General features: G+C 43.4%; 1 long non-coding RNA gene across 1 annotated transcript; it reads right to left on the reverse strand.

Moving 5' to 3' along the window:
* Positions 1-5,856: 5,856 nt before the first annotated feature.
* LOC138296301 (uncharacterized) lies at positions 5,857-120,629 on the reverse strand. Its single transcript, XR_011203805.1, has 3 exons — positions 120,492-120,629; positions 54,324-54,446; positions 5,857-9,385 (listed from the first exon to the last, which is right to left on the reverse strand). It is a non-coding gene; the product is annotated as an uncharacterized lncRNA (long non-coding RNA).
* Positions 120,630-144,179: the final 23,550 nt, after the last annotated feature.

Here is a 144,179-nt window from a genome sequence, read left to right on the forward strand (position 1 = left end):
TGGTGGTGCCATGTCACGTAGGCTCTCATTATTCTAATGAGACTACTGGATTTTGAGCGGTAGAATCGCCTGCAGTGTGGGAGACTGAGGCTGGCCCACTACAGGTGACACCTGTTGCCCTAATCCGGGTTTTGCTCCGGCTAACTAGCAGTGCCTCATCTCTACCCAAGAGCAGGGATGATTGCACCTAACATAATAGATTTCTCAGGGAAATCGTGGTCACTCAGGCCTTATCCGTTGCTCTCAGTTACATTAGCCTCACATATACAATGACAAACCGAGGCAGTATGGGGGTCATACCTACCCTGGCGGTCCGAGACCGCCAGGGTAGGGGACGGAGGAAGCACCGCCAACAGGTAAAGCCGCGGTCAGAAAAGGGAAGCCGCCGGTTTCCCGCTGCCCCTGTGAATCCTCCACGGCGGCGCTGCAAGCAGCGCCGCCATGGGGATTCCGACCCCCTTCCCGCCAGCCAGGTTCTGGCGGTTTTCACCGCCAGAACCAGGCTGGCGGGAACGGGTGTCGTGGGGCCCCTGGGGGCCCCACATAGATTTTCAGTGTCTGCTTCGCAGACACTGAAAATCGCGACGGGTGCAACTGCACCCGTCGCACACCAGCAACTCCGCCGGCTCCATTCGGAGCCGGCTTCCTCGTTGCTGGTGCTTTCCCGCTGGGCGGGCGGGCGGCCTTTTGGCGGTCGCCCGCCAGCCCAGCGGGAAAGTCAGAATGACCGCCGCGGTCTTTTGACCGCGGTACGGTCTTCTGGCGGTTCCCGCTTGGCGGGCGGCGACCGCCGCCCGCCAAAGTAGGAATGAGGGCCTATATGTTTCAATAAGGTTTTAATGAAGTGACTGCATCTCAGATAGCAAAGCATGGGCTGCAATAACCAGGACGATACAGCATGACAAGATTAAAATTGTGACAAGGAGAGTAAAGCATAGAAATAACGCTACCATATTGTCACTAGAGTCATTAGACTAATTTCTCTCTAGGCTATATTAGAGCACAGCAAGTTAAGCTCTAATTCTGCCCTTCAGGTTCCCCTGGGAAGACATCATCCCACATACCTGAGCAAAGGCCTGAAGTCTGCATAAGCAGCTGTAGCGAAGCATTCAGCAATCAGCATACAGTCGTGGTTCTCTGGCTGGAATCTCCCTCTAAAGCGTAAGGGACAGGGAAGTGTTTATATAATAAAACAGCTGATGTTTTGAGAAAATGTCCCTACTTAAGGATGTGTGTTTTTCTATGAATGTCAGAGACAAAACTTGTACCTCGTTCACCAGCAACATATCTAACTGTAGCCTTGAAAGAAGCACAGAGTGAGCAAGAATGTCTTGTTTGAGAACGTAGTGCTGGCCTAGGCAAAAACAGCTAGATAGAGAGAAATAAAACAAGACCGCAAAAGTGGCTGTTGTAAGAATAATAAATGAAGCTGAATAAAATATATTTAAGTTAAAGTGCACAGCGGCAGGCCTAGTATGCTAAAATAACGTGCATGGAGCTATAACTAAAATGGCTAATCAACAATTTATCACCAGCCCTCTCATCGATCAATTAATTACAGCTAACATTCCATAGGAGAAGCACATTTTTGTGCTGCCTTCTGCCTATGAAATTGGCCTCCCATGTTCAAAAATCACAATAAATACTGGCTGAGGACTATTCGAAAGAAAATGTCTCCGGTGAACCATTTTCTTTCAAACAGGTCTCCTGTTAGGCTGGAACAAAAGTTTGTACCTTTGACATTCGGAATTTATGTATCATAAATTATGTAGACTTTGCTGACAGAGAAAAAACACTGAGCCCTGCACAAAAACATGTCCCCTTTAAAATCATGTATTTCATATTTTCCTTATTTAAATTTTTACTGCGGTTTTGCACCCCTCTTCCATAGTTCGAATTTCTTCAAACTAGATAAATAAACAGGCCATGTTCCATTATCTCAGCGACTTTGCCTTAGGCGGGGCTCGTCCTTTAGGGGGGAGGGGCCATGCCCCCCCCCCACCCTTTGCTCCGGAATGAAGAGTGTCTGTCAGGCTGAGCAAAGGTCAGCCTTACAGACACTCTTCATGTTCAGGTCAGGCAGCCAGGAGCAGACATGCGCGATTTGAGCAGACTCCTGGCTGCCTGAGCTGAACTTTGCTGGGCTGAAGAGGTGACAGCTCCTATGGGCATGACCTCCTCGGCTCAGCAAAGGTGCCTCGAGGCCCTCCCCCGGGTGACGAGGAAAGCGTCACCCATTGACTACGACCTGGGCGCTTCAGGTCCAGGGCGAGTGTCAATCAGTGACACTTTGTCACAGTGTGGGGTGAGGTCAGCAGTCTCACTGACCCCATCCCACTCTGTGACGAGGCTGGGACTGCTGCCTTCCCTCATTGGCTGACCTAAGGTCAGCCAGTAAGGGAAGGCAGCAGTCCCAACCCTCCTGGGACCTCCGAGGCTGAAGGTAAGTGTGTGTGTGATCTTTTTAAATGAATGTTTGGTGTGTGCGTGTATGTTTGAATGTTGAGTGTTGTTAGTGGGTGTGCGTGCAAGCGTGTGTGTGAAAGTGTGAGTGTGCTTCCCGCCAGCCCCCCTCCCTCCTAAAACTGCCGGCCGCCACTGCTTTGCCTGTAGATTTGGCATATGATATAACTAAAACAAAAAAAAGCACCTACTACAATTTCTTCTTGCATTTTCAAAATTAAAATATCATGCATACTGGCCAACCCTCCATACGTCACAATATGTTGAAGAAATCCTTACACTGTAAAGTCTAAGATGGATGACAGTCTAGATTATTGTTGAGACACGAAGCCTTCACTAGAGTCCGTGTTTTCCTTCCGATTGCATAATATAGGCTTGGGACCGTGCTGCTCGGATAATCGTGGCACAATAAACTACACACACACTCTTTGAACCTGTTTAACTAAGTACATTTACTCATGGTTTAAATATGTATATGTATGTACAAATATGTGTGCATATGTGTGTGTATTCATGTGTGTATGTGTGTGTATATATATGTATATATATATATATATATATGTGTGTGTGTGTGTGTGTGTATGTTATTCTATGCTTAACATGTTCATAGGACTTTGCATAACTCCTAGATAAGTTGTTATACTAGATACTTATGAATCCCTGCTCTCATCTTATACCACACTTATCTACCCATCACCATATGTCATGTCCCTATCAATCTATCCTCCATTCCCACTCTGACTCATCCCAAATCCATTCTACTACTTTCATCTCCTAAATAACTCTGCCTAAGCTCTTCCCTCCGCTTCCACATCTAACTCACCAAACCTCACTTTACTACCATGATCTCCCAAACAACCCTACTATATTCTCCCTCATTTATCTCACCCTGCTACTATGATCTCCCTAACCCCTTCCACAGACTCTCCCCTCCTCCATCCTCCCTTTACTCATCCCAAGCCTAAATCCTATTACCATAAACTCCCAATTAACACTTCTGGATTCTTTTCTCCTCCACCCCTCCATTACTCCAGTCAATCTAACTAACAAGCTCTCATATCCACAGCTCAAATTAACTCATAATAATACTAAAACTGTACTCATATTTCCCTCTACTAATCCACCTCTAATTCTTGTTGGGTTCCGGAGTAGCGTGCTACTCGCCGAAAAGTGCTTTGACGCCTCGTCAGGGGTAGTAAGCGCTATATAAATACTATTACAATACAATACAATACATCCATGCGATGCAGCTAAATACAAATACAAGAGATGGTGCTCTTATGTTGTTTGTCTCACCCAGCACTGTGCTATGGCAGGGCAGCACACACAGCATCAGTCGGGCCCTGACATTTAGGCCCTTTGTTTCATTGAGCTCGCAAGTATGTGATGTGGTACAGACAAATAAATGTAAGAGGATGACAAGCTGCCGAATTCGTGCTGCATTTAAAAACAGCCAAAAAATGAACTAAGAGGTAAAAATAAATCCTCAAGATAAGAAAAGACAAATAAATACCTATTTCCTGCCTGAGTTGTGCAAAGCGAAACCAGAAAAGCTGGATAAATCACAGCTTCCCTGTAGAAATTGTGTGATCTTGGACAAATATTTTATTTCACCAAAACTCTTTTTTCTTCATTATCGCATATGATAGCACTTTGAAATATCTGAATTCAGACTACCAGTTGTACAAATCTAGTCTTTTGAATAAGTAATTCTCAGCGAAGTGCCTTATTAGTTTCAAAGGTTCTACACATTAAAGAAATACACTTTTTCAGTTTTGCACATACTTCCATATTTTACCTTATGTCTGTTGTATGATTTAGATAGCAAATATTTTCAGGGTTCAGCTCCTGGATGAGCTCCAAGATACAAGCCTGGCTCTTGGCTCAGCTCTCACTGTTAATTTGATGGCTCGCCCGCATGTATTAAATGTCCTAAAATCTGGCTACAGAGCTTGCTCTTGAGGCTTGGGGATTGGTGCACCATGCACCTCTCTTGTGTTGCTTATCATACAGATGCATCTGTTTGTTCTGCACTCATTTTGCAATGGCCATGCTTGTTATTAGGATCATCAGTATGGCATGCAGATCTTTCAGTTCTTTCAGTTTTACCAGTCAGATGTAGTGCAGAGAGAAAGCCATGTGTTCAGGTAAGATAATTAAAAAACTTTTTTTTTAAATTTATTTATTTTTTACACTGTACTATTTGCAGACTACAATAACTGTTGACCATACTTAATGTAGTAAGCTATGGAACAGTTTTTAATGTGTTTAAATATTTTAGGGCTACATGTTCACAACTGCTTTAAAACCCATCTTGTTTTCACAAATGTTCTTTGAAATGCTCCGTTTACTGCTATTTTTTAAAAACATTTCTTTGGGTAAACCCTTTTTTGTCTGTTGGACTTACTCGCTTCACTCACTCGCAACATAACACTCATTTACACCTTTTACGCCCCAATACTTTCAAATGTCACCAGCCACCACTAATGGTCGGACTGACCCACGGAGCAATCAGCCAGTGCTCTATGGGTTGGTCTCACAGATCATTGTGTGGACTGTTTTTTTAGCAGTTTTGTGGGCATGTTTTATGATCTGGTGGGCCGGTTTGTACCGTTGGATTTCCATAATATCACCAAAAGCATTCCCTCCAGCAAACACTAATGCATTTAATCTCCCATACCTTGAAAATTAAGCATACCAAGTGCATTTACAAGCTAAAAACTGGCCTGATTAGCAAATGTGTCCGACTTTTTTTAGCTAACTGGTTCGCTAATGGGGGCCACTTTTATTTTGGTGCCCAGGACTATTGTTTGTCCCAGTCCGAAACCTGCTTATATATATTGTGAATTGAGAGTGTAGATTTGCAAAGTCAATTTCTCTGGCTTTGCAAATTTGAACGCTTTCATGCACCAGGCCCATAATTCTTTAAATCTTAAAGCACCTCTTAACAAGACATTACTACAATAAGTTAATGATGTACGATACTCGTCTTCAGGGCGATTTCTTGTTAGATAGATGCACTTCCAGAGGCTCTTTAGTATGGGCACACAATAAATCCAAAGCCAAGTTCCACAAGACATGTTTTAAAATATGGCAGGGGTGCCCAGAATTAAAGAGAAACACTTTTATTCCACGATTTTTTGTGTTCTGATAAGTGTCACAGACATTACGTAACCTTGAGAGGAAGAAAGGACAATGTTAATAAAAAGGCATTCCTCAGAGTTCAAGCAAGACAAAATCATTGCTCTACATGCAATCCCTTTTAATAAGACCCTTTGTACAGTTTTGTTTCCTAAGAAATGTCTGTATTTTCTAGGGCCCTGGGGACCCTTTGGTATCACTAATTGCATGTGTTGATATATTTAATTAACTTCACTTTAACGACATAGAATGTGCCATATAATTTGCTTTTATTATCAGAGTATGCCACATAATTTACATTTTCTTCCTGCAAAATGTAACCATCCATTGTCACATAATACCAGCGACTCCAACTAGTACTACTGCTAATACTGCTTCTACCACTACTACTACTAGCAATAAAATAAAATAACCATACTACTACTAATAATAATGATAATGACAATACAAATATTATTAACGACAACAAGAATAATAATAACAAAAATACTGATGATAATTGTTGTTTTTATGGTCATTATCTCCTTTAAAAGTAAGCATGCATGAATCTTTAAAACTAATAGCAAACATAAGTATAATGGTTGTGCACATGTGTGCGTGCCCTTTTTCGATATAAGTATCTCGTGCTAGAGCTAATGGACCAGATCACAGATAATGTTTACAAACACAATAGACTGAGTTTTTGTCCACTATACAAGTTATGATACTGTCCAGGTAGAGCCACAAGCTATTCCCCCAAATTTTATTGGAGTTTAAGTGATGTTCATACGTAAATAGTGTATTACTATCCTTAAGTAGTGTATTAATCTCACAATCACAGCGCACAACTAGGGTGCACTTTGATTTTGAGAGTAATTCAATCTGAATGGAAGTTGGGGGAACCAATGTTTTAAAGATTTTCTTTGTAGTTTTGAAAGCATTCGAGATGACATTGATACCCTACGTTTCTCCAGACTTACTGACTGATCCACCACTGTTGAAGATTTGAACCTGGTCCCGCCGTTCTAGCTCATCCAGAAACTTCACATTTCAGATAACAAACATACTGGCCAGATCACATCCTTATTACATTCTACAAAGAGAACAAGCAAAGTCCCATTCTCCGTTCTTCATGTGCCATTTTACAGGCCCAGCTGTTTTGATAATCAAATATCCAATCAAATGCATTCCTCTAAGCACTCCCAAGTACAAACTCATCATCTTCTGGCACATCAGAGAAGATCTTCACAGTTCTCTCCAGCACTTAAAGCCTCTGACCTTCTGAAACGAACACTACAACACCTGACCAACCCCCACAAGTGTGAGATGGTTACAGCAGTGGGTAAGACCTCTCTCGATTATTGCAAAGCTCTTTATACTTGGTTTTAAGCTAAGACCCTAAATATGCTTCAAAGACTCACTGGCAAGCTGCTGGCACACCTGGGCCCTCGTTAGGAGTTTGGTAGACAGAAAAGGCTGCCTGCCCGCCAAACTCCCAAAGGTCAGGAGACCAGTGCGATCTCTTTCCCGCTGGGCCAGTGTGAAACGCACAACATTGATGCCGGCTCTTAATACGTCCGGCGGCAATGCTGTTGTGCGTCGGGTGCACCAGCACCCATCGCGCAAATCACTGTCTACAAAGCAGACAGTGATTTGCGCCATGGGGTTATGACAAATGCATGGGCCGTGCAGGGACCCCCGCCATGTAAACTCCGGCGGAGAGAGGGTTCATAATCCCCAGGGCATCGCTGCTTGCAGAGATGCTGTGGCAGATTGGGACCTGCCAGGCCGTCTGGCAGCTTAAAAGTGGCAGTGGCAGCGGTCCGACCGTGGCGCTTATGCCATGGTCGTAATGTCACAGTCAGATCGGTCCGACCACGACGATGACTCTGGCAGTATGGTGACTGCCAGGGTCATAATGAGGCCCCTGGTATTGGACTTAAGGAATCTTCTCTTTTAACTGAACCCATAAAGTCTCTATACCTGCTCCCAGTACAGGAAAGGGCCCTTCTCAAAACTATCTTCATTGTTCACAAAACCCTACATCACTTTGGTCCGAGCCAGTACGGTCATTTTACTGTCAAAACAGATGTGGCTATTCTGAACCTACTAGACATTTTCCTACAAAGTGCAAAAGGTTCAGCTGAGTATCACTTCGGCTGCAAGGCTTATGAATCTGGAATATCTTTTCCCACCTCATGCCAAAGTCTTTCTACCTGCAATTCATATAAGGCCTGAAAAACAATTGTTGCCTTAAATTTGAAAAATAACAGGTTGACAGCTTATATTCAGGCACGTGTCACACGTTTGGCCTGGGAGAGATTGTGAAACGTGCCATCTGCACCTTTTAAGGATTGTAAGAGGGGAGGTCACACTCTCTGCTTATTTATTAACTTAACTGGATCCTCACTTAAGGCTGCCTATAAATTGGAACCTCTTTTTTGCTGTTAAAGGTATAGCACTCCTACTGAGAAGCTTTGGTTCTGCACCATTAAAACTGTAGTTATATTGTTGATAAGTGTTGGTACTGTTCAATAAAATGTATGACTGCATTACTATGTGGTGACAGTAATATTTGATTAAAATAAGAGAGCACATTTGTGAAGTATGTGAGGGTCTATCACTGGATTTTCCTGCCTGCTCGCAGGTAGGTTAAACAAACAGTGACCCTAATATGGAGAAGGAAAAAAACTCCTTTCGCATCAGCTTCATTGAGTTTTTTCATGTAGCAAACTCTAGTTTTGTGGAAATGTATTTCAGTAAAATAACAACATTGTTGAGCGGGCAACATTAGGAGTCAGGTTGTCCTGCTGAGAAGCTCAAAATCGTGTCATGAAACTATAGCAGGTGTGCCTGCGCAGCCCCGTTACATCCGGGGAGAGCTATTTAGTTCCTGATTTTATTCTCATTCAATGTACTTGAGTCTACACCGTGCTCTCCTTACATAAGCAATCTTACGAAACACTACACACGCACCACATACTTGTACTGAACACACAAAGAAACTATTTGTTAAGAATAGCACACCTCTTAGCTTTGGTGAGTCACGCACGGAGTACAATGACAATTATGTTGTTGAGAGGAAGAATGATGTTGAACTGCTGGAAACTAATTTGTGATTCTTCTTTTGCTGAATACCTGGAGCTGATGCCAGAAGAAACTTATTATTTGGGGCAGGACAAGGCCTTTAATATGCTTGTCTCCCACTTTTATTGGCCCCAAATGAGGAAGGCCTCAGATGCATTCAGCAAGACCTGTCAAACCTACAAGGCGTGTGGCAAATCTGGGAAGAGGTGCAAGGCTCCTCTTCAACTGTTTCCTTTCATAAGCACCCCTTTTGAGTGGGTGGGCATTGACATTGTGGGGCCTCTGGATCCCAAGATACCCATGGGCAACAGATTTATCCTGGTCTTGGTGGACCATGCCACCCGGTACCCGGAAGCCATCCCTTCGAGAACAGTGACTGCGCCCACCGTGGCCAGAGCACTTATGGGGATCTTTACCCGTGTGGATTTCCCCAAGGAGATGGTATTAGAGCGGGGTACCAATTTCATGTCATTGTACATGAAAGTCACCATGCCTTACCACCCTAAAGGAATGGGTTGGTTGAAAGGTTGCATATCTTGCATATTTGCTTCACCTTCTTTTAAATGACCCCTTTCTTCAGTTACAAAAGTAAGCTTTTTATATCTGCATACTACAGTACACCTTTAGAAACATGTGTCTTGCTCCATGGTTGTCTTTCTGATTCTTAAAACTAATGTTGTCCTCTCCGTCCCACATCTGCCTCAGAAGCGTGGATCTGTAAAAGATAAAGAAGAAACTGGTCCAGACCCGTTTGAGGGGGCGTTATGATATACAATTTGGGAAACAAACTGATTTTAGTGTGGTAATGACCAAGATCTACATATTTATTCCCCAAAAATCTTAAACAGATGCAATAGTTGCAAGTTATCACACCAGATATATTTCAAATCCCGGGTTATCGGATTTTCAGCAGATGGAATAAATAGAACCTCCCCCTCTGGGGTGCTGAGTTCAACATCCTTGCAGACAATAGAATCAAGAGAGAGGCTAATGAAGTAAATTGCTACAGATCACCCTAGGCCCTCAAGTTATAAAACGTGGAGTAAAATCAGGACCTAGGAGTTCCACACTGAAAAGACTAGGTCACATTCCCTTACTTTAAGATAGTAATAATCATTAATCTTATTGTTATTGTCATGAAATATTTCTAAGCGCATTTAACAAATGTTATTATTACCCAGCTCCATCCAATTAATATACCCACTACATATGAATGAGAGACAGGGATTCAAACCGTTGAGTTACAAGGTACTCACAAATCACTGCAGGTGTGCAATAGACATACTAAGAGTCATTTTAATGGAACAAGTGTTGTTTGTTATTAAATTAATCCTACTCACACTTCCAAGTCGAAAGAAGAGTGGAATGTACAAATGTCTCAATAAATACATCTCAATGTTTAATATGTTTATCACATATCAAAATGCATATATACCCCCAGATTAACTTTACATCCTATTGACATTTAAATAGTAGTAAAATATTGCCTCATTTTTATTTCTCTTTTCGTACCAGGGAAACACATGCTGGAAAAATGTGACTCATTCATATCCTGATTCGCTGAAGAAGTGGGTATGAGGTACTAGAAGAGGATGTAATTTCCAGGTAGGAATGCTGGTTAAGTGGGAGGCGTGGTAAGTGATGTGAGAGCTATTTACTCCACCATGCAGTTGCAACAACATGTGTACCACTAGGGTACAATGGACTAGGGAAGGGACATTGAACATGGCACTCTCTATAAAGGTAGCAATTCTTGTTCAGCTCCAGACATTTCCACACAGAGGAAGCCATTACTAGTCCTAGTGTTCCCTGAGACTACATTAATTCATGTGTCACTTTGAGATAGGCATCATGCTACTATTTAATTTCATATATAAAAATATATACGTTGTATTACTGTAGGAAATTACCCTCTTTGGTGTCTTGTCCCGCCAGATGTTTGCCTTATCTGTTTTGCTTGCTTTAGAACTCTGTTCACTTTACCCCTGCTAACTGGTAGTAAAACTCATCTACTACCCTTTTAAACATTATTATATTGGCATGGTCCTAAGTGGCATATTTAACTTGCCTGTAAACCCCCTGTTATTTATGGTACAAAATGTACCAAGGGCATGGATGTTAAATGCTACTAGTGGACTTCAGAAACTATTGTGCCATTCACTAAAGTTACAGTGCAATCATGGCTTCAGGCATACCATTGTAATCTGACTATAGCAGTGTAAAAACTGCAATTTAACCTGACAAAATAAACCCCTTTGATCGGTCCAAACTACACTTTTCAATATTTATAAGTCACCCCTATGTAGGACTTGTGCATGTTATTTAAAAGTAGGGCATGTAGAAATTTAATGATAACATGTTCTTACACTGACTAGTACCATCAAGTTATTTTCACTATAAAAAGGCTGGCTTGCCCATGGAAAAACACTAGGAATTGATATTAAATACTAATATTGTATCTCAGGAATGGGCAGAGATAGAAAATAAACAACTATTTTTTACCAGTTATTCAAAATACAATTCTATGGTGAATTTCGGTGGTTAATAAATATTAAGGAAAAGTACATTTCAGAAAGTTACCCTTCCCTCACCTAAAGGTCCTGGAGGCTGTTTGGCATTAAATATGTGTGAATAGATGTGACCTGCCTCCCAGGAGCAAACAACAGGCTGGCCTACATAGGCAGAAATGACTCCTCTGAACTGGACAGAATATGCTAGGTGGGGTCGGTGGGTATCCTTCTTGACACTAAAGTGTCAAAGAATGCTTGACATGTTTGTTGAGCCACAAGTAACACTTAGGGAACACTCGAAAGGGAGAGAACAGGACACAAAAACAATTCTTGTTTACCGCCTGTCTATTTGCTGGAGAACCTGCTTTTATCTTACCACACTTCTCTCTCTTGGGTTGTGGTGGTACAGTGCCTGCTCCAAAATGGATTTTAGTGTCAGATGTGGGAGGACACTAGGACTATCATAATACACTTCCTACACACTTCCCACACACAACCCAGCCTAAAATCCCAAGTTTAGTGAGGCCCAAGACCTGTGCCATCATAAAAATCTCCTGACACATGCCATTTTCGGCATTTTTGCAGCAAGTCAAATAGGCGCCACTGCAAAAGTAGGTAGATCATTGGTTAAGGAGGGGCCAGGAGTCACCCCTACCCACTATCACATGCCAGGCATAAATATGGCATCTCTAGGCACCTACTGCAGAATACTCTGTGGACCTGCGGTAGAAGAAGACTGGACCTTGTATCAGTGACAAGAAAAGGTCCCTGAAGGACTGCTCCCTCTTGTACCCATTACAAAAGAGGTGGGCTCAGAGTATCAGTTGGCTGACCTCCTGTGTGGCTACAGGATGACAACAAGGTGCCTTTTCCTAGATGCACCCAGTTGACCATAGGCACCTTGACTGTACCCTGCTGTGTGTACATGCCTGACACCGTAGGGGTATCTAAGTGCCTCCTTTGAGGTCCTAGTGTGCTTTAGAAGTGTACTCCTATGGTGGATTGGCACTTAAAAGACTAAAGGCCTGATTTTGAGCTCAGTGGACAGGTTACTCTCACACAAATGTGACAGAGATCCCATCCACTGTATTAATGCCATTGGATAGAATGCACTTGTAATATGGTGGATAGGACATACATCACTTTTTTGTAACCTGTCCGCCAAACACTCTACATCAGGCCCTAAGTCAGAAGGTAAATTCTTTCATCAGGACAAATTTGGTTGGTGTATCCAACTCGTGATACATCACAGTAGGCCTTAAACTGCACATACGTTGACATTTTGGTGTCATTGTGCTTACTAAATTGTACTCTATTCTGTTTGATTTTTTATTCTTTTGAATTTTGACTTTAATGCTCTTTTTGTACTGCATAAAATACTTTACACATTGCCCTGTGCTAAGCCTGTCTGCTCTTTACCACAGCTACCAGTGGTTTATCCTGACAAGGGCTGTGATTATTCCGTGAGGTGGGTAGCTACCCACCCCCCAGAAAATCCAGTTTGTTTCAGTTACTATCATTTGTATAGTGCACTCCTGCCATTTGTACTTCCCCATAGTACTTTTGGAGTTTCTTCAACCATTTCTGTGCAAATCAAGTAAAGGTTCCAGATGAACATAGTCACAACAGTTAATGTCATTGTGTTTAATAAGTGATCTGTCTGTTCTGACAGCGCTGGGCTTGAAACACAAATTAGACCGGTAAAAAATGTTTAGAGCAGCTCTACACTGCAGGTGGCCATGAGTATATTGGGTCTATGGTGGTTGGTTGGGCCATAGCAAAGATACTTATGCTTGATCCTTCTAGCTTCCTATCCTTTTTAACATATTCCAGTAGGGATTAATGTGCTGTTATGCACTGTTAGTATAATAGAAATGCCATCTCAATTGGGAGTTGAACAGCAGCTTCCAATGTGAATGTGTCTGATTGCTGGCCATTAAACATTGTAATGCTCACAAAGTCCCAGCCCTGGCTTCAGGGGCCCAACATGCCTAGGTGTCGCCTCCATTAGTGTGGCACATTACAGACAACCCAAGCCCTTTTGGCTTAAGCCTGGGGCTATTCATCAACCAGTTGTCACCTTCCCCTCTCCCATCTCATCACAGGAAGAGTCGGGGGTCCAAGGACCTGACAGATGGGAAAAGAATAAAGGGAGAAAGAGAGAAAGAAAGAGAGTAGGGAGGAAAATACACATACAAAGAGGTGGTCAGAAAGAAAAAGAGAAAGCTGACAGGTAGAAACAGAGATGCAGATGGAGAGGAGAGGGTGGGTAAGTGTCATAAGATATAATAGACAATGAATGAGAATGCTGAAAGGTAAGGTTTAAAGTACTAATAATGTTAGAAATGGGGTCTTTGGTTGGCAGTTAGGTTACCCCTGTCCAAGCAAGGACCCTCACTCTAGTCAGGGTAAAGGAGAATCACCCTCAGTTAACCCCCGCTCACCCGTTTGGTAGATTGGCACGAGCAGGCAGACAACTTCAGAGTGCTAAGTGTAAAGTATTTGTACCAACACACACAGTAACTTAACGAAAACACTCCAAAATAACACAACACAGGTTTAGAAAAATAGCTAATTTTTATCTAAACGAAACAAGACCAAAACAACATAAATCCTACATACACAAGTCAAGTTATTGATTAAAAAGCAAAAAGAGTCTTAAGTCCATGAGAAAACAGGTAAAACACTGTTAGCGTTAAAAAGTACCTGGGTAGCGTCAAAATAACACACACGTGCGAGTTTGCGACGAAATAGGTAAGCGGTGCGTCGATTTCTCACCCGCAAGCGAGCTCGTGCGTCGTTTCTCTTTCTCTGGTCAGACCGGTGTGCATTGTTTTTCCTCCCCACAGGGGAGCGATGCGTCAATCCGGGTAGCAGTTGGGTCCCGGCAGGCGTTGCGTCATTTTTCTGCACCCAGCAAGGTTTGCGTTGAAAATCCTGCCGCACGGTCTCCGCAAAACCGCGCAATGTGGGATGCGACGTTAACAGCCTCCGTCAGCGCGTGTGAGCGCCGTTCTTCCAGCTCTGTGCGTCAATTTTCCAACCGCAATGCCGGTGGAGCGTCGATTTCTGCCGCGAAGCCGGCGGCGCGTGGTTTTTCAGCCACGTCTCGGAAGGTGCGTCAAATTTTTCCCTGTACAGCAGTCTGTGTGTGGATTTTAGTCTTGTTTTGCCAGCTTCTCCTTTCAGGGTCCCAAGAACTGGATGGGCACCACTTGGCAGGGCAGGAGTCTCTCCAGAGGCTTCAGGTCCTGGCAGAGAGAAGTCTTTGCCGTCCCTGAAACTTCAACAACAGGAGGCAAGCTCTAAATCAAGCCCTTGGAGATCTTCACAAGAAGGAAGGCAACACAAAGTCCAGTCTTTGTCCTTTTGCACAGGCAGAAGCAGCAACTGCAGGATGGCTCCACAAAGCACAGTCTCAGGCAGGGCAGCACTCCTCCTCAGCTCTTCTCCAGGCATAGGTTCTTCTTGATGTCCAGAAGTGATCTGAAGTCTGTGGTTTTGGGTGCCCTTCTTATACCCATTTTGGCCTTTGAAGTAGGCTTACTTCAAAGGAAAGTCTCTCTTGTTTGTGAAATCCTGCCTTGCCCAGGCCAGGCCCCAGACACACACCAGAGACTGCATTGTGTGAGGGCAGGCACAGGCCTTTCAGGTGTAAGTGGCCACTCCTCCCCTCCCTCCGAGAACAGATGGCTCATCAGGATATGCAGGCTACACCCCAGCTCCCTTTGTGTCACTGTCTAGAGAGAGGTGCAAACAGGCCAACTGTAAAACTGACCCAGACAGGGAATCCACAAACAGGCAGAGTCACAGAAATGGTTAAAGCAAGAAAATGCCCACTTTCTAAAGGTGGCATTTTCGAACACACAATCTTTAAACCAACTTTACTAAAAGATGTATTTTAAAATTGTGAGCACAGAGACCCCAAACTCCACATGTCTATCCGCTCCCAAAGGGAATCTACACTTTAATCATATTTAAAGGTAGCCCCTATGTTAACCTATGAGAGGGACAAGCCTTGCAACAGTGAAAAACGAATGTAGCAATATTTCACTGTCAGGACATATAAAACACATTAGTATATGTCCTACCTTAACCATACACTGCACACTGCCCTTGGGGCTACGTAGGGCCTACCCTAGGGGTGCCTTACATGTAATAAAAGGGAAGGTTTAGGCCTGGCAAGTGGGTACACTTGCCAAGTCGAATCTACAGTTAAAAACTGCACACACAGACACTGAAGTGGCAGGTCTGAGACATGATTACAGGGCTACTTATGTGGGTGGCACAACCAATGCTGCAGGCCTACTAGTAGCATTTGATTTACAGACCCTGGGCACCTCTAGTGCACGTTACTAGGGACTTACTAGTAAATCAGATATGCCAATCATGGATAATCCAATTACATACACATTTTGTATAGGAGCACTTGCACTTTAGCACTGGTTAGCTGTCGTAAAGTGCCCAGAGTAACAAAAGCAGCAAAAACAGAGTCCAGCACACATCAACAACCTGGGAAAAGGAGGCAAAATGTTAAGGGAGACCACGCCAAGGATGAAAAGTCTAACAAATAAGATAGCCAGTGCCTGCTCAGTTTTAATTTTTTTTTCATGAGTCCATTTAATTCATGGCCACAATACTGAATCTGCTACGGCACAGTAATTACAACATCTAGACAGGGCTGAAGAAGCAAGGCGGGCCATTAAAGGGTTACTGAATAGAAGACAGCTACGGACCACTCTTAAGCAGGAACATGCAGGGTATTCTTCACCTGTTGTTCTTTTAGAGTCGGCAGGGTTGCTGCTGGCAGACTGTGTCTGCCCTGAGCCATAGTGTAGTTGAGTGCCACATGAACTGGAGAGCTGAGGGCACACTCGGATGGCATTTGCCTGAGAGACTCTAGGGCCTGCATGCCGTACTCCTGCCCTGCACGCCTGAGAGGGTATGTGAAAGTACTTTAAGGGGAATAAAAAAGGTGGGGGTCTCCAAAAGTGATCTGACCAAAGAAGTATAACCAGGAATCCTTTCCATTCGGCATGGTCCACCACATGCTTAATAGCATGTCTTGAAACATATGAAACAAAATCCTGTGCTCTCAGAATGCCACCTATACAATAATTGTGTGCCTCTCTGAGATTTCTGTTGTTACTCCAGACATCTCACACTACAACAACCATACACATAAACCACACCCGAGATATAGGCTTTGAAATTGCTTGCTAGTACTATCAACAAGATGAGTAACAACAATGATTTTGTGGTGAATCTTCAGACTACCTCAGACTCAAATATTCTCCCCTTTACTCCATTTTCTCCTGCAATCTCTCATTAGCAGCACCACAACAGAGACAGTGACATCAAGGGCGTAGCTTAGTTCATAATGATAGGGGGTGTCAGGCTGAGGTTTCCCAACTAGCTATGTAATATACCCGGGTAAAAAGGGAAATGGGCGTGTTAGGGTATGGTTTAGGTTGACATTGAGTTAGGGGAATCAGTAAGGAGTTTGGAAAAGCAAGGAACATTCTTTGTAGTATTTATAAATACACAGAACCATCAGCTGGCAAAACTATTTTGTGCATCCTTCACCAAGAACACACTGCAGCGACCAATTTGGTATTAAATACCTGATAGCTCAAGTGTCTCCAACCAGTTGCTCGCGAGCTACCAGTAACTCCCAGACACCTTCAGAGTAGCTCCCAGCATTGAGTTCATTTTTAAATAAGCCAAGGGTCACATTTTTACTTTAAAATTAAGGGAAGGCCGTGTTCATTTTACATTATTATCAGCAGGCTGCAGATAGCAGAGCCTGATAACTTGCTGCGCTCAGTCAGATTTCTGGGCCAGGATGGGGCACAAAGATAAAAAACTGAAGTATTTAATTCTTGAATAAAAGTCCTCGTCCACCCGTATTGAAGCATGAGAGCAAAATGATGTTTCTTAATGCTTTTAAATAGGAGAAAAGTAAAATGAAAAGTTACCTTAATGCTTATCTTTTTATTTTAATTTTCTCTCATTCCAAAGTTTCGTATTTACTAGCAGCAGTCATCTTGCTTCCAGTGGCCAGTAGACACCGTGCCATATTTATAACGGAAAAATTGTATTTTTTTAACTGAAGAACTTTAAAGTGAAGAAAACTGTCTATAGGCCACTGGGAGAAAGATGCCTGGTGTTTGTAAATGCGACACTTGGAAATGGGAGAAAATTTAAATGATGAGTTTTAGGGAATCCATATAAACAAAGTTAACTCTTCAGTTAGGATTGCTCAAACATTGGCATATTCATAAGTGGAAAATACAGCCATTACTTTTAGTGGGAGAAATTTTGAAGTGCACCAAACTGTTCCATATTCTGAACATTCTTGAAGAACATTTTTCTGAACTTTAAATTCTTACTATTTAAAAAACGTGGCTGTATTTGTGTTATACGTGTAATGGTGCTCTATATGGCGAAAGGTATGTCCTGTGCCACATGTAGATACAACACTATCTCAGTCACCTGTACATACATATCCCATTCATATGCACACATGTTCATACATCCGCAAAGGCCGCACTCTCACTGACACACATAGTAGCCCTATCATAGTGTCTCTAATCAAAGTATTTTGTTCAAAGTATAGTATCTGGCTCTATGGACATTAGGCTTAAGGTCAATTAAGCTGGGTGCAGGGGCATCTAGTAATGCACGAGTAGATTAGCCTTCAGTAGCTCACAGTGAGTTTCACTGATCAAAGTTAACTCTCACTGCAGAAAATGATGGAGACCCTTGTGATAGACATTAGCCAAGCACATGACAAAGCCTACACTCTAACATAGTGGCTCAATAAAAAGCTGCATTCACATGGTGGAAACTAGCATGTACAGAAGGCATAGCATTGCCCATATTCGGTTCTATGTTGGGTACTTGGCTATGGTGATTGAATTTTGCAGGTTTTCTTAATCTTGTTTCTTATATATGGATCCTAGTTTAAAAAATGCAAGGTCACAGGTCAAACAACTGTGCAGAGTATTAGTGGGATCCAGAAATGTGCTCAGGCAATGAAGTTTTGACAAATTAAAAATACACACATTATGCAATCTCGGGAAGTACAAGAGGCCTAGAATGCCCTTGCAGGCTCAGCAGTGCTGTCACTCGGGTTGTAAAGAATTTCCAGGTTCCTACAGCAGGTGGATCAAACTAATCTTATAAATTAGGATTTAAAACATGATCAATGCAATTATTTTGTCCCCGGACATAAGCTATTCTGTTTATGAACATTCACATATTTTGCTATCATATCAAATTTTTTCATTTTTGCAAAATAAACTTGATTCTCCTAAACAATCCTAAACAGAAGCTAACTATTTTGAAGAAAAGAAATCGAAACGTTTTTTCCTAAAATACCTTGCTTTACATTGTTAGTAAAAATGTGTTTGGTGGCCAAATGTCAACATCAATTTCATAAGTTCTTGTATAAACTGGGAGTTGATCCCAAAATCACAGGAGGGGAGGCATGCCCTTGACTTTGGGCTGCTTCTTTAGTGAGGCCATAAACCCCTGTTATGGTAACGAGAATGCTGGATTTTGGGTAGCAGCACCACCGAGTGTGGGGGACTGAGTCTGATCCCACACCGTGTGACGGCTGTCGGCCTAACCCTTACCGGCTAGCTAGCAGCACCTCACAAGTACCAGAGGTAGAAGTGATTTGTAGCAGCCTATCGCATGACACACAGACTCTTAAGGGAATTCGTGATGGAACAGATCTTACCCCTTTCTCTCAGTTATACAAGTCTCATGCATACAAGGACAAAACAGAACCAGGATCTTGGTTCAATAGGTTTTATTGAAGCAACTGTGTTCTATGTAGAAAGGCTTGAACTATGATTATGAGGATAATGAAACAGTGCATTATTGCTACAGTGACCAAAAAAGTGAAACACAAGAAGAGTCCCACCACATTGACATAATAGTGTGCCTAACATTCCTACCTACACTACTAAGTTTCTACATGAGAGCAAGAAGCAGTGGTAGTCCTAATCCGCCCTTCTGGTCCTGGGAAGGAAGCCCAACTCCCATACCAGCGCAGAGGTAAAGAAGAGGTCTGTTAGTCTGCTGAGAGTCCTCCCACATAGATGAAGAGGAACCAAAAGGTTTTGGCAGAAACTGCAACGACGTGCAGCATAAGATGGCAAACTGGCTGGAATATTCCCTCGAAGATGATGTAGGTAGTCTGATGTTTTATAATAGGATATATATTGTTCTAAGAACTGCCCTGATGTGACAACACATATTTTTCTTTGTAGGGTAAATAATGTTCGCTTTGAAACGACAATACTGGTAAACATTGTGTACAGCTTTGGGTTGAGCACAGGATGAAAATGTTGTGCAAAGAAGTGAATAACATTTTCGGCAAGGAAGTACAAATAAACAGAATAAAAGTAAAATGTAACTAGGTAAAAGGGCACAGGCCTCAGGCCCAGAGCTAAATAATGTGCCCATGTAAAATGCTAAAATAACCTCACAACACCCTCCCCATTGTCAGTTCAATGTTGTAGAGGTCTATAGTAAAACCTAATACTAAAATCACTTATCCTACATTGATTACTAAAAGCAAGCTAAAATATAGTGAATGAGATTAAATGCCCGTGTTGACAAGCAAAACACACCAAAATAAGAGCCAAAGTTAAAAGGGGGACATTTAGAATTTTGCAAAATTCAAACATCAGTTAAAGCCAAATGTCAGCAAATCAACAATAATAATGGTCTTTTAGAAAATTGCCATTGTCCTCAACCATTATTTAATTCAGGAAAGACCCCACTTCGGCAGGAAAGCAAGGGAGCACACATGTTCCTTTGCCTCAGACATAGTTCCGGCCAACAGGGCAGCATCCTGTGCAGTGCCAGGTGTTTTAGGACAAAGAGCCACTTGATCCACAAATGACAGCTCATAGCAAGCTTCCTGTAGCAATTGTAATCTCAATGTGCATGTCTGGTAATGAACCCTCATCGAGAACACCAACAGACCAGCATCCAAAGAAGGCATGCACTGCATGGTAAGACACTCTTCTGGTGCATGTTTAAATGGGCATTACTAGCATTGAAAGACGGACTGCCCACAATTCAGAACTGGTCTAACTGACAAAGACCAGTTGGACGCCTGTTCTTCCAGGAGTGGTGCTCCGAAATACTGCATCATGCGCTCACGACACAGTTGGGCTGGTGGAAGCACCATCAGTTCTCCTTGTTGAGACAGGGCAGCCATTGCAAAGAAAGAATGGCAACAGCAAAATACCACCAATTTACGCCAGAATAACAGAGAATCCCCCCAAAAACACTCCAAAAAATAGAGTGTATGGCTGAAGGTATTATGCTAAATATAGAGGAGGAGGTGCTGACAAAACCAGAACCAACACCTTTAAAGAAGTGTATAATCCCTGGAGTGTTAGATGAGTTACAAATGTGACCTATGAGTACACCAAATGTCTTGGAAAGTTTGTTTAAAATGGACTGTATCTCTGTTGATGACCTCGCCACTTGGAGAGCATAGGTCTTTAGGGCAAATGTAAGCACCACGTGCAAAAAGCTTGTTTGAACAGTCTATCTTAAGAGTTCTCGAAAGAGCCAGCCCGCTTGGCTGCCCTTTCAGGGATGATTCAAGAGCAAAGACAACCAGGAAACCATGTTTCTGTGACACTGGTTGGCATATAGTTAGGGTGTTTTATGTCCCAGAGTAACCTTTGCAGGTCACCTAGCCACTGCTTTCGAAGGCAGTATAGGTGGTAGCTAGAAGATTGAATAAAATCCTGTATTTTACACCAGTTGGAATTCAAAAAGAGCAGAGTGAATGTGCTGAGAGCGCACTTGTAAAGCTAATACTCATAAATCCCTTTGTTAATAGCAAACAATCGTAAATTTACATGAAAGTGTAAATTTACCTTTGTGAATCAGGTCTACAATGTGTATTTGAAAATGTGCACGTTCACCACTTAGGGTATCTTTGGAATGAATAACAGATGTTTATTGTTACACAACTCAGTTTATATCATCCTCAGAAGGATGAAAGGCTGAGTGGACTCACTGTTAATCAAACACAAATATCTGTACACAGACAAACAAGTGCACATGTATAGAAACACTCACGTGTATACACACTTACATGCGCAAATACGCTATCATGTGTGCACCCTCATGCACACACACTCTCATGCACACAGGCTCACATACATAGGCACACCCTTATAGATTCATTTGCCCACTCACATGCACGAACACTCATGCACACACACACACCAATGTGTGCGCATATCGAAATGCACTAATCCTCACTTGCACACGCACTTATGTACACACACTCATGTACATACAATTACACCCCCCATGCACACACACCATTGAAGACTTTTTGCTTAATGTGGCAGATATACTTTTTCTATGGGAACAGAGTAGCAGACCCAATCATTGTCCCGAGGTACCACTAGGCAGCCCCATGCCTTACTGCATGATTGAAGTAGTATATTTGGGCATGCAGAGACCTGACTGAATGTTAAACCAGAGCCTCCAGAAAGAATGGAATTGGATGGATGTCTCTGTGAAAGACTCCTTTCATGCGACTCTGATGACAGTCTAACTGTCTGACTTTAACGCAATGAATTACAAAACAACGGGGCGTGGCCAAGCCGTCTAACATGGCGGACGCGAGCTTCTGGAGCTCTGCGTCGCTCCCGGCAAATCCACCAGATTAGGAGGGGACTGGGGAGCGGTACCGCCCGACGGGCGACCAAAATTGAGCCCCCACGGTCCCGTAATTCACTGGGGCCGAAACCTGCACTTTTGGCGACACCGCGGCGGTGACACGCCGCATCTGGTCGGCCCGGGCCTACGGGGCCGTATCGCGGGACGGAGCGGCCACGTGGAGGGGCGCGGCTCCTGAGGTGGAGACTGCGCTCCGAGTGTGAGACGCCCTCGGAGTGCGATGCACGTCTGGCGGCAACCCCACGAGGAGGTAAGAACGTGCCCCTGGGGGTAGGGAAGCACAGAGCAGAAGCGCAGTCCTTGCGAGCCCTTTTAAGGGCTGAGGACTGCCTCGAGCCACCCCAGCACAGAGTCCCAAGGAGTGCCTGGGACAAGAAGCACACTGCAGCAGCGAGGGGGGCAGGAGGGCACCCTCTGAAGCACTGAACCCCTTTGCCCAATTGTAAATGTGAAGCCACCTGCAGGAGGCACTTGGAAACTGCCCAGGCTCCTGGGGAGCGGCCGAACTGCGCCTATATTTATTTGGTGGCTACCTGACCGGCTGAAGGCCTGTGTGCTCTGGTCACGCCTCACAGGATCGGAGGGAGTGTCGTTTGGCTGGAGGAGTGAGGGGCCGGGCTGCTCGTGCTGTCGGTTGGTGGAAAGCTGCTGAACCCAACAAGCGGGCCCAACCTGCCCCAACACATTGGACCCCCGAGCGGAAGCGGGACACAGTGCGGTCTCGGCACTCAGCCGCCAGTGCGCAGCGAAGGGACCCACGCATAGAGGGCGCACCCGGTGCTGATTGCTACTGAGCCAGCCCCGCCAAGAGGCACATGGAGTGAAACTGGAAACGGGCCCTGGTGATCCCAGTCGCCACACGGATGCACTCCCCGAATGACAGCTCATTCGGTGCCCTTGCCCTATCTAATTCCGGCCAGAAATGCGAGCTGGAAACAGGAATTAGTGAGGCAGTGCACAGCGATCTGCGGACAGGCGGAGATTTCTGGTAACCCGGATCATGGCTGGGACAGGGCGCTTACGCTCTGGTACCGGTGCTGGGAAATCACAGGACACGGTGGCGCAGGACAGTCAGAAACTAGATGCGGTCCTCGCTGCAGTGGAACGCATTGGAGACTCGCTGGAGCACGCCCGTACGTCGCTGGAAGCTGTCAACACCAGGGCAGTGCGCGCTCTATTGGCGACTAGAATGCAAAAACCCAGCACTATCAAAACAACGTAATTAATGCATTGTGCTGATATGTTGTTGTTTAACCTTTTGCATTGCAGAGTTTAATCCTGAAGACTTATTTTTAATGTGTTTACAAATACTGTTCATTTGCAATGTATTGCTGCAGGCTTTCAGAGTGTGTTAGGGTGTGGTCCCTTTCCAGGGCCTTCCAGAGATTTTCCCTGCAGCATGTCTGGGTGTGGTTGTGGGCTGGGCCAAGACTCTATAAAAGGGAGCCAGCCCAGCTCCAAGTGCTCACTATTCAGAGGTCCCGGTGCAGAGCAGCAGCTACTTCCTGAGCTCCTGTCCCGGTGGCCTATTTGATCTTCCAGGCCTCTGCCCTTCATTCTTCATTGGTGATCCTTGTTCTGTGCGGTAAGATGGTGGTTGGGCTGACCTCCCGACGCCGTTATCGAGAACTTTCATATTCTTGGCCTAATTCTTAAATGATTAACAGATTACTTTGCGCGCTACCATTTCTTGACATTTGCATGGTGGCTTGCGAATCGGCAAGACGCGCAATTCGTTTCATGCTGATTTGATCTTGTTATTCATTGCGCGCTACCATTTCTTGACATTTGTATGGTGGCTTGCGAATCGGCAAGACGCGCGATTTGTTTCATGATGATTTGACTTTGTTATTCATTGCGCGCTACCATTTCTTGACATTTACATGGTGGCTTAAGAATCGGCAAAAGACGCGCAATTCGTTTCATGATGATTTGACTTTGTTATTCATTGCGCGCTACCATTTCTTGACATTTACATGGTGGCTTAAGAATCGGCAAAAGACGCGCAATTCGTTTCATGGTGCTTAAATCTTGTTATTCATTGCGCGCGGTTATTTTTGGGCATTTACATCGTGGCTTACGAATCGGCAAGAAGCGCGATTCGTTTAATGGTGATTTAACCTTGATATTCATTGCGTGCTACCATTTCTTGACATTTTACATGGTGGCACTCGAATCGGCAAGACGCACGATTCTCTCTTCGAGCTTAATTCATGTTGTTCATTGTATGCCATTTATTCTAAGACATTTATTAGGTAATATTCGAGTTGCCAAGTTGTGTGATTTGTTTCCTGAATCCATATTGTGTTATTCATGGTGCACAATCCTTTTATGGTGTTTACTATAGATTTGAAAATCTGCAATGTGTGCAATTCGTGTTGAAACATTTCAAGAGAACACAGAAGACCAGAGTTTCTAGATGCAATATTGCATGGTCCTAGTATGCATTCTAAAAAAAGGATTCATATGATTGGTTTAGAACTTATTCAGAATGTTTTCCTGATTCTCATGTAAAGGAAAGTACTTGAATTTGAAAGTTTCATTTAATCCATCTTGATTCCCTTACAGGTATCCGGCCATCTTGAAACTTAGTCATTTTAAGCCTAATTATTAGGTTGTTCATGTTTTCAGAATGACTACGCTTAGAGTCATAGTCTAGTATTGATTTCATGAGATGTAATTTTCATATTGTGTGTTTTAACCTTTTTCTTACTACAGGTCTCCTTCCCAGCTGTTCCCTTCCTAATCCCCTCTTCCCCTCTTGAACTCTCTTAGCCTCTGTGATTTATCTATCAGAGTCTTGGAGCTGTTCAGTGGTGGACGTGTTGGGAACGTGCGCAGACCCTGAGGATCTGGTGACTCTGACAGAATAGTGAGCCCACAAATTATTATCCTCCTAGTTTGTGGATGTTCTCAGCATGGCCACGCTGGACGAGTTAGTCAAGGCTATCACCGAGCTCCAGGCAGAGGTGGTATCATCCAAAGAATTGACAACTAGCCTAGTTGAGAGAGTGAGTCGGTTACAAGATAAGGTAGAGAAGAAGGAACAAAGTCCCACAGGTGTGTCTTGGCCAGGTACTTCTTCTCAGACTTCTGGAAGTAATACGACAAGCATTATCCTCAATGTCCCTTCCGCAATTCCTTTAGCTCCCCCAGAACGTTTTTCAGGTGACCCTTTGAAAGCGCAATCTTTCCTGGTTCAAGTGGAACTACACTTCTCCTGTAGACCACATACTTTCCCAGATGCCCAGTCCAAAGTAGCTTTCTCGTTATCATATCTGTCTGGGGATGCAGCTACCTGGGCAATTCCTCGTGTGCGTAAAGATAGTCCCTTGTTGTACAACTGGAGAAATTTTGTTCGTGAGTTTGAGAGAGTTTTTGATCATAGAACTGTAACACAGTCAGCAGATCGTGAATTTTTAGATTTACGCCAAGGGAATCACGACCTAGTGTCGTATCTAGCCAACTTTAACCGGCTCGTTGCCGAGACATCCTGGCCTGAAGAAAAACAAGCAGTCTTGTTTTACAATGGACTCAAAGAGGAACTAAAATATATCTTAGCGCAAATCGACCCACAACCTACAGACTGTCAAGAATGAATAAACCTTGCCTTGAGGCTTGATCATCGTTTATCAGAACGTAAAGGAATGCGCAAAAAGACTGAAAAATATTCATGGCGTGTTCATGATAACAGAGACTCAAGAACTCCGAAAGAAAGAACGCCGGAACTGATGGAAATTGGAACCATCAGAAGACCTTTGACCAAAGATGAAAAGGACCTATGCAGAAAAAATTGACAATGTATTTATTGTGGGCGAAAGGGTCATTTTGCCAAAGATTGCCCAATCAAACCAAAGAGCAAGTAAGGTCCAGTTCAGAAGGTCGCAGCCAACGCACCAGTCGAGTTGGAAAACTAAAACACCCAAGATGCAGAGAAGGGTTGCTCTTGGGTGTCACCGTGGTCCCTTCACAATCTAGACATCTTAAACTGGAAATAAGAGTTCAGGTGAAGAAAAAGATCTATTTAAAAAAAGCTCTAGTCGATTGTGGGGCTACTGGGAACTTTGTTGACGCCCAATTGGTTCGTGCATGGGGGATCCCATGTATTGAAAAGAAGACCCCAGAAATTATCCAGGCAGTCGATGGAAAACTCTCGACTGGAGGTCCAGTAACTCTTCAGACTATTCCCTTATCGATGATTTGTGAAGATAAGAATCAAAGAAAGAAACATAAAGAGAAAATCATCCTTGACGTGATCCATGCTCCCCAATATGGGATTATCCTTGGCTTGCCATGGTTAACTCATCACAATCCAGAGATCAATTGGGCAGAACGAAAAATCATGTTCTCATCTGTGCTATGTAAAGAACAATGTCTCCAAAAGATTCAAGTACCAAAAGTCTGCAACTCTTACATAGCTAATGCTGCGGAGAAAGAAATTCAGCTGCCCAAACAGTATTCATCTTACAAAGATGTATTTGATGAGAAAGGAGCAGAGACCCTACCTCCTCATAGATCTTATGACTGTCAAATTGATCTAGCCCCAGGTGCGATACTTCCCAACTGTCGTGTGTATGCCCTGTCAGAACATGAAAATCAACATTTACGAAAATACCTAGATCAATTTTTGGAGAATGGTTTCATTCGCCCCTCTAAGTCTCCTGCAGCTTCGCCTTTGTTTTTTGTTCCAAAAGCTAATGGAGAACTTCAAACTTGTATCGACTATAGGGGATTGAACAAAGTCACCATCAAGAATAAATATCCTTTACCCCTAATTCCGGTCTTATTGGAACAAGTAAAGAGAGCAAAAATCTACACGAAGCTTGACCTTCGAGGTGCTTATCATTTGGTCAGAATGAGAGAGGGTGACGAATAGAAAACAGCGTTCAAGACAAGATATGGCCTTTTTGAATACACCGTCATGCCTTTTGGTCTGTGTAATGCTCCAGCAGCATTTCAATTTTTCTTGAATGACGTTCTTAGAGAGTACCTCGACATATTTGCCATAGTATACATCGATGACATTTTGATCTACTCAGACAATGAAAACGAACATGTCCAACGTCAAGAAAATTCTTGCAGCCCTTCGAAAACACCATTTATATTGCAAACTAACCAAGTGTGAGTTTCATGTTACCACAGTTGAGTTTTTAGGGGTTATTCTTACCCCTCAAGGTATGGTGATGGAAGAAAAGAAAGTAAAAGCCGTATCTGATTGGCCCACCCCAAAGACTGTTCGTGATGTACAATGTTTCCTGGGGTTTGCAAATTTTTACCGGATGTTCATAAATCATTTCTCCCAGACAGTGACTCCAATCACTAAGCTATTAAGAAAGAAAGAAAAGTTTGTATGGTCCCCAGAAGCTGACAAAGCCTTCTCTACTTTGAAGGAAGCTTTCTCCACTACCCCAGTCTTGACTCATCCTGATGCGAATCTACCTTTTATAGTGGAAGCTGATGCTTCATATGTAGCAATAGGAGCCGTCTTATCGCAACGAAATAAAGACACTGGTCAACTCCATCCTGTAGCTTATATCTCTCGGAAGTTGAACGAAGCCGAACAGAGCTATGTCATTGCTGAAAAAGAGCTTCTGGCGATTTGTGACGCCTTTAAAGAATAGAGACATCATTTGTTGGGTGCCAAATACACTGCCACAGTATATATTGATCATCGTAATCTTCAATTCATGAGTTCCGCAAGACTTTTGACTCCTCGGCAATTACGCTGGATGCTGTTTTTTGCTGAATTTGATTTTGTAGTAACCTTCCGCCTGGTAAAGATAATCGCAAAGCTGACGCCTTGTCCCACCAAGAGTCTACCACGTTGCCTGCATTTCAAGCCTCCAGAGCTATCATTGCTTCTGACAAGGTTCTATGTATCATAAAAACTGAAGATTTCTTTGAAGAAATTTGCAACGCTTTCACTGTTGAGAAATGGCAAACATGGGCCCAAGCAGACCCCAAAAGGTCAATAGAACAAGGACTACCCTTTCATGATGCTCGTTTGTTCGTACCCACTACCAAACTTTGCAAGATAGTGTTTCATTGGTTGCATGTTATACCTATGGCAGGTCGCCCAGGTACTCCTAAAACTCTTGAACTGATTCAACGCTATTTTTGGTGGCCTACCCTAACAAAACATGTAAAAGCAATGGTAAACTACTGCGAAGTCTGTGCTCGCACTAAAACAAGTCATTCAAAACCAAAAGGGTTGTTACATCCACTTCCAACCCCAAGTCGTCCATGGGAACACATTTCTTTAGACTTTATTACCGGTCTGCCAGTGGTTCAACAGCATTCAGTAATTCTGGTGGTAGTAGATAGTCTCACGAAATATGGACATTTCATTGCCTGTAAGAAATTGCCCACTTCTAGTGAATTGGCAACTATTTTACTGAACAGAGTGGTTCGTTATCATGGACTGCCAAAAGTTATCCTCTCCGATCAGGGTCGCAATTTGCCTCCAATTTCTGGAAGACATGGTGTAAAACACTCCAAGTGACATCTACACTATCTACTAGTCACCATCCTCAAACAGATGGTCAAACGGAGAGACTAAATCAGACTTTGAAACAATACCTACATGCCTACGCTGAAAAGGCACTTCATTCTTGGACATCTATGCTCTGGTTAGCTGAGTTAGCCTACAATAACTCATTCCACACTTCTATTGGCATTACACCCTTTTTTGGTTTATTTGGCTATCATCCTGACACCTTGCCCATCACAATTCCTCAAGAAAGTTCTCTTACTCCAGCTGTGTCAGAAACCATTCAGCATTTGCATCAAACCCAGAAACTGATTCAACAGCATTTAGAAAAAGCCAAACAAAAATACAAAAGGCATTATGACAAAAACATTGTGAGGGACCGCAATATCAACCAGGTGACAAACTGTGGCTTTCCATAAAAAATATAGATTTCAAGAAGAAGCACATGTTTAACCCCAAATTCATAGGTCCTTACACTGTCCTCCAGCAAATCAATCCGGTGACCTATAAACTACAATTGTCCAGATCCTTACGGATTCATCCAGTGTTCCACACTTCCCTCTTGAAGAAGGCAGTCCAAAAGGTCCACCCTCATCCAGCTCCTGTTCTAGTACAAGGGGAAGAAGAATACGAAGTTAAGAAAGTGTTGGATTCTAAACTGAGAGGGCGTAATCTATGGTACTTAATCTCATGGAAAGGTTATTGTCCTGAAAGTAACTCATGGGTTTCCGCATCTGATGTTCATGCTCCAGTACTTGTGAGAGGCTTTCATCGTCTTAATCCAGGCAAACCAGGCCCTAGAACGCGTCTGGGAGAGGGGAGTACTGTCAACACCAGGGCAGTGCGCGCTCTATTGGCGACTAGAATGCAAAAACCCAGCACTCTCAAAACAACGTAATTTATGCATTGTGCTGATATGTTGTTGTTTAACCTTTTGCATTGCAGAGTTTAATCCTGAAGACTTATTTTTAATGTGTTTACAAATACTGTTCATTTGCAATGTATTGCTGCAGGCTTTCAGAGTGTGCTAGGGTGTGGTCCCTTTCTAGGGCCTTCCAGAGACTTTCCCTGCAGCATGCCTGGGTGTGGTTGTGGGCTGGGCCAAGGCTCTATAAAAGGAAGCCAGCCCAGCTCCAAGTGCTCACTATTCAGAGGTCCCGGTGCAGAGCAGCAGCTACTTCCTGAGCTCCTGTCCCGGTGGCCTATTTGATCTTCCAGGCCTCTGCCCTTCATTCTTCATTGGTGATCCTTGTTCTGGGTGGTAAGACGGTGGTTGGGCTGACCTCCCGACGCCGTTATCGAGAACTTTCATATTCTTGGCCTAATTCTTTAATGATTAACATATTCACTTTGCGCGCTACCATTTCTTGACATTTACATGGTGGCTTAAGAATCTCCAAAAGACGCGTGATTCGTTTCATGATGATTTGACTTTGTTATTCATTGCGGGCTACCATTTCTTGACATTTACATGGTGGCTTAAAAATCTCCAAAAGACGCGTGATTCGTTTCATGATGATTTGACTTTGTTATTCATTGCGCGCTACCATTTCTTGACATTTACATGGTGGCCTAAGAATCGGCAAAAGACGCGCGATTCGTTTCATGGTGCTTTAATCTTGTTATTCATTGCACGCTGTTATTTTTTGGCATTTACATTGTGGCTTACGAATCGGCAAGACGCGCGATTCGTTTAATGGTGATTTAACCTTGATATTCATTGCGTGCTACCATTTCTTGACATTTTACATGGTGGCACTCGAATCAGCAAGACGCATGATTCTCTCTTCGAGCTTAATTCATGTTGTTCATTGTATACCATTTATTCTAAGACATTTATTAGGTAATATTCGAGTTGACAAGTTGTGTGATTTGTTTCCTGAATCCATACTGTGTTATACATGGTGCATAATCCTTTTATGGTGTTTACTATATATATGAGAATCTGCAATGTGCGCAATTCGTGTTGAAACATTTCAAGAGAACACAGAAGAGCAGAGTTTCTAGATGCAATATTTGCATGGTCCTAGTATGCATTCTAAAAAAAGGATTCATATGATTGGTTTAGAACTTATTCAGAATGTTTTCCTGATTCTCATGTAAAGGAAAGTACTTGAATTTGAAAGTTTCATTTAATCCATCTTGATTCCCTTACAGGTATCCGGCCATCTTGAAACTTAGTCATTTTAAGCCTAATTCTTAGGTTGTTCATGTTTTCAGAATGAGTAGGTTTAGAGTCATAGTCTAGTATTGATTTCATGAGATGTAATTTTCATATTGTGTATTTTAACCTTTTTCTTACTACAGGTCTCCTTACCAGCTGTTTCCTTCCTAATCCCCTCTTCCCCTCTTGAACTCTCTTAGCCTCTGTGATTTATCTATCAGAGTCTTGGAGCTGTTCAGTGGTGGATGTGTTGGGAACGTGCGCAGACCCCGAGGATCTGGTGACTCTGACAGAAGCCAAAATAGACAGAGTAAAAAGTGATCTTGTCTTACTGCATGCTGATCACCGCAAGTTAGTGGACGAAACTGGCAAGATCGAGGTGAAGGTGGAGGAACTGGTACAGACGACCTCCCGTCTGAAATCAGAGATGGAGGAGGGACAGGCCCGGGTGATGGAATTGGAGCGCCGAGTGGAGGATGCGGAGGGCCGCTCCAGGAGGAACAATATCAGAGTAGTGGGTCTTCCGGAAGGCGCGGAGGGCCAAGACCCGGTGGCCTACTCGGAGAACTGGTTGAGAGGCCTGGTACCAACGGGCGGACTCACCCCCTTCTTTTCAGTGGAGCGCGGCCACCGAGTTCCCACACGGTCGAGGCCACCGGGGAGTCCTCCTCGCCCCTTCATCATTCGTCTCCTCCACTACGCAGACAGAGACGTTGTATTGCGAACTGTGAGAACCGACTCACCCCTCTGAGTGGACGGAACACAGGTCTTGTTGTTCCCGGACTACACTCTAGCAGTGCAAAGACACTGGGCTTCCTACCTACCATTGAAGCGCAAACTCAGGTCTCTCGGTTTGAATTATTCCCTGCTGTTCCCTGCCAAGCTACGAGTTGTGGCGGAAAGCAAATCGCACTTCTTCACCCCGCCTGAGACGGCATGGGAGTGGCTCGAATCATCAGGACTGGACACGAGTGGAGTCGCTGAGAGGCCAGCATCGTTGCTCCAGGGCAGGCGCGGCAGGACTAGGCGGGCCCGAAGGAAAGACACGAGCACCTGATCTGGAACAATTAATACAAGAGAGGAGAGAGGCAATCCAATCTGCTGCAGCTATAAGCACGTCCCCACTAGTATCAGAATCGGACACCGAACTGTCACAACCAACAAGTGACCGACCTGCTACCCCGGACCGCCTGTCGGAGCTGAGCCTCGCCGGGGGACCTCCTGTGATGCCTGCCACGGCAGACGAGCTCTTTCAAGGGACTATTAGGTGATACGGCGTAACTATACACTGTTGGAACTCCCTTGTCGATGTAATAGAACCCCATTAATATGTTTGAAGAAGCGAACATTGGGCAGGTCTAGTTTACAGGGGAATGTGAAGTAAGTTGATTGGTTGTGTGCGCGGCCGCCGTCGCGCCGCCCCTCGTGCGCTGCCCCTCCCTGTAGATCCACGTTGTGGGCCCTCCCCCTTGCTACCCTCCACAGTCCTATTATTAGCTATGACCGGGCTGCACGGCCTGTGTGGAAACTGCTCACCTGTAGGATTGGCCTACCCCATACTCCTATTAGTGGGGATACATTATGTGTGGTTGTGTGGTTACACGCTACTGTTTTCATTGTTGGGTTTGGGCGGTGACCTGTTGTCTAACTGCTCTAATGGTATTAGTTAAGTTTTGGTTCTGCTGGATTGCGCCTATTACACACCTAACCGATAGCTGGGAATGGGCATTTGACAAGACGATGCTATGCGAAGGGGATGGGAGATGAAAGAGGCTTTGTTATTCACAATATGTCATCATATACAGCAATTACCTGGAACGTGAAAGGCATACACACCCCCAAGCGGCGATATGCCATTTATTCCTACCTTAAGAGGCACTCAATTCACCTGGCATTTTCACAGGAGACGCACCTGGTAGGACCGGAGATCCCCCGGTTGCGTCGGCGCTGGAGAGGGCAACTATACGCGACAAGGCACTCAGCTTACGCTAGGGGCGCGTTGATTTGGATCAGGGCTGGCACACCCTTTGCAATAGAGGAGCAGATACTGGACCCACAGGGTCGATTTGTACTGGTACGGGGGAGACTGGCGGGACACGCTGTAGTACTATGCTCTATATATGCTCCGAATACAGACCAGACAGCTTTTTTACATGGCTTGTCTCAACATCTGGCGGGCTGGAGCGACCTCCCATGGCTGCTAGGCGGGGACTTCAACAGTGTGCTTGATGTGGACCTGGATCGACCCTTCCCCCCATTGCCCACATCGCCGGTGGTGACCACCTCGCACGGACTAGTGACTTGGACACAGCAATGGCAACTAGTAGACATATGGCGGCATGCGCGGGACAGGGTTTACTCCTTCTACTCGGCTCCACACTCTTTACACGTGCGATTAGACAGAATGCTCTGCGCTCCTAACCTAGCCTCCGTAATAGGAAGCACGGAATACATGGGGTGCACGCACTCGGACCACAACCCGCTACTCGCAAGCCTTAGCTGGGAAACCTCCCAACCAGCTGTACCTACTTGGAAGCTGAGGCCGGAACTATTAGAAGACGCAGAGTTCAGGGGTTCACTGGGTGCTGCGATCCTGGAATACTTTGAGCTCAATGATGGCACAGCTTCATCGAGCCTAGTAGAGTGGGACGCATTCAAGGTTTTTGTTCGGGGGCATTGCCTGGGGACCCAATGCAGCCTGCGTCGCTCCGTTGAACGTGACCTGACCCGAGTGGAGCGAGTTTTGTTGAGGCCAGAGGGGGAGGCAACCGACGGTCAGTCTGGGTCCCGGCAATTGGTAGCTGTATGCGCTGAGCACCTGTCACTCCTCGAGCGCCTGCGATGTTTGAACTCCACTACGCACTCGGCAAGAACTCATGCATCGGCTGATAAAGTGGTAAACTACTAGCCTGGCTGATCCGCCGAGACAGCGAGAGGGGGCCGATAGTGGAGATCAGCTCACAGTTAGGGGGATTAGTATACGCGCCCCGGGAAATACTAGCTGAGTTTGTCAGGCATTACAGGGCGCTCTATGCTTCGGAAGCCCCTCCTGGAGATAATCCCTGTGCTGCATTCCTTTCCGAGGTGGAACTGCCACGCCTAGGGGAAGAGCAGGCGGAGGCACTTTAGGCACCACTTGACCTTGAAGAGATAAAGGCCAGCATCCGCGAACTCGCATCTGGCAAAACGCCGGGCCCGGACGGACTACCGGTGGACTTCTACAAAGCCTTCGCGTTGCAGTTGCCACCCAGGCTGCTTTGCGTGTATGAGGACGACGAACGTAGGGGTTACTTACCAACCACTCAGGGAGAGGCAATGTTGTTCTCTCTTCCTAAACCGGGGAGGGACCCTGCAGAGATGGGATCGTACCGGCCCCTAGCAATGTTAAACACTGACTACAAAATATTAGCGAAGGTACTGGCGTTGCGACTGGTGCCAAATGTCCCAGGTTTAGTCCTCCCTGATCAAAACCGATTTGTCCCGGAAAGAGACACATCGAATAATATCAGAATATTGTTCCGAGTCATGAAGTATGTGGGTCGGGCGTGGCCAAGGGCGGGCTGCCTTGTCCTAGACTTGGAGAAGGCCTTTGATTCTCTGGAATGGCCCTTCCTGTTCAAAGTGTTTCGACAGCTTGGAGTGGGACCCTCCTTCTCCCGCCTGGTTAAACTGTTATACACCAAGCCGCAGGTCCGGGTAAAGCTGGGATCTGCGATATAGGAGCCGGTTCGTATATACAGAGGCACGAGACAGGGCTGCCCTCTTTTGCCTTTACTGTTTTCACTCGCCATGGAACCTCTGGCGGCAGCCCTGTGGGGAAAGGAGACTGACTGGGGAATCCCCCTGGGGGACGGTCTGCACGTAGTGTCGCTGTATGCAGATGACCTCCTTCTGTATTTCAGGGACATCACGCGAATTCCGCCAGAGGTCGGGACAGTCCTGCAGCGCTTCGCGAGGCTATTCGGCCTTAGGGTAAACTGGTCTAAGTCATGTCTCTTCCCTTTCGATCCGGGACTTTCGGACCCCAGGATCAATTTAGCCAGGAGCCCCGTTCCTTGGCAGCCCTGCACATTCAGATAGCTAGGCATCAGAATTTACCACCGTGAGGAGGATCTGCTTGAGGGCAACCTCACGAAAGCAGTGTCCTCGGTCAGGTCCCAAATGTCGCTCTAGAAGACACTGCCGCTATCGGTAGCGGGCAGGATAGCACTCCTGAAGATGGTCGTCCTGCCGCGCCTACTTTATTTCTTTTCAAACCTCCCACACTATGTTCCTCCTGGCTTCTTCAGGGTCCTGGAAACGGGGCTGAGAGACTTTATTTGGAATGGTGGCAGATGTAGAGTCGCCTTGAGGAAATTGTACCTTCCGCCTGATAAGGGTGGCCTAGCGGTTCCTAACCTGGAACACTACTACCTGGCGGCCCAACTTCAGTGGATACCCGGGTGGCTGGCGGAGGTTCAACTGGCTGACACAGCGTCGAAAAGTGGTCCCTGGCCACTATTGCGGATTCAACAACTGTTTCATCCGCTTACACGTGCACCATCGCACAACAGTTGTTCCTTACAGTGGCCCATAGATGCTTCCGTAGATCCCTTCGGCTGACGAGACAGGTGACCCCTTTTGCACCGGCTCTGGCATTAGCGGGCACGCCGCGCGGCCCCAGGGTCACATCAAACTCGGAACTGCGGGCATGGCACGAAGCAGAACTGTTCACTTTGGGCGATCTTTATGAAAAAGGCCGATTGATCCCGTTCTCTAGGCTTCAGGACATGGGTCTACTTCCCGGACAGTTTCTATTATACAACTCCTTGCTGCGGGCCCTGGGGACTGGGTGGAGAGACATCTCGGCGGTTCCTCCCACCCACTTGTTAATGCAATATCTACAGGTGTTGGGTCGGGGTCGTCGCCTGATTAGTTGGCTTGCAGATGCGCTGCGCACTCACACAGCCCTGGATAGCAGAGCACTGGGTGCGGCATGGGAAGCAGACGCGGGTGCTCCAATTGCAGAAGCACAGTGGGGGGTGGCACTTTTGGGGCACCTTAACATACCCGCAACTCCAGATTTCGCCTCATACAATACTACCTGGTCCACAGGGCCTATCTCACACCAGCCCGCGTGAACAAATACTTTGCCCGTCGGGACGCGGCCTGTCCTAGATGTCAGGAGATCTGTGCAGATTTGTTACATATGGTATGGTCTTGTCCTAGACTGGGCCCCTACTGGCAAGAGGTAATTGATAACCTATCAAACTACACAGCCTGTCGGATCCCCTTCACTTGGGAAGCAAACATACTGGGACTATTCCCTAGAAGCAAGCGACATAGAACGGAAGTACGCTTCACTGACCTAGGGCTCATTGTGGCAAGACGGCTGGTGACTTGTAGGTGGAAATCACCGGACCCGCCACCCGTGCAGGCCTGGAGGCGCTCTCTTGAGGTATGGGCTGGAGCAGAGGAGGCGGCGCTGAGGAGGGAGGAAGCGCTGGGTTTACGCCAATTTCCCCTGTCTATTAGCTGGGAAGAAATGATGATAAGATTGCGGAACATGTGCGGGGACCCTGTCGAGGGAAGGTTGGATTAGTTCTCCTAAGTGCCAGTGGGGGGGGGGTGTTGCACCGTGCTAGGAGATTAGATGAGTGAGTTGATGAGCCTCGTGCTCCACTAGAAGACTGCAAGACATAGTATGTTATGCTGTGCACCCGACCTTACACCTTCACAGACATGTTTAAATGAAGCAGTTTGGCCCTCCTGTTTGATCGGAAAGCACGTATGTGTAAATAATAATGTAGTTATTTGCAACCAGTAGTTGTTCTCAGTTTGCACGGTTAGGGCACATAGGCCCTCATTCTGACCCTGGCGGTCGGCGGAGAGACGGCGGTCGGACCGCGAACAGACCGGCGGTATTAAAAATGGCATTCTGACCGCGGCGGTCCCCGCCGCGACCGACCGCCACTTCTCCACTCCGACCGCCGCGGCGGTCATGACCGTGGGGCTGGAGTTTGCGCACTCCGGCCCGGCGGCCGTCCCAAGACCGCCAAGGGTATTATGACCCTGCCTACCGCCGCGGTTTCTTGCGGGCGGGAACCGCCGTGCGAACCATGGCGGTAAGCACTATCGGGGCCAGGGAATTCCTTCCCTGGCACTGATAGGGGTCTCCCCCACCCCCCACTACCCACCCGAGTCCTCCCCCCACACCCTCCACCCCCCTGCCACCCCCCAGAGGTGGTACGAACCCCCTCCCCACCCCCACCCCGACATGCACATACATGCACCCCGACATGCACACACCCCCAACATGCACATATACACACCCCCTACACACACATACACAACGGGGACACATACCCGCACACATACATGCCGACATGCACACCCGCCGAACTACACACATTGCCCATAGGCACAGCAGCACTCCCCGCCCGCATGCACGCACTCACACACCCCCTCTACACACTCACACGCACACCCCCATGCACGCACACATCACACAACACCCCCCCACCCCCTCCCCTCACGGACGATCAACTTACCTTGTGCGTTGGTCCTCCGGGAGGCGACGGGAGCCATAGGGACGTGACCGCCAACAGAAGACCGCCAACAGAAGACCGCCACACAGAAATGTGGGTCGTAATTCTGGGGGCGGTGTTCTGCTGGCGTGGCGGTGGAGGTTGACCAGTCTCCACTTTCCCGCCGACCGCCAGTGTGGCTGCTGGCGGTATTCCGGCGGAACGCTCCCAGCGGTCGGAATACGCGCAGCGGCATACCGCCGCGGTCGGCGGTCTTTACCGCGGCGGTAACTCGGCGGTCTTGCGAAAAGACCGCCAAGGTCAGAATGAGGGCCATAGTGTTAATAACATCTGTCTACTCAACAATGACACTTAAACTCATGAATCTAAGTTTGTAAAACCATTGCACAAGTGAATGTTGCCTAATGACATGCTTGCCTCCTCGATATTGAGTTCAACGCCTCACACTAGACTCACACGACACACTAAGAAACTACCAGCTGAATATTCTAAAGGGACAAATGCAGCTGGTCTCAGTTTGCAGATGGCCTGAGGCTAAAACTAAACATAAAAATGATTTGCATGGTGTAACGTGACTTATTTAAAATGCAAAGTTATATAAAACTGTAATTGAACAGTGGTTAATAATACTGTTGCTGCATAACGCACTAAGTTCAAACTCTGATTATTCATGCATACGTTGTAATGTTGTAAAACCTAAATAAACAGATTTATGTAAAAAAAAAAAAAATTATTACAAAACAACACCAGGCAATTTACTGAAAAACACTTACACATACATACATACCATTACCCTTCAAATTCTTTCCCCAAAAATATTTTTAATCATAATTTATCACATAAATAATTTCATTTAGTACAATTCATAACCCCCCATTCTATCACAGAACAAAGAAAGAGAAAACCAGTATAAAAGATGTAAAGTGCTCATGTGCAATAGTAAAGAAAAAAAAAAAGAATTGGAACCCTCACACCATTCCAAGAAGCAACTTTTGAAAACGTACACTTAAAAGACAAAAAAGCCTGTTGGTTAAACTTTTCACCACATTTAAATCAACATATTATTTCTCCAGAAAAATTATATCAATGGAGTCCTATCATCCATTCTATATTCTCTCCACAAATAATCCAACCAATCCAGGCCAGAGCAATATCGTTGACGTTTCGACCCCTTAACGCTCCTGGGGCAAATCAATGCTCCATCAGGGTCTTCATCTGGACTGATAGATAGGGGAGCCCAAAAACACCATAAAATATAGTCTCCTTCTTCACCAAAACATCCTTCCAGAGTCCAACATCCTCCATTCCAAAATATTGTGCACTCATTTCCATATTTAAGGTGTCCATAATCCTTCCCTCAACTCTTTTAAACTTTTTTAAGAACAACTCTTCCGATTTCACATCCTTTCCTTTGCAATAACCGATTCCTTCACAGACCAATTTTTTGCTCAAAAAGGCAATGAAGGCATCACAGATGTGACAGAGAGTCAAACTGGTCCTGCACAGAAGTTTTGGCTGCAGCCCAGCACACTGGTGCCCCGAGACATTGCACAGTATCACTAAGGTCACGGTCACAGTGCCCCATCCATGCACTTTGCTGACTTCAGATCAATCCAGTATTCTGGGCTGTGTTACAATGTATGCAGCAGCCAGGGGACTGCCACCCTTTACATACTAGAATTAATACTTGCTTAGTGGACCGAGCAGTCAGTCGCCTTGGTCATGCTCCCCGACTGTCTATAAATAATACAGGATGTTGCCCACTCCCCCAACCACACCCTCCCAATATGCCCCGATTGACATGCTAATGGTTGGGGTTTGATCTCCATTTTGCCCATTTTGTGACAACCTGATCTGGGAGGGTAAACAACCTTTACCACACAGTTAGTACCATGCATTACACTTACCACACAGTCTTACAACGCATATGGCTTTACCACATATGCCTTTACAACACATACCTTTACCATGCATTATTGCGTAAGTATATAGGAAAGTATATATAACGATGGGCAGGTGTCTGATTACAAATGTTTGGTGTGTTTCGGGAAATATTTTTAAAAGAGTTTATACATGTTCTATTTTATTTACAGATATATATTATATATCTATATATCTATATCTATCTCTCTCTCTCTATATATATATATATATATATATATCATATTTATTAATGAGGATTTTTAAAAAACTAGTATACTTACCTTTTGGGACGGGATATAAGGGATATAAGAGTGTTGGGTGGGGAAGTGTATTAATACCCAGGTATTAAAATTCATCCCTGAGCATTCATTTTTAAAATATGAATTTTGATGTTTTCATTGCAAAAATTAATCTTACAAAATATTGGATGAACTACAAAGCTAACCTTTAGAGATGGGATGTAACAGATGTAGGGGTACTGGGTGGGGTAATTTATTAATACTCAGGTACTAACTTTAATACCTGAGTATTCATTTTTAAAACATATATGTTTTTTAAAGCCAATATTAATTTTAATAAATGTGTTAGAAATGAGACAATTAACCCTTAGGGAGGGGATGTACATGATAAAGGGGCATTGGGGGTCGTTTATTACTACTGAGGTATTAATTTAAGTACCTGAGAATTATTTTTAAAACATGAAACTATAGGTTTTAATTGCTCAAATTATTTTTTAAAACATTTTGAAAACTAGAAAACTAATCTTCAGGGATGGGATGTAAGGTATACAGGGTGTTGGGTGGGGCAGTGAATTAATACCCAGTTATACTTTTAATAACTAAACTAAACTATATTTATTAAAACATTTCTTCAAAAATCTGAAAAAAGTTATAAATAGTAATACAAATATTTTATAAAAATAATATGCATTTTACTGCTGCCATGCATTACAGTTGAGATGGGGACTCAGTGCCACTTGTGCTTTTTTCAGCGCCTAGCAGCACTTTAATACACTAGAAGGAGGATGTACTAACTTTTTGTACGACAGACATCAGGCACTGGGCTTGGGACCTAGGATAACCCCCACTGTGAACGTATTAGGCATGGAGATAACAATGTGGGCACCTCCCTTGCCCCTTCCGGATGAAGTAGGGCTCATTTGCTTTACTCTCTGCAAGTCAGGGCAAATATTATGCCCCATGAGTTTGAGAATGATTTAAAACAAGTGTTTCTTTAATTTCCCCTCCCGTACATGATTTTAAATTTTAAAAAAACTACAAATGTGATGGAAGAGCAAACTGTGTCATGTAGATGAATCATCTGTACCAATTTAACAGAAAAAATACACATGTGGTGGAAGTGCTGAGCTGTAGGACTTATTTAGAGTTCAGCCGAGGGGATACTCTATCTAAGCTTGGTTGAAATCACGTCCATCATATTACTTTCCTAAGGTTTTAGTGCACTTTAGAGCACTTGTAATACAGTGGACGGAAATCTGCCATATTTGTTTTGGAGTGCCCCATCTGCAAATCTCTGAATATGGCCCCATGTCATTTTCACTAAGGATGGCACAGTTTGTCACTATTTAAAATAACACAAAAATAGCATATTGTATCCCTAGCCGAAGTGTCGGCTAACCCAGACTGAGGTGTTCACCTATCCCAACTGTAAAGCCCCTGGCCCTAATCCCCAAGCCCCCAATACCCACTGGGGAGATTTTTCAACTGTGAGCTGAAAAAGCATTAGTGATATTGTGTACAGGGGTGGCCTATGGAATGCCCTACTTCCTGGTCACAGGACCTGCCGAGATTACAAATTGGTTAGTATATTCCGACCTGTGCGTAAACCCTTGAATTACGAGTTAGTAGGTATTTAACACATCCAAAAACAATAGGTTTAACCTGCCGTAGTGTAACGGGCAAAGCATATGGTATTTACCGTATCATGCGGATTTTGGTGCTTTCAACATTAAAATATAGATAGTGTTCCCCACCAACTTACAATAGGTGTTATTTATCACACTCAATCAAAAATGTGCCCCTGATATTATTGTTTATCAGATGCGATAAATAGCGCCTAAACTCGTAATCAGTGCCTTAGTGTGCAAATAAAACACCAACTGAATGTGACCTTAGTGCACACCAAATCTTAAGTGGGCACTCACAATTTTTGTCAATCAGTAAGGCGGAGACAAAAAGAAAACCAAAGGCTTCTGGTCACGAAATCTGCAAGTTAAGAGCACATTTTGTACTGCTTGCTTCTTCTGGAATTAACTTCGAAATGATTTACCTCTTTCTCTGCTTCTGTATGCCTGGCAAGAAATCACACACTTCCCTGCACTACTCCGTGCGAATAAATGAAGTTCATCTTTGGTTTTATCGAGAGCTCAGATCAGAAACTATTTATGTTCCGGAAGAATGTACTGGTTGGGATCATTACTACAGTTACATTTGAAATTATTCAAGAAGTTTGATTTAAAAGCAACTGGACTGGATGTACTCATGAGCCCCCGTTTTGAGTGGTCCGTTAATGACATTTATTTTTACTTTCTGTCCGAAGGAGGCAGGGGGGGGGGGGGGGAGCAGTCGCTAGAACAGATGGTTTTGAGATCTCCCTCTTTAGAGTGGGGAAGGAGGAGGAACATGTGTCTCCAATAAAAGGAAACCATTCTCAGCCCAGTGTTGGTATTTTTTTCATTTTGAGCAGAGGTTCCAGAGCTCTGTTTATCCACAGAAACAGGAGTTTTATTCAGCATCACTGCCCGCGTCAGACGTTCGGTTCATCCATTATATTTATGTACCTGTGCCAGATTTAATGGGCTGAAGAAAAGCTGAGATGGGGGTGCTTGAAAGGGTGATCTGCCCCAGCCTCTGACAAATGTTCTGAAAATGGAAAAGCAGAAGCAATTGTTCCGATAATGACTTGATTTGGAAACTTTTCTCGTACCAAAAACAGCTATTCAAGATGTGGGTGTAAGAGTTAGTTATGTGTACAGTTTACGGTAATCTAACATAATTTTTTGGTCCCATTATTTATTGCCAGCGTCCACTGCAATCTGGCGAATAAATGACCAACCGTGTCCACTGCAAATGCGTCAAATGGTCAATGAACCGACTTCACTTGTGACATGCTCTGGTGACAAAGCGTCCTCCATTACACATTTCTGACCAAAACCACAGAACTCCTTCTACAATGTGAGCAAAGCCAATTTCTCAGGAACAGTGGACTCTGCAGGTTTACATTTCTTTGTGCATGTTTAAACTTACTTACAACTTCTTCCTCCGTGATGAGTTTTGGATTTTAAGAAAGCTGAGTATTCTGACTTGAGATGTGTTCGTGCATGCTGTAAAATCTTTTTCGATCCAATTAGTAAAAGAGAGTTGCTACTGGTCACAGCTCATTTGAGAATCTCCATTTAGGCACTGCACTTTTATCGATCATGATTGCCACAAAATCAAATTGATCAGTGATTGAGTGTGTGTGTTATAACTCCTTTAAAATGTACATAACGTGGATTTTGTCTTCACCTAAAGGAGTATTGCTCTTTCCACTCATGCTGTTGCCAGTTTGGTGAATCATTCCACCTCTCATAGAATGCTTGCTTTGAATTGCAATGTATGAGGAACCATATTACCTATGAATAATATAGTGACAGACATGCAGTTATCACACATCCAATTCTTAAGCTCACACATGCATTTTCTACAGAAAGCAATATTTTTTGTATATATTTTTTAAGACTCCAGCAGGCTATTTTAAATGGTTTTGCTGGGACTCAAATGCAAGCCATCACCACCACCTTTACTATCACTAGCACCACCACTACCACCAGAATTACGACTACCACCACCATCACCTCCACTATTAACAACAACATCATCGCCATTACCAGCACAACATTTGTGCTTGCATGTGCTTGGATGTTTTGCCACATTAAAGCTAGACCTATTGGCATTACCAGTGCTTGTTACTCTAGCCTCTCTCATTACCTCATCTACCAAATGGGTAAGGGGACAACACAAGTACCACCATTACTCCCACATCCACCACTATTGACATTTCCCCTACCTTTCTGTTCTTCAAAGACAAAGTTTGGTGGAGTGGATAATCAGCCTGACAGCTATGGATTTTTGGCAGTTATACTGCAACAACAAGCATTACGAAATAGGTCAGCAAGTGAGGCTAAGTCTTCCTGGGCCTGTATGCAGTCAGGCTGTTTCTCAATATTCAAAAAGAGCTTTAAGGAAGTTTAGTGTTAGTGGTAGGGGTGGTGGGACTTACAGTCAGAGCTCTGCCGAATGTGGAACTAGGAAACCCAGTTCGAGCCCCGCCCTCTGCTCAACGTCTTGTGATTCTGCGCAACTCATTTAATCTACCCAATGTCAAAAGAAATGTGTAGTGAAATTTGATTCTCATATAAAGCGCTGCAAGGCCCTTGGGACAGATTTGTGTTATACAAAAACTGCAAAAAATAAACACAAAAAATATATGAGCAAGAAACTCGAGGGACCTGTGCAGCATGGCGTAAAGGTGATCAAAGTTCAAATGGAGCAAGAGCCACAGAAATGCCAGCTACTGCTGGGAACATATGGCAAACTGAGGCAGATAACTGAAGTCAGCAGGCTAAAGCCAGGAGTTGATAGGCATGCGCAAATGAATGCGAGAAGAATCTAGCAATGAACCAGGGTCAAGGAAGAAATGTCAAGTACATGTGCAGGGGCGTAGCTCAGTCAATATTTGGGGGGGGGGGGGGGGGGGTGTGAATCTGCGATTGTCCAACTAGCATCAAGATGTATTAAATTAAAACGGATTGGGGTGGTCTCAGGCCACTGATGGTGGTAATGGACAGAGCAGAAGGAGATTAGGATTCTGCTGGTTGGAAAAGTAACACCCTCAGCATAGGGCCGTAGTAAAATAGTCTGGACCTCTCCAGTCCAGTTCCTCCGCACAGCAACATACGGCCTAGGTGAGCACTCTAGCATAAACCCATACCTAAGATGAGGAGACCAGGCTGAGGCTGGGCAGCAAGAGCAGCCCTTCTAGTAGCCCAGGCCCAGCTGCAGGCCATGCTTGGAAGAAGAGGGAGATCTGGAAGCTGAAAAAAGTGGAAGATACTGCAGATTACCTAGCAGTATGTAATGACCTAAGGCACCTCAAGGAAAGGAACGTTTAAAACCAACTGGACCATACAACTGTTGTACACTGTGACAATCTACACAGCAAAGAAATGGTGATCTCTCCTTTTCCTCCCTTTTATTACAAAAAGTAGTCATGGTATCACAACTTTAAAGATTTTAAGATTATGTGCATTGATTTGTGTGCTAAAGGACATTGCAATTTCTGTTTTTTTCTACGAAAGTGCTCTGCTTCAAGCGGTTACGTTTTGAGCTACTTTTCTAATTTATATGGCTTTGATGCCATTGCAAGTGTTTGTGGATGTAGCAGGTTTAATCTAACATTTTCACAATGGATATGTGAATTATTGATATAACTTGAAAGGGTGTATCGCTGACAAAGGAACCACTCAGACAACTGCATAGCTTTGAGCTGTGTTATGTATACTATGCTCACTTGTGTTTAATGTGTACTTTAGTTGTAGGATGATATTTCAGTGTAGTTCGAGCTGAATGCAATACTGATCGAGGAAACAGAACCATCTAGATGTTTTGTAGCCCATTTATAACCCTAACAGTTTTTTTCCTCATTCTCTGGTATTGAGAGGACACCAGTGTTTTGACTTTAGAAAGATAACAATAGAAGGAGTAGGTGTGCCAGGCTGCGGCAGGAAGCGGATGGAAGCCAACAAACAATTGCAAATCAACACTCCACCGCTAGCCCTGTGCAGAAGGTGGTGAGGGGCATGTAGGTACACAGAAAAAAAGGTGCAAGCAGGGGCAACTATTGCAAAAGCTTTTTCCCACTAAGCTATCGTAATTGGACTACAAATGTAAGCTCTAAGATTATATGCAAAACTCTGGTGCAGGACTCTGACCATCCAAGCTATTTTATGAGGACTGAAGTTGACAGTTGGTTTGGCCTGAATTTACATGCCAAGTCGGGTAAAAAACTGGAAAAGCGTCACAATCAAGTATATCCCCCTTCGAAATACAGCATAAAGAAGCAAATACAATCTGAACACGTGAAAATAATCTTGTAGCTGTCTAAACTATTGCTAACTATGTTTTAATACAAATAGAGGGAGACTTACTATGCAAAAACAAAATAATACATAGAGTTCTACCGAACCTGCTATTTAAGTACCATCTCCTGGCCCTTCCATAAATCAACATACATATAAATATTTTGTATTCTTCTCTGAGAAAGGTGGCGATCCTTCCTACAGGTTTTGAAAGAATACAAGACACCTTCTGGATGTTAATGATTATTGTTTGAACCCACATCCAGGTGCACCCTTATGGCACCAACAAACAAGTACACAACAGCAGCTGTGATTAGTACTTCAGAAACATGAAAGAACACACTTTTCTCCCTCAGAGAGTAGGTACAGGACACCATCAGCAGTGCAAGTGTCACCCACAGAACAGGCACATATGGGTATTAGCAGTGCAAGTTCCATTCTCCAATAAAAGAGATACACCTGTGCATCAGTTGAAAAGCTTTCCATCTTCACAAAAAAATGAATCCCTCACAAAATAGGTGAAGATGGGCATTCCTCGTGGAGGCAAAACATAATGGACAGAAGTGCAAGCTTCCTTCCTTCACGCATCAGGTACAGCATAGTAAAAGTAGCAGAGGAAGCTTTCCTCCCTGACAATTGAGCAGCAATACAAGCACCCTACTGTCACAAACAGGTCAACAACAGGAAGTATCAGTGAAGCCTCAACTCTCAAATAACAGGTACAACACATTCTGCAGCAGCAGATGTACAAACATCCTTGCCTATTTGGTAGGTATTTTTCAGTATGGTTGTGGAGATAGGTAAGTGCATGGACAGTTAAGCAAGTAAAATGATTACGTATGGATGGTTGAATATAAACATCTGTTATTTCAGCACCAAGATGTACCAAGGGGTGAATGTGTGTTTAGAAATACTTATGTCATTAAGAACTAATCTTTGGGATGCTGATGAACTATCAGTAAAGTGTACCTGTTTGCGTTGCTATTCTCATATAGATATGTAACCACCACAAACTCTGCACCGTGACCCACTGTCACACTCCAGAGACAGATGGGTTATTGCCCAGCAGAACCTAATGGAAGTGGGTGGTGAAGTGCAAGGGGACCTGAAAATCTGTCTTGAAACTAGTGAAAGTGAACAAAGCTGGATTTTGTTAGGACCCAACAGCGAAAGATGAAATCACTAGCATGCGGATAAATGTCTGATTATTCTCATATACAGGAGGGGATTCCGACAGAGGAAAACCAATGCTGCAGCAGGCAATATCAATTGCTGAACTGCTGTGCCCCACGTGTGCAAGCAGCACACATGAGTCCCGAGAAGAGTGTGCAGCTCCAGCGTTGTGCATTGATCAGATCGCTGTGGTCATCATCCCAGGCAGCTGCAGCTTTAAGTTGGATGAAACAGGTGGGGAGTCTCTGAAAGGGTTATTGACAAAGAGATGTAAACAGGAATACTTTCCAAGAGACCTGGCCTATTTACGTAAAAATTTGGCTTAATACATGAAAACTTAAATCATGTGTTCTACAAAGCATGCCAGTTGACCAGTATGTGGGTGCCTTTTTTGGGCTGCATGATATTTCATCCAGATATGTACCACAAAAATAGACATACCCCTAAAAAACACAAGGTAATTAGTTGTGTGTGTGTATATTAGGTATTAGGGCAAGGGAACTTTTAGGACTTAGGGGTGTGGTAAGTTAGGGGTGGGTAAGTGGGTAAGGGTAGAGGGTGGTAAGGGTGATTTTAGGGTTTAGGGGAGTAAGGGATTAGGCTGGTAAGGGTGTTTTTAGGTTTTAGGGGTGAGTAAAGGAATAGGGAGTTAAGGTTGATTTTAGGGTTTGGGGGTGGGTAAGAGAATTGGGTGGTAATGTGTTTTTCGGGTTTAGGGGTGGGTAATGGAATAGGTGGTAAGGTTGTTTTAGGGTCTAAGGGTGGGTAAGTTAATTGGTTGGTAATGGTGATTTTAGGGTTTGAGGTGGGTAAGGAAACAGGGTTGTAAAGGCATTTTTAGGGTTTAGGGGTGGGAAAGGTATAGGATGGAAAGGGTGTTTTTAGGAATTAGGGATGGGTAAGCATATTTGGTAGTAAGGATGTGTTCAGAGTTCAGGGGTGGGTAAGGCAATTGGGTGGTAAGGGTGTTTTTAGGGTTTAGGATTGGGTAAGGGAATTGGGTGGTAAAGATTATTTTAGGGTTTAGAGGTGTGTAAGGGAATAGGGTGGTAAGGGTGTTTTTAGGGCTTAGGGGTAAGTAATGGAATACGGTTTTACTTAACTCATATATACTTATCTTACATTGTAAAGGCATACGTGGTAAAGGTATATGCATGGTAAAGGCTTTCGTGGTAAAGGTAATGCGTGGTAAAGGCACTGCATTGTAATGGATGTGTGGTAAAGGCATGCTTTGTAAATGCATGCATGGTAATGTCATACAAACGTAAACAGGGACTTCATCCCTGTTATGAGTTGCCTCAAGGTTTTCTGTGGTTGTTGTGGGGGAAATCAAGTATTGTTTTTGCCTGTAAAAGACATGACATTATGACCCAATAGGGAGACATGTCAAAATCTATTTTAAATTACTGCCACATCTCAAACCTGGCAGGAACAACCCACTTAGAGCTCTTTAGGTGTAGTGGTGTGGAATGAGTGACTAGGAGGTGCCTAACCAGATCTATGCCATTGGTCCTGCCTGCGCATCACACACGTCTTTGTAGGCTGTTCTGCCATCTCAGGCCCAGTTTTGGAGGTGGTCGAGCCACTGATAGCTCAAGCTAAATGCCTGTCTCTCTCTCATTCCAGGGTCACTTGGACCCTCATATCCTCTCAGACCCAGAAGGCCAAAACGAGCAGAGGTTTCACAGGGCTTCTACCTGCCCCAATGTTCTAATCTTGTGCGCCAAGAAGTAACGACAAAGCAATGGCTGTTGATGTAAAATGGGCAAGAGAAATAGATACCTATCTAGTAAATGAATTACGCAATAGGAAACCAGAAAATCTGCAATCAGTCCCAGCTTCTCCACTTAAACAAATTGTCTGATCTTAGTCAAATCTTTCAATTCACTGAGCCTTTTCTTTTCTTCATTATCACATATGAGAGTACCTTCAAATCCACGAGACCCACAAATGCACTGTACAAAAAGCTCTTCTATTTGATTTATTAAACTATAATGTTGCTCCATTTATAATAAGAATTTAGGCCACATATAGGGTATATGTGACAAATGACTTTCCTCTGATTTCATTTGAGTCATTGTCTTCAGGACACAGGAAGGCATAAATATTTCTAAGCCAATGTTTTACAACTATCAGTTTTAATAAAGGTCTGTCAATGCAGTGATATAAACTGAAGATGTGAGTTGAAACTCTTCCGCATGTTAGAGACAGATATATATATATATATATATATATATATATATATATATATATATATATATATATAAAATAGGACACAAAATGGGTAGTAGTGGAATAAATCCTACACCTCCACATAAAAAAAATTCTGAGTAGTGTAGTGGGAAGTCTCAACAACAAATCAACAGTTAACTTGGTGCTGGTCAAGTGGAGAAGCCCTACTACCCAGATCTAATAACTTACTGATCCACAAGAGACCAATGCAAATTATTAGACAACAAATACCCTCTGCACACATATGTCAGTAATTTAATAAGTCAGAAACAATCTCATTACAGAAGGATGCGTAGAAGATTATGTAAAACTGAGATCCTTTTATTAACAATTCCTATTGATCTTCGACAGCCGAAACGTGTTTCGTCACGAATGTGACTTTTTCAAGGCTGCAAAAAGTAAACAAGAAAATCACATTTTGATACTTGATGACAGGGATAAGTACATTTCAAAAAGCAGCTCCTGTACATGTGTCAAAGGCTGTTTATAAGAAAAGAATTAAAAAAAAAATATGCCTACATGACGAAAGTTCATGATCCCATGCAGAGAAAAGAAGCATAAAATCAAACACCAATGCTGGTTCAAAGATCAACTGTAGCGACATGTGTCAAAAGCGCAAAGTACATGCCTGAACACCAGTGACCCGTATGAACTGCAAAGAAATATTGCCAACAGTGGAGAAATGAACAAAAATATGGGGTGACCATTCCCATCAAGTGCAAAAATGTTTCTGACTTACTAAATTACTGACATATATGTTTGGGGATGGTATTTGTTGACTGATATATATATATATATATATATACGTGTTCACCACTAGGTAGTTATAGTTAGGACCTAGTTTCTATAGAAAAAGCGTTTTTTGTTTTGTTAATAACTTTGGCGCTTTTTGATGAATCTTCACGAAATTTCCAAAACTATACTTTTCTAAGCTCAGCTTCTGTCTTGATAGTTTCAGGGTGATCTGTCCAGCGGGGCCGAGAAAAGGGGGAGGGGTCCCAAAACGCATTTTCCCTATTAATTTTTCTATAGAACCTTTAGACACGCCTAAAGCCTGAACCACTGAACAGAATTACACCAAATTTGACACAAAGCTAGATTCTGTTCCGCAGATCACGTTTTTTGTGATTTGGTGCGAATCCTTTCAGTAGTTTCAGAGAAATTTAAGGGCAAAAAATATAGATATATAGGGACGTGGATCCTCCCAGGAATCAACTGTCCCCGTGTTGCTACCTGATTGGCTTAGAACCCTTCAGCAAAGAAGTGTTGGCAGCTATCTTGGGACTCGGCTTCAGCCGAGTCACCCTGACCCCTTAGCCCTGACCCCACCAGGGCTAAAAAGCATAAAAAAAAAAAAAAAATTGGCAAAAAAAATCCACGGATGGATACGCAAATTTTTCCAATGTTTAAAAAAAAATGCAGTCTCCTGTGCTTATTTTTATTTGCCCCCCGGTGGGTCAGGTCCCTGGAGCATCATAGAGGAGAGGGGAGCACGGGGCCCCCATCCATGAGCTTTAATAAGCCCTGCGGACCGCCACCTCCGCGGGGCGAATGTAGAAATAAGAGCAGGGGCACGACCCCCGCGCCCTGGAAACCACCATCCCCCAGGGCAAAAATGTTTTTAAGTAAGTGGGGGAGGCCCAATGGCCTTCCCCACAGCCACGGGTACAACCAACTCCCCAGGGCTATCCATTTAATTAATGCGGGGGCTGTGGCCCCCCTCACCCCGGGGACCACCACCACCCGGGGCTACACTTTATTTGGTGCAGGGGGGGTCCCCGCACCCTCCCCCGGGACCACCACCTCCCAGGGCAAAAAGCTATTTATTTGCAGGGGCCGAACGGTCCCCCCGTTGCCCGAGGGACCACCATCCCCGGGGTAAATGATTAAAAAAAGAATGGGGGTCCCAATGGGATCCCCAGGGATCACTACCCCCAGAGCTATTCTCATTGGAGGGGAGCCATGTGGCCCCTCTCTTGGAGCCTCTGATGGCCCTGGGGACTGCTACCCCTGGGACATAGCTGTTTGCTGTGGCTTGGCTGCAGCGCTGCAGCTGCAGTCAAGCCAAAGCAAACACTTTGCTGTTGACAGTGGGACCTTTTAAGCAGATCCCGCTGTCAAACAGCAGAGCTTTTGTCTCTTTCCCCCCCATTCACTCACTCAGAGCCCAATTCAAGCCCCCACGGATCCACTCAGACCCACTCAGATAGTTACTCACCACTCACACACTCACTCAAACTGTCACAAATTTCTTTCTTGTTTCCTACAACTCCAAATTGTGTCCTCCGTAGAGGGAAGAGGGCAAACTAGTGTCTTCCCACTTTTCATTAACAGAAAATTATAGATGAAAGCAAAGAGCACACACAATAATTAAGAGGCATAATTAACTACAGACTCAGGTTCTGATTCAGAAATATTTTCCTATAAGTGTTTCTTACTCTTGTAGTACTTCTGGCTCACTTCAGAATTCCAGGGGTACATTAAGAGAACTCTTGGCTTACTTTTGTCGTTCAGTATTAAGCAAGGAGTACTACATAATTAAATCACAGCGAAATATTTGTGAATTGGCCTCAGAGTCAATAGATATATGCCAATTTGGCTTGGATATTAGCGGGCCACAACCAGTCCATATTATTTTTGAATCACTAGTTGGAGGAGGTTAGATTGGGGAAAAACCCCCTTCATTATTAGAAAACTCTTGGTGAATGTGGTCACATGGGTTGATGATCAGTGGCAAATCATACTTGGTGCATGAATCCCAGGTAGCATCATTGTGCATCAACACTATCTGCAAACCCCTCTACTGGCACCTTGGCCATTCTTTAACTACACCACGGGTGGGAGTGACTCCTATGCTTTTACTCCTCACTCTTAACCTCCGAGCTTCAACTCTTTTGGTTCTGCCTTGGGGCTCACCTACTGGTTCTGTAAGTGCAAACAAGAGATTCTACCATAGTCGAACAATCCTAATGGCCCCTAAATTACTATCTATGACATGACATACTTATTTGCTCTCATATAAATGATACCACTCACAGAGGAGTTATATCACCTGCTGCTTATAGCTGATGAGGCTAAATTCTGATGAAGCTAAATTAGAGTGTGTTACATACTGATTCGGTTTTCTTGTTGTACACTCAGTACATCCACATAAAATGCCACGTGATGAGCATCAGTTAAGCCAGCCAAGGGTGAAAATGCACCAGGCCAAAAACCCCTGGGAAATGACAGGATGGGAGATTCCTGACGTCCCATATTGGCAATCTGAAGATCCAAGGCTCAATTTGGATTACTGCTATCATTAGAAGATGGACCTACCATCCAGGCAATATAGTTGCCTTCCCCCTCACAAATTCTCCAGGGCTTGGAATGTCACCCAAGTTAGGGGGTTATTCTAACTTTGGAGGAGTGTCAATCCGTCCCAAAAGTGACGGTAAAGTGACGGATATACCACCAGCCGTATTACGAGTTCCATAGGATATAATGGACTCGTAATACGGCTGGTGGTAAATCCGTCACTTTTCCGTCACTTTTGGGACGGATTAACACCTCCTCCAAAGTTAGAATAACCCCCTTAGTGTTCTTAAGTAGGAGGCTGTGAATAGAATTAAACAAGCCTTGTTCATTGCAGCCTGTCCTGTTGTGGTACATTAAGAACATTATCAATTTGAGTCTTCAGGAATATTTCTGATGCATGCAAAGTTTCCTAATGTACATAATTACCATATACAATGCTGCAGCATTCTAGATGAACGAAAATAGTTAAAACCTGCCACCATGTAATGTCTAACAATCAGGTGAACATAAGAGCATAGGAGGTGAATTACACCCCAGGGAGTCTACTGTCAAGTTGCTGGTCCAGTAGAGGTCACACCTCCAACAGCCTTGTAGTGCACCATGTAAAGATTTCCTTGATGTTGTGGCGAGGGATTTCTGCAACAAGTGCTCATGATAACAAGGCAAAAGTTTGAATGCCAACTGGTCTACAATGTCATGGCAGCATCACAAAACTGTATTAAACACAGGAAAAATCCTTATACCAAGACAGAACCATGGTCATATTCAGAAAAACAAAACCTCAGCGGTTTAGGGTTCATTCAACAAACGTCTTACAGTCTTTAACACTTGCATCTCCCAAATAAATTGGAATCATGTATGTGTAGCAGACTTGAAACATAACACAAAGATCCACTGTTGTAGTATTCACAGCTTAAATTGTATTGATCATTCAAAAATTCACATAAAAGATATCAAGTAGGCGTGAGTGTAGACAACACAGCTACACTGCAAAAATTATATACGGTTGAAACAGAAACAAAGAGATAAACAATGGGTTGTATAACAGGTCAGTGTGAGAAATCATTCAAAGTTATAGAATTCATGTAATTCACTCAAAAACAACCCCAGGTTATGTTGTAGACGCTTCGACCCTAAGAGCAACAGTGGGTCTCATCAGGACATTGAAGCCATCTAACTAAGAATGTTACCAGTCCCTGTCAATGTCTAAAGGTCAAAGATACAGTCAAGTACAATTATAGCCATATAGGGATTTCAACAAGTAATAAATAAAGACTTTTATTTGTGGATTAATGGAATGGAAAATAATGTTGCAACTAGGCAATCAAACCTTCACCTTCCACAGCATAGTTGAAAAAAAAGTTAGCATTCTTTTTTTCTTTTCTAAAACAAACTTCCAAAATGGGAGTTTGTTTTGAAAAAAACAATAAACAATGTTCCTGATTACTAGGGAGTTTTCTCCCTACATCTGGGCATTTTTATTTCTACCTTCAAAGTACAGCTATGACATTCTTAGTGGACTCAGTTAGGGAAAAACACGTTGAAAGGGCTACTTAAAATGGGCGGGCCTTCTGACACTGTAAAGCCTGTAGCCATGTGTTCGATGGGCTGCCAGCTGGTGCTTCAACTATCTGAGGCTGTGCCATTGGAAACCAAGTGCTTACTCATTTGTAAAGTGAGGCAGAGGAAACCATGCATATGGTGTAACAGGGAATCCACCACTTATCGTCCAAGAGACAGTTAATACAGCAATTTAAATGGGCCCTATAGGCTTCACTTAGCTCTCCTAGAACAGTAACGTCCAACAAAGGAACTCTGGCATTGTAATGCTCCAGTCCTGCTCGCTTGTGCCTATTGCACCTGATTAAACAATGGAAATACAGAGCAACAACAAAACTGGAAAGAACTGTGTGGTTTTTAATTATGCCAATCTAGATATGTAGAATGAAGGCACTATATGTCATTATAACAGGGAGTATGATGACAAACAAGAATAATAAGAAACATACCCGAAGGGGAAATCCCATTCATGGGGTGAGGAGTTGAAGACAGATTTCCAACTCCCTAGCTTAAAGCTCTAAAAACAACGATTTGCTGTTTAATGTTAACTTCTGAGCACACGATGAGATGAAGCAGACTTCTCTGCACCCGCCAAAAGCACCTTGATGTGTTTATTTTAAGAAACTGCAACCTTGTATGAAATAGGGTAGTGTTTGAGTGCAGAGGAGGAAAAGAGAACAGAAAATGATACAGAATAACTACACATGCAATAAAATAAGGATTTCCACAAACAAATAGGATTGCAGTTGACAAGAGATAGACTATGCCTTCACTGGTCTGCATAGGGAAGGTGGATAGCCTGTAAATTCTAAAATGTTTCAACCAATCACTATAGCTCCTTGCAATTCCCCACAGACCTAACAGTGGCATAACTGAGGAAGTAACATAAGCCATAGGCAGTGCTTACCCAGTGCTTGCCAGGAGTACAGACCAGGATCACCAGGTTGCAGGGCTGAGGAGTTGGGAATGGGAAGCGGGGACGGTGCAGACCAGAAAAACTCAGAGACAGGTGCTGGAACAAGTCGAGGCTCTGTAAAAGTAACAAAAAAATGAGAGATCATCTGGATGTATGGTGTCATAGGAGTGGTGGTGTGAGTGTGCGATACTTGAGAAATTTGGTTCATAGACACTGATTAGGTTTAGTCAGTGAAACAGCTATTATCCCAGTTTGATCCTTTGTTATCAGTGGCACAGCCTTGCTATCCTTGGTTGAAAAGGTTCTAAAAGAGCACTAGATAAACAGCATGGCCCTCGTACAAGCAATGGGAAATTGTCAATCCTGGATGAGTGACAAAATACTGCTATAAATTGGGTGTCCTGGGCCCCCAATCCCCGGCCCAAGTACCACTATACCTTCAGAACCATTGATAGCTGCGTCCCTGTAACTAGAGCGGTCAATAGCCTCATTTATGTTCTCTAATCTCCAGTTCTTGACCTCCCCTTACATCCTCAGCATTAAATATAATTGTTGTCACCAGATATGTGAGGGGTCAGGGCCTACCGCATGAGCTCTGTTGGAGTCAAACAGTGCGGGATGTAATTTTTACTACTTTAGTGTTAGAAATGGGGTTTGTGGACGGCAGAGACATGCACCCCATCCAAGCAGGAACCACAATCCTAGTCTGGGTAAGTCAGATACACGCAATAGATTAACCTGTGCTCACCCTCTGGTAGCTTGGCACAGAGCAGGCAGTCTTAACTTAGAAGGCAATGTGTAAAGTATTTGTGCAACACTCAAAACAGTAAAACAGTGACAACACTACACAAAAATAATCCAAACCAGGATAGAAGAATAGAGCTTAATTTAATGAATACAACAAGACAAAAACAACAAAAATTCATTAGAAAGAATGAATGAAACTGTAGTGCTTAGAAATTTAAAGCACAAACTCAGACTAAAGCTAAGTGGTCGCTTTAGTCTGGGTTAAATCTGAAAAGTCAAGCCCACCACGATGGAGCGTGCGTCGTATACAGGGACCAACCTTGTCCTGCTGAAAAGTACCTTTGGATGGAGGACGCGTCAACGTCGATAACCAGATACGAGGAGCAGAGGAGGAGATGTATTGGCATTGATCCCTTTGGATGTAGGTGATGCGTCGGTTCTGATCCGCCCTGTCAGAGATGCATCATCACCAAGCCCTTTGCCATGAAGTAATGCGAAGTCATTGAGCAGTGATGTGGCGTTGTCGAAAGAGATTTGTCAGTTCCAACTGGTGCAACAACAGTAATGCCTGGATTTTGCTGGTTCAGCACAGGGAAACCCACTTACAAGGGCCCAGGACTGGATTGGCACCACTTGACAGAGGAGGACTCACAGGTGGCAGAGTCCAGGTGCTGTGTAGGGTTGCTGGAAGTCTTTGATGTCCCTGAGACTTCAGAACAGGAGGCAAGCAGACAAGACCATGGAGTCAATCTGGGTTTAAGTGGTGTAGGTCCAGTCCTTCAATCCAGGGCAAAGAGGCCAGCAGGCAGCAGGCAGGTGAGCAAGGCAGAAAAGCTATTCTTCCAGACCAGCAGTCCAGCAGCATAGTAGTCCTTTCAGTAGCACAGCAGTCCTTCTTCCTGGCAGAGTATCCACAGGTCCATAAGTGTACTGATTTGATAGGGTCAGATGTCCTTTTCTAATACCCAATTAATGGTGCCTTTGAAGTGGGGGTAACTTCAAAGAAGGGTAACTTCAAAGAAGGGTCTTGGAAGTGCATAGAGGTCCTCCCTTCCTGCCCTGGCTCCAGACTCAGTACAGGGGTTAAGCAGTCCTTTGAGTGGGAATAGGACACTGCCTATTCAGGTGTCTCAGCTCCTCCCTCCCATCTGACTCATCATCATGCAGATGGCCATTAAATCACACCTACACTTCCTTTGTGTGAGGCTGTCTAGAGGGAATGCAGGAAACCAGATGTCATTCCCAGCCCAGACGTGTATGGCCGACAGGCTGCAGAAACACATGGCTAAGAGCAAGCAGGAAAATGGCAACTTTTCAAAAGTTGCATTTTCAGAATTGTAATAGTAAATCCGACTTTACCATTAAAGCGGATTTATCATTACAATTCCATAGGTACTAAACATGATACGTCTACTCCTTCCCAATCAGCAATTACACTTTATTAAAGGTAATAAGGAATCCCCGATGCTAATCTATGAGCGCATTAGGCCTCATAGTAGTGAAAAACTAATTTGGGAGTTTTTTATTACTACGACATGTAAAACTCAGCATATGTCCTGCCTTTTAATGACATAGCACGCTGCCTTGTGGGTTACCTGGGGCCTACCTTAGGAGTGACATATGTAATAAAAGTGGAGTTTGAGGCTTTGGCAAGGGGTTTTAAATGCCAAGTCGACATGACAGTCAGACTGCACACACTGTATCAGCAGTGGCAGGCCTGAGACGTGTTTAAAGGGCTACTTAAGTGGGTGGCACAATCAGTGCCACAGGCCGACTAGGTGAATGTTTGCATTGTCAGCATTCCGTTCATCATCTGTTCTTTTTGCTTTTGTTGCCCTAAGTGGGAAGAGTATGCACAGACATGGGTTCGTGCTCACTACACCACTGTATTCAAGCTAGCATGGCTGATGAACGGTAATACCCCAAAACTGGTCCCAGGATGCTTGTTTCCAGTCCAGGGAGGATCTTGCTTGGCATTTCGGGCTGGACTGTTCCCATGGAAAGCAGGTTCAAGACTGAATTCCATATGGCTGGGTCCAAACTGGTGTGGGGTGGTGGGCAAAAAATGATGGATTACACCCAGATCTTTATGACTGGGTGTGAGTGTTTACATTATTCAGCATTCCGTCCATCACCTGTTCTTTTTGCTTTTACAGGCCCACTATTAGTATTTAATTTATAGACACATATGGTGCACTTTACTAGAGACTTATAAGTAAATTAAACACACCCATTATGAATACATCAATGTTACCATGTTTAGGGGAGTAAGAATATGCTCTTTAGCACTCGTTAGCAGTGGTAAAATGTCCAGAGCCCTAGGGCCAATAAAAACAGGTCAGCAAATAGAGGCAAAGCAGGCACAAAGTTTGGCGGAAGACCACCCTAAGTCTGATAGGTCTAACATTTGACATTTTGATGATTCAACATCTATGGCTCGGTTAGCAGATTACACTGTGAATCCACTCTAATGCACACAACTGAAGAGACCAGGCATCATAGATTCAAACATTTGTGGGATGATGCCCTCTAGCGTAAAAAAACAGTCATGTGAATCCGAGTGGGCAGTGGAATTAACAGATTCATTAATGCAGCTTCCCCTTTATTTGCAAGCTTCACACTCACTGCCTCAATGCAACTATGTCATTGCCACTTGGCCATCTGTGTTACAGTGCTTAATTTGTAAGAAAAATTGCTAAGTGGAGGAGCTCAAAGTTTTTCTTTGGAGTCCGCTGCCTGCTGTGTTGAATGCCAGGGTTGCTGAGTGCCAGTCATTCCACCTTTTGCCGCTTTCTTCCACTACATTATACTTCTTGTCTCTTCATTTTACTGTATCAGGTTATTTCTCATATGTGTTCCCTTTATCACAGTTTCTTTCTCATCTTTCATTTTTCACCTTTTCTGCTTCTCTTTCTCTAGATCTGGATCAAAATCTGATGATGGAAAATAAGTCCTGGTCCCCAAAAACTAGTGACAGTGCCCAAAACCTGCCACCACTGATGCAATTTAAGCACTGCCATGCAGAGATGAAGAACAGTGTAGACAGGTAATACACAGAGTAGAATTCAAGAAATCTTTTGGTAAATTATCTTCCGATAAGTGATCGTCAATCCTCCTAGGATTATTTTATACTCAAAACTAACACCTGTTCTATTCTGTCACATCATCAGCCTTAACTATGGAGAGAAGCATACCTTGACGCTATAATTTGCTTCCTTGCAAGAAAAACTATATTAGTTGTTGGAGAATCATATTTTGAGGAACAGCTGTTGAATATATAGTTTTCTTTCCTTTGACGTCTATGCATTTTTAAAGGGCATGAATCAATTTAGTATCTGTGTGTAAAATGTAAAAGTAACTTCAATATAATGCCTTCAATTTATTAATATACCAGATAAATTATCCTTAGTTTCTTTTATAATTTCGCTATTTTTTGCATAATTTTGACAAACTTGCTCCATCATTTTCTCCTCCACTGCCACATAATTCCAGTGACACTGTATATATATATATATATATATATATATATTTGCTTAATCTGTGTTTGCAAGTCACTTTATAGAAAATATGGAAAATATTTAGCTTACTGGAGAACATCATCATGAGTCTTTTGTCAGGTGGATAAAACAAATGTTCGTAATCTGGAAGTTCAAATTTTTCCTGTGTCCCCACGGAACATTATGGCCCTAAATCTCTCCAAATGACTTTGAAAACCCCTTCCATGTCATGCGCTAAATTTAATCAAAATTATAAAGACCGTACACTTGACACGGATAAGAAAGGTGGCACTCTAAAAGTGGTGTGACCTATAAAGTGTATCTAAGAAACTTCCACAGGATTGGCTTGAATCTAAACATGTGGCTTTATACATGTAAACTACATCCTGTGCGTGACAAATTCAAATATAGAGTCTTACTGGCAAAGAATAACCAAATCAAAAAGAAGCAAGATAAGTATTTGTCAACTTATATAGAGCAAGCCATAAAAATAAAATAGTTGACAAAGATATTTTCTAAGTAGGAGGCCATCACTTGGTTGTTCACCTGGAAGGAAATATTGTCTTTGTCCTTGAGCTACAATGGTTAAAAAGAGTATACACTACCTCGCTTTGTCCGTGGGTCACGAACGGGATTTCTATTGACAGTATTTTGCAGCTGTGGTGTGACATGCACACAGGAACAGTTTTTCTCCAGCTGGCAAATGACAGAAATAGAGCCCCTCTTAGATTTCTGGTTCAGTGTTCATTTTTTGCCTTATCTCAGCCCCGGCGGGTATGTGATCTGAAATCAATTGCCAATCTGCTGTAACAGGATTCTAATTGGCGCAGAACATTTAAATACACCTTACGTGATTTGTTGCTGTTGATATTTCTGACCAACATAGGATAAGTATAATGAGCTCTCACCAATCAGGCTTAACGGACAGATATGTAGCCAGAGAACAGATTTTGTGCAAAGTGATAATGGTAGTGGAACATTGTTTTGTCCACTACAGTTCACATGGGTCACATGAAACATGCTTGGTCTTCAATCTGTGTTAAACATATTTTATTAAATGTATAAGAGTAAGGAGACAAACATAATCCATTACCAAATAATGCAATATTAAATAGATTAAAATATGTAAGTATATCAAAAGTTTTGATGAAGAAAAAGAGAACTAATGAAATGAAATACAATACAAAATACGCATCCAAAATATCATCCATCCTATTAAACATAACAGGTTTTATTGCTGAAGATAAAGGGAATATTGAACAATTTCACTTCTCTGATGGGTAAAGAATGTGACAATGTGTATGCTATACAGATAACTAATTTATCTTAAATATTATGCCAAATGTTAACAATCATAGTGATTATTTCATGTGCATAGTGTTCTTGACATAATGAATTCAACTTAGTTTTAAACAACTGGCAAGGCATCCTTTGGAAATTATATATTACACACACACATTAGTTTGGCAATGGGAGACTGGATATCAACCCGAAATATTACAGGACCGTATTTTATTCCTTTTCTGACTGGATCATTGTAATGAAAATTCAGACTTCCAAAATATGTGAACATTAATTAGGTTAACTATATTTGTTTTGTTATACCTGTCAGCCTTAGGGTGGTATTCCCCCCAAACATTTTGCCATACTCTCCCCTATTTTTCTGATCACATTTATGTTGGCCTTGTGACTCTGTGCTGCTTATCACTGCTAACCATGCTAAAGTGCATGTGCTCACTGCTTAAAACATGGTAATATTGGCTTGTCCCCAGTTGGAATATCTAGTTTGTTCATAAGTCCCTAGTAAAGTGGTACTACATCTACCCAGGGCCTTTAAATTAAATGCTACGAGCAGGGCTGCAGCACTTATTGTGCAACCCACTTAAGTAGCATTTTAACATGTCTCTGGCCTGCCATTGCAGCCTTTGTGTACTGCTGCAAACTGCCATTTTGACTTGGCAAGAAAACCTATTTGTCAGCACCAAACCTTCCTTTTTTAATACATATGTCACCCCTAGGGCAGGCCTTAAACAGCCCACAAGGCTGGATGCCAGGTATTTAAAAAGTAGGACATGTACGTTTACGTTTTACATGTTTTGAAATGTTCTTACATTCGTTTTTCACAATTGCAAGGCCTACCTCTCCCATAGAAAAACATTTGCGTTACATTATTACATTTAATAAGCTGTAAATTCCAAAAAGGAACAGGTAAATAGTTTGTGTGTGTTGTCTTTGAAACTGTAACGAACAATCCTCTTTTTATGAGGAAGTCAGATTTAGGTTACAATTTTAAAAATACCACTTTTAGAAAGTTGGCATATTCCTGCCTAAGCCAGTAGTGCTTACAGCCTGTCTCCGGGTCACATGACTGGATGTAGTTGGCAGTTGGGCTTTGTGTATTGAACCTAAACAGCCATACACAATAGAGATCTTAGGTTTGCCTGGATGGGCCGGATGGAGTTATGCACAGTCCCACTTACACATGAATAGGCTGTGTTCTGCCTTCACACAAAGGATTGCATACCACCAATAGTTGGCCTGCAGCCAGGACAGGGGAGACAGGAAACCTGTGCAGTTCAAAAGGAAACCTGTAGATGCTTCCCCTACTTCAACGGAGGCACCAGGTATAAATATTGGACCTCAGGCACCAACTCTTTAGTACACTTCTGGACCTGTGGAAGAAGAACTGCTGTGGTGTTGCAAAGATTGCCACTCTGTTGGACAGCTGCACTAAAGGACTGCCTGTTGTGCTGGCCTGCTGCCTTGCTGCCTGTGTGAGAAGGACTGGACCTGCAACCTATCTGTACCAAGGACCACCAGAATGACTCTAGGTTACAAGTCTCTTGTAACAAGCACCCTGCAACTGAGAGTCCTACCCTGCCAAGTGGGACCACCCCAGTTATCAACCCTTGGAAGAGGGACTGAAGATGCTCTGCCTGCCCATTTGTGGATCCAACAGAACAAGCGATTCTCCTGTTCTGTGCAGTGCAACCCCAAGTAGAACCAATGCATTGCATCTGCTGCATGGACTGCTTCCGGTGCCAGCACTCCGCATCGCAGCCTCGCTGCTCCATGGAGCTGATGCATCTTCTCTGCTGCTCAATGCATTCTCAACACCAGACTTCGCATCACAAACCCTCATCAACCAGATCCTTGATGATTGTCACGGAGCCGTCTTGAATACAGGCCACGACCCATAACAACAAGCACAGACCGATGAGTAGCCCGGGGGCACGACAGGGAAGAGGAACACCTGATGTGTTCCCCCGGGGCACTGGATGGAGAACCATCTCCCGGGAAGCTGGAGACTTCTGGGGTCACAACCTAAAGAGGCTGACCTCGCCGGAAGAGGGCGCGAAGGAAAACCCCGAGAGGAGTAACGAAGACACTTACCAAATTGGGAAGCCAGAGGAGGACACAACAGCAACAACCACAAGAGGAGAAGATGCGGGGCCCGGTTTTCAGGAGCCGAGGAAGCGCACAAGTGAGAAAGAGAGAGGACGGGAAGTACCAGAGTCAGAGGCCAGACCCGAGAGGCACCCGGACCTTCTCAACACAGAGCAGCCCAGCCCCGTTCCAGGAGGGACGTGGCTACACAAGGAATACCTGCTGTGGCTCTAACCTAGGAGACAGTGTCCCACACCACCATACGCCCGCAGAGCTGATCCACGCCAGACCCAACCCAAACAGAGGATAAGAATGGCTTTGACCACCCCATAAATACTGAAAAATAAAAACATATCCATTGTGAAACCACCCTAGTTGAACTGTGTTACTCCGCCCTAAACTCTTACAATGATGATGCAAGAACTTGCATCACTGCCCCACAGGTCCTCAAAACTAACGTACCTCCTCTTCTGTGCGATTCATCCTTGATGCCGAACTTTATATCGCAAGCCCTCATTGACGGGATCCTCAACAATGATGCAGCACATTACATCGCAGCCTCACAGCTCCTCTTGGAACTGACCTGTCACCTAGACTGTGCGACGCATTCTCAACACGGGACCACGCAGTGCTCCACAACCAGGACTTAAGGTACTCTTGTTCATTGGGCCTGATTCGGTATCTATAGCCGGCCCTCTCTCTATTGCGGTTGGCCTGAACTTGTGACTTTATCCTGGTGCAGCCTGACGAGATAGCCACAGTGTGTGCTTTTCGTATTTTGCTGCTATTTTCACAAAACTTAACTGATTACATTTTTGTCAAGTCAGGTCTTATTTTATTTATAAAAATTTATTCTATTTTTCTAACCTTGAGCAGGAATCTTTTTGTAGTGTGATTTCACTGTGTTACAGTTTGAGTGCTGCATAAAATGCTTTTCACATTGTCTCTGAGTTAAGTCTGACTTTTCTTTCCTAAGCCACCCAAGGGATAAGAACAGCTTAAATTAGGGTTTGCTTGTGACTTCACCCTGAAAAGGAACATAGTTTCTGCTTGAGTAGGGTTACGCCCCCTCAACCAGTAACCCAATTTCTTACACATATTGATAACGTGTCATATGCTTTAGAGATGACATGAGCTGATAAATTATACGAATATAAGCATACATCTAAATGAGAAACTTTTGCAACAGGTAAAGATTTTGGAAAGCTTTAAGATCAGACTCACCTAAAAATATGTTTGTATATTAAAAAAGATGGGGAATATATTTCTTCCAAAAAAGACACAATAATGTTTCCTTAGTCCCTTTTTTATTCTAATTTGCAAAGTTTTATCTGTTTTTTTTTTTAAAGAAAATACTTTGAAGCGGAAGGGTAGCATGTGCATACCTCAGAAGCAATTATTATTTTAAGAAGCTCAACTTTAACCTACCAATCTAAAAAAAATCAAATCACATATCAGTTATCTCTTTGATTTATGAAAAAGTAGTTTCACAATTCAGATGTACTGTCTTTTTAATGGAAATAGAAAACTAAACTCCTTGATATTTAATGTCATTACAACCCCAAATAACTTTTAACCCACCAGGTGTGCAATTTACATTTAAAGGAATTAATTATTTTTTACTAATAAGCAGGCCAATGATTTGAATCTTACATCATGAATTGTTATACCTTTATTTTTTTATAATTAGTAATAAAACAATGTCGGGGGTTAATAGTCAATAAAAAAGAAGTGGTAAAGGTTGGTGGAATGCCACTGAAAAAACGAACTGGAAAAAAATCAGTTAACATACTAGGCAGCTGGTTAAATATATAACCCTTTACTCATATTGAACAAAAACTGCCAATTAAGTTTATCTAATGCTTTTCAGTATCCAGGGATGAATGGGCAATAGGAGAATTCACTGAGCTAGCTGAAGGTAAATTTTATCAGACCATACTTTTGTTATTTGAAGATAACCTATCTTTCAGAAATCAAGTTTGATCAGATAAACGATACAGTCTATTAATTGTACCTATCTGTTTGCTAAGATTTATGTATACATTTTATAATCCTGATTTATTATTGCTACAGGTTAATAATTAGGTGTGGTTTTCACCTGGCTTAAGCAAAACTATAATTAATGCTTTAGCAAATGCACCAGATATAAACTTTATCATGAAATTGAGGAAAAAGAAGCAATTGATATGGACTTTTGAAAACTCAGCTGTAAAGCCATCTGGTCCAGGAGCTTCAACAAATTTTAGGGCGTTATTTAGAGTCCAAATTTAATTGGCATAATAGGGGCATCTAAAAGTTATTTGTCCTTTAGTGAGGCAGAGGGTGAATTACAAGGCACCAACAAATGTTCTATAACACCAACGTGGCTATCTTTTGGTTTTCTATATAATTTAGAGAACACGATCACAAAATCTGTTTGCTATATCTATGTGGAACATAACAATTTGCCATTTGAATTTCTGAAGACATGAAGTTGTTTTTCATCTTCTTTGCAAATGTTTAGCTAATATCTTCCTGCCCTGTTGGCATAGTATCTAGCTTTATAATCAGATACTTGAAAACCAGCTCATTTGCTAAGTGGATAAGGGTATCCATGAAATACTTTTTGCAAATTACAATTATAGCACCATTTTAAAGTACAATCTTTGAATTTCAGCAGTCTGCTTTTCCAGAGCAGATATTTTAATCATAAAAATGTTATTTTCATGTGCCACTAGGGAAAATGCAGAGAATCTAAAGACGGCCTTGAAAAAATTCCAGTGAATTATTCTAGAAGTATGTTGTAAACTGTTACAATTAAAATAACTCACAATAGCATTTAACATTCTATTCATATTAGCTTCAATAAAAAAAAAATCTGTATTAATTTGTCATCTTGGAATTGAGACAAAAAAGTTATTCAATTAGACATCTATTGACATTAGATTATGATCAGAAATGTAAATCTGTCCACTGTTATGGTCTAAAATGATGTGGTATATATTCTTAGAAGAAAGTAGGTATTCAATTACAGAGTGTGTAAATGTGAATTGCAAAATAATGCAAATTCTTTATGTGCAAGAAACTTGTGCCACCAGTGATTGATGAACATGTCCTAAAACAATGCTTTAAATAACATAATAGATTTTGAGATCCACATAAAGATCAGTACAGAAAGAACTAATTGCAAACCAAGAAAAACTGCATATAAGTTATGGGGGTATGAATTTTTCAGAATGTTAAGGCTAAACTTTATATGAAAATCATTCATAAACTGTCAGCACTCAGAGCTCACTGATATAATATCACATAGATTTAAGAAGTCAATCAGGTCAGCTGTGAACTGTAGCAATTTCAAGTGCTATATTTCTGATATTCTTGATGAAGATGGGTTAAATAAGCAACACTTGAGACTACACTAGTCAAGTTCTAAACACAGGAAACTCCATGGATGGACAAGAAATCCATAGCAAAATCATAACAAACGTATATCTTGTTTTCTTCTACTATGAGGGATGGTATTTCTCTTGCTGATTTTAAGATCGCCACTAGAAGAAGATGCCCAAGAGTTTGAACATAACATACTTGGCTTGGTTTGCTCCACTATGTAATTGATATGATGCATTTTTTCAGTCTCAAATATCTTTATAAACGTATTTCTTAGTGCATTCGGAATTAGGCTTTCAAGGTAGGCTTTAAAGCTCTAATTGTCAATACTTATGGCAGTCAAAATGTGTAAATTATTTTACCTGTTTTTATTCTCAAAATTCACAATTATCACCTGTGATACTAATAGGGTCAATAATACACTTGCTATATTTACCTTATTATGTTATTCTGCACTCTCATTGATAGCCTCCCACCAGTCTCTTGAATATTTGCAATATTTGGACTGATAGTGTCAATATTTAGTATGAAAGGCATGAATGTCCTTGATGATAAAAGATAACAGAGGCAGTCAGAGGTAGAAATGAATATGCAACACTACAGAAAACCAGAAAAATATTGAAACTGATGTGGATACAAAATAGTCTCACAACAATAGTATTAATGGCCAAAGGTTATGTGTACTAGGAGAAAATTTCAGCCAAGAATATATGCAGCTATAAGCCTGACTTTGAGACACTACAGAATGTTCAATAAAAGTAATTCATTTGTTAGATATGTGGAAAAACTGACACAGTGTTTTGAAAATCTCTATTACTGAATAAAGCAGACTGTCTTGTTAATGCATCCATATTAACAGCTTGCAACTACCTTATTATTTTCTGTTTAGCAGTTTATACTGTCTGAGGTTTTAACAGATTACTGTTTACAGCTTGCTGAATGCTGAGCCTGAAGAGAAGGAGGTGAACCCAAAGCCCACATGTGTCATCACACAGCAGGCCACGCAAAGAGTGTCATTCAGCAAAAACTGCAGAAAATGGACATTCCAGAAAAAGGTCACAAACATTGTACCAGATGAATAAATAACCTAATCACAATATCATCCCAATCTCTTATTATGGGGCAGGTGACGGCAGGCCATACACCTCTGTGGCCATCTTATATTTTACTACCAACTCTTCCTACTCTTCATTCGGAATGCAAGTAACAATACTGCAACTTCTAAAGCTACAAATTAATTTGAAATATTACAATCTTAAACAAATATTATTTTACGTAACATCTTACATCTCCTCTTCAGCTTTCATAAGCCATACACTGAAAAGACTGAATTACCCCACATATGTTCCAACTGAACTGGATGTGTGCGTTCCCCTCTCTCAATTATTTCTCTTTCTATCATGGAAAGTGGGTGGAGTATATTTTTGAACAGTATCACTCTACAGTAGTACCACTGGTGTATTTTGAGTCACAATTCGCCCTCCAAGAACGTTTACTCTTCCAGAGGCTGATTTGCTAATGAGCAGAAATATGGACCATGGATATGCACACTGCAGCTTAGTAAGAATATTGGCCATGCATGTACATGTTAGCTTCTTCCATAAAAGTTTATATGAAACTGTTTCTTTCATGTCTGCTCTTAAAACAAAACTTGGTGATCACAGTCAACTGCTGACCACCAGGTGGTGTAATACAGCATTCATTTTAATATTGAGGTTTTTTAAAGATTGCTCGTGGCTGCTGGGGTATACATTGGCAAAAAGATCAGACCTTCAGAGTGGGTCCCTTCTATAACCAAAGCTGTGCCCAATGGAGGCATATCAAAGCAACACCGGAGAGGGAGACAGAACACTAACAAGGCAACATGAGATTTGCCCACTTCCAATTTTCTTCTGGGCTGCTTGGCCTTGTCCAGGAAATTGCTCTCAGGTTATCAGCAGACTGGGAGCACCAGCAATAATATTGACAACTACATAGTTAGTTGTTTAGGTAACTCTTCCTGGTGTCTATAGTCATCTTATATTATTTATGTCAGTGAACAACAGCATGGAAAGCAAACATCCTGTGTTAGTCAAGCTACATTAAGGAAGGTGAAGTATCCTGCATATCCTATTTAATTGTCAATTTATACTCAGTAATTGGTGTTTCCAGGCAATAATGTGCTTTATTAGTTTTGAGTAGACCTGCTCACATTAAAGGTACATTTTATTTTTCATTCTTTTATGGGTTTGGCCCAGTAAAAGGACAAAGCAGAAGCAAGTTGCTATGGTTCGGAAACCTTAACACTTTAACATTGATGGTTGTAAAAACCGGGGTACTAGCTGAAGGGAGTGAAACCTTACTCAATCAGCAACAAAACTTCTTATCAGGGTGAAGCACACGCAAACCCCAAATTAACCTGTGTCAACCCTCTGGAAACTTGGTACAGAGCAGTCAGGCTTAACTTAGAAGCAATGTGTAAAATATTTATGGAGCACTTGACACAGTAATAAAGTGAAAACAGAACAGAAGACAATTTTAGAAAATCTACAAAAATAGAACATTTTTTAATAAATAAAACAAGAGGGAAACAACAAAAATGTAATCAGTAGAATAGGAGATATGAAGTTTCAAAGGTTGTACTGAATATGGCACCGAAAAGCACAATGTGCCAACTGTAGATATTTGATTGCAAGTAATGGGACAAAGTCACAAGTTCAAGACAACCTCAGTGGAGTGTGAGTCAGATACAGGGACTCAGCTAGGCCCACTGAACAAGACTATCTTAAATCCTGGTTTGTGGAGCGTTGAGAGGTCCTGGACAAGGATGTGTCACATAGCTGAGGCGATAAGTTGGTTCTGAGGTGCTGAGGAGCTGTGTTGTGAGGTCTTGTGTCATCGTCGAGGATCCCACCGACAAAGGTTTGTAGTGCGACCTCTGGCATTGATGATGCAGTATGCAGTTGAGACAATCCATCAGTTCAGAAGAGCTGCTAGGCTGCGATGTGGTAACCAGCCTCGTAGTCGAGATTGCTGTCATTGAGAGATTTGTGGTGCAAGGGCCTCTGCCGGAAAAGCTTCACCTAGTGTGTGGTTCCAAAGTGTCTGGTGGATCGATGCAGAGTCCTTGCATCAGGACAACCATCGCAGCAGACACTGATGTGACCATTGCTTAGACCTTTTTTGGTGCTCATGTCAGTGTCTCACTCCATATAAGTGAGTTTCTTTAGGGAAAGCATGTTGGCGTTGAATGCATTTTGCATTCTCTACGAAGCCACATGTGACTACGGGCATAGAAGGGAATCTTGACTCCAATTGGCCCTGGAGTGGTAGTGTCACAGACTGACCTGCATGGGGTAGGGAAATGGGGTTATTGGCCCTAGAGGCGGAGGTGGTGAGACAGACTGCAACCTGAGTAGGAATAAGCTGATTAATAGAGTGATTTATATGTTGGTGGGAAGGAAACTCTGTTGCAGTGGAAACAAAGTTCCTTCCCCACCAACATAGTGGTCGGCCCACCCGATCTAAATGCAGGGCAGGGACCTTGAATTTGGCCATAGCTGAGACTACTCCATCTCTGATGTGGCCTTACTTTTCCGACTGCACTGCGAAGTAAAGGCTGTCGGAGGAATGGCTACATGTCCGCCTGCCCAATTAGGATGGGCGGACATATAGCCATTTTTTACTGTTTTTTATTGCCACGCAAAAGCTTGAAGTGAGGGACAGTAAAATTCAAGCAATGCCACTCCGGCCATGGTAGACAACTCTCATGACGAGGGTAGCATTACCTTTTTTATTTACAAAAAGAAAATCACATTCTGGAATTTTCTATTTGTAAATAAATAAATAAACTATTTTCTACAGGGCTGCATCCTGCTGCTGCAGCCCTTTAGCAAAGAGTAAAATGTATTGACAGGAACCACTGTCATAGTGATTTTTGTCAATATCTTTATAAATTACCACCTGCTTAATGGTCCTCTACAAATGAGGCGGGCAGTCCCTCTGTCATGGGGATGGAGTAATTTACTATGTCCCTATGGCAGAACAGAGGTCCATCTGCCTATGTATAAATCAGGGTCTAAGGGGGGTCATTCTGACCCCGGCGGGGTCAGAATGGGCAAGGAAGCACTGCCAGCCTGTTGGCGGTGCTTCCGTCACCCGCGGCCCTGGCGGTCTATGACCGCCAGGGTCGGAATGAGGGCCTAAGTGTTTTCTCATTGGCTGAATCAGTGATATTCATGTTTAAAGTGTCTATCTATGAGAAAGTTATCATTTGGAGGCGGGCAGCTAGAATTCAGACCCCTCAGCTGCGGTATGGCCGCTTCAAGACATTTGTCATGCAGAGCAGACCTTTGTCCCGTCTGCTCCCTGGGCTTGGGACAGACCCCTGAGGGAAAGGTGGGAAAGTACGCAACTCATTCTTGAGCCCCTGTCAGTGATTATACGCTTATATGCTTTATGCGAACTCTGTTGAATATCTACTGAGGGAGAAGGGGCACATGGGGGCGAGGAGAGGTTCTTAATAATATACTTTTTGATAAAACACTTAATAGGAGTTCATTGTTTACAAAGTAACTTACATTTGGAGGATTCAACTTCACCAAATTTGTGAGGTGGACAAAAATGTACCCTGAAATAGTCCCTTTTCCAAATGTTTGGTTTCACAGTTTTTCTAAAAGCCTCCCAATGAGCTGTCTAATTAATGTTTGTGCTGATAGCAGATGTATTCTGCTACATTTCTTGAAGAGCTTACACAGTCCTTAAATAAATTTAAATCTGTTGGATTCTTATACATTTATGATCACTGAGGAAATCTCCATGATTGGCAGAAAATGTCTGAGTTGCTAAATTATGCATGTAAAGGTTATTTTTTACAGCCAGTTGAAGAGCCCATGGACAAAGCACACATTCTTTATTTTACAATGCAAGGAGCACGTTTCACACACTTTTGCATGAATACATGCAGGAGTGTGTGAAATAAAAATTATATATGTGCAGATGTTGAAACTTTTATTGTTAATGTGGAATCTATAATCTATAGGTTTGGTCCAACTCTGCAGACTCAGGAAATATTGAATGGGTAAGCTGATTGAAAGTCTGATATGTCTAGACAGTGCATCCATTATGGTATGGCCTGCTAAGGAAGATGCATATTTTGTTGAGAAGACTGGTGTTATCTGTGCTGTTCTCTATTATATTACTAACTCGGTTAATAACTTTATTCATCAAGTTAAAAAAATATCCATAAAAGTACAAACACAATATCATTGTTAAAAAATGTAGATATAAAATACACAATGGCCAAAAAATATTAGTTAAAACAACCTCATCTCAGACCCTCCTTTTTCCTCATTTGAATTACCTTCAAACTGAGAAAGTGCCAGGAAAATTGGTTTGAAACCATAGTCCTTAAATGCATAAAAAAACAAAGAATAACATAAAGTGCTGAGTAGTTTGTTTAGTGTGCCCATCACAAGGGCATGCCGTTGTATCCGGAGGGCATAGCTTCATTGCAGCGACTGCAAGCAATTGGTGTACTGTGCCCACACGAAATCTAGACAGTACAACGCAATGCTGAACAATAGTTGTGTAAGCTAATATTGGTAACCAAACTATAGGGCAGATAACATATAATAAAGAACAGTCAACGTCTTTAACTCAACACACATTCTATCCTCCTGTCCATGACTAAGGAGGTATACCTTGTTTAAACTTTTATTAAGAGGATCTTGCAAGACAAAAATATTAAAAGAAATAATATTAAATGACACACCAATATATGAGGGACAGGGGAAGTTTAAGACATGGTCCAGAGCAAGACAATCTGAAATAACTAATTTGTAAAAAACAGTTTCTGCTTTGGACCAAATACATAGCCACAATATTAGGGGTTTTACAAGAAGCAGGTCTTACAGAAATTGCAACCCAACCTCCCTGTGTGTAATCACTGTTGATGTTAAGGTAGGCAGGCATAGTAGCCACTTCAGGAAGGAATTCTCCTCAACCTGCAGTGGGGTGCTAGAAGTATAGCCCCACAAACCTCCTCCGAATGTGGCAATGGACAGTCCTCTGGCTTTGTATATGTCAATCTTCTCTTTAACTGGACGGCTGCCCAGTTTATGTGAGAAACAAATTCCCTGGCAGTTCCTTGTCATCTTGGACCTGACAACAGCGACTGTTGTGACCATGACTCATAAAAAGAATCTTAAGATTACAAAAATAACTAACTCTCACAATAGGTGAGTTCCCAATAAAGAAAGATCTACATTTCTGTGACTTTTTTCCACAAACCATAACAAAAGTTTTGTTTTATTAATAAGCATTTTCATGGATTCCATAAAATCCCCAAATGCAGTAATCAATTTGTGGAGGCCATTTGATGTCCTAAATAGTAGGACAGCGTCGTTAGCATATAACAATAAAAGGGCAGAGCTACCTGCGACTCTAGGTGCATCCGCCTGCACAGCTTGGAGGAATATGTCCACACCATTAATAAAAAGGGAAAACAGGAAGGGTGCCAATATCAGCCCTGCCTAATTCCCCTCTTCACTCCGAAAAGTCGAGAACACTCACCACTGTGGCGATACCGGACCTTTGATGAGAGATTTCTACAAAGATGGGCCAAGAAACAAATGATCTCCTCTGAGGCACCAACACAGATCAGGTTAGACCAGAGAATAGAATGGTCAACTAAAGCAAAGGCACTATTTAAATCTGCAAAACAAAGACCCAGGCTTAGCCCCAGTATATTTACTGATCAACAACTCAAAGTTCAAACATTGTTTGGTTGTACTCAAACCCCCACTAAACCCAAATTGCACCTTCGATAGTAAGGTGTTTTCCCAAGCCCACTCCTCGTGTCTTGATAGGGGAATCCTAGTCATCACTCTCACTGAAGAGTCTAGGAGGGGGATGGGGTGATAACATTTAGATTCTGACTTGTCTCCCTTCTTAAAGATTGGTACAACAACCAACACAACCTGGAGGGTCCTTGCACTCAGCTGCACGCACCCAAGTCAGGTTAGGGCCCCATAGATCTATCAAACCTTTATAAGAATCAACCGGGACCCCATCTGGGCCTGGAGCCTTCCCACCCCTAGTTTGTTTTAAGGCAAGGAGAACTTCCTGAAGAGTAATATCTAGTGGAAGATGTTGTGACAACTAGTCATGGTCCTCGGATAGTTGACAAGCCTCTGTGACAGAATAAAAAATATTCAAAAAATGTGCCACCCAAGTCTCAAAACTCACAAGAAACAAAGGAATTAAGCTCAGGAATATTATCGCTCTTGAGAAAGGGTGCATTAACCATACACCAGAACACTTAGCATCATTTGTCTCGGCATCCTGTAACAAATTAGATCAGGCCTCTTCCTGCAACCCCTTTTTCCTAGTGGCTAGAACTCGGCTATAGTACTTCCGCAATAATCTAATAGTTGAATAATCCTTCAGGGTGCTATGTGAAGCTAACCTAAGGCGCTTGAAAGCTATAGTACATGAATTGCCAAACTACCCGCATTTATATAGATTATTAGATCTAATTGGTCGAGTAAGAAGTACTCTTAATGACCTACTGGTCTTATCAAATGAGGCAAATAACTTATTATGGTCCACCGCCCTCTCTAAACAATAATTAAACTCAGATGAGTTCTTCTGTACAAGTTATTGCAGGACAGAACTTGGAACAATCCCTGCCCATTTCATTCTTACACCATTGGGCCTTAGTGGGGCAATGTTAACAACCCATTCGGAAACTCTAACATTTTTAGCCCCAGGAGTTGTGCCAACACCAAATTAACACCAGTGAAAGAGAAAAGGACATGATCAATGTTGGTCTTGGCATCTCCACCAATAAAAGGGTTCATCGCTCCTTTATCAGAACAACAATTTGTGAGTAAAAGGTGGCCATATTTAAAAATTTATGAATTAAATGCATCACCATAGACATTATGTGGGAAATGCGGGATGCCTGCCCCTTCCATATTTGTAACCCCACATACCCGCTTCGCCAACAGGGGACAAAACAGAATATTAAAATTGCCCACCCAAATTATAAAAAATGTTACGTTGAATCAAACTTAAAAAGGCTTCCAGCCCAACATCAAGTGCATGAGCCTGAAAACATTATTATAAAAATTAACCACCACAACATCAGGCCACCCATCGTTGACAACCAAAGAAAGTGGAAATGGGAAAGAACAGACATAGACCTTTTCACAGTAACAAATAACGTATTTGATGTTAAGATAATTAAACCCCCCTTAGCCTACCCAGATGAAGATGGCACAGCACTCAAAAAGTGGGAGGAAAACCCTCAACATGAATTGGGTCCACATACCAAGTCTCTTGGATGCAGATAATATCAGAGACCAAAATGATTTTGAGCCATTCTGGCAGATCCAGTTTATTGTGAAGTCCATACACATTACAGGTAACAAATTGACAGGTATCATCTCGAGATCGATTCATGGCATGCTGGGGACTAACTGGAGAACCACTATTAGTGGCAGTAATAGAAGCAGTAGGCTGATGGGAAGAGAAGTGGGCAAAACTCACACCTTTGGGAGCATAAGAAAAACAAAAATACCCTGATCTCCAGCCTGGCTCAACAGAGAGTCCACATAATCAATTAGGGAATTAGTGGTGGAAAGTTCATCCTTAAGGCAAAGTCAATCATTGCCTTGCAAAGAGGCCAGAACCTGGAACCTATTTGAGAGAGAAATCGGAGGGGGGGGGGGACTGAAAGGATTGAAGGCAATCAGTGGTTGGTTGGGGAAGCGACGTGGGACACTCACTGGTAGTCATCCAACAAGAGGCAGGGGCACGCCAAACAAATGATGATAAAAGAAGCACGACTGGGTGAGAACAATATTTCCATCAGGTGAAACAGGTAATAACACCCTAGACAGACATTTGCCCATGGATCTCAGCCACCTAAAGTTAATGATGACACAGTCTCCTGTATAAACTTTTTTTGAGGAGCCAATCCATCCCACTCTTCTAGCCATTAGGATTTGATCTGCCCTGTTAGATATGAATATATCCTTGGAGTGAAGTCAGAGAATGACTTTATTCTTTACTTGGACAACATAGTCAGTTGTACCATGAGCCAAAGGAGGCACATTGATCATCACTACCACATAGGAGTAACATGCCGGTGGTCCATTCACGGTCCCTTTATTAGAAGAGCTTTCACAACCACTCCCCATCCCATCCCATCCCCTGCAGAATTATCAGGAGATGATGCAGGTAGCAAATTTGATGGTACTGGTAATTGCAATTGATGGATGGATACTAAGAGGGACACCCTTGCATTTGTGGGTGATCCATCCAATGTATTGGAATTGCATGCCAAACATGAATCAAAGGGGTAACAGGAACAGATACAGGCCCTCATTATGAGGCGGTCTTAAGTTGTGGCAGTCCAACCGCCACGTTACAACTGTGGCAGGGCTGCCACGGTCTGACCGCCAACACCGCCAGGTTTCCACCAGTTGACAGTCTTGCGGTCTCAGCAGTTGTAATCCGCCAGGGTGGCGCTGCATGCAGAGCCGCCTCAGGGATTACGACTCCCCAATCCGCCAGCCTTTTCATGGAGGTTGGACCGACATGGAAAGGCTGGCAGAATGGGGGCATCGGGGGCTCCCTGGGGGCCCCTCCACTGCCAATACACTTGGCATTGTCAACACAGGGGCCCCCATGTACAGCCCCGTTGTGCTTTCCACTGCCTGAATTACGGCACATTGCGGCAGGCTCAATTACGAGCAGGCGTCAATGTTAAGGCCCTGTTTCCTGCTGGGCTGGCAGGCGGAAACGCTGTTTCCCCCTGCCGGCCCAGAGGGAAACTTGTAACAGGGCCGGATGTGTTCTGGGCGCTAGAGCGGTCAGATGGTGGTACGAGTTCGTAGGCCGCCCGGCAAACTTGTAATGAGGGCCATAGTCCCAGGTTGAGATATGGGGAGGGCTGAATAGTCTGCATGCCGGACCCTTGTACAACGCAATAGATCTTCAATCAAACCCAAACAGGTGTTAATGAGCAAGAGTAAGCGTTTGAGCAATCCCTCAATACCCTCATGGAGGTTACTCTGAATACTCGCTAAGTCCACATTTGTAATTATTTTAGGGGAGCTAACAGTAGGAGGCAGAATGGGATCGGGATCTGGCGATAGTGTCCCCTTTCTTGCCCCCAAGCATCTTTTTCATTTGGCCTTCTGAGATTTCCTGTGAGGAGATGCTGATTGTAGACTGCCATTTTGATAAAAAAGTCCCCCGTTGGTGGTATTCAAGGATAAGACAGGTGGGGAAGAAACAAATGTGGCAGATAGGCGCACTTAAGCAATTTCTATTGCTTTGTTTAGGGCACCAACTGCCTTCCTAATAAAACCACCCAATGTAGAAGCACTGAATTTAGGAGGTGGATTAGCCTTCTGCTTCACCATCCTTGCAAGCAATAGGATAGAGAGCAAGAGAAATACAACAGCACAGTACCAAGGACGTGGGCTTCACAAGCGATGAGAACAAAGAGATTTGGCTTAGCCGAGCCCCACACGGGTGCAGATAGGCCTGCTCTTGGCTTGGTTGTCACTCGGGCTCAGGAAGCAGGTGTCTTTTAAGAAGTGCCCGACTGGCATGGTAGGGAAGCTCCGGCCTCCTCAACCCATCAGGCTCTCTGGGGCAGGTAGTCACTTCTCCTTGCCTGATCTTGCGTGTCCTGCGCAGCGGGAAGCAGGTGTTCTTCAAGTGGTGCCCGACTGGTACAGTACTGAAGCTCCTGCCTCCTCAGCCCCTCAGGCACTCTGGGGCATACAGTCATCTCTCATCACCTCACCGTGCATGTCCCATGCAAAGGGAAGCAAGGGTCCTTAAAGTAGTGCCCGACTGGCCAGGTATGGAATCTCACGCCTTCTCAGCCCCTCAGGCACTCGGGGGCATGAAGTCACCTCTTCTCATCTCTCCTTGCATGTTCTGATTTAATGTCCTATATACATCTACAAGCAGGCTGCCTTCAAACAGCTCCCGGCTGGCACCGTACGGACGCTCCAGCCTCCTCACCCTCTCACGCTCTCTGGGGCATGTAGTCACCTCTTCTTGCATCTCTTCGCATGTCCTGCGCAGCGGGAATCAAGTGTCCTTCAAGTAGCGTCTGACTGGCACAGTATGGAATCTCCCGCCTCCTCAGCCCCCCAGGCAGTATGGGTATGTTGTCACCACTCCTTGCCACTCATTGTGCATCCCAGGCAGCGGGAAGCAAACGTCCTTCAAGTAAGGCCCGACTGGTGAGGTATGGAAGCTCCCACCTCCTCAGGCACTCTGGGGCATGTAGTCACCTCTTCTCAGCTCTCCTCGCATGTCCAGCGCAGCGGGAACCAAGCGTCCTTCAAGTAGCGCACGACTGGTGCTGTATAAAAAGCTCCCACCTCCTCCTCCCTTCAAGCACTCTGGGACACCTAGTCACCTCTCCTCACCTCTCTTCACATGTCCTGATTCAATGTCCTGTTAACATCCACAAGCAAAGTTCGCTCTATATTCCATACCCAGCTGTGCCCATAGATAAGATGAACTGAAATCTCTGCTAATCAGATTTGTGTACCTAAGGGCTCCTTAGAGGGACATTCAATGAAAAGACTTATGGCTTATGGAGATCAGAAACAAATACCAAGAGACTTCAAAGCTCCCAAACCATTCCAAAATAGCCTGACCTTGGACATACACATGCTCAAGATTTTTGGAACCTTTACCACAACCTAATCTGAACTGGATGTAGACTCACATATTGCAGATGAGGTTGTCATTACTGCCATCTTTATTTTTCTCTGTCTCAAGTGCTTTCTTTTCAGTCTCCACTCTATTTCCTTTTACTTGTTTCTTCTCCCACTCTTCTTGCTTTTCCTACCCCCTCCCAATTTCTCTTCCCAGGCCCATACCTTCTCACCCTCCTGCCTCCTCTCCTCTTGTTCCTCATGAGCTAGTCTTAGCTTCTTCCTCTCAAACGCTCTGGCTCCCTCATCATTAGCCTTAGTGTTCTGAAGCGGCAAGTGCAAGCTCAGAGTCTCTGCTAAACTCATCACCCAAGGGGTTTACTCCTGGATTTGATATTAGTAACAGGGGTGCCCTAGAAACGCAAGGTGGTATACACACCTTCGTTATTTTAGAAGCTAAAGGTGGCGAGTGACTTGGTGAAACTCTAGAAATGCTTTAGGGGACTCACTTGGAGTGTGTCTGGGATAGAACTGTCTTAAGGGGAACCAGAAGCCTCAATCCACAGCACTCACTTCCTGGGTTCCTACTATGGTTGTCTCCCCAGAGTCAACTACAGTCTCATCCCTTTCATCCAGTATCTGAAACTTGTCCCTAATAAAATTAGCAAAAATCTCTCTGTGCCTACTCCTGGGAATCCTCCACTCTCTCTCCCTACATAAAACTTTCATCTGATATATAGACGTGGTGCTGAGGTCTATTCTCAACCCTATGTTTTTCACTGTCTATTAATGTCGCCTTTGTGTGTAAAAAAAAAAAAAACAATTTACTTATTGTACTGCTGACACATACTGGAATTGGCCAATGCCACACCTGTCTCCATGCTCCTAAACGTTAGGCTCTGCTCCTTGCCACCAATTGTCAGAACTTGATTCAGAGGATCATAGGGCACACAGGCCCACCTGTGGGGTTGAGGTATTTTACCCCTGATGACCCTGAGGCCAACTTACTATGGATCCTGAGCAACTGGGCCAAGTACCCCTTCACCACTTGACTCTCAGGGTGTAGCGTGGTTCATGCAGTGGAAAGCTCCCTTGGCGGGGAGGTGGATACATGGGAGTAAACACAGGCTTACAACTCAAAATGCATGAAGCAGCAGCAATATATGACTGTCCAGCCAAATACTTACTTTTCTAAAAAAAGGAGGCCTTTTATTTCTGCAGCTAGTAACACAAAGAAAAAATACAACATTTACAAACAACTACAAAGTCCCTTTGAGGTTAGGGCTCTAGTATTGCTTAGGTGGTTCCCTGTCTCATTCACCATAGGCAACATTCAGTGTAAGCAATACTAGTAGCCCGAGTCTAAAGAGTCCAATCAGACTTTAAAGTTTTCCAGCGCTGCTGCACTATATAGCAAGCAAGTTTCCTCTGGCCAACTGGGCCATACTAAGACTTACCTGCACCTGCAAGATTGGAGAGTCCATAGTTCCTGTGTGTTAACCCATTGCAAGCACCGGATCGGCTGGTTCAGGTGAGTTCACACTGCATGTGGGGCTGCACTCTGCAATCCCCAAGTTCCTGACATGCAGGAGAAGGTGATACGAAGTTCCTGATCCTTGGTGTAGGTGCGGGGGGGAGTTCCACGGCCGCCTCACTCCTCCCATGATGCTTTGGGTCAGGACACACTTCTTGCTAGTTATAGTGACCTCCACTGGCATATTGGCTACCATCTCCCAAATGTACATGGGTACCAACCCGATCGGCAAAGCAGGTGCCTGCAATGCGGCCCCTACTGGCGCTCAGGGCTGCGAGCTCTTTACCGTGCAAGGACTAGGGCCCACTCCACACAGAAATCAGTTCTCGGTGGTCCCTCCTGGCATAGCCGGTTGACAATCCTTCACTGCACTGGGCTGTGGCTTGATCTGCACAGTGCTTATGAGAGCTTACTTTGCAGTAGTCCATCTTGGCATATGGGGTTGTCAATACCTCACTGCACACATATTCTGGCCTTATCGGCATAGCAATATCCACAGCTCACTTCACAGTGGTCTGCTTCTGGCATACAAGGGTCGCCCACTTTGTCCTGCATGTGGGCAACAATCCGGCTGGTGCAGGTGCAGTTTCTTCAAAGGGAATCCACTCAAAAGGATTCCCCACTAGACCTTGCTCCCTCTAATGCTCTAATGTTTCTCAGAGGGTACAATGGTCTTGGCAAGTAGGCAGGCGCTGATGCGCCAGGCCAGGGTGTCTTCGATTTTCTGGGTGATGCCTCATCACCCAGCAGGGAGATTGCAGGCCTTGGCCCGCAGTGCTGGTCCCTGGTCACAGCAGCGGTCTTGCAGAGCATCTCTTCCTCACATAACCCATTGGCTACTTGGCAGTTGAATGTTTTCATTGACTATTTTTTGGGTCTCAAGCTCCCCTTCTTAAATGTGATTTAGGGCGTGAGTCTTCAAAGTCTATGTTGGGGGTCTACTTTTTTGAAACACCCACTCCTTTGCCCTATCTTCCTCATGAAAGTAGTCTGCCACATCGGGAGTGAATCAAAATCTAATCGCCCAACAACACAGGTCACAGGACTAACTAGAGTTCACACTTTGATTTCAGTCACAGTAATATTTGTACCACAAGGTTAGCCCCGGGTCTCTGCCCTATTCTTTATGAATCCCTTTCCTTCCCCATTTCCTTCCTGAGATGTGCCCAGGCCCTGCCCTGTGACCTCTTGGATAACTGACATAATATTGATGCATACACTATTGAAAGACAAAAATATCGGAAAAGAAATCTTGTTAACAAAAATATGACTTTCCTGTACTTAACTAAAAAATCACAAATATCAAGAAAACTAATATCGTTGTTAGAAATATAGATTTCTACTGATATCAAAAGCACATTTATCCGAAGTAAAAATATTTTCCCCTTTAAATAAACATATAATGTCACAAATAACGATTCACACAATGCCATCTACAATAATACCACGATAATATTTACATTATCAATAATAGATGAAAAAAACAACTTTTTGCATAAAAATATTTATAAAAATATAAAATATTTTATACACTGTTTAAATTAAAAATAAATATAGTACATTACCAAGCTATTTACCCAATAAATCATTTAACTAAATTATTAACAATATAACAAAAAATATTTCCATTAATTACAAACATTTAAACAACTTTATTACAAATATTTATAAACACAATTATATTTGAAACTATCAAACTATATGTCAAACATTATAAATAAAACCTGAATTATAATATAACATAAGACATAACTGTTAAAAATAATTCAAACAAAAACTAAACTAACTAATAAAATCAAGCCATAAACAACCTTAACCAATAAAATCATACAAACAGTTAAATCAACAATCTAAACGCCACACTAATTTTAGCAATTAAATACTACAAAAACAACAAACGCTGCAAGATGAGAAAACTCTCCTAGATTTTCTAATCAGACCATTAAAGAAGAGTTATACATCTCAACAACTACCTAACCAAGTAAGTAAAACGATATATAACCTAAATCTTACTTGCAAATAAAATCTAAAAAGTATAATAGTAAATAATTAACTAAACACTCTCCAACTTCTATCTCTCCACGTGTTTTGTTAAAAGAAAACACTACGACTTCAAAACATGATAAGCAGCCAGAAAAACACCTATCACAAACCAGCAAACAAAGTAATTATACATGAATTATTTAAAAATATAAATCACAGGGCGTGGCTTAGCACGCAATAAAAATGGCTGCACACTAGCGGAGTGTGGTAAGCCTTACATCCGAAACCCCGACATCCGTCCATAATCCGATGCCCCCTGAGGGGAAATAAGGAAGCCTGCAATAAAGGAGGCATCTAGGACCTGCCAGAGCCATCCCGGGGGCCAATTTGTCCAGCCGGCCCTGAAATTCCAACAGATTTGGCCGCGACCTCTAGAGAGGCCTAGTGACGAGCTACCTGGCAGAGACAGGCACGAGGAAGGCCGCGGAAAGCGAAAGCCTGGCTGGGGCAGAGGTCGCCGAATGGAGTGCGGCCGCAGTGCCCGTTTCAGTGGTGTGATGCGATAAGCAGATCAGAGGGAAGAGTAGTCCGATACGGCCCAGCCTGAGCTGCAAAGTAAGGAGAAGGCCGGAGGTCGGGGGAAGGGGAGAGGTTACCTGTTCGGTGGAGAAGACCGCAAGAAAAGAACCGACAGGAAAGACATATACAGCCTTGGCAGTAGCAGAGACGAGGGGGGCCGCAAGGAGGTCTGACTGAGGCCAGAGGTCGCGAGTGCAGAGAAGCCGGGACATCAGTGCCCAAGGGGGGTGGCTAAGGAAAGCTAACCAGAGGAAATAGCAGTTTGCTACGGCCACAACGAGGGCATGAGGAGGGGAGAGGTTCTCCAGCCAGGCGAGAGACGGCAAGGAAGGAGCCGAAGGGAACCACCTCTGCAATGAGGAGAAACAGAGGCCCTGAACAAGGGATATAAACACAACCCGTCCCGGTGGGGACAGTGAAACTTTGGAGGTGATTGTGTGAGGGAGCAGCCCGGATCTAAGGGGATGTGACCCCCCTTGCCCGACACCAATCCTCAGTAGGTGAAGGGGGCATTCAACCCACTGCGAGAGGCGGGAGTGCCACAGGAGCTATGGTCGAACCGAAGAACCAGCCCCAGGCGCAACTCAACAAAATGGACAAATATGCTGTTCCAAAGATGTAGGCCGCATCTGGAAACCAGGCCTCAGACACCACTAATGCATCTGAACCCTCATTAACCACTATTATATCTGAAACAGACACAGGAACCAAAACTTGACGCAGTGACAATCAATGTGTCCCTTCTGAGAACAGACCTTCAAAAGATGACGGACAAAGTCAATAAAGCCGGAACGAATATCCAGGCCTTGCAGTCGACATCTAAACGGTTAGAGGAACAAGTTCAATTACTCACCAAGCAACAGCACATCATGGAGGACAGACTCGAAGACCAATCCAATTTCTCTTTGGTGGAAAGGGCTCACCGGGCGCCAATTCCGCCGCCGAAAGCAGGGGCTCTACCAAGAACAATTATAGCACGTATCCTCAATTATAGAGACAGGGACACTATCCTACAAGCAGCACGGACTCACGGGGACCAACTCCATGAAAACGCACAAATCAGAATCTTCTGAGACTTCACGCACCAGGTCCAAAATCTGCGACGTAGCTTTGAGGAAGTTAAGAAAGTCCTGCGCAAAAAAGAAATCAAATACATGATGCTGTTTCCAGCGAGGCTGAGGATCATTGCAGATGGCAAACCCTGGTTCTTAACCCGACCCGAGGAGGTGTGGGACTGGCTCGAGGGCTGGCGGAAAGTAAGACAGACCAATGGATAGATATGGGGAGAAGTGAACAAAACACAAGAAGAGCGGATGGTCCCCCACCGCACCATGTAGAAGAAACAGACACAGTAAAGGACTGAGAGCCACCATGAGGGATCACATAAGACAGATAAGACTAGATGGAACCGGCGGTGGGTGAAAATGGGTATACCGCACATAACGGGAATGCCCCTAAGGCAAAGAAATTGTAATTCCTTGAGTACTCAACATACCAGTTCAGTACACATGTAATGATCCATAATGGGGAGCCGGCTAACAGCCATAACTAAAGGGTTCATACATCGGTAGCTATTCCATAGTTACCATAGGCAAAGCTAACCAACCCTAAATATAGTTTGATGTTAAGTAACAGGTGACAGGTGCTCTGCAAGTTGTTGGGGTGGGTAGCTCTGAACCTACTAAGCAGGGTGGCAGGGAGGGGGGAGTGTTATGGGGAATGGTTCTTTTTTGTTATTGTACATTGTTTTTTGTTCAGACTAACTTTGCTGGAGGGAGGGGAAAGAGTCGAGGATGGGAGGGAGGAGATGATGTTACTCAATTGTGATATCAGTGAGGGACTCGGTACAGAGACACTAGGGAAATGCAGACGACTAACAAAGGGCAGCTAACGGTAATGACCTGGAATGTCAATGGCTTGGGCAACAAGATTAAACGTACGCTGGTACTGCAATTTATTAAACGCTATTCCCCTGATATAGTCCTATTGCAGGAAACCCACGTAAAAAGGAATAACTACAAGGCACTAAATCGAATGGGGTATAAGCTACTGGCACATGCTGGATTTACCACTAACCCCTGGGGGGTAGGGATTCTACTTAAAACTTCTATACCATTCATTCCAGGTCGGGTCGGGTTTGGACCGATCCTCTAGGTCGATATGTGGCACAGGCAGGTACCTGGAATGGCCAGACATTAACCATCTGCTCGGTGTACGTGCCACCCACGCTGAGGGGCATCTTACTATTAGGGGGGACATGAATGACACCATATACCCAGAATGGGATAGACTGATCAGGGCTAGGCCTGGGGCTGTCGTGAGTCAGCTGAGGCCCTTTGTGGACTCCATTTGATTGCTAGACCTGTGGAGGGACCATAACCCCCAAGCCAGACAATTTCCACACCTCTCAACATCTCACGGTAGCTTATCCCATATAGATTATTTATTCACACATGGGGTGGATGCAGGTAGATTCAGTGAGGCAAAACACTTAGCTCGAGGGGTATCAGATCATTCCCCAGTGGTGGTTGTGCTCAGGGGCTCCTCTAGAGCCACGACTCTGCCTCCCAGAATTGCTATGTGCTACCTCAATGACGACATTGCAGGGGAAAATCAGAGAGGGGGCAGAAAACTACTTCAAAGAAAATACTGGATCAGTAGACTCAGCAGGCACTCTCTGGGAAGCATTTAAGGTTGTCTTGAGGGGACACACACAGTCGGTGATAGGGGGAGTGAATAAGGAGAATAGAATTAAGTATGACACATTAGAGAGAGGGTTCGTGAATCTGGAAATTCAGATGACAGAGAAGACAGAACCGACCATAGATGACTGTCATAGGCTCCGGCTCAAACAAACATACTCTGGCAGTGCAGAGACAACTATATGATGTAGGGGATAAAGCTGGTAAATTGATTGTCTGGCTGGAAAAGAGGGATAGAGATCACAACTGGGTGGCGGAGATACTGGGGAGGGGAGGGTAGGAGAGGTACACCTTGGGCCCAGAAATAGCAGAGGCATTTGCCGCATACTACGAGTGGCTCTACGCCTCCAGGACGGTCCATACGGAAAGGGACTGTGGGGAGCTCTTGGGAGACCTCCAGCTTCAGGTTTTGTCGGAGGAGGATAGAGTGACACTGGACCAGGACCTGACAGCTGAGGAAGTACGGGAGGCTATAGCGGGGCTGCAGTCAGGCAAGGCAGTGGGCCCAAAGGGCCTACCAACTGAACTATATAAATGTATCGCAAGCATAGTGGTCCCGCACATGCTGGCTATGTTCCAAGAAGCCAAAACAGTAGGATACTTCCCACCAGATCTCTGGGATGCCACGATTGTAGTGATACATAAAAAAGGCAAACTGCAAACGACATGTAGCTCCTACCGACCTATATAATTAATAATTAACCCGGAAGCAAAAGTTCTGGCGAAAATCTTGAGTAAGAGACTTCAGCTAGTTATAACAAGGCTGGTGCACCTGGACCAGTCGGGCTTTATGCCACACAGGAGCACCAGACTTAATCTTAGACTATTATATGGGATTCTACATGAGACACAGGCAGCGGAGGCAGAGGCTGCCATGGTGCTATCACTAGACGCGAAAATGGCCTTTGATAGCATAGAATGGCCTTTCCTTTTTGCAGTGCTTTATAGCCTGGGTTTTGGCGCTGAGTTCCGCTCATGGGGCAAACTACTATACCAGGATCCCAGGGCCAGGGTTAAGGTTAATGGAGCAGTTTCGGTTCTTTCAGGCTTCATAGGGGCACGCAGCAGGGATGTCCACTGTCCCTGCTCCCATTTGCCTTGGTCCTGGAGCCACTGGCTGAATGGATACGGCAAGACCTGTTAGTGTGGGGCATTAGGGAAGGGGGTAACTGGGAAGCCTGGATCTCCCTATACGCAGACGATGTCCTACTATACATCACAAAACCATATCGTTCAATGGATAGGCTACTGCACATCATACACACCTTTGGACAATACTCAGGATATAAAATAAATTGGGAGTAGTCCTGGGCCTTCTCGCTAAGTGGAGGAGAGAGCATTTTGCCACCCAGATGTGCGATCCCCCTGACAGAGCAGGGATTTACATACCTGGGAATATATATCACAAGAAGCCATGAGGTATTCTACAGGAGAAAGCTATGCCCACAATTAGATCGACTGCGTGATGATGTGGGGCCTTGGCGATCACTCCCGATATCCCTAATGGGCCGCACGGCCCGGCTCTAAATGACGACCCTCCCCGACTATTGTATGCGCTTCAGAATACCCCTTATCCAGTGCCCAGAGAATTCTTTAGCAAAGTCAACAGGGAGATGCGTACCCTTCTATGGGACGGGGCAGCTCGTGTAGAGAACGGCTGGGGATGTGTGGAGAAACGGCAAATGTATTACCTTTGAAGAGCTCAGTACTGAGTCCTCCATGCCAGACACAGAGAGATATAAATACCTCCAGATGAGACACGCACTTTGCCATTATATAAAGAAAGAGGAATCCCCCCCAGATGCCTCCCCGTGAGAAGACAGACTACTACTTGAGCCGTTTCCAGACAAGGCAGTATCACCGATCTATAAAAAGAGACTTAATAACATCCCGGACACTGCGCATACTTCAAGAGGCCTGGCTCTTAGTGAGGAGGATTGGCAGGAGGCCCTTCAGAGCCCCCAGGAAGTGGGAATCCGTGCACGATTTCGCTTGATACAGCTAAGGCTTTTGCATAGGTCATATTACTCTAGACCCTTACTACAACGCATGGGCCGAAGTGAATCTGATCTATGTGGCATGGGGTGTGGCCTAGTGGCGACTTTTTTCCATATCCTATGGAGTTGTCCAGTCATTCAAGGTTTTTGGTCGCAGATAACACGGGTGCTTACACGAGTGACAGGCCTGACGGTACCGATGGAGGCCAGCTGGCACATTCTAAATATCACGGGGGAGGAAAGATGGCACAGACATCAAACAACAAGTTTGAGGCTAGCAGTGGGAGTAGCCAAAAGAGACATTGCTAAGGCATGGGGTGTGAGTGAGCCTCCTTCCATTAGAGGCTGGAAATATAACATGGATTGGTGCCACCAAGTAGAACGGGAGATCTACAAGAGTCACAGTTCTAGCAAGAAATACAACAAAATCTGGTCCTCATGGCGTAAATATAGAGGTAGATGAACATATATGTGACATGGTGTATAGCAAAAAACCTTATGGGTGGCAGGCAGTGAACACAGGGGCTACTGTTTCACGTTTAATGAGAGACTACAGGCTTAATAGTAAATGAACTAAGTTACGGATATGTTGGATGGTAATACTGCACCTTTTCTCTTCTCAAAGCAAATGTAAACCATATAAGGATGATGATCTTTGGTGTATTCTGAGCATATGTGTATTTAAATAAAAAGAGGTTAAAAAAAAAAAATATATATATATATATATATATATATATAATCATTCCAATAGTGAGTAAAAATATACCTAACAACCTCAAACTCTACACACTAACAACAAATAACATTTAAAATGAAACTGACGATTTTTTTATCAGAAAATATATCACCTGCTCCACATTAGAACACCCCCAGCGGAAAAGCTGCAAAAACATCTAAAAATAACATACATGCAAATATAAAAAATAGAACTAGATGCATAATTTTGTAAGTAAATAATAAACGTATAAACTTTAAAAAATTGTATTTATTAATAGTACTACACTACAGTCAGATACAATGAGAGAGAGAGAAATACATAACATCCCAGAAGGGAAAGCAGTTACTAAGTCACATGGGTGCACCTACAATCAAGAAAGTACATTGACAGGAAATGTGAATTGAAAATGTGCAGTGTACTATTCTAATGCATGCTATGTGAGGGCCACTACAAAAGACAATGTTGTAATTCATGTAAGAGAACACAACCCCAAAATGTGACAGGATTAGAAGTAAAGGAAGTATTTCAGGATATAGAGAAGCAAGCTCCAAGAAACACACAACCAAAATCCTAAAAGATATGCTCCTTAAGGTCCTGAACACATCATAGGCCCACTACCATCTATGCACACTTTCTCTATAGCAGATAACTTACTAAAACTATGCCATCATCAAACCTGAATGATGGATGGGACCTTCAAAATGTGTCTCAAACCATTCACTCAACATACAGCATACATGGCGATTATCAAAACACAAATATCACTTTTATATATGCCCTACTACCAAATAATAAAAGCAAAACTTACTATGACCTCTTAAACCACAATAAACATAGAACAAACGACTACTACTAGCAAAACATAATCATGGACTTTGAATAAGCCTTGATTCAAATCATTTAAAAAATATACTTCCACACAGCCATTCAAGGCTGTTACTATCCTTTCAATCAAAGCATATGGAGACACCTTCAGCAATCACTACTAAGTGTAAAATATGCTACAAACAGCCAATCTGCTTATGAAATAAAACAATATGATAGCACTAGCCTACGTCTCTGTCACACAAGTAGCTAACCACTACAATTTACTCATAGAAAACCCTTTGTACCAGTTAAATGAAGACAAACTAAGCCCCCTAATGGATTATTTTAAAGATGCTCGGGTTGGTAGACAGATGCCAAACCAAATTCCGAATGGTTGAATGTCTATGACAGCACCTTGGCACAGGAAGTCAAAACAAACAACATTCTGGAAGGGTGGCACAATGCCTTCTAATCCACGTTAGGCAGAACCCAGTACACACTTCAAATTTATAGAAGCATAATAGAAACAGCAAAACTACAAACAAACATGGAATGGGGCAATCTGTAACCTAAATTGCAACTAAACTAAACTTAACAAACAAACCAAAACAATTTAGGACATGCTACAATATAAAGTTACAATCTTCATAAACAACAAAGGAGTGGGTTACTTGAAAATAATTATCAAAAGCATATTATAAAATAAATAACAACTTACAAACTCCCAAAAATAATGTCACAAAATCTAAACCAACATTACAAATCTATTTTGATATAAATACCAAACATAATATTTTATGGCATCAGTCTAAACATTACCTAAAACTCCAATGTTAAATAAGACTGATAAAATAGTGTATGAATTATTTACATGAAAACTGTGAAGCTCACCAACCAAAAAGCTCATAGAACAAACCCAGTCCATCACCTAAAATTAATGCAACACATAAATCACCCATTTCCAAGAAACAATTACATCATAATTACACAGACAATAAAATATACAATTTCCTGCTCACAAGGAATAAAAAAAATATGACTTAGGGGGTCATTACGAATTTGGCGGTCCCAACGCAGGACTGACAGACTTGTGGATAAGACACCGCCGCTAAGGCAGTGGCCGCCCCCGCCTAATTACAAGGTTTTTGCCAGCCTGACATGGCTGACCAGCAGAAACCTCTAATTAGAGTCTGATCGGCGGGAACAGTGCTACGAGATAGCACTCAGCTCCCTTAAAGCTATCTCATAGCACGGAGAGGGCTGACCAGTACTCTCAGAATGCGCACTGTCTGTTAACCAGGGAGGTCCCTGCACTGCCCATGCGCCTGGCACTTGTTCTCCACCAGCCTTTTCATGGTGGGGAAACTGCTATAAAAATGACTGACAGAGAACAAGGTTGTACTTAGCAGGACGGCACTGAGTTCAGCACTGCCCTGGCCGATTATATCCAAGACTGCCGTTAGCCAGTTGGGATCATGGATCCTGGCAGAGACGGCGGGTTCGCCCGCCAAACTTGTAATGTGGCGATCGGACCGCCACGGCGGTCCAGCCACCACTGCGAGGCTGGCGGTATTGTGACCACCAGCCTTGTAATTAGGCCTTTACTGTTCTGGAGCTGCAGATCTTCCTCTGTATCCACATAGTCAAAAATAATAATCTACCAATAATTGGAAACATATTTTCCAAAAGGTCCCCCTAAAAAATGTAAAAATAAAGCAAATCCAAATCCAATAGACATCCCTCAAAGCAATCCAAAATATCTGGAAACCATACAGCCCCTGAAAAAATGTTTGCAAAAATGATCCCGGAAATCCAAAAAAGGAAATCAAAGTTATAAATATTGGTTTATTATAAACCAAAAGTAATTTCCTTAAAAAATATGATAACTGCAAATGTTCATAGGACACATTCGTTGACCAAAACCTGTGAAATAAACAAGAAAGCCCACCCACAAAACACATTACAATCCCAATACATATACATTACACTTGATCATCATAATGTAGCATAACACAATGGAATATACCATAACAATACATTAGTAAAACAGTGATTGAAAACCTCAAACTACACACTAGTGAAAAACACTACTATTAATACAGCTACATGTTCACAAAACCCACAAACAACACTATGACTAACGTCTAGACCTCTCCCCTACACACCTTAGCCTCAAAACCCATAAAAACTCCTTTAAAAAACGTACCTTTTTCTTAAGAACAGCAGCACCTTACTGCAACCTAGATTAGGGAAAATAGATTAAAAATAGACCACAAAATGAAAAGTAGCAGTAAAAAACAATGGCTGCTGCTGAATAAAACTAAAAATGTAAAAATGTTGAATAAATGTATTAAAAAACGTCTGAAAAGATTAAACATGTAAAACATGCCAAAAAGTTTGTAAAAATATGTTTAAAAAATTGTTCTGTACACATTAAATAACAGTATAACATATGTACAATTATTTAACATATACTGAAAAAATGTCAAAATGATGTAAACAATATATACATGAAACAATTTAAGAAATGCTAAAAAGTTAAACAATGGAAAAAATTGGAACATGTACAACATGCAATACTATTTAAATATCATTTACATTTTTTATGTAATAATAAAAATATATTACACTTCTTTGATTTATTTATTCTAAATAATTATTTATTTTTCAATTGAAAAATGTTTACAAATGTAAAGAATATACTTTAGGTAAACTTTGAAAACAAATACATTTAGAAAAATATTTTACATGCCTTTATTCTATAAACAAGTAATTTGTAATATTATATATTGCAAACACAGAACTATTTTAATGTATTTCTAATGACCAACAATACTAATTAACACAAACTACTTCTCCAACATACAAATACAAAAGATTTGACAAAGTTTTTAGAAATTTAATAATCACACTCCAAGGTAAACCATTTTAAAGAAAGTATTGGACATTAAAGGGATGACAATTACTATTCCCAACTCCAATCTAAACCAATTTATGGAAAGTGTTGGACACTAAAAGGATGACTTTTATTATTCCCACTCCAATGTATACCAATCTGGGGAAGGTTTTAGATAATAAAGGGGTAATATTTACAGTCTCTATCACCCACCTTACAGGAATGCAATAATACACAAATTTATCTGGGGAGATCCCTCTACCTCCTCTCTCCATGTTTCACCTTGCAGCCGAAGGTCTCCCACAATGCAACCCAGAGTCCTCCCTGTAGTGTATCATTTACAGGCACACATACACCCAACAGTGCACAGTACTCTATCCTCCATGTATTGTACATTTCACAGGCACACATACAGCCAGTACATAGTTTTAACATACACGCACTGCACAGCATTACGTAATGTAGGTATTTTACCACTCACAGGCACACATACAGTCAGCACATGCATTTAACCCGCACACACTGCACAGTACTGTATCCTCCATGTATTGTACCACTCACAGGCACACATACACCCAGCTCATACATTTAGGGGGTCATTCTGACCCTGGCGGTAATTACCGCCATGGCGGAGGTCGGCGGTAGCACCGCCAACAGGCTGGCGGTGCACCGCTGGGCATTCTGACCGCGGCGGTTCAGCCGCGGCCAGAAACGGAAAGTCGGCGGTGTACCGCCGACTTCCCGCTGCCCTTGAGAATCCTCCATGGCGGCGGAGCGCGCTCCGCCGCCATGGGGATTCTGACACCCCCTACCGCCATCCGGTTCCTGGCGGTTCTCCCGCCAGGAACAGGATGGCGGTAGGGGGTGCCGCGGGGCCCCTGGGGGCCCCTGCAGTGCCCATGCCAATGGCATGGGCACTGCAGGGGCCCCCGTAAGAGGGCCCCACGAAGAATTTCAGTGTCTGCTTTGCAGGCACTGAAATTCGCGACGGGTGCAACTGCACCCGTCGCACCTTCCCACTCCGCCGGCTCCATTCTGAGCCGGCGTCCTCGTGGGAAGGGTGTTTCCCGCTGGGCTGGCGGGCGGACTTTCGGCGGTCGCCCGCCGGCCCAGTGGGAAAGCCAGAATGACCGCCGCGGTCTTTTGACCGTGGAGCAGTCTTTCGGCGGGAACCGCTTGGCGGGCGGCGACCGCCGTCCGCCGCGGTCAGAATGACCCCCTTAATGTGCACACACTGCACAGCACAACATATTTGCTGTATTTTACCACTTACAGGCACACATACACCCAGCACATACATTAGCTACGCACACTACAGCATTATCCCTGTATTGTACCTTTTCTAGGCACACATACGCCCAGAGCGGATACACCACTCATGCACTGCACAGTGGTAGCTACCAAACCGATGTAGGTCAAGGGTGAGTTAAGCACACAGCAACAGAATTTTAAATGAATGAGCCTGACACCTCACTCCAGGGACAAGAAAGGACCAGTACACTCCCACTGATCACTACAGGGTTTGCTGCCACCACTGCTCTTGTGCTCCTTAACTCCTGGTGAAGGCAGTAGCCTCTCACCAGTATGAGAGCAACACTTTGGGGACCCCTCCTTGTCCAACAAGGCCGCAATCCATGAGACAGGCCGTTGTCATGGCTCACACACATGATCCGTGTTTGCCTGTGACAACAAAAATAAGCAATAGGGATCCGGATATCCGTATAGTTGGGCCACTTAGGGCAGGACTGCACATCCATTATCTTGAGGAGAACGGTTTCCACCCAAACAATGAACAACTGCTATGCCTAATTCTAGATCATTACAAATAGTTTAACATAAAATACATGTAAACTTGACTTGAAGACAATTGGCCAAATTCAATCAATCAATCAGGGATTTGTAAAGCGCACTACTCACCCGTGAGGGTCTCATAGCGCTGAGGAGGGGAGGGGGGAGAAAGCGGTGGGCGGGTGCTGCTACTGCTCGAACAGCCAGGTTTCAGAAGTTTCCTGAAGGTAAGGAGTTCTTTGGTCTGGCGCAGGTGGGTGGGAAGAGTGTTCCACGTTTTGGCAGCAAGGTGCGAGAATGATCTACCGGCAGTTGTAGTTCTGCGGATGCGTGGGACGGTTGCGAGGGCGAGGTCGGCGGAGCGGAGATGCCGGGTCAGGGTGTAGAAGGTAAGTCCTGTGTTGTGCAGTGCTTTGTGAGCGTGGGTGAGGAGTTTTAAGGTGATTCTCTTGTTGACTGGGAGCCAGTGCAGGTTTTTCAGGTGGTCTGTGATGTGGCAGTGGCAGGGGATGTCCAGGATGAGGCGTGCGGAGGCGTTCTGGATGCGTAGTCCAGCTTGCTGCTTATGAGGGCTTGGGTGTTTGTTCTGGTTTCGGTGGGTATCCATTTGTAGATCTTCTGGAGCATGCAGAGGGGGTTGAAGCAGGAGGAGGAGATGGCGTTGACTTGCTGGGTCATGGATAGTGAGGGGTCCAATATGAATCCTAGGTTGCGTACGTGGTCGGTGGGAGTCGGAGCCGTTCCTAGAGTGGCAGGCCACCAGGAGTCATCCCTTGCGGAGGGGGTGGAGCCGAAGATGAGGACTTCCGTCTTGTCGGAATTGAGTTTGAGGCAGCTGCTCTTTATCCATTCGGCGATGGCCTTCATTCCTTCGCGGAGTCCTTGGTGAGGGAAAGGATCAGCTGGGTGTACTTGGCGTATGAGATGATGTTGAGGTTGTGGGATCGGGCGATGTTAACGAGCGGGCCATGTAGACATTGAAGAGGGTCAGGGCTGAGGGATGAACCCTGGGGTACGCCGCAGATGATTTTTGTGGCCTCTGAGCGGAATGGGGGAAGGCGGACTCTCTGGATTCTTCCGGTGAGAAAGGAGGTGATTCAGTCCAGGGCTCTGTCACGGATTCCAGCATTGCTGAGGCGTGAGCATAGGGTGTGGTGGCAGATAGTGTTGAACATGGCCGAGAGGTCTAGGATGATGAGAGCCGCGGCTTCCCCGCTGTCCAGTATGGTTCTGATGTCGTCCGTGGCAGCGATGAGGGCGGTTTTGGTGCTGTGGTTGCTGCAGAATCCAGATTGGGAAGGGTCCTGGGTGCGGTTCTCCTCTAGGAAGCGGGTTAGTTGTCTGTCGACGGCCTTCTCGATTACTTTTTCCGGGAAGGGGAGCAGGGAGATAGCCCGGACCTTCTTGTGGTCCTTTGGGTCCGCATAGGGTTTTTTGAGGAGGGCGCTGATCTCGGCGTGTTTCCAGCTCTCCGGGAAGGTGGCGGACTCGAAGGAGCTGTTGATGATCTTCCGTAATTGGGGTGCGATGATGGAGCTTGCTTTGTTGAGGATGTGGTGGGGGCAGGGGTCAGATGGAGAGTCGGAGTGGATGGTGTTCATGATTTCAATGGAGTCATTGTCGTTGACAGGGGTCCAGGAGAGCAGGAGGTTGGTCAGAGGTGAATCTCTGGTGTTGCTGGTGCCGTGGGGGTCTGGGTGCTGAAGCTGTCGTGGATGTCTGCAATCTTGCGGTGGTAGCAGGAGGATAGGGAGTCGCAGAGGTCTTGGGATGTCGTTGGCATTGGAGCTGGGGTTGGAGAGTTCCTTCACGACGTTGAAGAGCTCCTTGTGGCTGTGTGCGCTGTTGTTGATTTGGTCATTGAAGTTGGTTCTTTTGGCGGCTCGGATGAGTTGGTGGTGTCTGCGGATGGCATTTTTGAAGGCTGTGTGGTTGTCCAGAGTCTGATCTTGGCGCCACTTTCTTTCGAGTCTTCGGCAGCTTTGCTTAGATTCGTGGAGGTCGGCGGTAAACCAGAAGGCCTTTCTGTCGGTGCGTCTATTGGAGGAATTCTTGATTCGGGCGAGAGTATTGGCACAGGTGTTGACCCATTGCCTGAAGTTGCGGGCAGCTGCATCAGTGTCGGTGGTGTCGATGGGTGGGTTCTGAGAGAGGGTTGCAATAAGTTGGTCTTTGGTGACCTTGTTCCAAATGCGGTGGGGGATCTGTTGTGGGTGGTGGTGTGTTGTGGGTTTCTTGAACGAGAAGTGGATGCCGCGGTGGTCTGTCCAGTGGAGTTCGGTGATGTGGCTGAAAGAGGCTGAAAGAGACGTGATTGCTGGCAGAGAAAATAGGGTTCAGTGTGTGTCCTGCAGAGTGGGTTGGTGTTGTGACGCGCTGTTGGAGGCCGAGGTTGGAGAGGTTATCAAGCAGGGTGGTGGTATTGTTGTCGTTGGTGTTCTCGAGGTGGAAGTTTAAGTCTCCGAGGAGCATGTAGTCAGTGGATGCGAGAGCGTGCGTGCTGATTATGTCAGTAATGGAGTCGCTGAATTGATGTCGTGGGCCGGGGGGCCGGTAGATGAGGGTCCCTCGGAGGCTGGTGTTTGGGTCAGTGTGGATTTGGAAGTGCAGGAGTTCGGCAGTGCTGAGGGTGTCTTCGGTTTTGGGCGTGATCCTGAGGGTGTTTTTGTGGGTGATGGCGATGCCTCCTCCTGGTTTGTTGAAGCTGTCCCTTCGGGTGATCTTGTAGCTGTCCGGGATGGCTATGGCGATGTCAGGCACTGAGGAGGGGTTCATCCAGGTCTCGTCAGGAATTCACAATTTGTTTAGAGAAAAAGTGTGTCTTACTCCTGGCCTTTCATGAGTAAGTTGGTCCATGCCAAGTTTTTGTTGCACCTACTAAAGAAATCTTTGTGACTAATGCCCAATGTTTTATTTGTCATAGTGAGTTTCTCATAAATTAGTAGCCCTATAGATTTGTGTAAATCCATTACTGGAATAATGTAATACTCATCAGACCCTAGAACCACAAACCTTTACATAGTTAGTGCGCATCCTGAAGATCTGGCATGGATCTTACCCTCTCAAACTTTATAAGAAGCTACTGGCTAAGATGTTCTAGTATATTCACCAATGTTTATGTACTTTTTTGTGTGCATTAGGAACTTAGAGCCTGATTACATTTTTGATGGATGGCACGCCGTTCCGCCACAGGGATGGAGTAAATGACTCCATCCCATTGTCGGATGATGGACTGCACGTCAAATTTATAAAAGATGGCCAAGCAGGCGGTCATTTATAATGCACTGGCAGGAACCGCCGTCATGGTGGGTCTGGTCAATAAATATCACTGTTTGGTTAAAAGCAGCCTCAGCATGACGCAACCCTGCTTCAAAAATATATATTTTTTTTATTTACAAAATGTACTAAAAGAAAATCCAGAAGCGGGATTTTCTTTTTGGAAATAAAAACAATGAACGTTTCAGTCACCATAAGAGTCATTTCCCAATGCCCGGGCGTAGGGGGAATTGTGCATTATTTGCTTTTTACTGTCCTTCACCACAAGGGTTTGACTGGCGGAGATGAACAGTAAAGTAATGGCTACACGTCTGCCAATCCTGATTGGGTGGGCAGCGAGAGATGTAGCTATTTCTCCAACAGCCCTTATTCCGTCAGACCGTTGGAAATGTTTGGCTGTGACTCTGATAGAGTAGACTTAAGGTCTGGACGCAATTAAATTGACGGATCATTTTGCTGGTCGTTTATATACATACAGCCCACATATAAATCAGACCCTTAATACTCAGTACACAGGAGCAAGCCTCCCCATACCATAATATATGATGAAGATTGGAATAAATTAACCATTGACATTGAGCAAGATTAGCAGGCGCTTTGTTTGCTAATACAGAATTATTAGGCAGCGCATACCATACAAATCCAATGATTGTACATGAATACAAAGCTAAAATTGAGCAAACAGGGCATTCTTAGTCGATATTGCACTGTGTCAACCCAAATGGGTGTCAAGGACAATCAGAAATAAACATATATGCCTGATTAATAAACCCACAGAGAAAAGAGCGGAATGCGATTGAGCAAATAAAAAAAGCCACAGAAACAAACATTTGTTTTGAATAACACAACTTCGTTCCCAGCACCTGAAAATTATCGATTGCACATAAAATATTTTCCAAACCCATTCAGGACAAAGAGAAACACTCACAATGCGATTCACAATGAAAAGGGCAGAACAGGCAGGTGTGGATGAAAGTACTTATTATCAGCACAAAACAGACGAAAAACAAAATAATATCTAAATTATCCCTGCAAACAAAGGAGTGGCGATAGGATGATCTTTTGGCCAAAATTAGAAATTTTCTACATGGCCCATCATGAAGAGCGCTGGATACTTTTACAACTACCTGTACAAGCCCCGTATAGCCACATGGCAAAGATGTATTAATGGCATCTTCTGCATTTTAGAGGCAAGGAAGAAACACTACAAGGCTTCAAAGAGAGGCTAAATAACCACTCGCCATGTTTCAAATTAACAATCCATACGGGTAAACAACAAATAAATGTCTTGGCCATTTAGGTAGAAGTAGATAACAGGATCCTTATATCGTCACTACAAACCAAGACGATAGACAGGAAGAGCTTATTACATTAGATTACAGAAGTTTCAACTGAAGAGACGTAGGGCACAATCTTTCTTTTATGGATTAGAAGAAATTGCACAACATAAGAGTGTTACTAGCACTCGGACAACCTGATACAATGACCCAAAAAACAGATATGATACCAAAATCTTCTCAGAAACAGCTGAGACAAGGTGTGTTTTGTTCAGATGGCAACATTTCTGGACAGAAAATAAACCAATGCAACTGAATTTATGGTGTGTCTATTAACATATACACCACACACAAATTTAAGAAGCTCTTCAGAAAAACTGTCCCACACTACAGACCTTGGAATGCCCTATGAATGAACCACTTTTAGTGCTTAGAAACAACAAAGCCATAAGAGATCATACAATCAGGAATTTGTTCGCAAACCGAGAGCAATAAAGCTAAGGATATCCATGCCCTGTGGATCAAAAGTCAATATTATGGGCACCAAAGGTGCGGGACACGCGCTTGCTTCAACCATTACAGGCTCTGAATTTACACAGTGAAGGAATAAAGATCAAGCATGAGGCCTTCACAAATTGTAATACCATGAATGTTATTTTCAGCATTATACACACATGCAATAAACTGCATATTGGCAAGACGAACTAAGAGGTCAAAATATGAACCTGGCTACATACATTATTGAATCACAAAATCACCGCATACTTTCTGATTTAATGTTTCACCTGTGATAGCAACAATGAGGAAGAAATGAAATGGACTGTTTTAGCATCCACCTTGCAGAACCAAATAATTATGGGAAAGCTGCCACTGTAAATAAGGCTGAGTTTCCACTGGGCTTTAATCCCACTACTAATGGATGTAATGAAGCTTGGGAACTTTATAGTATAAGATGACATCAACCTCAGATATAAATCACAAATACTTTTTTCTGTGCCAAGAAATTGTAAAGGCAGTCCTCTTGCACCATTTTTTTAAATCACTTGAAGGAAGTGTATTATAACAGACTGTGAACTACCCTTATGAAAACTCTCTGCATATGATGGCTGTCAGATGCCCTTGATTTGGGAGCACAATGAATACACAGCATTTGACCTATAAACTGCAGAAGGCACGATAAGGATGTTGTTTGTTTTTTGTCTCCAGCTGTGAACAATGGCGCTTGAGAAAAACTTGTGGTGGCATTAAAAGACGCAAGTATGCTGTTGAAAGAATCCAGCAATTCATTTGCAAATTCAGCTTCTTTCTAGACAATCAACATGGAACCAGAATTCAGCAGGACCACTGTTTTCCACGGATATGGTGAAAGAAGTGAAGAGCCCTTTCACTGTGTAGCTTATTTTCTGAACCTTTGCGAAATAAAATAAAAACCTAATAAATTTTTTTCTTTTAGACATTAGGGGGGTTATTACAACTTTGGAGGAGGTGTTAATCCGTCCCAAATGTGACGGATATACCACCAGCCGTATTACGAGTTCCATAGGATATAATGGACTCGTACTACGGCTGGTGGTATATCCGTCACTTTACCGTCACTTTTGGGACAGATTAACACCTCCTCCAAAGTTGTAATAACCCCCTAGATGTTGAAAACACAGACACCAGTAAATACTGCCATTCACATGGTGATATGCCAATTTGTATAACACTGAGTTGTGTTAATTTTTTTGCACTACCTTTTGCACAAATATTCTATTATTATTTTACATTGTCTCCCTAGGGAACAAATCCTTATTGAGTCACTCTTTGTCCTGATGACAATCTTTCAACTGTAAACAGGGCCCAAATGTGTCAACTGCACAGTTAGGGATTGTGTGGCCGAAAAATAAAGACATTTATCTTCTTGGAATGAAACATTAATGGAACTGAAGTGAATTTCCGCCTTTGGGTGTAGGACACAATCCTGACTATCATAGTCAACGGGAACCTTCCTACCTATAGCTATATAAATATATATATTTGTTACATATGTGTAGATGTATTGGACAGACAGCATAGCATAGAAAGATATATACATATATATATATATATATGTCTGGCTAGCGAGTTCACAACACTGTGTACAGAGATGTGCAAGCTAGAGTAAATTTTTGGGCCGGCGCAAATTATAACTTATAAATTATAACTACAACTTTTGTGTTTGTAAGGTTTGCGTAAAAAAAAATAAACCTTTCTTTTTTTCATTGAATATGTATGTTTTATTTAAAATTGTATGTTTTTTTTCAAATTGTGCTTCTAATCATATTGGCCCTCATTATGAGACTGGCGGTAAATCCAGCTTACCGTCATGCTGACAGCCGCCAACATACCGCCGCCGTGGCGGATATCCGTTAACCATATTATGACACACACACACCAATCCGACAGAATACTGCCACAAACACACATCCACCAGCCCAATGGACAGTGCAAAAGTGGCGTTCCCAACACCCATACCGTTACGCCAACAAAACAACGCCCACCACATTATGATCCACGAATCACCATGGCGGACATTCAATTGCGGTAAACCATGGGTGGTACATACCGCCGCCCTCAGAATGGACACCCACATACAAAACAACACCACATTGGGCAATACCAAAAAGACACACCTGACACCCATACACACACCCACACCCACACACCCACACCACTATAAAACACACACCCACATTACCCACAACCCTTTGCCAACACCAAAACACTGCAAGATTAAGCCACCAACATCACAGAGACAACTACAAACACATCACTGACACCCATACATCCCTCACGCACCCCACATCACATACCCCACCACATCGCCCAATACACTCTCACAGACACACAACATACATGGCACTAGAAAGGCATCCCCGTTTCACTGAGGAGTAGTTAAGGGTCATGGTGGAGGAAACTGTCAGGGTAGAGCCACAGCTCTTTGGAGCACAGGTACAGCAGATTTCCATTGCCTGGAAGATGGAGCTATGGCGGAGAATCGTGGACAGGGTGAACGCCGTGGGACAGCACCCAAGAACAAGGGACGACATCAGGAAGAGGTGGAACAACCTACGGGGGAAGGTATGTTCCATAGCATCAAGGCACCAGCTCGCCATACAGAGGACTGGCGGTGGACATCCACCTCCTCCCCACAGCTCACAGCATCGGAGGAGCAAGTACTGGCATTCCTGCATCCTGAGGGACTCGCTGGAGTAGTCGGAGGACTGGACACTGGTAAGTCTACATTTACTACCTAATACCTCCCCATATCTGCATACCATCTCACACCCACACCCACACCCTCACTCCCATCACTCCACTCGATCCCACACACTGCACCTACACATATGACTAACCCCAATGCCAAGCCCTGCATGGTATAGCAATGCATGGGCACCCCTCCCAGCCCTGCATGGACACCCATCACCAAAGCATGCACAGCATAGGTGAACTAACAATCACACAATACATCACCATACACAAGCAAAAGGTGGCAGGGCAACACTAACCATAGTGGGGAGGATAGGGATGTACAATATGTCATACACATGAAGCATAATTCATCACTTACACCCCCACAGGTATCCCAGCCAGTGTCAGCAGAGAGGAGGTGCCACGACAATCCAGTCCCCCAACAGAAGATGCCCCCAGTGATGACAGTAACTCTGGACTCCTGGATCTGGATGACCTACCTGGTCCATCAGGAACCACTGGACAGCTGGTCACCCAAGCCCACTCACAGACCACCACAGAGCCTCCCCATCAGGATCCAACACCACAGCACCCACCCAGCGTACCCACACCTCTGTCCCCAGGACACGTCAATCAGCAGTGTGCCCACCTGCACAGGGATCCCAGGCCATACCTCATACCCAAGACAATCAGGGACCTGGGGTCAGTGGCAGTGGGCACACCGTTCAGGGGACAGGGGCACAGGCCAACAGAGACACTGGGAGGACTGCTGTGCACCAGGGGGAGGACAGGAGCAGGGAACCGACTCTCCAGGAGGCACTCTCCGAGATCCTGGGAGCCTACCAACATTCCCAGGACACAATGGGCCAGATCCTAGACAACGTGCAGGAGAACAGGCAGCTGCAGGAGGGACAGTATCAGGGGATCAGGGAAGACTTGCAGGCCATAACACCACCCTGATATCCATAGCAGGGGTGCTGGCAGACATGGCCAACATCATGAGGGAAGTAACAGCACACTAGCGGGCCCCTATCACTAGCCAGTCCATTGACCAGCCCTCCACTTCCGCTGCCGCTAGTGGCCAGGAGGCCCCGCCACAGGACCCACAGGCCATCAGCACCCCTTCCCCTGCAGAAGGTGAACTGCCCTGCAAATGTTCCCTGTGACCCAGACAGAAGCCAGAGACACTTGCTGACACTTGCTGAGACCACCGCCAGGAAATGAGACTCTCCTGATTGTCCCCCTTGTGTCCGACACTGTCACCTTGTCCACTTTGAACTGCCTTTGCTCCCCTTCCTATGGCCCCTTGGACACTGTACCTGTGCTACAAACAGACTGGAACAATACTCTGGACTTTCCTCCATCATCACCCCATTCCATTGCACTTTCCCCTAATTTGTTAGCACTTAAATAAACCCCCTTGAACACAACTCAACTCCTTGTATGTCATGTTTTGGAAATGTGTATTCATGGAAACAGTTGCATCCATTGCAAAAGTACTGTACATTGTGGGACCATAGAAATGATGACCTGTAGCTGGCTGTAGTCACCACATCAGTACACAGTTGTCATATCACCAACATCTGCAATATGACAAACCAGAGATGACAGTAAGTAGAGTTAAAAGGAAGTGAATGCCATCTTGCCACATCCACACAGAATACACCAATAGGCATAGGAATGCTAACGACACTGTCTCACCTGTGTGTCATTGGAAGTACTGACGGATTACTGATGTTCTGTTGTCTTCATCCTCATCATCTTCATCCTCACTGTCCTCAGGGTCCACTGCTGCCATAAGGACATCTCCAGTCTCCTCCTCAAGCAGAAAAGGTACATGGCGGCTGAGGGCTAGGTTGTGCAACATGCAGCATGCCACCACTATCTGGCAGACCTTCTCAGGTGAGTAGCACAGGGATCCACCTGTCAGATGCAGGCACCTGAACCTGGCTTTCAGGAGCCCGAAGTTTCTCTTGATGATCCGTTTGGTCCTCCCATGTGCCTCATTATGAGGTTCTTCAGCCCTTGTCCTGGCATTCCTCGCAGGGGTCAGCAGCCAAGATAGGTTTGGGTAGTCAGAGTCACCTGCGAGTACTGAGGGACAACATTTAGCCGCACACAATCCTATGGGGTTGGCACCAGAGGCATACACTGACATTCAGTGGGTGGGGACCAAGGATCACCAATTAGCCACACCATGTGCCTCTGTAGTTGTCCCATCACATTTGGGATGCTGCTATTCCTCAGAACAAAGGCATCATGCACTGACCCAGGATGCTCAGCGTTGACGTGGGCGATGAACGGGTCTGCTAGGCACACCATTTGCACATTCATTGAGTGGAAACTCTTACAATTTCTGAACACCTGTCCATTCTGGTGGGGAGGGGGACAAATGCAATATGTGTAACATCAATCGCACCAATTATATTGGGGATATGTCCCACTGCATAGAATCCAGCCTTCACTGTGGCAAAATCTTCTACCTGGGGGAAAGAAATGTAGCTGCACATGTATTTTACCAGGGCAGACAAAACTCTTTCCAACACGATTGAAAACATTGGCTGTGACATTCCTGCTGCCAAGCCCACTGTCACTTGGAAAGAACTAGTCACCAGGAAATGGAGCACTGATAGCACTTGCACAAGAGGGGGGATCCCAGTCGGATGACGGATAGCAGATATCAGGTCAGGCTCCAATTGGGCAGATAGCTCTGTGATTGTGGCCCTGTCCAGTCTATAGGTCAGTATTATGTGCCTGTCCTCCAATGTAGCCAAGACCACCAGAGGTCTGTTCACGGGGTCACGTCTCCACCTCCTATTCATCTGCAGCGGTAGGTATCTAAGGGACACAAAAGTGAGTAGGCTGTCACAATTGAAACAACAAAACCACAACTGCAGTCCACATGGTGCACGTGTCTATTGGGACAGTGTAAATGTCAAAGTATGTGCCTATTAACCTGTGACGCGGTAATTGTCGATAGGCCTGTTCCCCCCTTGAAATGGCTGAACTGTTTGTTGAATGGAGTTCTCCTGTCTGTATTATCTCTGCAGGTCAGCGCCCATCAAAAGAAGGGATTATGGCGTGCCATCGCCAAGGACTTGCGGACCCTGGGGGTCTACGGCAGGCGGATCACCCACTGTCGGAAACGGTGGGAGGACCTGAGACACTGGGCATGGAAGACTGCGGAAGCCCAGCTGGGGATGGCCTCCCAACGAGGAAGGGGTGCCCATCGGACCCTGGCCCCCCTGATGGCCCGCATACTGGCGGTGGCCTACCCTGAGCTGGATGGGCTCTTGAGGGAATCACAGCAGCCACAAGGGGGTTTCATGACATATTTTGGCTGGTGGGGTGGTATCATGGTGGTGGATATGTGTTAGTGGGTTCCCCTTAGGCCAGGCCAGACATTGCAGCTGAAGGGTAATGGTTGCATGGCAAATACATGTAACCTAATTTGTTATCAGTCCATTTCAGGCAGGGCATCGTGGGTCCGAGGTGTGCTGAAGTTGGTGGTGCGTGGTCTTCATCTTGCCTTGGTGACTAGCCATATCACCGGTAGTGCAATGCATAGTGCTTAAGCCTGTTCCGTGTGTGTGACTGTGATGTGTATGCCAATGGTGGTGTTGGTGCAGTCATTGACCAAGTGTATCCTTAGTCTCCCCTCCCTTTCTTGTTTTGTCATCCTGTCCTTGTGTGCATTAGCATCATCTGGCGGAGGAGCAGGGGCACCGGCAACAGAGGGAGCTGCATCCCACAGGACCCTGGAGGCAGAGTCCACCAATGCCGAGGGAACCAGTGGGACAGAGGGCGATGGGAGCACCACGGCGGAGACTGGAGAAGACAATACAGACTCTGATACCTCTTCTCCTCCGATGGGAGCTCCCTGGTGGTGGTGGACACCTCTGTGACCACCCCAGCTGTAGGTAAAGCCGCCATCCCGTACCAGCATCGCCCTCCCAGTAGCCCCTCAGCGAGTTGCCCGTGCCTGCTCACCCAGGAGGGTAGGCATCACCTTCGCCCCAGGCACCTTAGGCCCTGCCCCAGTCAGCCCTGCTGCCCTGAGTGAGGAGGCTATTGACCTCCTGAGATGCATCCCAGGTGCAGCAATGCAATGCATTCCGGGGGGCATTCACAGTGAATTGTCAAGCCCAACAGAGATCGATTCAGGCTCTGGCCACCTCTCTGATGGCAGCCATTGTCCCTGTTTCTACTGTCCCCCCCCACAACTACCACTTCCCAGTCCCATTCTCCTCAACCCCAACCCATCCCAGGCACAGATACAGACGAGCATGCACACAAGACAACACCCAAGAGTGTCACAGGCAAACACAGGCACCACACTTCATAACACAAGCACTCACGCAAACACCATACAGTTGCAGACACTACAACATCCATGCCTCCCCTGTCTCCCCTCCTGCTCCCCCACTTCCCTCCCAGTCACGCCCACAATCACACCTGCATACACTACATCAACATCCACTACCAGCATCACCACACCAAGCAGAACACACACCTCAGTGGCAGACACCTCCACAACAGCCATGCACGTGTCCCCTCTGTCCTCTCCCACCCTGTCTTTCCCCCCTCCTAAAGGACACAAAAGCAAGCACTCACACACCCAACAGCCATCCACCTCACATCAGCACACTGCCATGCACCTGCACCCATGTCCAGCAGACATGCACCTCCAACAACCACTCCCTCATCCTCAACTCCCATTACTCATCCTTCCTCCCACCCAACCATCCCTAATCCTTCCTCCCACCCAACCATCCCTAAAAAGCTTTTCCTTTCCCAATTTGACCTCTTCCCTACCCCTCCCACGTCCTGCCCATATGGGCAGGTTACCAATGACACAGCCCAGCACCTCAGCCAAACTGTCCACATGTACAGTGGTAGCACCACCTACTTGTGGTGGTAAGGATAGCACACCTCCATCGAAGAAGGGGAAGGAGCCATCACCACCAGGAAAGAAGGGGAGGAGCCAGCACCACCAGGAAAGAAGGGGAAGGAGCCTGCACCACTTGGAAAGAAAGGGAAGGAGCCTGCACCACCTGTAAAGAAGGGGAAGGAGCTTGCAGCACCAGGAAAGAAGGGGAAGGGGAAGGAGCCTGCATCACCAGGCAGAGAGGGGAAGAGCCCATCCACACCTGCCAGGAAGGATAAGGGATCCACGCCCCATGTACTGGAGGAGACAAAGCACTCTAAACCAGCAGAGGCTGTCAGGCTGACACGTCCACCACCACCAGTTGTCACGGGGCCCCCACCGCCAGCTGAGGAAGTGCAGACATCAGAAAGTGCAGAGGCTGCCCAGGACGCTCCTCCATCCACCACCACAGTGCAGCCATCAGACAGTTCAGAGGCTGACCAGGAGGCTCCTCCATCCACCACCACCAGCGGACGCCATGTAGGCCACACTCCAGGGGCTGATGTACGAGTTGCACCCTCCAGAACCAGTGGAAAGGTCACCCACTCCAAAGACTGTGGCCTTGCACTCCCCAGGACAGAGCAATGGGCATGTTGCCCCCTCCAGAACCAGTGGGAAAGTCACCCACCTGAGAGACTGTGGCCTTGCCCTCCCTAAGGCAGAGCAATGGGCATGTTGCCCCCTCCGGAACCAGTGGGGTAGTCACCCACTCGAGAGACTGTGGCCTTTCACTCCCCAGGACAGAGCAATGGGCATGTTGCACCCTCCTGAACCAGTGGGAAAGTCTTCCACTCCAGAGTCTGTGGCCTTGCACTCCCCAGGACAGAGCAATGGGCCTGTTGCCCCCTCCAGAACCAGTGTGGTAGTCACCCACTTGAGAGACTGTGGCCTTGTATTCCCCAGCACAGAGCAATGGGCTTGGAGCCCCCTCCAGAACCAGTGGAGAAGTTCTCGTATTCGGCTGAGGTGCCCCCCATCCCATCCCCCTGAGGTGCCTTCCCACTTGCAAAATGATGCCCATGCAGTGTTCTCTCCGGATGTGTCAGGATACAGGTTGGGCCTTGGACTGTGCCCTGTGGCCTTGTGTGCCCTTATGATTTTGGACTGGGCATTGGCCCTTTATGAACATCTGTATATATTTGGTTTGTGTGGTGGGTTTTGCTATGCTAATACATTGTCAGTACTTCAGCAATCTGGTCCGTGTTTTATTATGCTGTGTGTCGTGTGCCGTTGGTTTACATGTGCAGCTGGTTGTGTGTATGGTGTGTGTGTGTGTGTGTGTCGTGCGTGTGTGTGTCACTCTCATTTTCCTCCCTCCCTCCCTTGTGTGCTAGGCAGCTGTACTCACTGTTGTCGTCTTCGTCAGAGTTGGTGTTCCAGGTGGAGCATTACTAAGAAATCATCTGGAAGACTTGCAGTTCGGGTTCCATGGCAACATAGTTCTTCCCCATGTTTCCAATGGTGAGTCCTTTCACTTCTCAGCTTTGTTTCCGCTAGGCTTTTGTTGCCGTTGGTACCACCCCAGAAAAGGTGGTGGTTTGCAGTGCCTTAATATGGAGGGTGGTACTTTGTCTTCTGCTTGGCTGTTGTTGGCTACCGCCGTGGTGAGTGTTGCTTCCACCCTAGTGGTTGGTGTGGTACATTGGCTGTCAATGGGAGTTATCACTCCCATGGTCATAATTTGGCATTAATTACCACCAGCCTATTGGCAGTATTACCGCCACTTTATCACTCACCGCCAGGGTCGTAATGAGGGCTATAATGTTTATTATTGCATTAATCATTGTACATTTTTGTTTTGGTACCTCTATACTTTCACAATAGGTCTTCGTTCATTATGAACATCAGCCTTGTCTGAGTGATCATTTTGCTTTCAATAGGGTTCCTCGATAGAAGTGTTTGTGAACTATATGGGTACCGTGACAGTGATGTGGTAGGATCGAGATACTTCTACAATACTTTTGCTTTTGGATCGAGATACTTCTGCAATACTTTTGCTTTTGGAAAACAACATTTAATTGGCTTGGAACTCTGTCAATTGCAGGAAACAGGAAGTGTATACCACTTATCACCATTCAATTTGATATCTTCACAGGAGAAGGTTGGGCTCTTTGGAAGAGGGAAAATCGTTTGTTCCAAAGCCACCTTGGAAGTTTAGGACAACTGAAGTGGCTGAAGAAGATAATCCTATTTTGTTGCAAGAGGAGGAAGAAGAAGTGGCACTCAGAAAGAAATTACATTTTTTTTCTTTGCCGCCTGGAGGAAAAAAGGTAATTACAAACTTGTTACAGGCAACTTATGTAGCAAAGCTTTCTTCCATGGGAACATCAAGCAATACACCTTCGGTACCACAGGAAGAGACAACATCTGCAGGCAATTTATCACACCAGGCTGCCACATGTGGTAATGAGGCATCAGAAGGAGATAGAAGAGGCCAAAGCATGAAGATCAGCAGTGTTTGCAACACCTTCTTTTGCTTTATCAGCACCTCTCCCACCACCAACTGCATCTGTCCCTCCAGTAGCACCTACTACTTCTTGTGCTCCATCATCACTTCCACTAACACCCGCTAAATGTGTTTCTTGAGCAGTACCTGCTCCTAGTACTGAGGTGCTAATACATCTTTTGAGATAATATTGTGAGATAAGTAAGCAATATGGCAGTACAGTGACATAGTGCAGGAGAGAGAAGTATGATCATCTACCGTGAGCTTGTCCTGTCTCACCAGCAGAGGTGGCTGGTGCTTAGTGGGTGCAAGGTCATTGCCCTGCCAGTACTGACAGAACGTGAAGGTGATGTTTGCTGCTTTGAGTGACAGAAATGTCAACACACAAACTGACTGAATTTTTCTATTTGTGTTTTTTCATGTCCATGTCATCTGCTGCTCACAGGCAGATTGTGCATGTCAGCAGCAGAGGGGTGAGGGCATTTGCAGGGCTCCATCTATGGATTGTGCATGTTTGAGGGGCGCTTTTAATTTTAGCTCTTTTGCACATTCCCAACTCCATAGACATGCAGTCCATGCTGGCAGAATGGGGGTGCCTGGGGCCCCCTGCACTGCCCTTGGCATGGGCAGTGCAGGGGCCCCCATGCACAGCCCCGTCGCACATTTCACTGCCCGAACTGCGAGCAGTGAAATGCGCAACAGGTGCTGCTGCACCCACTGCACCACCACATTGGCCCCAGCTCGATTCCGAGCCGGCGTCAATGTTAAGGCCCTCTTCACCTCAGGGCCAGCTGGCGGAAACACTGTTTCCGCCAGCCAGCCCTGCGGTGAACTTGGAATAGGGCCTGCAGTGTCCTGGCAGCACTACCGGTCAGGTGGCGGGCAGAGTTTCGTGGACGGCCTCCGCCATCTGACAAACTCAGAATGACCACCTCAGTGTGCAAGTGTAGTCTTGTTGCATTGTATTGCGCTCTAATTCCCTTGGGCCTGGTTTGCGCTAGAAGGAACTCCAAAATCAAGACAGTAGTCAATGCTGCTGAATGGTTACGAACAAAAACTTGAAATCAAAAGTTTACATTTCTGAAGTGAAATGTTGTTGGAGCATACCACAACACTTTAAAATAAACCATACTTATAAGTCAACTACTCCACAGCAAGGGTAGTTGACCTTCTGTCTTTTCCTGTCCTCACTCCCCAGCACGGACCGGATATAGCACCTACAATTATTTTTCCACAATTAGTAACAGGGCGTAGGAAGGCAATAAACAGCTGATCTCAGGATCTGAATGAGGTACATGCACATTAAATGCACTCTGCGCCTTGTCAGAGACAGAGTCGGAAAGCAATGTTACACATTAGAAGAGCCACAGCCACTGCGAAAAAGCCAACAGCCCACATATCATCAAGCAATAGGCACCATTTGATCAGATTGATCAAGTCTCCTAAAATCAGCATTACAGGTGTTAGACCCGACAGCCTTAGGGTGGTCATTCCCCAACTTTTTGCCTTTCTCCCTCCATTTTTCTGACACTGTTTTTGCTGGCTTTAGGACTCTGTCTGCTAACCAGTGCTAAAGTGCATATGCTCTCTCCCTTAAACATGGTAACATTGGTTCATGCCCAATTTGCATATTTTATTTACTTCTAAGTCCCTGGTAAAGTGCACTACATGTGCCCAGGGCCTGTAAATTAAATGTTACTAGTGAGCCGGAGGCACTGATTGTGCCACTCACATAAGTAGCCCCTTAACCATGACTCAGGCCTGCCATTGCAAGGCCTGTGTGTGCAGTTTCACTGCCACTTCGATTTGGCATTCAAAAGTACTTGCCAAGCCTTAAACTCCTCTTTTTTGCACATAAGTCACCCGTATGGTAGGCCCTAGGTATCCGATAGGACAGGGTGCTATGTAGGTAAAAGGCAGGACATGTACATATGTATTTTATATGTCTTAGAAGTGGAAAACCCCTAAATTCGTTTTCCACTACTGTGAGGCATGCTCCTTTCATAGGCTTGCATTAGGTCTGCCCTCGTATACTTTTTGAGTGGTAGATTCTGACCTGAAAGGAGTAATCCTGTCACATTTAGTATGGCCAGAATCATAATAGAAAATCCTGCTTATTGGTGAGGTTGGATTTTATATTACTATTTTATAAATGCCACTGCTAGCAAGTGAGCATTTCTCTGCACTTAAAAAATCATCTGTGCCTTACAGCCTGTCTCCAATCAATGTTTTGGCTGACCTGATTAACAACTCCCTTGTGCATTTCACCCAGACAACCACAAACACAGGACACTCAGTCACTCATCTGCATATTGAATGGGTCTGCCTGGGCTGGAAGGGCGGAGGACCTGACACTTACATTTCAAAGGTTAGTGGCCTGCCCTCACACAATGGACTGCCAAACACCCTACTGGGACCCTGGCAGACAGGACTTCACTGAAACGGAAACTTGTGCACTTCAAAACCACTCTTTGAAGTCTCCCCCACTTCAAAGGCATTTTTGGAGATATAAACTGGGTCTCTGTCCCTACCAACTCAGACACTTCTGGACCTGCACCTGAACCTCATCAGAAGACCTGGCTGCCCAAAGGACTCTCTGGACTGCTTTGCTGCAAAGGACTGTTGCCCTGCTGGTGCCCTGCTGGCCTCTGACTGTGCTGGAAGGACTCCCACCTTGCCCCCAAAGTGCTCTCCAAGGGCTTGGATTTAGCTTGCCTTCTGTTCTAGGGTCTCAGGGACTACAAAGACCTCCACTGCTAGCTTTTTGCTAGTACACCGACTTCAGCGACTTCGGAACGACCTCAGCGATGCCGTGGCCTGCTCTCACTCCGTGGACTTTGCTACACGCACTGACTTAGGCCTTCAACGCAAATCCAACATCGCCGTAACTTTGCTGACGTCACTAGCATCACTTAGGGTCATCGTGACACTGCAAAGTTAACACATCACATCCTGACGGACCGGAACCAGCAACCCTGCCGGGACACAAGGAATCGACGCATTGCGTATGGCGGTGCATCATTTCCCCCTGCATCTGGACGGAGCCGACACCGCACCTCTACCCTGCCTCTTGGGGTGCGGAACTGACGTCTCTCTCCTCAGTCGCCGTAAGGGACTGACGCTGTACCTACTCCACTGACACCTCTTTCGGTCCCCATGTGGTCCTTTTTCTTTGTTTTTAAAAGGTACTGTACCTAGGGGTCTGTGTGACTCCGTGACCAGCACCTGTGGTGTCGGATTGTTAGGAACGACTCCATCAATGATGCCGTGATAGCCCCAGATGGGGCTATTGTGTCTTCTAGGCCCTTTAGTTGAATTTAATCTTTAAAAATGTATAACTTTGCTTGTGTACATTGGATTTTCATTGTTTCAACAGTATTTTATTCAGATACATATTCTCTGTTTTTCTAAACCTGTGTGGTGTCTTTATGTGATGTTTTCACTGTGTTACTGTATGAGTTATTGAACAAATACTTTACACATTGTCTTCTAAGTTAAGCCTGACTGCTCGGTGCCAAGCTACAAGAGGGTGGGCACATAATAATTTGGATTATGTGTGACTGACCCTGACTAGAGACCCAATTTCTAAAAATAGGCCTAATGTCAATTTCCAAGGGACCTGCTTTATGTAGCATGCACCTTACACATATTTGGGACTTTGTTTTATAAAAAGCATGTAATAGCATTCAGAGAGTATGTAACTCTTTCACCAAAGTATAGAGCAAAGAAAAAAATATTGGGCCTGATTTAGATCTCAGCAGAGGGGTTACTCCATCACAAAGGTAACAGATATCACGTTTGCCAAAATCTAAATACCATAGAAAACAATGGGATTTAGATTTTGGCAGACGGGATATCCATCACCATTGTGACAGAGTAACCTGTCCACCGAAATCTCAATCAGGCCCATTGTTTATTTGATCAAAAGAAACACATTTTTCCTTAAATTCAATGAATTGATCAATCAAACAGGATTTGTAAAGCGCTGCAAATCACCCGTGAGGGTCTCGAGGCCCTGGGGTTGCTAGCTGCTTCCTGGTGATCTGTTCATTCGAACAGTCACGTCTTGAATCCTTTCCTGAATTGCTGAGTGTTGGGGCAGTCCTGAGGTACAGAGGAAGGTTGTTCCAAGCTTTGGCAGGCAGGTGTAAGAAGGAGCGTCCTCCGCTGTTGGCTCAGTGGATTCTGGGATGGTGGGGGGGGGAGAGTGTGTCTGCAAGGAAGAGGGAGGCAGATCATAGGTGTCTAGTTGGATGTCCAAAGGTCATGTTTTTGTTGATGTATGCTTGTCTCTCATTGTGCAGAGCTTTGTGTACGTTGGTCAACATCTTGAACTGGCAACGCTTCCGGATCGGGAGCCAGTGTAGCGTCTTGAGGTGGAGTGTGCTGTGGGTCCGTCTGGGGAGGTCAAAGATGAGTCTTGCAGCTGATTTTTGTATTGTATGTAGTCTCTTCAGGTTGTGTGCGGTGATTCCTACATAAAGTGTGTTCCCATAGTCCAGCCTGCTGGTGATGAGGGCCTGCGTGAGTCTTTCTGGTGTTGACTGGGATCCACCTGAAGATCTTGATTGAGATGAGATTGCATTTACCTGTTTCTTCATGGATAGCTTGATGTACAGGATGAGGTTGCAGGCGTGGTCTGTCGATGCGGGTTAAGGGCCGAATTCAGCAGGCCACCATGCATCGTTCCATGGTGAGGTGCTGTTCCTGAAGATGAGTACTTCCATCTTGTCTGTGCTGAGTTTGAGACAGTTGTCCTTCATCCACTTGTGATGTTCATCATGCATCTGTGACAGATGGCTCTGGTGGCAGAGGGGTCATCTTATAGTGCAAGGATGAGCTGGGTGTAGTCGGCATAGAAGATGATGTTCAGTCTATGCAGGCCGATGCTATCGGTTGCAAAGGGTTGGTGTTCAAAGTTTTCGTAGATGGCTGAGATCCTGTTGTGGAAAAAGTCTGCTAGGTACCATATCTTCTTGGGGAAGGGATGAATTGTGCCTTTTACTTCAAAGACAAAGGCATTTAAAACCTTTACCTATCTTTTCATGGCAACAAATGGAAAATGAAAGAGAGTGTTGGCATAATAAAAAGCAGCAGCTAGGCTAAACCTGTAGTCGAGATGCAGGCCACACACACATCAGACACGCCATATTTCTGCATCTCCTACCTAGGTGAAGTGATGTCTTGGAAGAGAGGTGGAACAGCTTGTGCCAGCTAGTTAGTTAGCTTGAAAGTTGTTTGTGTGGTGGTGTGGTGGAGAATACCATATCTTTGACAAAAAGTAGGCATTTCTGGATTCATTATGGCTATCCCTGGCATAAGGATGCCTCCCATGACCTTGTGGGTTTTTAGGCACCAATCTAACTATTCCTGGTATCATGGTGCCCATGACTGACATATGTGGGTGCTCTGGAAATGAGTACAACAGTTGCACAAAGGTAGGCCTTGCAAAATGGTATATACAATTGACTTAATGGGGACATTCATGACATACCTATGACTGTCTCCTTGACAGTGGTATTGGAAATCTTTGTCATAATATGAGCATCAATTGAATTTTAAGAATGATGATGAAAAGTATGTATAAGACACTGAATCAGTCCGTGTACAGCAATGGTACATGTGAGGGCTTTGTGAAAATGACAAACGGCTCTTTAGTGATCAAATATTTATTCAGTAAAAATGAACATCTAGTATATCAGGCAAAATACTATGTATGTGTTCACAACACTCAGGGCCTGATTTAGAGTTTGACGGGGGGTTACTCCATCACAACGGTGATGGATAACCCATCTGCCAAAATTTATGGGATTTGAATTTCTGTGGATGGGATATCTGAGATATAAATCCCATTATATCCTATGGGATTTATATTTCGGTGGACGGGTAACCCCTCCTCCAAACTCTAAATCAGGACCTTACCCTTTCTGTTTCAGGGGAAATGTGCTAATTTATGCAAAATTAAAGTTATGTATTTCATATTTTCAGAAACTAGCATTGGAAAATTTCAGGCAAATGATTGAATTTCCTAAATATATTTAAATGCTGGCATTTTAGAGGGAATGTTAAATTAGGGAGGCTTATTTATGATTTTGGCTGCTTGGCACCAGAAGGCGCTTACTGTTATTGCTATTATTTCGTTTCTTGTGGAGAGGCATTTTTTTATCTATAGTGATAAAGCTTTATATGATATCTTAACTGCAGTATGAGGCCTGAGCAATTGCAGATCTTCTAAGCTCCATCTTAATTAGCTGCAACATTTTAGTATGAACCACTGGGATGTGTCTACCTCTGGTGTCTCTGGTGTATGATTTGTAGTACGCTTGATTTGCTGAAGAATACTACTAAATTACCACCTTGTTGTCTGTGCATTGTTTGTCCCTCTTTCCCAAAATGATTTTTGTGGGCAACACCCCAACTCCTTTATAGTGAGTTGAACTTGCTCACTTAGTTTGCTTGCTCGCTCATTTGTACACAAGCTATACATTTATGCCCCACCACTTTAAATGTTCACTAGTCACCACTGTTCACCAATACCCTTTCCCACTGCTTTATTTGTTTGCCTGTGTTGTCCTCCTGTTTCCTGTTGAGACTATTGCTATGTGTGGTTATGTTGACCTTGTAAAAAAAAACTCCAGGAAAAAATCTAAAAACCCAAGATAATAAATTAGTTTTCAGAACAAACCAAAAGTTTGAAAAGGCAAAGAGCTTCTACCAATATTAACCATAATTGTTCAGATATCAGAAATAATAAATTGTATTTAATATAGATATAAATGGTAAGTGTAAGGTAGGTTGAACATGTCCCTTATGGGGGCTTCATTGTAGATTGTAAATTAATAACAGACAACTACATTGATATCTGATTGTATTCAATAAACATAACACAAAGTCAATACATCATTGGTTTCATTTTATGTGTTTTGAGACAAAACTACCATTTCTATTACACTACTATGTCATCATTTAGAAAATTTACATTCCAAGATAATCATATGGTAGTAGTCAGTGTGAAACACTTGGGGAAAACAAATCAATTGGATTGTGAGAAAACCCCACAGATATGGCGCTTGTCCAATTGTTAATATATCTAACTAAGTAATTTGATATATGTGAAACCATAGAAGACAACAATACTCAGAACATATTTTTACAAATGTCATCACCCTTTCCATGCCACATACTGGCATATATCCTGAATCATCTAATTACAACTCAACTCATAAGTAATGTTCCCTAGAACAGTCCTTCACATCCATACAGAAATGTACATGTTTTATGAAGAAATATATAGATGGTGGTTATGAGCCAGAATTTTCAATTTCTCTGTTTTGTCTTTGAAGAAGAAGTAGAGCTCTATTGCTTTTCAGTAGTCAGCGGAGTCTCTATGGTTGTTAGTGGTCTTTAGTAATATTGGGCTTCGTTTATACCCCACTTTGTGATAATATCCAATCACATAATGCTTTACTTCTGAATTGTATTTCTTACCTATTTCTTTATTAGTTTCCATCGTCACGTGACCAGAAATGTGTGTTTCAAATGCCATTCTAATATTTGTTAAATGTCATTGCTGCAGACTGGTTATTTTACCACATTTTAATTATTGGTAGTATTGCGTTACATTGTTAGCACAAATAGTATTAAAGACAATAATTGTTCTCCTTTCAAAATTAAGTTGTTATGATGTAGTTTCCTAATAGTGAATCATTTAGCTCTTTATAATTTTCCTTGTCTGCCTATTGTTCCTCATTCTTGTATGTTAGTTTATGTACAAGATATTCTAAGAAAGGAGATATTAAAAATGATTTCATTTTGAAAGGAGTTGAACTGACATGAATTGGCGAAAGAGGTTTAAAATTAAATCAGTTACTCCCTCTACTTTCCTTTGTTGGCAATTGTGGCCCCACTTTATGGCTATTCACAGTTGTGGCAATAACATAGGACACTTAACTTGAGTTAAATTGGAAACTGAGATGAAGGAGGCATTTTCCATCTTAATGCCTATGTTCTGTTCTCAAATTGTTTGTCAGAGACAAAAGTGGAAGTGGTTTACTGTAAATGCTGCTAAGTTTGAAAAGACTTGAAGAAATGTGAATAAGGCAATGCCAGCATTTCTTCGCGGGCATAAAATGTCTTCCATTTTTCATGAAATATAAAATATAGCAATGCAGCACTGCATCGTCCTCAGGGTGTACATTTCTCAACCTATGAAAAACATATTTTCATTTCACATCTAAAAGTTTGTCTTTACAAACATATACAAAGATGTTTTGTAAAAAAAAAAAAACTCAAAGGCTCTTTGAAGAGCCATCCTATATTATGTCTAATTTTATTTTATCATACATATTTTTAACATTTCAATAACTACTGCAATACTTTCTAGATACTTTCAGGAAAGTACTGCAGTACATTGTAAACTTTAAAAAAGATTCTATGGATTTTGGTAAACTGCCTCTTTTCTTCCTATACATTACAAAAAAGGGAAATAAGCTATATTTGAGGTTAAAACACAGACCAAAGACAAAATGTGGTCTAAAGAATTTGGCTGCCTTTTCATTTTGCAACAGATTTGATTAACCAGTTTTATTATGTTTCATCATTGCCATGTACTGCGGTATGTCCCAAAGGTAACACGGTATACCGCAGCACAAGATATCGCTGAATTTGTGTCCCCTATTTCTTAAACACAACTGAACCAATTAAGTTCAAACAACAAAAGGAATAATTCCTGGCACATTTCATGCAAATCCGTTCAGCCTTTCTGTTGTTACATCTGCTTAAAAAGTCTATAAAAAATGCATTGGTGGAAAAGTGAGTTTTTGGAACCCCCATTTTTTCTTTGCCCACCTTAACTAATTACCACAAAACTTTAAATCATCAGCCAATGTAGAAAAAAGAATATGGGCCTCATTATGACTTTGGCGGGCGGCTGCAAAACTCTTTGGGCCAAAAGACCACCACTACGTTTTTTTGCCTGCTGGCCCTATTACGGGTGGCCCAGCAGGAAACTCATCACAACATTGATGCCGGCTCGTAATTAATCTAATGCAATGACAATGTATTTGTTTTACTTTACTGTATTCCTGTCCTTATAGTATACATGCGGTGAACAGTGGCTGCTGGTACCTGCAGTTCTTTACACATCCAAATTCATTTTTGTGATTCTTTCTTTCCTGATTCTTTTTACCCTCTGGTGGGCTGATTTGAAAAGTTACTGATGGAACCACCACTTCTTTTTCATTTGTGCAAAAAACGCTGATATACACAACAGGAATGGTTTATTAATTATTTAAGCTTGGTGGTGCCCCTAGAATAGGGAGGGCCAACACTGAGCATTTTTATAATGCAGCCCCCCCCCAGCAAAAAAAAATAAAAAAAATAGCAAGTCTCCTGAGTCATAAAAAACATGACCCAGGAGAGCTTACAATATGTTTTTAAAGCACTCCAAACTAGGACTGAATGCTTTTCAGCTGCAATGCAAGGCCCTCTTGTGGTTGTTTTTATGATTGCATTTTGTGGGCTCAAATATTAAAAGAAAGGCTCAGGGACCTGTTCCTTTTATGTAAAGCACACACACACACAAACATAGAGTTCTTTTAAGTAACAATAACTTGCACTCTAAGGTAACTATAACTTGTGCCTTCGCCATGCACAGCTAATTACTCCACATATTATATCATTGATGAAATCTTGTATGGTATCTTTGATAATATCACTGCAACATTTGCAATAAAATTATTGATAAGAAAACTGTGCATGGCAAGGGCTTGAGTTATAGTCACAAACATATCTTTTTTTTTTATTACAGGTGTATACAATATTTTTATAATAATCACTATTAATAAATATTGCATTGTGTGAATTACTGAAATGTACGCTAGATTGAACATATTGGTGATTTTTGGAGAAAGATGATACTAGGGTCATTTTTTATATTTTGGTGACTCTTTAACAAAGTCAGTAGCTCACCCTAAGTGCAGTTAGGACCTGCAAGATGATCCGCATGCTGTCCATGCCAGAAGACTGCATGGCGTGGGACTGGCTGCTTGCAAGTGGATCGATGAAGGGACTAGCAGGTTGTGGCATAGGTTTGGCTGCAGGCAGGGGATTGGCTTTACGCATGGTAATAAAGTATTACTTTACATTAAGAAAACCCTAAAAATTCACCGAAAAAATAAAGATTAATGTGACATTGTACTTAGGTGAAAATGTGAGTGAAGAATGCCATTTTAAATGCACAAAATCACTGAAATTCACCAGTTAAAATTATTTCAAGCAAATATAACTTGTGCCCCAAAGTAACTATAGCTTGTGCTATCGCCGTGCAGTGCTAATTATCCCACATACATCACTCATGACGTGCTCTATGGCATCACTGATAATATCACTGCAGCATTTGCACCACTCATGTCATAAATGATGTCATAGAAAATGTCATAAATGATGTAATATGTGAGGTCATAAGCAGTGCATGGTGGGGTCACAAGTTGTTAGCTCTGCTAACTATAACCGGTGAATTTCTGTGTTTTTTTAAGTAAAAAATGTTACAGTGTCACTGACATGTTCACGTACGTATAACATAATTTTACCCTTTGTTTTTCAGTGAATTCCTAAGGTTTTTTTTAAATGTAAAGCTCCCTCAGTCAATTAGAATGCTCTATTTTTCAAAATTGGGTTTGAGGGACTCTTGTGAGAGTCCCTCAAACCCAAGTTTCCAGATATATATATATTTTTTAGACTTGCTATCTCAAAAGCTACTGAGTAAATTTACACAAAATCACAAAAAGCACACTTTCTAGACCATGGTCTAGATTCCTGCCAAATTCTGTGCAATTCAGTTCAGCATTTTTTGAGGTAGCGCTGCCTAAAAATTGTCTATGGAAAATGCATGGGGATTTTGCGTTTTGGGACCCTTTTTTTTCTCGGCCCTTGCTTGACAGATCACCCTAAAATTTTCCATGCACAAACTAGGCAAAAAAAGAGAAACCTTTTCAAAAGTTTGAGAGATTCTTCAAACAGCACCAAAGTTATTATCAACACAAAAAATGCATTGCCATATTTAAATTGTTAGTAGCACACTGATTATGGTAAGCACTAGTCAGTCCAAATTGGTAGATAGACAGATAGACATTTTCACTAAAAACATGGAGGACACTTCTTGCCTTGTACGCAATATTGACACCTTGCTGATTAATGATTTGTCAAATGATGATTAGATAGATATGCATGATCTGCTATGATCAACTTGTTTAGCCTCTTGCATCTCAAAGGTATGGGTTTAGAAAGTTGTTGAAATTATAGATAAATACACATACACACTCCATTAAGTAGACCACTGGGTATTCATTTTCTAAACACATTGATCCAGGCCACACCCTGCAGTCTCTAAACAGTCCAAGGACCCTTTCGTGATATACACACCTTTTACTTTGGGCACTGTACCTTTTCAACATGTGTTTTGTGTTCTGAAATTCACAGCCAATTCCTGAGACTCTATGGTCTTGGAAAGACCCCACTCCCTTGTAGCATTGCAAGTGTTCAGCTCATGTATGAAGCCTGCTCATTCACGTATACAGCCATTAACCTCCTAACTCAATTGTTCAGAGTCCAATTATGAGAATATTCTAGCTTTGTGGGCCAACTGTGTCCTTCCTTTTTTGTCCCCATTGTGGCAGATGAAACAATAGCCAATGTGGCAATATTGGGATTCACTGTTGGTCAATGGCTAATGATATGTCTGGGAATGCACACAGCAAATGATGTGAGGTGGAATATGACAAGTGCCAAGGAGAATCCCTCCCATTCTGCTCGGAACTTCATCTGAGACATGTTGTTGGTGAGACAGCATGAAACATTTCGGTGCATGTGGACATCCAAGGCAGTGATGTATGCATCAGGACCCCCAAGCATGCCTCTATTTAAGAAAGGGCTGAAAACACGTCTCTTTAATGAACACCATAATGCAGTAACAGTTTACTACTGCTCCTTGGGCTCAGTTATCTCTACATTCCCTTGTGGACTGTATCTTTGCCTATGATACTGTACAGCGCTCTGCTACCTTTAGCTAGGGTTTACACTACTTTGTCAGCAAATTATATGGAAACTTAATCTGTAGAAAGAACCAGACCGTTAGCTCATGTTGGCTGGGTTGATGCCCTGCATCTGGAAAGTTGAGTTGCAGTTAGGGCTTACACGTTTTTAAGTCAGTGGAAAATTTAGGGTAAATTTTGCGTGTTACTGGCACCTGGCAACTCTTCGTGTTGAGTGGCACAATCACTGTCATCTGTACGTGTCATCTGTGTATTTCACTTTTTTTTCCCCTTCTTTCACTCCCCTAAGAATATTCTTTTTTTTATGGTGAAACTGTGCTTTTCTGTGATTCTCTCCACTTCGAGGTTCTGTCGCCCTTGCCTTTTGCCCGCCAGCTAACTCCTCTACTTCCACACTCATTTTTTTCTGGATTGCTATTCTTCCTGAGCTTTCTCCTCTCCAGCTGCCTGGCCACTCCTGTTTTGGCAGTTATCTCCAGTCACCGTTTAGGTTCGTCGCTAGGTGCTTCGTTATTGCTGGTGATGGCAAAATACAAGTGTGCAAATCTGCTTTTTTATATTATGAGTTGGTTCGTAGGTAATGTGCATAAATATCTACCCCTCAGCTGAGCCTGTCCCGAACTGACCACCACCCACAACTGCCTAACAGTTTGTTGTCTAAATTACTGGGCTGAACTCTAGGAGCCCAGGGTTTTCTTTTGTTAGTGTAAGTCTTTTTGGTAACCCAAACGAATGCCCCTGGGTAACTTTCTCTGTCATTTATATTTTTATTTGGGGAATATAGGATTGTTACTAAGGACAGGGCGGGTTAGCTGACACATGTACATACATACATACATAGGTACATGAATGTGTTACAAAGTTGTTGATACATTTTTTCTAATTAATTTTACTTGTTTGTCGCATTTTGGGATGCTGCTCACAGGTTGTGTCCTGTTCAATGGTTATTGAACAATTTGATGTGAGCTCAGTGCCTACCATTGGAGCATTGTAACAATTAATGGTATTTATCGATAAACATTGAGCTTGAGTAATCTAAATGAAGGGATGACGATTAAAATGTTGCTTTCTGCAAGCACCTTGCTGTATAGACTTTTTTGAAAGACACAACAATGAAGCAGAAATAGCAGTAGGTAGAAACAGAAATTGACATAGAATTACTACAGAATTACAAAGTCTGCAGTGACCTGTGAGATGCACATAAAACACCATCGATACAACTGCCCTGGCATAATTTGGACCAATCAAGGAATTATGACATATACTGACTAAAATAATCACACTCTGCACTTACCTAAAGTCTGCCAGGGCGGTACAACAGGATTCCTGGGTAACAGAGAAGAGTTCTGCAGAGCTGAAGAGCCAGGGGTAGAAAGTTGTGACCTTGCAGACCAGAGAAGCCCGGAAACTGGTGTTGAACTGGGCAGTTGCTCTATGAAAAAGATAAAAAGATAAAAAATACAGTCAGATCAATGTATTGTGATTGAATGCAGCATGATTTCAGAAGAACTAGCTCCAGGAAAACTATGCAACATTGTATTTTCAATGGACTCTATGGCACATCTTGTTAAGGTACAAGGGAATTGGGGGCACACCTATTTCATTTCTATAGAATAGTTACAGATATTAGAGTGTGCAGACAAATATTTGGAATGCTAGTAATTAATAATGAACAACTTCTCTTCCAGGCAGCCATATTGGATGAAGGGAACTTTTAGTGAAAATTGTCTCAGCCACCTAATCACACATATACGAGCAGACACAAGCGTGCTCACACAAGAGAGCACACACCCGCACCCACAGTTAAATGGAGTGAGAATTAAAATGTCAACACCTATGATGAACCTACGGTTAAGGATTCGGACTGAAAACAGATCTCTTATTTACAACACTTGATATCATATATCTTTAGTAAAACACAGACCTGCTCCACTTCAATGGAGGTGTGTGTTCACACTCCCTGATCTCATCTACTGCTTCAAGGTGGTCTGCAGCACTTTGCTGATGACATCCAGATTATCCTAAGGGCCGAAATACTATCAGATGATTCTACAGTGTTCTACAATGGATGCTAATGAATCTTCTTAGCTTTAACATTTCTAAAACGGAGTCAATCACCTGTGTAACACAGGAAAATTATGATCCTATATCGTCTTGAATTCCGAACATAGGCTCTCGCTAACCATATCAGTTGGGGTAAAAAGATCCTATGCGTGATCATAGATTCTCACTTCAAACCTTAGTCAACAAAGTGACACATTTAGTGTAATGCAAACAGGATGACTTATTTTTCCTTAATTAGGCCTCTCAATCAGGATAAGGCGTCACTAGCCCCACTGTTGTCATGTACTGATTATACTAATAGGCTCTACAGTGAACCCGCTTTACACTAAGGGCCTGATTTGAATTTACAATTTTTTTGTATTCACAAACTTTGAGTTTAATTTTGCTAATAGTAATTGTACGACTGCGGAGACTGCCCAGTATTGACAGATAACTCTGCACATAGAAAGATAGGACAGGCCTAAAGTTACAGCAGTCTTAAAAAACGATGCGTAAAATGAAAAGTAAACTTAGGTAAAAGTGTAAGATTACCTTTACTAATTAGGCTGTTACTAGGCAAACTTCAAAGCATCGAGAATGCCACAGGTAGGCAAGCCCTAAGACTCAGCTAAAAAGTTTAAACATTACTCGCTGGCACTAAAGGCTCAAGCACTGGCTACTAATTGAAAGAATAATCTTCCTCAAGGCCCACTGCACTGCCCACTAAGCAGCCTATGGGACAGGGCCAAACTCAAAATCTACAGAGAGATGAGGAAAGGCAGTGCTAGAATGGCTCTGTTACCAATAGTTAACCCTTTTCAAAAACCTACATTGGCGGGAGCGCTTTCTCAGTACGGAGAAACATTTTTTTTTAAATCTCTTTATTATGTGAGATACAACAACTTGTACAATCGACAGCCGACCGGGCCACTGCGTTCATTACATAATAACCAGATCAACGTACAATAATGACCTAATTGAACATTACAAATTTGATTGCCTATTGATTACGGAAACCTGGGCAAAAAATGACTCTAACCCAGACTTTATAGAAGCCACACCAGGGGAATATGTATACTATAGACTCGATAGAGTGCTAGGCAGGGGAGGAGGCTTAGCCATCATTTGTAGGTCATATCTTTTATGTCAATGGAATGGAATTATTCCTCTATCCGAGACGTGTGAAGGAATGTATTTTAAAATATGGCAAAATGGAGTCTTACTATTTGAAGGACTTTTAGTTGATTGGCCACTCGGCCCTTACCTGAATTTTATACAGCACTGACCAAATTTAGTAGAACCCCTTACTATGGCATCTAAAGCCATAATATTAGGGGACTTTAATTTGTATTTTGATGACATTCAGAATCGTCATATTGAAGAGTTTTTAAGTTTTATGGCAGCTTTAGACTGGGAGTTGAAAGTCACATCACCTACGCATGTAGCGGGCCATTTACTGGATGAGATTTTTACCCGCTCTGGAGACCAGTTTCAATTGACTAATTCTCTGCTGAGCGGGACAGATCACTCTCTTCTTACTTTTAATTTTATTGAGGTTCAGGCAGGTCAGCAACCTTGCTTTAAAGGAAAACTTATTCGACATTGGAACCTCATCAAGAAGGAGCAGCTAGAACCTGCTTTAGAAGTAGGTTGGGCAGCTACAAACAATCTATCCTTGTCAGCTATAGATAGTTTTAACCAGGGAATTGGTATTACCATGGAACAATTAGCACCTCTTAAGTCGCCTGCTTCATGTGCCATGAAAAAACAGAGTCATCCTTGGTTTACTATGGATCTTAAGATGCTTCAAAGGAAATACTGCCAACAAGAGCGGCGATGGAAGCTTAACCCTAATTCTGCTGAGAGAGATATTCTAAGAGATGTTCTGAAAACTTACAACGAGGCAAGCTTTAAAGCCAAATCTGAATATTTCAATCAGAAGATTAAAGAGGCACCTAATACCCCTAGAGAACTTTTTAAGGTAGTCAGTACCCTGACTACTCCCACCCCTCCATTGGAGCTAGAAAACTCCCAAGAGTTTTGTAACAAGGTTGCGGGGTTTTTCAAAAATAAAATTCTACAAATTAATTCTAGTTTTAAGCCTTTGGAAGAGATGGATGGTTCAACTGAGGCTGTGGATAACAGCTTAAACATATGCCGTCCCTTGCTTACAAATTTCCAACCTTTATCTCCAGTGAAAATTAAAAAACTAATTTTAGAAATTAAATCAGGCTCTCCTAGAGATCCGTGCCCTCTCCATGTTTTACAACTGGCTCCGGATCTGGTCTCAAGAGCTCTAGCCCCGATCTTTCAAGAAGTTCTCACCTCTGGAATCTTCCCTTCTGCTTGGAAGGATGCTACGGTGATTCCATTAAAAAAGAAATCGGATGGAAATAGACACAATCTGAATAATTTATGACCCATTTCTCTACTCCCTTTTCAGACTAAGATTTTTGAGAAACATATTAATAAGGAACTAGCCAATTTCTTAATTACCTCAGGAGGATTAGATCCCTCCCAACATGGCTTTAGGCAGGCACACAGCACCGAATCAGCGCTCATCACCACCTCTGATAGGATCCGTAGAAGGGTGGATGAGGGACATGGAGCCATATTAGTTCTTAGTATTACTTATCTGTGGCTTTTGACACTATCTCGCCTCAGATTATGATATCCCGCCTCTACCAGGCAGGGATCAGGGACGTGGCTTTAAGTACTCTTGAATCTTTTCTGAAAGATAGATCGATTATGGTGATTTGTGGGGACTTCACCTCCCCAGCTTATCACCTACCCTGTGGTGTTCTCCAGGGCTCCTCACTTAGTCCCACGCTTTTCAATTTGTATGTCGCACCCTTAGCCAAACCCTTTTCAAAGGACCTTTGGATTTATGCCTACTTCTTATGAGGATGATACACAATTGATTATCCCTGTTTCCAAGAATTGGGAGGAAGTGGCAGATCACTTTAAGAACTGTATGCAAGAAGTCAACAGGTGGATGGGCTTAAATTGGTTTAAATTAAATAGCGATAAAACTGAAATCCTATGTTTTGGATCTGCCAAGAGATTGTGGAACCCTTGCTGGTGGCCGTCAGAGTGTGGAGTCGTACCGGCTCCTATTGTTGCCACTAGAAATCTGGGTGTTATTTTTGACAATACTCTTTCCTTTAAGCTGCATGTTAATCATGTGGTTAAAACCAGCTTTTGGATCCTGAAAATGCTGAAAAAGATTCTCCCTTACTTACAAATGGAATAGAGAGTCACAGTCATTTTAGCATTGGTCATGTCAAAACTGGACTACTGCAATGCCTTAATGCTTAATCTGGACAAGGCATCACTTAAGAAGCTTCAGTTAATTCAGAACACAGAGGCTCTCTTCAGACTCAATCTTCCGTGTTCGGCTTCTGCTAGTGATAGCCTGAAACAATTGCATTGGCTACCAGTGGCGAACCAAATTAGGTTTAAAACCTTATGTCTGACCTATAAGGCCACACAGGGAAGCGGATCTGATTATCTATCTTCCAGGCTATGCTGGTACAGGCCCAACCAACAACTTAGATCCACATGATCCTTTCTGATTCAGGTCCCCTACACTCATAAAGCTAGATGCAGCGATAAGGCATTTACAGTGGAAGCGGCCAAATGCTGTAATTCACTCCCTTTGTGCATAAGGAAGGAACAAAATTTTATGGCTTTTAGGAGGCTTGTTCCCAAGCTAACTTAGTTGTCACTCACTTCGCTCTTTGGAGCGATTCGATGCTTCAGCCGGAACGCGCTTTATAAATACCAACTACAAATACAATTACAAATAATCAATGTATAATAGGAAAAAGGCAGGGGTCTCTGGCAGAAGGGAGGACAGCACATCTCATTATATTTATTAACATGCAATGTAGACCCTCCACAAGCCCAGTCAAGTTACAATAGAAGGCAATGAGTCCGGGGTATCACCTCAGCACATGCTACAACAGCAGGACTCTCTTAATGCCTGATTGTTACAGGCGCCAGACGTGTCTGTAGGTGCATAATATTCGCCCAATCAGCTGTGAATGGCAGTAGTTGTGTGTGTAATGTGACGATTACAAATTGTCCATACAGGCCCTTTGCTGCAGGCCTCCTACCAGGATCCTGAGTAGGGACTGTGTTCTCCTACACTAATGCAGGGATGTGTATCTGTGAGGATCTATGGCGTATAGTGTATTTCTTCACGATCTGGTAACCGCTCCCTCACCCCCTACCTAGATACCATCTTGGCGACGTCACCCGGGTGTAAGCCCTCCGTGCCAGGTACCGCCTTTTATGAGTTCAGAGGGGTGGGGGCAAGTGTCATTCTTGGCCTCAATTAAAGTTATGAAGTCATCCCATAGTCCTAGTCCCTTTATGGTCACCCCTCTGTCCTGGAGTGAGTGAAAAACTTGTGCTTCCACCCTCCACCATTTCAAAAGGTCAACTAGCCAACGGCGCGTGTCCGGTGCGTTCGGTGCTTTCCATTGCATTGCCAGAAGGCGTTTAATTAGCACAAATGCCATATCTATGCACCTGTGTACTTGTTTTCCTTTCTTGGACCAGGACGTAGGACTGGTGGGCAGGACCATGTCATGTGGTAAAAGGTAGCATCCGGTTCCCACATCCTGGGCATTCGTGGCTAGTATGGGGGAACATGCGCTGGAGCCGGTGTGGGGATAAATAGGTTTGGTGTAAATAGTTAAACTGACTATAGCGAAATGGAGGGTTATGCGATACTTCTTTGATCATGCTGAGCGCTGTGATCCATGCAGATTGCGACAGCGGTGCTGGGAGAACCCCATCCCAAGTTCCCAAGTAGGATACTGTGCAACTGGGATATATTGTGGTGTGATCCTAGGCCCATTAGTAGATTATGTAATAGGGGTGAGGTTATGGGTTCAATGTCTCCGTTTCGCCAGACTTTTCGTATAAGTTGTTTCAATGCACAGTAGGTTATGAACCGTCCTGGGCCTACATCATGCGCGTCTACGAGTTCAGAGTGTGACATAAAGCTACCCTCCTTAAATAGATTCCCTATTGTTTGTATTCCCAGTTCTGGCCATGGTTCAAGGGCATGGTGAGTGTTTAATTTCCACACCTCTTGGACGGCCAGCAGTGGAATCCTGGGTGAATAAGGTGGGATCCAGCCCCCACCAAGTATGCAGCGACGCCAGCACTACCATGCTGTGGAGAGCTAGTGTGGTCCTGCAGCCACAACAGTACATTTGTATGTCCCAGGCTGTTGTGCACCAATGTTGTCGCTATATTGGAGAGGTTCTGTATCCAATGCAATGGCCAGTGAAGTTGCGGTGCCACGTAGTACAGCTCATAATTCGGCGTGCCGAGACCCCCCTGTACAAGCGGAATTCTTTTTTATGTTTCAATGAATGCTACACGCCAGCGGCCACTTCCCCATATTAATTCTATCAGCAAGCTTTTCAGCGTTTTAAAAAAACACGCAAGGTGTAATTACTGGGAGTGCTCAGTACAGAGAAACATAACGTTGAACAACCTCCCAAAGAAAATATGAACCTTCAATAGCCATCAAGAATTCAGAAAAGCAATAAAGATCTAGCTGGTCCCAAAATCATAAGCAAAGTGAATCTTATACTTCAAGTCTGACTGGTTTGTATAGCAATGCCTAAAACTATCTCTCACACCTTTTCTTGACACTCCATGCATGTAATGCCACTACATGCGTCAGCATCAAGACGAGAACGCACCACACCAAAACAAATAACCCAAAGACAGTTCTTCAACCAAAACCCTATTCAGTCTATGCACGCCAAACAGAGTAGCTACTTACACAATGAATGGAAAGCACTTTGAGGGTCTCATCAAGGGGTAGGAAAGTGCTACAGAAATACTATAATACAATCCAATGTTAAGGAAATAAAAGGTGAAGGTGTACACGGAGGTGTTAGCCCACAAAGAGAACATGCTTACCATACATTAGTGAGATTTGCTTGAGCCAATCCAATGCAAACCTCCCGCCACCACTTAACCTCTTCACGGTGTAGGAGGGTAGCAGTCTTATGGACTTTCCATTGCTGGGGGAATATGTAGAATCACGGCGTATAAAAATTCCCGTCAATAAAACGTATGCATTACTTTTTACTGGTGAATGTATAGTAACCTTCATCCGATTATTATTATGTGCTGGTAGTACCCATATTGGTTAGTGCCACTTGAGCTGGTAGTTGACGAGACACAGGCTGCATCTGCACAGATAATTTACCCGAAAGCCACCAATAGGGAACAGTGAAATGGTCCCTGTTTTAAAAACAACAGGACTCAGTAATATGTATTACCCTCACTGACAGACAATTTAGGGCACTTACGAATGTTTTAAGACAACATATATTTATGTAGCTGCATGCAAGGAGCTGTAATGAATGCTTAAATCGGAAGGTATACTAAGCTTTCATGACAATCCAGAAGAATTTTCAGAACAGCATCTAACTAATCATTTATAATTACCCACAAGAATTTTCAGAACAGCATCCAACCGACCCCAGATATGACCTCATAATATACGATCACAAACAACACATTTAACGTGTTTCACTGGATTCAATACCTGTAAAATAGAGGGAAACTAAATCCATATATTATCTATAAGGTTGACACAAAACAATACTAACATCAAGGACATCTCACAATCACAAACACCAACACACCTAAAACTGCATGGGACAAAAAGAGAGTCCCTTGGTAACTAAGGCATTTAAAATCGTGCATGCATACAACATTCAAGGCGACCAACTGCAACTTCTCTATTAAATTAAAGAATACATTTTCTCATTCAAGTCCGAGCTCTCAAAATGATTAGAGAAGCATGTATGAATTCTCAGAAGATACAAAAATGTGTCCACGATCTTAGGGCAAAGTGTCTAATGACAGACATTCTACCTCAGATCTTCTTGACATAACAAATCATTACAATGACAGTGACATAACAAATCATTACAAATACAGTATAGCTAAGATTTGTAGCAAAACTGTTCCATCAAAATTTTAAAAAATCACACAATCCTATAAAACTTACATTTTGGTTCAACCAGGAAATCAATCAGAGAATGACCCTTTGTGCATTTGAAAGGAGATTGAGGAAATGTATTTCTTCCACAAAACTCACTTCTCTACAGAATGAAAGAACGCCCTAGTAAAATCTCGTTCTGTAGGTAAGTGGAGTAATATGCAGTGATGCTTGTTATGCTTCACTATGTCATCCTCTCACAATACCCTAGCTTTGTTCATTTGGATTCACAATAATAAATCCTTAGCTCAGTCCTGGTAGTGTGGCAAGAGCAGTCAGGCTTTACTAGAGGAATATTTGTTAAGTATTTCAGAGTATCAACATGGGCGATAAGTAATTGACACGACTTAAAAGAAATCCAACACCAATTTATCAAAATAGAGCAACTTTTTAAAATCTTAATCTAGACACAAAAACAAAGTAAATCAGATACCTATAACCAGAGTTATGGATTTGCAAAGGTAGAATAATTCAATGCAGTTCAAGTGGTCAAACGTTTGCCATTGTGATCAATGGGGAAATTTGCTAGTGACACCTGGTCACTTGCGGGGTGTGTTCGGACAAACCCACTGGTTGTTAAGGTTGTGCGGGTCTCAGGACCAAGCTGCAACAGTCAGACCAATTTTACTTGGCTCGTGGGGCCTAGGTGCAGAGGGGTCCTGGCTGTCCTTGGTGCTGAACGCGGGAGCTGCAGGTGCTGAAAATGGTACTTGTGACACTCGGTCACTTGCAGGTTGAGTTCAGGCAAACCCATGGGAGGTTAAGCTTGTGAGAGTCCCTGGACCAGGATTCACCAGGCAGAGCAACTCTACCTAGTTCGGGCTTCTTGGGTGTAGGGGTGTGCTTGGCTGTCCGTGATGCAGAACAGGAGCTGCAGTTGTTGGTTTTATCACTGTGATGTGCAGGTGAAGAAAATGATGCAAAACTCAACAACGGAGCCACTGGTGACTCCGGATGAAGGTGTTGCATGGTGCCCTCAGGTTGCAGTGTTGAGTAAAGTGGAATGACTGGACTGGCTACCAACAAGCCTTGGCAGCGGTATGGTGGAGAAGAAGCTATCTCCCCTTCCAGAGGTGCTGGGGAAAACGGTAGTTGGCTGTAACTTGGTGGAGAGCTGGGCTAAACTTCCCACTATGCACTGGACCATCTCCATTTGAACGAGCCCTCGGAGGGCCCTATGGCCAGCGACTATTCTGTTCCAGTAGGTGCTTTTTATCTGCGTGGGCAGGGGACTAGTGCCACTAGTTCAGGGGAGTCTGGTCTTGCCTTTGGCTCACAAAAGGATCCCTCTTGCTGGGGGAAGCAGTCTTTGGTCCACGACGAGCCACAGTCAAGCAGTTCCGGGAAGATTGCCACAGGTTCAAGGTATCCTGCCTTTTGTTAGGGCAGGTTCCTATTGTCATTGATGCAGGTTTTCTCTTGTCCTTTTTTCAAAAGTTTATGCAAATCTGAAGTTCTGATGCCGGGGGTGACCCTTAAATCCTATATTTAGGGGCAGAAGGGGTGTGGGTGCAAGTAGCCAATGGGCTACTAGCCCTAGCAATTAACCCGCCCCTAAGGTGACCACATCCAGTGGGTTGTGGGACCTTTACTAGCCAGAACCCTATATTCAAGATGGTAGAAGTCTTCCTCTAGGGTACAGACCAGGCTGCCCAACATACAGAAGTGGCTAGCCTTCTGGGGCTGTACACCTCCTGACTAACTAATTTTCTTACCTGTCCCGGTACAAATGTGCCTGAAGGGAGGGTGAGGGCTTTGTCTTCCACTAGGTCAGTTTGCCTGCATATCAGTGGTGGTGTGCCCTTTGGAGCTCACCGTCTTGAAATGCCACTTTACTAGCCTTCCTGGGAGGGAGGGATGAAGAGAGGAAGATGTGACCTCCTTCCCGTCCAGGCCTTTGTTCTGACTCCTGAGAGTGCTCACACCTCTGCCCAGGGATCAGAATCCTGTCTTGGCAGCAGCAGCTGTGAGCTGGCAGCCAGAGCACAGGAAAACTGGGTTAACTCAGTGGACCCATGCCACATCACCCTCGACACAAGATTCATGTCAGGAGTGAGAAAGCATGTTGTGTGATACCAAACATGACCCACTTCAGCGATACAATATTGGAGCTAGCAGGTGCCCCCATGTTATTTTATGGCCCATTGGTCACTTATAGTAGCCTTTAATGGAAAAGGCCACTATAGGGACATATAAGCGTGCTCTTATATATCCACACCTTTAATAAAATGCACCCTACCTGCTGGGCTCAGGAGGTCTTCCTTAAGGGTGACTAACATGCATTAAAGATAGTGCTTTGGCTGTGCCACACATGGTGTGGACATAGTCGAGTATGAGCAGGTTGCACTGCTCCTGCAGTCTGCAATGGCAGGCCTGCTGTTAGTAGTTTACTTGGGCCACTCAGGGTGGCACAAACTGCTTCAAGCCTTGGTGACACCTTTAACACCGATACCCTGGGTACCACTGATACCATATACAATGGACTTATAAAAGGGGTTAAAGTATTTGCTGATTGGGGATACCAATTCACATTTACTAATTTAGGGAGGTAGAACTGGCACTGGGGCCTTCTTAGCAGGTTGCAGTGCACTTTCAGAGTTTATACCAACAGCATCTAGAGCAAAAAGTGTAGGGGTGACCATCCAAAAAGGGCACGTTCCTACACCTACTCATAGAAAAATCAGCATTGTCAGCTCCAAATTCCAGAATTTGATCAGTGACGTCAGGAAGCTTTGTAGAAGGCAACTGCCAAGACAAAATTACTGTGCATTCCTAATGTTCCGAATTGCATTAACTTTGCTAAACGTTTCTTTGAAAATGCTGGAGATTAGGGAGGATGTTGACTTTAGAACACACCATGCTTCATCCTGAGCATATTCCTCTTAACAGGAAAGCACCAGTCACCTGTGCCAATTCAGCTGTATTTCAGAAAATTACTTAAAATTAGCCAGCTCTAGCCCCAAGCCATGACCCTACTCTGAGAATCCTATGCAAGAACCTACACAAGCACCTTCTCTTTTACACAGAAAGGGGGCTTTGTCTGTCCTCTTTAAAAAAAAAAACGTGACGCTAACCCAGACAACTTTGAACATTTCAGATGTTTTACAGTTACTTTCCTTGCTGAAATCGTGGAAAAAGGTTTTCCCATAGTACTGTGGAAATTTACATCTGAAAGTCAGTTCTTGGGTCTGCATCGAAGTGGGTGTAGATCCAGTGATGGGAATGAAAGCTCCATGCTCAAAATAATATATATTTTTTCATTTATATCAATATAAACTATGCAGTAAGTCAAGGGAGCCATTATTGCAACAGCAGGCGAGGCAGGCCCAGTGGAGTAAACAGAGCAGATGAGACCATGTATTCCCCCATACATACTTGCACTTTATGAATGCAGCAACACTTTCTCACATTGCAATAGTCATAATGATTCGCCCTCCTAAAGTTCCATATTGCACTGACTTTGCCAAATTTGTCTCTGAAAATTCTGGAGATTTCAGACATAATGTCAAGCTAGGTTCCTAATTGGATTCATGGTGGAAGTATGTCAGGTGGTAACAACATATCTGAAGTCACTGTAAATATTTGTGCAAATCTTCACTCCACTTAACATCAGTTTGGTTTCTTGACATATATATCTCTTCAGCTTCAGACCATTCAAGCACACCTTTTGATGCAAGTTTCACCATGGACCACTAGTGTGCAAACCAGGCTTTTGTACTCCTGCATCAGGTAATAGTTGGTACATGGAATTATATTCATGATGCATCTTTCCCTCCCTGCATTCCCTTTTTCAATATTGTAACCATCAATATATCCATAGCATAGACAAGAATCTCACCAACCCCTCCCCACATTTAGGGCATGTACCAGTGCCAGGTTGATAAATCGTATGCAGCACCCTGGGCTCAGTTAAGTCCTATGAAGGAAGATGACTTGCATAGGTCTGAGGCATGCATTACTAATATATATATATATATATATATATATATATATATATATATATATATATATATATATATAGTTTCTCCAAATAATGTATCAAAGAACGCTCGGACAACAAGATGAAGTACAAAAAATGATATACTTCAATACCAAATGCCTCCTCACATAATATTGTATATATATATATATAAATATATATACAATATACACTCATTCCTTATCTGCAAGAGGAAGATCACAGTATTGATACCATTTCGCCCTCAGGCTTATTATAGGTTCTGGACATTTCTGGTGCATGGATGTGTCAATGTCAAAGATTTCCTGGCCCAGTCCTACTGAGTCTTGTGACTGGTTTGGGAATTCCTTCAAGGTTAACCTAGCTGCTCTTGCAAGTCTGGCTTATACCAAGAAATGTCTCTGTACACCCCTAAACTGTACTTAACCACCCTTTGGTTCAAATATTTTTTTATTAAAATGTAGTGCCAATTAAACTCTGACACTGTATGCATCAATTACATGTAAATTACAAGGATGTTTAATATAGGTAACAGCAATAATCTATTGCAACTTTGCAATTTCAGCTTAAGCCATTCACCGCTAATATTTTTCCAGATTCATTTCAATAGGCCATTTGGTCAGGGGAATGGAATGGTGGAAGGAACAAAGAACATTTCATTTAGAATGAAGGGATCTACTCCTCCTCAAAGCTAGGTTGACCAGAATATTACCCCCTGAATGAGGACTTCGGTCCAGTGGTAGTCCTGTCTCCATTTCATCAACCTCCTTTTGTGGAAAGGTAATGTTGCAGTCCCATCCCATCAAATAGGGGGCTCTGAGGGAAGTTCCCCCATCCGTTTTCTTGCTGATTCCACCCTTGTAATTTACTCTTGAACTGACAGGAAAGTCGGCTGAATATGTGATACCCTACACTGCCGGACTCTGGGCCTGATTTAGAAGTCTGCCAAGGGAAAACTCCGTCACAAACATGACGGATATCCCATCTGCCATCTTACCATTACCACTGTGACTGAGTATTCCCCTTTGCAGACTTTTAAATCAGGCCCTATGTTTTATGTCCAACAGACCATGCTTCCTAGTAAGCGTTTCAAGTTCAAGTCAGGGTTGGACAAATGTCTTGCTCTTCTTAGCATTATTTTCTTCTTTTTAACTGAAGCCCACGGGATTTGTCTCCTGAGTTTGATACACTGCAAGGTGACCAACACAGTTCTTCCTATAGTTGGCTTGTTCCCTCTGGGTATTCAAGGCAGTCTAGTCACAGCTCTCACCACCTGCTGTATTCTTTCTACCTCTAGGCCCATCAGGTCCCATTTACTTTTGCTAAAATTCCTCCGTAACTGCTAAGAGACCCCTAATACTCCCACCTATGACCTGAAGGCCTCATGCCTTTTCTTCCACAGAAAAGGTCTACTCACATTTGGTTTCTAGGACTTTCATTTTATTGTCCAGCACCGCAAGTTCTTTTTACACTCCTGCTGTTCTTTTTGTGAGCATCCCTAATTTGCCCTTAACTACCCTTACAACTTTTTCAATCCTATTTGATGTCTACAGTATTTCAGATTTTATTGTTAGCACTTTTCTATCTGCTTCTATCAGCTGTTCTGTGTACCCTCTGTCATTCAGCAATGCTCAATTAGGGTTGAGCTAGCAGTCATGGAGTACCCCTCAAGCCTGCTGTCCTTTGGTTTAAGGCTGATGTCGGGTTGTGGTAAATACACTTCCTTACCTTTAGTTAGTACCTGTAAAGAAATGGCTTTTTGCAGGATTCACCATCACTATTTGCCACACAATTTGGTAACTTTGGACTGATGCTGCTGGTTTGTTAACACTGTACTTGAGCTGAGTCCTGTCAAATAGGCCCCAGTGCCAGCACTCTGACCCTTTAAAAGGTATATGTCTAATTGCCTCACCCACAATTGCCATAAGTTAATTTACTTATGAGTTCCTAGTAGAAGGGGAACCTAGGGCCTGTGAGTTAGGTGTCCCTTGTGAACTGTAGCACTGGTTTTGCCATCATCAGTGTGACAAGTTAAACATGACACTCAGACTGCCATTGAAGGCAGGCAGAACAGTTTCTAAACTACTAACTCAACTTTGCTATTTCAAGTAATGGCAAAACCCAAACCTTCCTTTTAATACCTATTTAATATATATATATCACCCCAATGCAGGCCTAATGAGCCCTAAGACAGGGCGGTGCATGTTAAAGAGTAGACATGTTTTACACACATTGTCTTTACTGTAGAAAGGCGTGTAACTTAATTGATGAGTACAGTGATACATGCTGACAACTCAGCAGTGCTAACTTTTTAATGGGACTACTAAATATGGCATTTCAAGATATCAAAGGAATTGTTGCATTAAACCTGATTTCTTGGGCAAATGGCAAGTTTAGAAAGTTGCCAGTTGTTGTCCAAAAGTTTCTACTAAATTTTTACAGTTGCAGAAAAGCTGCTGTCCTCAAGCCCGCCTTGCTAGGGAAAGGTGAATGGCTCCCAGGAAGGAACAAAAAGGATCTGCCAAGGACAAGAGGTATGATCTCATCCCAACAGGAAGGCCAAGTGTGGTGAATCCATTTTAGTTCCCCACTGGGCACAGGAGTTAGCTTAGCCATTGGCTTGCAGGCCTGTTGTCCTTTTTACCTAGTAACCTTTTACCCACTTAGCATGCCCTGTTTTATTATTTCTTTTAGCACTTCACAGCTTTTATAAGAAATGTTTTGCTTATCAGTGCCATTCTGAGAAGGCATCATTATTAGTGATGTATGTAGGTATAGCCATAATGTCCCTTTCTCACTTACGTTTGACAGGAACATAATGCGCATTTGTTTGGGATTATTTATGTAATTGCCAACAAAAGTCTCCCACATTATCAGTTTTTTAGGTACATACAGTATAAATACACCTCACACGGGCAAGGTCATTGTCAACACCAGAGCAGTACGTGCTCTATTGGCGACAAAAATGCAAAAACCCAGCACTCTCAAAACAAAGTAATTTATGCATTGTGCTGATATGTTGTGGTTTAACCTTTTGCATTGCAGAGTTCAATCCTGAAAACTTATTTTTAATATGCTTACAAATACTGTTCCTTTGCAATGTATTGCTGCAGGTTTTCAGAGTGTGTTAGGGTGTGGCCCCTTTCCAGGGCCTTCCAGAGACTTTTCCTGCAACATGCCTGGGTGTGGTTCTGGGCTGGGCCAAGACTCTATAAAAGAGAGCCAGCCCAACTCCCAGTGCTCACTATTCAGAGGTCCCGGTGCAGAGCAGCAGCTTCTTCCTGAGCTCCTGTCCCGGCGGCCTATTTGGATCTTCCAGTCTTCGGCCCTTCATCCTTCATTGGTGATCATTGTTCAAGGCGGTAAGACGGTGGTTGGACTGTCCCGACACCGTTATTGAGAATTTTCATATTCTTGGTTTAATTCTTAAATGAGTAACAGATTACTTGCGCGCTCCATTTCTTGACATTTATATGATATTTTACAAATAGGCAAGACGCGCAATTTGTTTCATAAAGGTTTGACTTTGTTATTCATTGCGTGCTATCATTTCTTGACATTGGCATGGTGGCTTAAGAATCGGCAAGACGCAATTCATTTTATGGTGTTTAGACATTGTTGTCCATTGCGCGCTACTATTTCTTGACATTTACATGATGTTTTACGAATTGGCAAGACGCGCAACTCGTTTCATGAGGATTTAACTTTGTTGTTCATTGCGCGCTACCATTTCTTGACATTTACATGATGGCTTAAGAATCGGCAAAAGAAGCGCGATTCGTTTCATTGTACTTTGATCTTGTTATTTATTGTGAGCTGTTATTTCTTGACATTTACATCGTGTTTTACAAATCGGCAAGACGCGCGATTCGATTAATGATGATTTGACTTTGATATTCATTGCGTGCTACCATTTCTTGGTATTTTACATGGTAACACTCGAATCGGCAAGACGCACGATTCTCTCCTCGAGTTTATTTCATGTTGTTTATTGTATGCCACTATTCTAAGATATTTATTATGTAATATTCGAGTTGACAAGTTATGTGATTTGTTTCCTGAATTCATATTGTGTTATTCAAGGTGCACAATCCTTTTATGGTGTTTACTATATATATATCTGCAATATGCGCAATTTGGGTTGAAACATTTTAAGAGTACACAGAAGGCCGGAGTTTCTAGATGCAATATTGCATGGTCCTAATATACATTCTCAAAACAGGATTTATATGACTGGTTTAAAATTTAGTCAGAATGTTTTTCTGATTCTCATGTAAAGGAAAGTACTTGAATAAGAAAGTTTTCATTTAATTCATCTTGATTCCCCTACAGGTATCCGGCCATCTTGAAACTTAGTCATTTTAAACTTAACTCTTAGATTGTTCATGTTTTCAGAGTGACTAGGCTTAGAATCATAGTCTAGTATTGATTTCAGGAGATATAATTTTCATATTGTGTGTTCTAACCTTTTTCTTACTACAGGTCTCCTTCCCAGCTGTTCCCTTCCTAATCCCCTCTTCCCCTCTTGAACTCTCTCAGTCTCTGTGATTTATCTATCAGAGTCTTGGAGCTGTTCAGTGGTGGACGTGTTGGGAACGTGCACAGACCCCGAGGATCTGGTGACTCTGACAGTCATTGGAGGGGTTCCTTCCAGATGCCATTTATGCTGCTCATCACCTTGCTGCAGAACTCAGCCTTTCTGTCTCTACGGAGTCTGACCTAAATACTTAATTCCAAGATTATGAGAACTGGGGGGGGCGCTTCTCATGGATATGGTACTAGCAGATTAGGGTTTATCACACTGAGCTGTTGTTAGGGTAGAGATTAGGCTTTCTTTGTTAGGAATTTCATATCTTATGTTTATTGTAATATGGTGGGGGGTTTCACATTCACAACTCTCATCTTCACGATTTTGCTTTTATTATTGCTCATTATCCCAATCATTGCAATTCATGCATTTTACCGTAGACTGCAGTCTTTTCAAAATATATTGAAAACTCTGCTGCATCTCCTTAATTGCCTATGTGTGTATGAGACTTATTGCTAACAAGAGAAAATGGTAACTTCCGTTCCACCATGACTCCCCTGAAAAGTCACATCTAGAGTCCATGCATAAGGCTGCCAGAAATCACCTTTACTGTCTGAGTTTCGATGAGGTACTGCTTGTGAGCTGGGAGGAGTGGGCCGACAGTTGCGACTTGTAGAAGTGACCTAGTTGCCTACAAACAGAAGTGTTGCCACCCTTAAACCAGCAATCTTGTGAGGAGCGAGAGTCCAACTACGACACATGTAGGGTGTGAGTCTAAAAGGTGAGCTTCAAAGGAGAAGTCACCTTTGAATGCCAAATGGTAGTCACATACGAGAGAGGCTACTCTTTTGTTATAGCAGACAGGCACACATCTTGGACAGAGAGGGAGAAGCCACTGTCAATCGTGTTTTTCCATGGGCGTGTAACCCCCCAGGTAGCCACACCCCTGGGATTGGTTAAGGTGCTCCACACACCAAGAGAAGGGATCTGCCATGTTGGGAGTGGGCAGAATAATGTACCCTGGGATGGGTAGATGACACCCTTCACAGGAAGTTGTCATCAGGTGGGAAGGACCTGACAGCCTAGTTGGTTAGTCAACCGCCCGTCCCTGTGGGCTTGCAGGGTGGATGACACAACTAACAGGAAGTTGTCATCAAGCGGGAGGGATCTGGTAGCCCAATTAGTTAGTCAGCCACCCCATCCCTCTGGGCTTGCAATTGACATGAAGTGCTACCCTTGGCACTCAGACCTCAGATCACTTCAATACTAGGGAGCGAACAGAAGAAGGACTGCCCTACCATTCCCTGCAACCAGCAAAGAGAGGCTGCACCAAAGGCTGGACTTGCGTCTGCTGCACTTTGGGGTGGCAAAGACAGGATTGTGCCTGTAGCATTCCACTCAAGGAAAAGTCATCCTTAAGCAGCAGACAGACAAGGTTACTCCAAGAATCAGTTGACTGGCTCCTTGATACAGTCACAGGGCCATAGAAGCTGAAGACACTTTACTTGGTAAGTTGGTTTCCATGACCCTCTGACCACTGCTGATGGTCGACGTGGAGCCTGGGAAACTGAGTCCCAGTCCTGAAACGTTGCTCCTGAGTCAGCTGGATTCATGAGTGTCATCAGAGTTAACCACCCAACAAGGAAGTTAATGCCAGTTAAAAGGAACCACTGGTTTCGCCAGAACCGGAGACCAGTGGCAACTGTTTTTTGGCAGGACTTCACCAGGACTTCAAGGGACATTGACTCCCTTTGGCCAAAGTCACCCCACCATGTTTGTGAACCAAAAGGGTAATCCCAGGAAGACCTGTGACACCGGCTCAGCATCCTCAGCATACTTGAGCATCTTCAGTAATCTGCACTTTTTGCATCAGGACCATTCCACTGATTCCTATGGTGGTTCGCCCATAGACCTGGGAACCTGCCTGGAGACTGCTTTAACTGCAAGGTAACCGTTCAACTGGATCTTACTGTTCCGTGTGACTGACTCCATGCTGAAGTTAGTCACTATAAAAGTGCCTTTATAGCTGTTTTCAAGTAACTTATCATGGCTAACCCTAAAACGTGAGTCGCTGTAGATAGCAATGATTTATTGCGATAAGTTAAAATCTGTGATGTATTATTTATTTTAAAATGTATATCTCTGAAACCCTGCTATAGATTTTTGTTTATTTAAAGATGAAAAATACACCCTATTTTATAAATTGTTGTAGGATTTTTATTGTGTTGTGTTTTCTTCTTATTCGGCTGTTTTAGTACTTCTAAATGCTTTACACTTTTTCCTTTGATAAGGGCTGACTGTTCTGAGCTACAGTTACCCAGGACTGAGCTAATGTTTTACAAATGAGCCTGACTGGGCCTGATGCAAAATTGTGACTTTATTAAACTGTGAAGTTGTATAACCACATGATATAATAAACCCCTTTCCTCACATTATCAAAGGCTGCTACACACAGGGAGGCCATTTAGAATTCCACACTCCTGGTCTTTTAGTGGTGCACCTTATTCAAGCTGTCTTCTCCAGAGCATCCAATGTCATTGTGTTGCCAGCCCAATACCGCCCATCTATGGCACATGGGCCAGTCTCCACAACCGCACATCTAGACTGTTGCATCACTCAGTCCTGCTTGGAGAAAGAGTGTAGCAACCACATATGTCACTGATGTTCCCTCTCAGTAACTCCATCTATGTGGAGTGCACTCTACCCCTCATTCACAGCATCAACACTTCATGATCTCATGACAGGCTGTGAGCAACCTGAATAACGGGGCTGCTCTTGAGGGCTCTGAAAAGGACCCTCCTTCCTGGGCCTCAGTTGCTCCTGCCCCCCGTCTGAACATCTTCAATGATAACACATATGCCATCCTCAAACATGTGCCCCATGTCTACGCATCAACCCTCTACCTAGCTTGTTGCAACCACCTCTTCACAGTTTTCAACTGAAGCTACTCCAAAACATTAGACTTTTTATTTTGAAGAAGAAAAAAAATCTCTGTCCAGGCATTGATGAGAGCCATACTACATTCTACATGCATGGTGATCACCCAAGCAAGAACATTTGACAGGATCAGGCCTTCTCTTTACTCTCATACTCTGGAAGCCTAGAAGACTGGCTCACGATCTTGGCCATAGAGCTACATTTGCTTCTCCTCCTCACTCCACAACTAGAGTTATTTGTTAAAAACTGTCCAGTAGCAAGCAAAATTACACCGCTTATTAACAAATTAAAAAATATTGTTTACAAATAATCTCAAATGTATCTTCTCCAAGTGTGCCCCAAAGCTATGGAATGCACTTCTTATCAATATAAAACCTCATCCTTGACCTCAAATCTTAAAATCAAGCTACAATAGCTCCTATTAAACCCAGCCTAATCTTTTAACACACTGAAATGGTTAAAGACTTACATTGCTAATATTGTATATATTCCAAATTGCCTTACCACTGTATGTGACCAACACAATGTGTATATTCTATATCTTAGCTAATACTTACATACCCTGTTTACTGGGTTTACTGATACGATTACCATTGTTTCAATGTAGGTCCACTCAACCTATGTACGATGTGCCTGCTTACTCAGTTATATTTTCCATACATATGTTCATTGTGTATGGTTTTCAATATACGTTTCTACATTCCTTGTTTTCTGCTACTCTACAATGGTTTTATGTCTCCTGAACCTGAATTGTAATATGCCCTGCAAATCTAGCAGAATTTAGTAGTGCTATTTCAAAAACTGTTCCATGAACAAAAATAATAGAAATTTACACTGAGAGGTCTATCCACAAAGGAAAATTTAGATGTGTAAATCTACCCATGTGTAAATCTACTACTGCACCTTGTGGTAACATTACATTTTTTTGCTATTCACTATTGCTGTTTAAATTTACTACTATGTGCAGACTCACATGTTTCCACCCTTACACTAGGTTTTATAAACATACAATACTTACTGATAACTTTTCACACCTTGGTGGAGACCTCTGTCACCTTGCTAGAGGTCTACCTATGGTAAAACATAGAGAACATATTTTCATTTACTATTCTTTAGGAATTAGTTAACTTATTTTAATTTAAAATCTTATTATAAAATAAATATAAATATGTTTTTAAACCTTGAACTAATAAAAAAATGCTACAGCACATTAACATAAACGTGTGTTACATAGCAATGAATGTGTATATATATATATATATATATACATATATATATATATATACATACATAAAATATATATATATGTATAAATGTATATATATTTAAAATATATGTAAAATTTAAATATTATTTGTTAAAATAATTGTTAAAAATCCCACATACACTCAAAATGTTTATATTTATTTACTATGTATTAGCATTTATTTAAAGTTATGTATGGAATTACCTTTTATTTTTTTTTACAGAGTTTAAAAGTGTGCTTTAAATTGTAATTATATAATGTGTTAAGATTACACTTTATAGTAATATAATACTTATTATTAATTATGTATGCATTTTAACATTAAATTAAAGGCATTTGTGTGTGTGTGAATTACATACACTGAAAAAACAAAGGTTAAAGTGATGTTAAAGTTAGGTATGGTAATAAGATCTTAGCTTATGCTAAAAGAAAACTGGAAATTTGCTGAATAAAACAAAGGTTACAGTGACATAGTTAGGTATTGAAATAAGATAAAACTAGCATTTAAAGGCCAAAAAATGACTGAAATATACCAGTAATAGTTCACTGAGCTAACTATACCTTGTGCCCCCACCATGCACTGCTTATGACCTCACATAATAAATCACTCATGACATGTCAAATTACATAATTGATGACATCACTGATTTAATATGTACTAAAGGTGACGGAGACATTTTAAAATACCGTGCTGTAAAAATGGCAAAAGGCTTTGTCACCTTCTAGCTCGATGTGGATAGCACTGGGCTAATCCTTTGCTTAAAAAAGAGACATTTGAGGTGAGCAGTTTTGGAATGTCTGTGGTATTGTAGAGTGTTCCATATGAAGAAGCTGCTCTCCACCTACATCTTAGAAACTACTGGGGATACCCTGCTACATATTCCGGGATGTTATAGTTAGGTTCAGATTTTACAAACACAAAACCATAGAAATTCAGCATTTATAGTTATGGTTATCTCAAGTAACAATAACTCGTGCCCTATGGTAATTATAACTTGTGCGCCCGCCATGCACATATTTCTCATCAATAATTTCATTGCAAATGTTGCAGTGATATTATCAATTATGTCATAGAAGATGTCATGAGTGATGTAATATGTAGGGTAATTAGCAGTGCATGGCAAGGGCACGAGTTATAGTTACCTTAGGGCACACGTTATATTTACTTGAGATACCTATAATTGCTGAATTTCTATGGTTATGTGGGTGTAAAATCTAAACCTAGCTATAACATCCCTCTAATCTTTGTTTTTTACAGTGAATTTTTAAGGTTTTTCAGATTTTATTTCCTAACTATAATGTCCCTGTCAGCTTTGTTTTTTTCAGTGAATTTCCATGTTTTATGCTACTTCCTAACTATAATGTCCCTGTAACCTGGGCGTGTGAGTGAGTTGTTGTGTGTGTTTGTAAGTGGGTGTGTGAGTGCATAGGTGTGTAAGTGTATGTGTGGCTGGCTGTGTGGGTCTGTGAGTGGGCGTGGGGGTGGCTCCGTGGGTGTGTGAATAGGTGTGTGAGTAGCTGTGTGGGTGGGTGAATGGTTTTGTGGGGGTGTGTAAGTGGTTGTGTGAGTGTGTGAGTGCTGTGCAGGTCTTTGAGTGGGTGTGTGAGTGAGTAGGTGTGTTGATCTGTGAGTGGGTGTATGTGTTTTTTTTTATTGGGATCTGGATCTGCGGACCTAATCCACCCAAATCTGTGAGGATCTGAGTGGATCTGCAGATCCTTGCACACGGAAAAAAAAAATTTCGACAATTTGTTGCCCAGGAGGTGTCCCTCTTAGAGGGGTACCTCTACCCTGACTCCTTCTATCACTTTTAGAGTTTAGTTTTCCCGCTGGGAACAGAGTACTGATGAACAAAATGGGGGCCGCAACTTTCTTCTCAGGATGTGGCCAGCCAATCACGGCATTGCTGTTGGCACATGCATCTGCGAATCCACCCAGATCTGCAGTGGATCCACGGTGGAAATGTGTCTCTATCTATACATAAATCTTTTTACTTTATTCACTCCAAAACTACTGAACAGATTTACACCAAATTACAAGACGGACTGATTCTGGACCAAGATCTAGCTATCTGTAATTGTGTCTAAAATCCCTATGGGGAATTGCATGGGGAAAACATGTTTTGGGACCCCCCCCTTTTTCTTGGCCCCCGCTTGACGGCTCACCCTGAAACCTTCCAGACAGCACCTTAAGTGACTGACAATCTAGTTTTGCAAATTTCATGACAATTCGTTAAACAGTGCTAAAGTTATTAGCAAAACAAAAAACATGCATAGATATATATATAAATAAATATATAGAGACAGAGAGAGAGAGAATATTCAATATTGAATTTGAACAATAGGAATATAACTGCAAGATAGGCATTTGTAATTTCATTTTGTCGGATTTAAAAGATCCCAGTTTTTGTAACTTTTCAGAAACTTTGATCATTTACAGTATATACAGGGACAGGGATCATTTGGGCAATTATATTCCTGTTTACACATGATTGACTAACATATTCTGATAACTGATGTGCTATTTCTGACTTTTGTATGCTAGTTTACATTCAAGCTATTGAGATATGCGCTAATACCATTCCTCTTGTGTATATAGTATGCATGTTCCAAGATGGCGGATTTTATAGGGGAAGGTATTGTGCCATTATGAATTATTCTTTTCTTTTTCTTGTTCACCAAAAGGTATATGGTTGATTGTGATGCACAGTCACCCTCTGCGTGAGCAAGGCTGTTATGCCAAAATGCGTCACAGGGGCTAGACATCCTTATATAATTAATACATTTTCGTAACACCAAGAGCACATGCTTTCTATTTTTTGGAAATTCTACATATATATATACTTTTGATGGTCGTCAGTGCGAGATCAAAGACCGGATCACATGTGACACTGAATTTGTGATTTATGTCATCGAATGTGGATGCCAGAAAAAATATATTGGGAGTACCATTCATAAGTTAAAAGTTAGGTTCTTACAGCACTTTAGAGCCATAAAAAATCAGGATAAAACCTATCCCCTGGCCAAACATTTTTGGGAAGTACACAAAGGAGAATGTGGCACTTTAGCTTTTTATGGCATCAAACACATTAAAAACAATCCTAGAGGTGGTAATAGAACGCTCGAGCTCAGACAAATGGAATCCAAGATGATTTTATTATTGGGTTCTGAGTCCCCATTGGGGCACAATCTTGATGCTGAGCTCCATGTCCATCTTAGATGAAAATA

The sequence above is a fragment of the Pleurodeles waltl genome, chromosome 5 (genome assembly GCF_031143425.1).
Source record: "Pleurodeles waltl isolate 20211129_DDA chromosome 5, aPleWal1.hap1.20221129, whole genome shotgun sequence".
In the NCBI taxonomy this organism is placed as follows: Eukaryota; Metazoa; Chordata; class Amphibia; order Caudata; family Salamandridae; genus Pleurodeles; species Pleurodeles waltl.